Source organism: Musa acuminata, chromosome BXJ2-10, assembly GCF_036884655.1.
Source record: "Musa acuminata AAA Group cultivar baxijiao chromosome BXJ2-10, Cavendish_Baxijiao_AAA, whole genome shotgun sequence".
NCBI lineage: Eukaryota > Viridiplantae > Streptophyta > Magnoliopsida > Zingiberales > Musaceae > Musa > Musa acuminata.
This window is the reverse complement of record NC_088347.1, coordinates 22,499,036-22,626,242: the sequence shown is the minus strand read 5'-3', so window position 1 is coordinate 22,626,242 and position 127,207 is coordinate 22,499,036. Positions and strand designations below refer to the sequence as shown.

At 38.0% G+C, this 127,207-nt stretch overlaps 20 protein-coding genes across 32 annotated transcripts; 14 read left to right on the top strand and 6 right to left on the bottom strand.

The window, feature by feature from the left end:
- The first annotated feature begins 6,904 nt into the window (after positions 1 to 6,904).
- LOC104000477 (uncharacterized) lies at positions 6,905 to 15,184 on the top strand. The gene is made up of 7 exons (XM_009422545.3): positions 6,905 to 6,976; positions 7,106 to 7,460; positions 9,423 to 9,495; positions 10,714 to 10,807; positions 14,343 to 14,459; positions 14,538 to 14,604; positions 14,692 to 15,184. The coding sequence occupies exons 2-7, from the start codon at positions 7,428 to 7,430 to the stop codon at positions 15,076 to 15,078; spliced, it is 771 nt and encodes a 256-aa protein (XP_009420820.2). The 5' UTR covers positions 6,905 to 6,976; positions 7,106 to 7,427; the 3' UTR covers positions 15,079 to 15,184.
- Positions 15,185 to 15,695: 511 nt separating this feature from the next.
- On the bottom strand, positions 15,696 to 20,007 carry LOC135624516 (probable hexosyltransferase MUCI70). The gene is made up of 8 exons (XM_065128214.1): positions 19,900 to 20,007; positions 19,667 to 19,790; positions 19,412 to 19,588; positions 18,393 to 18,464; positions 18,121 to 18,317; positions 16,872 to 17,287; positions 16,582 to 16,766; positions 15,696 to 16,120 (listed from the first exon to the last, which is right to left on the bottom strand). The coding sequence occupies exons 2-8, from the start codon at positions 19,746 to 19,748 to the stop codon at positions 15,747 to 15,749; spliced, it is 1,503 nt and encodes a 500-aa protein (XP_064984286.1). The 5' UTR covers positions 19,749 to 19,790; positions 19,900 to 20,007; the 3' UTR covers positions 15,696 to 15,746.
- A 494-nt stretch (positions 20,008 to 20,501) lies between these two features.
- On the top strand, positions 20,502 to 23,638 carry LOC135624418 (mechanosensitive ion channel protein 8-like). The gene is made up of 5 exons (XM_065127999.1): positions 20,502 to 22,338; positions 22,414 to 22,537; positions 22,622 to 22,915; positions 22,998 to 23,200; positions 23,328 to 23,638. The coding sequence occupies exons 1-5, from the start codon at positions 20,777 to 20,779 to the stop codon at positions 23,611 to 23,613; spliced, it is 2,469 nt and encodes an 822-aa protein (XP_064984071.1). The 5' UTR covers positions 20,502 to 20,776; the 3' UTR covers positions 23,614 to 23,638.
- A 215-nt stretch (positions 23,639 to 23,853) lies between these two features.
- On the bottom strand, positions 23,854 to 27,491 carry LOC135625925 (rop guanine nucleotide exchange factor 1-like). Its single transcript, XM_065131074.1, has 5 exons — positions 26,980 to 27,491; positions 26,760 to 26,876; positions 26,128 to 26,669; positions 24,708 to 25,058; positions 23,854 to 24,487 (listed from the first exon to the last, which is right to left on the bottom strand). The coding sequence occupies exons 1-5, from the start codon at positions 27,215 to 27,217 to the stop codon at positions 24,107 to 24,109; spliced, it is 1,629 nt and encodes a 542-aa protein (XP_064987146.1). The 5' UTR covers positions 27,218 to 27,491; the 3' UTR covers positions 23,854 to 24,106.
- Positions 27,492 to 28,043: 552 nt separating this feature from the next.
- On the top strand, positions 28,044 to 32,626 carry LOC135624515 (uncharacterized). The gene is made up of 2 exons (XM_065128213.1): positions 28,044 to 28,289; positions 32,332 to 32,626. Exons 1-2 carry the CDS (start codon positions 28,177 to 28,179, stop codon positions 32,534 to 32,536), a joined length of 318 nt encoding a protein of 105 aa, XP_064984285.1. The 5' UTR covers positions 28,044 to 28,176; the 3' UTR covers positions 32,537 to 32,626.
- Positions 32,627 to 34,589: 1,963 nt separating this feature from the next.
- On the top strand, positions 34,590 to 35,372 carry LOC135625667 (uncharacterized). Its single transcript, XM_065130752.1, has one exon. It carries the CDS (start codon positions 34,590 to 34,592, stop codon positions 35,370 to 35,372), a length of 783 nt encoding a protein of 260 aa, XP_064986824.1.
- A 156-nt stretch (positions 35,373 to 35,528) lies between these two features.
- Positions 35,529 to 42,217, bottom strand: LOC135624514 (protein HIGH CHLOROPHYLL FLUORESCENCE PHENOTYPE 244, chloroplastic-like). The gene is made up of 8 exons (XM_065128212.1): positions 41,911 to 42,217; positions 40,382 to 40,617; positions 39,877 to 39,975; positions 38,698 to 38,892; positions 37,950 to 38,042; positions 37,717 to 37,812; positions 36,051 to 36,191; positions 35,529 to 35,851 (listed from the first exon to the last, which is right to left on the bottom strand). Exons 1-8 carry the CDS (start codon positions 42,074 to 42,076, stop codon positions 35,675 to 35,677), a joined length of 1,203 nt encoding a protein of 400 aa, XP_064984284.1. The 5' UTR covers positions 42,077 to 42,217; the 3' UTR covers positions 35,529 to 35,674.
- Positions 42,218 to 43,006: 789 nt separating this feature from the next.
- On the top strand, positions 43,007 to 51,340 carry LOC135624511 (AUGMIN subunit 4-like). Of its 4 annotated transcripts, none has more exons than XR_010491709.1 (15): positions 43,007 to 43,184; positions 43,298 to 43,345; positions 43,415 to 43,540; positions 44,540 to 44,893; positions 45,043 to 45,142; positions 45,233 to 45,278; positions 46,710 to 46,803; positions 46,917 to 46,988; positions 47,114 to 47,172; positions 48,438 to 48,506; positions 48,583 to 48,634; positions 49,483 to 49,560; positions 49,639 to 49,743; positions 50,441 to 50,635; positions 51,224 to 51,340. XR_010491709.1 is itself a non-coding variant. In XM_065128207.1 (14 exons), the coding sequence occupies exons 1-13, from the start codon at positions 43,056 to 43,058 to the stop codon at positions 49,714 to 49,716; spliced, it is 1,305 nt and encodes a 434-aa protein (XP_064984279.1). In that variant the 5' UTR covers positions 43,007 to 43,055; the 3' UTR covers positions 49,717 to 49,743; positions 50,441 to 50,822. The 4 variants fall into 4 exon arrangements, 2 of the variants coding, with proteins under 2 accessions (XP_064984279.1, XP_064984280.1); XR_010491708.1 differs by having other exon boundaries at positions 51,194 to 51,329; XM_065128207.1 differs by lacking the exon at positions 51,224 to 51,340 and having other exon boundaries at positions 50,441 to 50,822.
- LOC135624513 (small nuclear ribonucleoprotein SmD3b-like) lies at positions 51,279 to 54,079 on the top strand. Its single transcript, XM_065128211.1, has 5 exons — positions 51,279 to 51,520; positions 51,684 to 51,736; positions 51,829 to 51,895; positions 51,991 to 52,047; positions 53,856 to 54,079. The coding sequence occupies exons 1-5, from the start codon at positions 51,362 to 51,364 to the stop codon at positions 53,919 to 53,921; spliced, it is 402 nt and encodes a 133-aa protein (XP_064984283.1). The 5' UTR covers positions 51,279 to 51,361; the 3' UTR covers positions 53,922 to 54,079.
- A 1,477-nt stretch (positions 54,080 to 55,556) lies between these two features.
- Positions 55,557 to 56,990, top strand: LOC135624512 (DNA-binding protein MNB1B-like). Its single transcript, XM_065128209.1, has 8 exons — positions 55,557 to 55,661; positions 55,760 to 55,817; positions 55,912 to 56,022; positions 56,115 to 56,172; positions 56,276 to 56,320; positions 56,405 to 56,485; positions 56,579 to 56,677; positions 56,763 to 56,990. The coding sequence occupies exons 2-8, from the start codon at positions 55,768 to 55,770 to the stop codon at positions 56,781 to 56,783; spliced, it is 465 nt and encodes a 154-aa protein (XP_064984281.1). The 5' UTR covers positions 55,557 to 55,661; positions 55,760 to 55,767; the 3' UTR covers positions 56,784 to 56,990.
- A 6,222-nt stretch (positions 56,991 to 63,212) lies between these two features.
- On the top strand, positions 63,213 to 66,190 carry LOC135624510 (WUSCHEL-related homeobox 8-like). The gene is made up of 3 exons (XM_065128206.1): positions 63,213 to 63,652; positions 65,162 to 65,668; positions 65,754 to 66,190. The coding sequence occupies exons 1-3, from the start codon at positions 63,424 to 63,426 to the stop codon at positions 65,837 to 65,839; spliced, it is 822 nt and encodes a 273-aa protein (XP_064984278.1). The 5' UTR covers positions 63,213 to 63,423; the 3' UTR covers positions 65,840 to 66,190.
- A 335-nt stretch (positions 66,191 to 66,525) lies between these two features.
- LOC104000486 (alpha-1,3-mannosyl-glycoprotein 2-beta-N-acetylglucosaminyltransferase) lies at positions 66,526 to 75,767 on the top strand. Its single transcript, XM_009422555.3, has 18 exons — positions 66,526 to 66,746; positions 67,563 to 67,613; positions 68,236 to 68,323; positions 69,173 to 69,235; positions 71,033 to 71,067; positions 71,164 to 71,240; positions 71,362 to 71,407; positions 71,488 to 71,550; positions 72,412 to 72,478; positions 72,556 to 72,624; positions 72,722 to 72,791; positions 72,881 to 72,942; positions 73,096 to 73,186; positions 73,270 to 73,363; positions 73,662 to 73,724; positions 73,813 to 73,851; positions 74,040 to 74,210; positions 75,303 to 75,767. Exons 1-18 carry the CDS (start codon positions 66,678 to 66,680, stop codon positions 75,411 to 75,413), a joined length of 1,329 nt encoding a protein of 442 aa, XP_009420830.2. The 5' UTR covers positions 66,526 to 66,677; the 3' UTR covers positions 75,414 to 75,767.
- Positions 75,768 to 76,679: 912 nt separating this feature from the next.
- On the top strand, positions 76,680 to 78,370 carry LOC135624506 (uncharacterized). The gene is made up of 2 exons (XM_065128200.1): positions 76,680 to 77,947; positions 78,139 to 78,370. Exon 1 carries the CDS (start codon positions 76,883 to 76,885, stop codon positions 77,939 to 77,941), a length of 1,059 nt encoding a protein of 352 aa, XP_064984272.1. The 5' UTR covers positions 76,680 to 76,882; the 3' UTR covers positions 77,942 to 77,947; positions 78,139 to 78,370.
- A 246-nt stretch (positions 78,371 to 78,616) lies between these two features.
- LOC135624507 (nudix hydrolase 23, chloroplastic-like) lies at positions 78,617 to 83,363 on the top strand. Of its 2 annotated transcripts, none has more exons than XM_065128201.1 (7): positions 78,617 to 79,221; positions 79,563 to 79,694; positions 80,502 to 80,578; positions 82,156 to 82,291; positions 82,389 to 82,529; positions 82,702 to 82,760; positions 83,012 to 83,363. In XM_065128201.1, the coding sequence occupies exons 1-7, from the start codon at positions 78,973 to 78,975 to the stop codon at positions 83,070 to 83,072; spliced, it is 855 nt and encodes a 284-aa protein (XP_064984273.1). In that variant the 5' UTR covers positions 78,617 to 78,972; the 3' UTR covers positions 83,073 to 83,363. The 2 variants fall into 2 exon arrangements, with proteins under 2 accessions (XP_064984273.1, XP_064984274.1); XM_065128202.1 differs by having other exon boundaries at positions 78,980 to 79,221; positions 79,547 to 79,694.
- Positions 83,364 to 84,293: 930 nt separating this feature from the next.
- Positions 84,294 to 84,930, top strand: LOC135624509 (histone H4). Its single transcript, XM_065128205.1, has one exon. It carries the CDS (start codon positions 84,391 to 84,393, stop codon positions 84,700 to 84,702), a length of 312 nt encoding a protein of 103 aa, XP_064984277.1. The 5' UTR covers positions 84,294 to 84,390; the 3' UTR covers positions 84,703 to 84,930.
- Positions 84,931 to 87,231: 2,301 nt separating this feature from the next.
- LOC135624508 (RING-H2 finger protein ATL8-like) lies at positions 87,232 to 88,383 on the bottom strand. The gene has a single exon (XM_065128203.1). It carries the CDS (start codon positions 88,304 to 88,306, stop codon positions 87,743 to 87,745), a length of 564 nt encoding a protein of 187 aa, XP_064984275.1. The 5' UTR covers positions 88,307 to 88,383; the 3' UTR covers positions 87,232 to 87,742.
- Positions 88,384 to 94,650: 6,267 nt separating this feature from the next.
- LOC104000492 (protein PIN-LIKES 7) lies at positions 94,651 to 97,789 on the top strand. Its single transcript, XM_009422562.3, has 11 exons — positions 94,651 to 94,866; positions 95,508 to 95,735; positions 95,825 to 95,904; positions 95,978 to 96,102; positions 96,165 to 96,286; positions 96,361 to 96,552; positions 96,718 to 96,837; positions 96,916 to 97,016; positions 97,111 to 97,163; positions 97,234 to 97,419; positions 97,502 to 97,789. The coding sequence occupies exons 2-11, from the start codon at positions 95,601 to 95,603 to the stop codon at positions 97,624 to 97,626; spliced, it is 1,239 nt and encodes a 412-aa protein (XP_009420837.2). The 5' UTR covers positions 94,651 to 94,866; positions 95,508 to 95,600; the 3' UTR covers positions 97,627 to 97,789.
- A 247-nt stretch (positions 97,790 to 98,036) lies between these two features.
- Positions 98,037 to 100,715, top strand: LOC135582218 (protein PIN-LIKES 7-like). 3 transcript variants are annotated; one of them, XM_065128198.1, is made up of 10 exons: positions 98,037 to 98,572; positions 98,668 to 98,747; positions 98,830 to 98,954; positions 99,027 to 99,142; positions 99,220 to 99,414; positions 99,534 to 99,653; positions 99,739 to 99,839; positions 99,931 to 99,983; positions 100,053 to 100,191; positions 100,324 to 100,715. In XM_065128198.1, the coding sequence occupies exons 1-10, from the start codon at positions 98,438 to 98,440 to the stop codon at positions 100,343 to 100,345; spliced, it is 1,086 nt and encodes a 361-aa protein (XP_064984270.1). In that variant the 5' UTR covers positions 98,037 to 98,437; the 3' UTR covers positions 100,346 to 100,715. The 3 variants fall into 3 exon arrangements, with proteins under 3 accessions (XP_064984270.1, XP_064984269.1, XP_064984271.1); XM_065128197.1 differs by having other exon boundaries at positions 98,113 to 98,572; positions 100,053 to 100,238; XM_065128199.1 differs by lacking the exon at positions 98,668 to 98,747 and having other exon boundaries at positions 98,545 to 98,667; positions 98,752 to 98,954; positions 100,053 to 100,238.
- An 810-nt stretch (positions 100,716 to 101,525) lies between these two features.
- Positions 101,526 to 114,919, bottom strand: LOC135582215 (SNF1-related protein kinase catalytic subunit alpha KIN10-like). 6 transcript variants are annotated; one of them, XM_065128193.1, is made up of 11 exons: positions 114,765 to 114,919; positions 113,037 to 113,228; positions 106,049 to 106,233; positions 105,130 to 105,312; positions 104,912 to 105,043; positions 104,633 to 104,818; positions 103,916 to 104,005; positions 103,760 to 103,843; positions 103,481 to 103,615; positions 103,173 to 103,397; positions 101,526 to 101,941 (listed from the first exon to the last, which is right to left on the bottom strand). In XM_065128193.1, exons 2-11 carry the CDS (start codon positions 113,221 to 113,223, stop codon positions 101,828 to 101,830), a joined length of 1,521 nt encoding a protein of 506 aa, XP_064984265.1. In that variant the 5' UTR covers positions 113,224 to 113,228; positions 114,765 to 114,919; the 3' UTR covers positions 101,526 to 101,827. The 6 variants fall into 6 exon arrangements, with proteins under 6 accessions (XP_064984265.1, XP_064984262.1, XP_064984264.1 ...); XM_065128190.1 differs by having other exon boundaries at positions 114,673 to 114,905; XM_065128192.1 differs by having other exon boundaries at positions 114,677 to 114,904.
- Positions 114,920 to 117,063: 2,144 nt separating this feature from the next.
- On the bottom strand, positions 117,064 to 120,920 carry LOC135625995 (protein indeterminate-domain 5, chloroplastic-like). Of its 2 annotated transcripts, XM_065131187.1 has the most exons (4): positions 120,766 to 120,920; positions 120,007 to 120,387; positions 119,267 to 119,663; positions 117,064 to 118,316 (listed from the first exon to the last, which is right to left on the bottom strand). In XM_065131187.1, the coding sequence occupies exons 2-4, from the start codon at positions 120,164 to 120,166 to the stop codon at positions 117,317 to 117,319; spliced, it is 1,557 nt and encodes a 518-aa protein (XP_064987259.1). In that variant the 5' UTR covers positions 120,167 to 120,387; positions 120,766 to 120,920; the 3' UTR covers positions 117,064 to 117,316. The 2 variants fall into 2 exon arrangements, with proteins under 2 accessions (XP_064987259.1, XP_064987260.1); XM_065131188.1 differs by lacking the exon at positions 120,766 to 120,920 and having other exon boundaries at positions 120,007 to 120,750.
- Positions 120,921 to 127,207: the final 6,287 nt, after the last annotated feature.

Genomic DNA, 127,207 nt, shown 5'->3' with positions numbered 1-127,207 from the left:
TATATATCATGTCGATATGCCATGTTCAATTAGTGTGTTCATAATACTTTCATTAAAAATAGATGCATCGGGCATAGGAGATGTTTTATCTAGTTAGGGTGTATAGGGCATTTTGATGTTTATATCTAGGGAGGATGCATCTTGCAACGGAAGATACTTTGTCTAATAAGAATGTGCATCAAATGCTTTGATATTTATATCTTAGGTGAATGTATCTTATAAAGATAAGCACTTGAGATATACTTATCTTATGTAGATACACTATGAAAAGAAATTAAAGATAAACACTTGAGATATACTTATCTTATATAGATACACTATGAAAATAAATTCGTTGATGCTGTAAAGTACTTTAAGTTTTTTTTTAAATTCTAAATAGGTGCAAAAGGAATGCTTTGATTATTTTAGATGCTTCAAATATTTTTTTTTATCTTGAGCAAACATATCACATGTGAGAGAATGCCTTGTTCACATCATATACTTATGATATTTTTATTTCTAAACTAGATGTATCACATTATGGGACATTTTTGCCCTAAAGGTCATGTGGAGCACATTACACATCTAGGTAGAAAGATACATATGTCGCTTGACCTTAATAGGTTGGGTGGGCAAAATCAAAATCCTCAACTTGAACTTGGAGTTGGGCTCACTTGTAATGCCACAAACTTGAAGATGACTCAATGTCATGACCAATATAAGGAAGAGGTTGACTTGAGTGTTTGATTGTCTTGCGGGCAAGATTGTCTTGATGACATCATGAACATAAGGAAGAGAATGTGCCTTCTTAAAGGAGCAATTGACATTAACCGACTTAAAATGACACAATCATTTATAAGACATCATCAATGTGAGGATATATCTTCTTGGAAAATGTAGTCAATTTAAGGATATAATTAACTGAAAAGATGATCATTTTGGAGCTACAAGTAACTTTAAAATGATTAGACATTAATGATTTGAGAATGATATAAAAGTATCATCACTTAAGCTATTATCTTAAAGACATCTCAAAGGTATATTCAACTTAATGGCATAGACTTGAGGCCACCATCATTACGAGAAAGTAATCGACTTAGGAATATGATGTGACTATCCTTAAGGTAAGATAATTTTATTGACATGACCAACTTAAGGAAGCAATCTACCCAAAAGAGGGCAGACCATTATTGACTCAAACAACTGGAGTTGCGAGCATCTTTTGATTTTAGAATATGACCACTATTAGACATATATTATCCCAACAACTCAATTTCATGAGATATCAAAGATGAACTCAATAAGATTGCTCATATGCATGTCACTTGTTAGTGTTGCCCATTTTATTCTTCGAGGGTTTTATTTATTATATATTGATTTACCTAGGTCAAGAAACATTATTGAGCCTTCTTACCTATCGATAAAAGGAATGATAATAACTTCAAACTATTAATAAACATGCGAACAAATATAAAAGGTTAATAATAACTCAATTAATGAGTCTCATCAATGAATATTGAGATACAACCCGATAAGAGTCATCCTCCCCTTACCAAACTATCAAGAATATTATAATGGTATATTTTGAACAATAGATACTAATGAAATAAAATTTGAACTCTTTTATCAAATTAAATAATGTGATTGAAGTGGGAAAAGCATTCTCTAGTGTTTTCTTATAGTCAAACACATAAGGATAACAAAAGTAGTATATAAGATTATTTGTATTATGAGTGTGTTAATATATTCAATAGATCAACATTTGGATTGAAAGTCTTCACAGTGGGTGGATGAAAGTTAAAAGAAAACAAGTTTTCTCGTGTTAAGAGAAAATATTATTAACATCTTGATCAGCCCAATGTGATCCAGATCAAGCACAGTATTATTTGAAGTGGCTCTGAAGTAGTTCTGAGGTGACACTTATATGAAAACTAAGATCGGGGGTTGTTTCTTGACCCAATCCCTCCAATACTTAAGTTAGTAATATGAATCCCTAAATATAAGCTGAGTAGTAGGAAAGCGAGAGTCCTCTCCATTTTGATTAAGATATGCATTTATACCTTAAAAGAGGAAAAGAAAGTTTATGATGTATTTCTTTTATCATAAAGAAAGAGATAGAAGTTTAGAATTGCTTTCCTCATCATATGAGAAAAAAATTTATGATTGTCTTCCTTGCTAAGAGAGAGGATAGTTTATGATTGTCTTCCTTACCATAATGAACAAGAAGGAAGCTTGTGTTTCTTTATTTTTTGTACTAGGTGGATGAAGGATAACTTGGATGACATGTGGCGACTACATGTCAACTATTGGTAAATTTTTTATTATTTGTCCCCCCTAAAGGCATACTTTGAGATTCTTGTAAGAGAGATATGAAGCACATCATTCGATTTTTTTTTATCATGAGAATGTTTGAGGATCTCATTTTGCAAGTTAAATTTTTTCGATTTAGGTGTCTCAAAATCATTTGGTTCGTACTTCCATCGTAGTAATTTTTTCTTGATAATGATCGTGTTTCTCGACTCGCATGTCTCAAACACATTTGGCTTGTGACTCTACTATGGCGGGCTAGTCGGATTTCCCGATTCATGCATCTCGGGCACATTCAATCTTGCACCTCTACAATAGTAAATTTATTTTAGTGTCGATCAGATTTTCTCGACTCACACATCTCGGGTGCATTCATCCTTATGCCTTTGCCATAGTAGATTTATTTTGATGTTAATTGGGTTTTTTTTTATTCACATGTCTCGGACACATTCGGTCTTGTGCCTCTATCATAACAGATTTATTTCAGTATTGATCAGGTTTTTTCGACTTATGCATCTTGGACACATTCAACCTTACGCCTCCATCATAACATATTTATTTCAATGTTGATCAGGTTTTTCCAACTCATATATCTCAAGTGCATTCGACTTTATACCTCTGCCATAGTCGATTTATTTTGATACCGATTGAGTTTTCCTTAATTATGTATCTTAGTGCATTTCGCCTTGCACCTATATCGTAGTAGATTTATCTTAAAGTGGGTTGGGCTTTTCTATTGTGGCAGGCTTCAAATCTTCTTTCTACTGTGGTGGATTTCATATCTCTTCTCCACCATAACAAATCTTGGGTCTTCTCGCCATAGTAGGCTTTAATTCTCTTTTCCATCATGACGGATTTTATATTCATTCTCTGTTATAGCGAATCTTAGGTCTTCTTACCAAGGTAAACTTTAAATCTTCTTTCTGCAGTGGTGGATTTTATATCCCTTCTCCACCTTAGTGGATCTCGGGTCTTCCCATCGTGACGAATTTCATGTCCCTTCTCCGTTATAGTGTATCTCGAGTCTTTTATCGTGGTGGGCTACAAATCTTATTTCCACCATGGCTAATTTCATATCCCTTCTCCGCCATAGTAGATCTCATGTCTTCCCATTCTGACGGATGTATCCACATGTGGAAAGGATGACAGTTGCCCCCTGAGTAAAAGTGATGTGGGTTGGAGGCAGGACTTCTTGTTAAAGCATTCATTGAGAGGGTTGATAAGCAGATGTTTTTACGACATTAGGCTCTCCTTTTAGTGCTAAACTATTAGGGAAAAATATCATTGACGTCTTGGTCAACCTGACATAGTTTTGACTCGTGCGTGCAAAATTATCTGAAGTGTCTCCGAGGTAGCACCTACATGAAGACTAAAGATGGGAGAGGTTTCTTGAGCCGATATCTCCGACGCTCAAGTTAGTAATCGGAGATCCCTAAATGTGGGCTTGAGTAGTTCGAGGAAAGAGAGAGTCCTCATCATTTTCCTGTATATAATGTGTTTTTATATCTTAAAAGGGGGGAAGAAAGTTTGTAATATCCTTCCTTGTCATAAAGGAAGAAAATAAAATTTAGAATTACTTTTATCATCATAATGAATGAGAAGGAAGTTTATGATTATCTGATAAGGAAGAGGAGAAAGTTTGTGATTATCTTTCCTACCATAATGAATAAGAAGAAAGCTTGTGTTTCTCTACTTTAAATCTTTATACACAAATGGAGGATGACTTAGACACATGGCGACTATGTTAATTGTTAACAAATTTACTATCATTTGTGCCCCTCGTTAGTATACTTTGAGGCTCTTATAAGAGGGATTTGAAGCAAGTCATTTAGTTTTTTTTTTGTCGTGTGAATGTTCAAGGATCTTATTTTGTAAGTCAGGTTTTCCTGATTCAATTGTTTCGGGATCATTGGGTTTGTACTTCCATCATAATAGTTTTTTCTTAGAGATGATTGGGTTTTTCGACTCGCATACCTCAAACACATTTGCCCTATGCCTCTATCGCGGTTGACCGATCGAGTTTCTTGGTTCACATGTCTAAAGTGCATTAGACCTTATGCCTTCACTATAGCAGATTCATTTTGGTATCAATCAGGTTTTCTCGACTCACGAATCTCAGGTGCATTCATCCTTGTATCTTTTTCATAGCGGATTTATTTCTTTATTGATCAGGTTTTCTCGACTCATACATCTTGGGTGCATTCGATCTTTCTCCTCTATCGTAGCAAATTTATTTTAGTGTCGAACAAATTTTCAAACTTACATGTCTCGAGTGTATTCAACTTTGCACTTCTATCATAGTGGATTTATTCCTTGTTGATTGGGTTTTCTTGACTCATGCATCTTGGGTGCATTCGACATCGTGCTTCCATCATAGTAGATTTATTTCAGTGTCGATCAAGTTTTTTCTGACTTATACATCTTAGGCTCATTTGGCCTTGCGCCTCTACCATAACGAATTTATCTTAACATGGGTTAGGTTTTCCCATCGTGGTTGCTTTCATGTCCCTTCTCTATTATAGTGGATCTCAGGTTTTCCTGTCATGACAAGCTTCAAATATTCTTTTCTACCATAATAGATTTTATGTCTCTTCTTTGTCGTAGCAGATCTCGAGTCTTCCTACTATGGCGAGCTTCAAATTTTCTTTTTGTCATGATAGATTTCATATCTCTTCTTTGTTGTAGAGGATCTCGTGTCCTCCCAGCATAGCGGGCTTTAAATCTTCTTTCTGCCATGATAAATTTTATGTTCGTTCTTTGTTGTAATGGATCTTGGGTCTTCCCACCATGACAAGCTTCAAATATTCTTTTTATCATAGTAGATTTCATGTCCCTTCAGTTTCGTAGTGAATCTTGGGTCTTTTTGCCCTAACGAGCTTAAAATCTTTTTTTCCGTTATGATGGATTTTATGTCCCTTTTCCATTGTAGTGGATCTCGGATCTTTCTATCGTGACGGATGTATCTACATATGGAAAGGATGTTAGTTTCCCCATTGAGTAAAAGTGATATGGGTTAGAGACGAGGCTTCCTTGCTGGAGCTTTCATTAAGAGGGTTAGTAGATGAATGTTTTTACGATACCAGACCTTTCTTCTGGTGCCAAACTATTAGAAAAAAATTTCATTAACATTTTGGTCAACCCGACATAGTCTAGATCCATATACGTAGAATTATCTTAAAGTGTCTCTAAGGTGAATTCGAGGTAGCTCTAAGATGATTTCAAGATACCTCCAAGGCTACTCTTGCATGAAGACTATGATCGAGAGAGGTTTTTTTATTAGATCATTTTGATGCTCAAATTAGTAATATGAGGTCTCTAAATATGAGCTCGAATAGTTGAAGTACAAGAGAGTCCTATATGTTTTCTTATTTAGAATATATTTTTATATCTTAAAAAAGAAAAAAAATTGTGATATCATTCTTTATCGTAAAAGAAAAGAAAAGAATTTAGGATTATCTTCCTCGTTATAATAATGGATAAGAAGAAATATTGTGATTACCTTTCTTATCATAAAAAAAGTTTAATATTATTTTCCTCGTAATAGATGAGAAAAAAATTTATGATTATTTTTTTATAAAAGATTCTATCAATTAGTTGAAGATGAGGTTATTTTAGAAATTTATTGTCTTCTTAACTATGATGTTGTGGCACTTGAAGAAATGATTATGACATTTGATTGGTCATTAGCATATGATCGATGTTCCAAGCAACATTTGGAATTAGTTCCAGTTGAGGCACAATCGAAATTTCTTATTATGGATGATAAGCTATCAATTTTTTATGATGCCACTACTTGATGTTAATTATAGTGGAAGGAGAATAATGATCATCCCGATTAGAACTTGGATCTCTTGGTGAGGAAAGAAGTCTTTACTAAGCATGATGTTGGCTCAAAAAATAGATAACTATTTGAAAGAATATACATTTGTAAATGAGCATTTTACGTAAAAAAAATAGATTTCTTTTACTTTTACTGAATGATACCCATAATTGATGTTTAGATGGGAGAACTCCTTTTTGTCACCTCGATGAAAATACTCATCAATCATCATCCCACCCTCGACCATTGACAAATTACCGCCAACACCATCGTCGCCTCCTCTATGACCATCCACTCTCCCTCCCCCATGGCTTCTAGCACTTGGTGCCACCACCCCGCCCTCAACCGCCAGCACATTGCCGCCACCTTTCCCGGTCGTTGCCTCGACCCCATTGCAAGGTGCCCCACCCACCCACCCACCCTTTCCCTCCCTCCCTCCCTCCTCCTCCCCCGCCACTCACCCTTGCCCGTTATTCATTGCCTCCTCCTCCTCCTCATTTCCCCTCCCTTCCCCTTCCCCGTCACCTTTTTCCTTCCTCATTCTCCTCCTCGCCTACCGCCCGCGCTCTTCCTTTCCTTCCTCTTCAGAGGCGACGGGGCCTCGCAGTAGGAGTACGGGCGGAGGCAATAGAGGCGACGGACCGATGACGTTGCACAAAGGTGGGAAGGCCTCGTGGTACAAGCAAGAGATGACGGGGCCTCTATGTAAGGCAGAGATGCCGGCTGGTGGAAGGTAGGATGGTGGTGATGACGCTAGAAGCCGTGGGAGAGTGGGAGGTCGCGGAGGAGGCGACGACGGTGTTGACGGCAGTGTTCGAGAAGAAAGGAAATCCCCCCACATAAAGACGTACAACATTGGGAATTTTTAAGGTAAAGTGGCCTTTGTAATTTAGTATCTTCTTACGCATTAAAACCCTCTCTATCCGGTCAACTACTCGCACACGACTACATTCGGTTTGCGTCGGACGACGTAATTGGTACGAAACTTGTCGTGCACAGAGCCTGATGGAACACGCATCACGAACCAATCAGACGGTGGACTGGGCACGTCGTACGCAACGTGTCATGAACTAAAAGGCAGGAAAGGAAAATAAAAGAAAAGAAAAAGGAGGAATAAAAAAGGGCATGGGCGATCGACCGATGGATCCATAGATCACGGCCGCGGCATCATCTCCGGCACCGGTCAATATCCCTCCTGTAGTACCCCTTACTTTCCTCTCGATTTCGCGTTCCTGTCCTTGCTCGATCTCTCCATCCACAGTTTGCGTCCACCGGGAGACCTGGATCTGTAGTCGGTGGAGGCGGAGACGAGGGTTAGGAGATGAGGAAGAAGCTCGGCACACGATTTCCCGCGGTAATCTGCCTCTCTTTGGCCACTTGATCTGCATGCTTTTGTATGATTTGAGGTTCTTTGATGGATCGGTGGTTTGCTGTTGCAAGCCACGTTTCATCGTTTGGAATCTCCGATTCGTCTTGTAGCGCGTTTGATCGGGGAAGACCTAATTGACTTCTGCATTTTGGTTACTTGTATATCGTTGATCGATCTTCTGCTCCTATGATTCAGTCCGATTCTTTGGTAATTACGGTCGAAATGCACAGGCGACCTAATTTTTTATTGACAGTATGCGAGATTTGGGAATTATGTTCTTTAAATTGGACCTGGTGTGGATTAAGTAGTTTAGAGATCTATTGCGGAGTTACATCAGCGATTGTAAAAGAGTCGCTGTTTGGGACTTGGACTGTCGAAGTAAGAGAACATATATGGTTTTAGTCATTGAAATCACTTAACTGAGTCCTTGATCGTGTGATGTCGGGGATCCAAGTGTGTTCTTATGTGTCTCACTCATATAAAATGATTATATTATATGTATTGGTAAAGAAACACAGATCTGGTGAACAAAGTTTTCATGCAAAATCTATCCTGCATACAGGACTATAATAGGGTGACTCAACGTACAAGGCTTCCACCAGTGGTTGGTCTAACAAGGGTCGATTTTCTTTTGTATGTGACTCCTAAGTCTGATTTTGGTTGCACTAAGATATTTTCGTGTACCTGGATCATTATGAGCCAGTAAAGAGATGTGATACTTGGAAGTCTGAAGAGTATTTACAGGAAAAACCTTTCCAATTTATGACTTAAACCTATTTAGTTTTATTGTCTATCCTCCAATCTGTGGGAAAGCATGTATAAGGGACAGATTCCTTTTAGTTTCATTTTTTTCTTTTATAAGACTGCCAGTTAAAGATCCAGATTATTGAGCCCCTTCTTCAGTTAGGAACCATTGAAACTATTTTCGCACATTTAGCTCTATGTACCAAGGCATATCATGGATATGGTAATCTACAATATCTACGAGCAATATGCGATCTTTATGTTACCATAGAATGCATATACTTATCGTGACATCTATTCCTGATTATTACTACGAGAACATTTAATATCCATGCTCATAAGATTTAAGTTTCATGGTAGCTAATTGCTTAATACAACCCTCTTAAATATTTTCATCTGGACTTGGGGCCAACCAGAAAACCTCTTCCTTCTTAGTTGCCTCAAATTTCATATTTTTAATTCAAAAACTTGTTCTATTGATTTCTTGATCATGAATGACTTAGTGACATTGACATTTTAGTGTTAAAATAATTTTCATTTTCTCCCTAGTAGTATGTTGCTTGTGTTTGTAGTGGTCATAATTCGAGCATGGCAGTGAACTCTGGCATAGTATATACTCATGGTGATTACATGTAGCTTGTTTTGTATCAGTTTGTACAAAGTGAAAAAACTGTTGATCTTTTCATCAGTTCTTAATGGGAAATTTCTTTGTTCTACATCAGTCATGGAAGCTTCTTGGTAAGAATACACACATTGACCCTCCCTAAATCCTGCATTCGCGAGCCTCATGCACTGGGCACACTTATTTTTATATCCAATTCATTGTCACAAATTATATTGCAAATAAAACCTGATATAGTGGATAATCGAGTGATTAGATGCAGCTTATTTTGCATCAATTAATACATAGTGAAAATTCATTGATCCTTAGATCAGTTTGTAATGTATAATTTTTTCGTTCTGTTGAAATTTGTTTATTTAGAGAATTGTTCCTGAAGTTAATGTAACGAAGTGCCCCGAAATCATTTTTTTTTTTCAAGTTGGATGTTCTATAAGATGTTCTATAGGAAACCAACCACCCTTCTTCCTTATAACTTTCTTCTGCAACATCCTACTGCTAATGGTACAATTGATGCTTTATCTATGATGATGTCAAAGGGAAACAATTGAAATTGTGACTTCTTCTTCAATTTGTATTTACAGCCACGAATAAAGAAGATAATGCAAGCAGATGAAGATGTTGGCAAAATTGCTTTGGCTGTACCTATTCTTGTTTGTAAGTTCTTGAGGGGCTTTGTGTTTCATTGTGCAGTAGAATGTTATTCTAAGTATGATGTAGCATGATATCTGATCATCCTGTTCTAATACTTTCATGAGAAATGAACTGTTTTTTCTCTCTGATTGTTTGTCTTTTGAAGGAACTATTTTCGTCATCTTGGTTATGCATTGGTTTAACATTACTACAGTGGTTTATTTGGTCTTTTATTCTTTTTTCTAAGCTAGATTTTTCTATTGTTCTTCTTGCTGTCGTTAGCTTTTTTTTAGCACCTACCTTCTTCAGTTTATCAACTGAAGGCATTAGCTTTCTTTTAGCTACCTACTTCATCTTGTCAACTCGTTAAATTTGAGTAATGAGGAGCTTACATCAGCTTGGCTTCAACATGATATAGTGAGCTCATCTCTAGACATACTTAGCTGTGAGCCATATCTCGTCTGTCTTTGACATTTTATGCAAAATAATTAGAAGATCCAAGTTGTATGTTAAAACTTGGCGAAATAATATTTTCTGAATGATTTTGCAGGTTTATGTATATGTAGTGGATACTTCGAACTCAATACTGATTGATTACTGTATCTTTTTCCTTCAGTAAACCTTTAAATTTAAATATCACTGAATAAATGAAGTACTGAAAAACATGCTGACTTCAGTGAAATTACACTATTCTTTGTGGTCTAAATATGAATAAGGATTTGATAATATTATTCCATTCTTAAAGGTCCGAGTTGGAAGAAGATGCTATTTCATGGAAGATTCAATAGATTACTCTTTGTTTAGCAGTTATTATAATGGATGTAGTTGAAGATTGGAGCAACTATATTACTGACTTTTCAAGAGAATGGTTTCCACAGGGAACTACTTGCAATGAAAGCTTTAATGTGGGTAGAATCACAGGGAAACCTTTGATTCTTCTCACTGTGATTTTTCACGAATATGAGTAGGTTATGGATTTATTTTTAACTTGGTATGCATCTTGTTTTACACTCACATGACATATGTTTGTCATATTCTTTTCGCGTACAAGTTAGTGCAATATATTTTACTTTTTCAGATTTATTAAGATCACCTATTGTAAAAAGCAAATAGAGATTAGGCAAGATTCTCTGCTTAATTTTAAGACTTTTTTTTTCCTTAAAGTAATAGGCATTCTATGTACAACCTGTTTGGTTTTAAGGTTTTGAAATACTGATGACTGGCTTTGTTGATTGCTAACAGCAAAAGCTTTGGAGTTATTCTTGCAAGATCTTTGTGACAGGACGTATGAAATTACTCTTCAAAGGGGAGCCAAGACATTGAATTCTTCCCACTTGTAAGGAAATCTATAGTTACTCCTTCTTTGGTTAACTTGCAGTGGCATAATTTGAATTCCGCAGAATTGTTACTACCATTATATTTATGGAACAAATATCATATTGTTTGTAATGTGGCCACTGTTTGAATAGGATGATACATTTCGTCAAAGGAAATTGGTAGGAAAATATTGTAATTTTGTACCTGGTTTAGTTGCATCTTCTAATGTTTGGTTGCATTCTTGTTTGAACTTCTGATACCAAATATGATGATCCTTTTTGGATTCATGAATATGCCTAAATTTCTTGAAAATTTTAGTGTGACTAATGCCTTCTGTCTGACATGTTATTATGTAAAGCCAAGTTTTTTCATCCATGTTATCGTGTTATCTTGCATGAGCATTTGTGCCAACAACAATCCTATTCATGGCTGACTTTTGAATACCGGAAGGACCGGTGTGTACCAGTACGTGGACCGTCCCCTACCATCCGGTCCAGTTTGGAGAAGACTTACCACCAAATTAGGGTCAACATCTGGGCTCACTGTCCAGTTTCAGAGGACCACTTGGTTTGGGTCAAAATTCAGACTTATTATCCATTTTTAAAGTACCATCTTGTACTTATATCATTTTTTTGATAGTGACTTCTGTCCTTCTGTTTTATTTCTTCCATGCTTCTCACTCTTCCAACCTCTCGCGCCATGCCTCCTGCTGCCTCGCAGCCACTGTCAGCTGCCTTCCTGCTGCCTTCTTGTCTGCCACTGCCTCCTCCTCTTCCTCCTCCTCCTCGCCTCTTCTCTCCTTTTATCTTTGATCTGTGCTGATCAGTAATGCCGACATACCATGCATCGGTATGCTGGTATGTTTTGGACATATATTGGTTCAAATAGGGACTGTATGGGGTCCGACATCATTATTTGATACCTTCATCCTATCTAGATTTGGCATTATGGAAGGTCATGATTTGGTATAATCAGCAGCAACTTTCTTGCTGTTTGAAGATTTCAATAAGCTTTTGGTCTGCTTTATAGCACAACCACTGTGCGGTTCTTCTGTCTCTAGTTTCCCTTTCATATACTTCGCACATTTTTTAAAAAAATTCTAGAGATGCTTATAACACATTTAATCTTTTACCCTGTCTTTGTTTTTCCTGTTCTTTATGGTAGAACCTAGTTAATTAGATCTGCAGGAATCAGTTCAGTGAAATTTAAATTTGATTTATTGTTTTGAGTCTCGAAAAATAAAATTCCCATGGTAATGTTGCTTTTTCTCATGTTATGCTCTCTTATACACTATCATTTCCAAGTGCCTAGTAAACTATCAAGGATTTCTTGGTGTAATGAGTTGGATTCAGCGTGGCTATTTAAGTTACTTTCTGAAATAAGTTGAACCTCTGCGGTGAAAACAAAAATATATCATCACAACATTAAGTAATTGGCAATTGAGGAGGGAGCTATAATCCAGTTAAAATATCATTATCTAAAGCTCATCAATCACCACTTCTGGGTTGACATGACTCTTAAAGCATATAGGACAAAAGAAATGTTAACTTGCCTTCAAGATAGAGTTGTAATTAAGAAATAAGATGAATATTAGTGGCATGCTCATCCAATCATGATGTCATCATGCAACATAACTTGCCAAGGAAGTGCGCTTTCTGCATCCAAGGAGTCTGATACTTGTGTCTTCTTTGGTGTCCTAAGTTTTCTTAGACATACTTCGAGTTCACTGCTTCAGAAGTTATCACTGCAGCAATATCAGAGTGGCGTGAGAAAACAACTAACAAAAAATAAAACTTATCAAATCCTGGATTGCATTTTATGGCAAACCTCACAGCCATTTCGTGAGATTCAACCTGGAGTATAGATTTATCTCTAGGAGCTTTTAGCTATGAAAGCTGTAATCGCATAACCAGAATGTCAGATGTTTCCTTCTTGCTAACATGCTATTTTGAGTTTAGTTATAAGAGCTTTGATTGATGTTATCCATCTATGCCATGACAACATCAAGCGATAGCCCCAGTTAAGTAAAGTCAAGTAAATGAGTTGGTCGCAAGGTGCAAGTAACTTTTGGAGCATGGTTGATCAGGAAGGAAATTTGATTCTCAATTTTTTTGGGATATCAGCTATATGTTATCCGTCTTCGAATCAATTTTCATCGCCAGTGTTGATTCTGATCCCACATGCTTTTTTCCATCAGTGTGATAACATCTTTGGTCTCCATCTCCAAAGTGCCATTAATTTCCTGTTTCCTTGTGGCATCTCAATACTTGAACTCAATTTTCTGATGTACAACAACATATCCCTTCAACTGATAAATGATTTTTCTTTATCTTACCTTCTAATCACTTCATATAGTACATTTTTCCTTTTTCTTGTGTGTAAATTTCAACTTAATTCTGCAATTTTGTTCATTCATGTTCTTCTCATGATGTTGCTACTTCCCTAGGATGATGTTTGCTTGACAAGATAAATAAAGTGGGAGAAGTGTAGTGCAAGTGGATGATTGCAGATCGTCACCAAATGAGTCTTTTCAAGAATATTGCAAAGAAGCACACTCATAAAAATGGGTCTTAATATCTGGGTAGATATGGGGAGCTCTATAGATAATGGTAGTTTTCAGTGCCTGGGAATGATCCCATGGAGTTCAGCTGAGATTGGCAACTACAGTAGCATTTAGTTGGGTTGAAAAGAGCTACTTTACATGCTATGACATCATAGTTGTTGTAGTTTCCGCTTTGCGGTCAATTGGTATCATCTCTATGTAGCTATGAAATGTGTATGACATCCTTCTCTTGCATGATGTGCTTAAGCAATTTTTACATGGAGGACTTCCAGGAGAATTGGACTTGAATTTTGAAGATTAGACATCATAAACTTTGATCTTACATCTTGTCCAACTTTTCTTTAGAATGTGGAAACTTTTGCTGTTTTCAGAAGTCAGAATTGTGTCTGCAAGTCTAAAAATGATCGTGTAATATCTGCATGTGAAATTCCATGTATGCCCGTTGCAGTTAAGGTTGTCTGTTGAGAAACATTATGTGGTCAGTAACTATTGAATTTGATTCAATATGAGGTGTGGTAAAACAGGAGGAAGACCAAAAACAAAATGGTTAAAAACAGTGATGGATTTGAGTCATTTGACATCTTTCTGATCAAATGATGTGGTCTCTAATAGAGTTTGATATCGGTTGATTATTCATTTAGACAACCCAGATAGTTGTGTGATTCCATTGGGGTAACTAATACTAATACAAGCTACATATAGTCATTATTTGAATAACCTGGTAATACTTGTTTAAGAAACACTAGAAAAATATATACTAAAAAATGAGTCTTTTATCATTTGTAGCATTTCTTCATTTGTTGTTTTCAGTTACTACATTGCTTTTTTATATGTTATTAATTTATATTTGATGTTCCGGACTGATTTTATTTTTTGCGAATTCTTAGATTCTGTCTTTTACTTTATGCCAGAATTTAAACAAGTTTGTGGCTGATAATACCAGCAAAAATCATTAACAATAGTTTGTTATTGTTTTTTCTGAGCTTTCCAGAAAACAATGTGTGAAGGCTTATAATGCGTACGATTTCTTAACCGGTGTTGTCAACAAGGTACCAAACCTTGGTGGCATGGAACCTTGTGAAGATGAAAAAGGAATCTGTCGCAGAAGGTAATTTCTTCATTGTTTTCATTTTCGATATCAATTTGTATTAATGATGAAGCACTAACTGCTATGGCAAATGCGCAGGAAGACATTACCACATGCTGGTGAAGTTGAGAGCAATGAGGAGCTCCATTTGAGGTCCTCCAAGATGGTAGTGTACTAGCATTTACTTGATCTTTTGTGCATAGTCGAATAGTTATGTTCCTTCTTTCCAGTAGCTGACTATTTTTGGTGACAGCCTATGAGGAATTCTAATGTCAGTCCTAGAGGACGTGGAAGAGGACGTGGAAGAGGTAGAGGACGACCACCTACGAAGGCAAGAGATGCAAGGTACATAAAATATGAGGACGACGACATCACGTTTGGTGAACATGATGAGGAGGTCCCTTTGGGGCAGCCAGGGCAGCCTGAAGGAGCCGAAAAGGAGAACACTAATCAAACTGTGGATCGTTCATCGATGTCACTCGTAAGTGGAGCTGCGACAACAGCCAACGAGACTAAGCTAGAGAAGTGTTCAGCATGGCCTCTTCCTGATGGAGTGGGCGACATTGGCTTTGAGCCATCAAGACTTGTACAATTAAACATGCAGGTAGACGAAGACGAGGATTATGACAATGAAGATTAGATAATTTGATTTATCGAGTTGCTACTAACGAAGCCATCTTGTTTTGTATATAATTTTGCATGGTGACACTGCACATTTAGCATAAAATTTTGCTTTTTCCTTTTGAGTGGTGGTCTTGTTGAACTTCATCAGACGAGAGGAGTGTCTCGTGGTTCTCGTCTCGCGGGTACATGACGGCTGATATGTACCGATATCTGATCAAGTATCGATATTGAAACATATACACTTGATGCTAGTACAATGTTATTATTTTTTTTTTATTTTTCAGCATATCAATATTGTATCAACCTGATTTCATAGATCAAGTTATCAAAATTAGTATCGGATGATAGCATTTCTTTCCATCACTAGGCTTGTTGTCATGAGGAAGGCACTCCACTAGTATTAGTGTTTGCCTACTGTGTGATGGATTTCCAACAGTTGATAAATTCTGTTTCTAATTAAATTTCCAGTTTATTTACCTTGTAAAAGAGCAGGGATGAAAGTGAGCATGATCCTGAGTAGGTATTCTTTGACAATGGTTTTATGCAGTTGAAATATTGTGGCAGATATGTACAAATCCACTTAGATAAAACTCATTAAGAATCCATAAAATCTCAGATCAGACAATTAAAACATGAAAGATCAGAACCTCCTTACATTTTATTCATCAGGATCATGATACAATATCACCCTGCAGGTGATGTTCTTTTAACAGAAGGGAGTTGGACAGAGCTGAGGTCCCCTGGGTAGGGTTTCCATAGCCCTAGACCTCCCCTGGTCTCTCTGAGTCCAGTCTTGTTCCCCTTGAACTCATCTAGGGATTTAACCCACTCAACAACAGAAGAATGTTCCCTGGTGTGGCTATGCAATATGAACAAGGAATTGTATTCACAGTTGGGGAACATGAAAAACTTGAACTCCTCTCCTAGTCTGTGCACCACATAGCCAAAACTAAGCTGATCCCTCGGCGTGAAAAGATTGACCTCGTTGAACCAAAGGCAGCTGAATAAGTTGGTCATCGCCGTGTGCTCACGTATAATGACTGCGCCCTCTGGTACATCTGCGTTCATTATGTATTTTCATCAACGGAAATCAAGGATAAAGGCATGATGTTATTTGAACTACTTAAAAAGCTCTATCCTGAACAACCATGACTAATATTAAAAACCTTGTTGTGTAAATGGACTTCCATGTGAAATGGAAATTGTTATGGAGGCATCTCTTGCTATATATAAGTTCCTCCTTGTGTCCTACTAACATTTTCTCATTAGGTCAATCAAATATCTTCACAAACTTGATCATATTCTTTAGTGCCTAGTGATTTGATGTAGTTATGGAGCCGCACTGACGGTATTAACTTCATCATCTTTAACATGGATTAGTGAGTTTCAAATGACTAGAACTTCATCCTATGTTAATGTGAGGAGGCACTTAAATGCATATTCTTTAAAGCACCTATGTAAATATGGTACTTATCATACTATTACTCGGCACCAAGTTAGGAAACAAAGTAATGCTTACCGCTGATTGTCCTTTTTTTGGGACTCCAGAGCTCCATTCCCTCATAGCGGTAAATTTTCATATGCAGATCAATCAGTGGCCGAGCATATCTCTTTCTTCGTTTGATTGCATCTGCCTCCTCATATATACTCCTGTGATGTTTATGACAAGCAATTGCAAATATGTGCTTTCCCCGCCAGAGGTATCTACAAAGTTTACAGAATGTAAAACCATACAAGTCATGAAAATTTCCATGGACTTCGGAAAAAATATTTTCTTAGCGAGTTACAAAGTACTCAGAAACAACCCACCTTTCAAGAATTAGCAACGGGTCAACAATAAGCTCCATTTTCCCATCAACCCAAATGCTATACTGAGCTTGAGGAAATAACCTATGAGTTAGTATCTTAGGAACCTTTCCGTTTCTTCTAGGTTCATCATATGGTGGATGGTGTAGCATCACAAGGCGCCAAATACCAACCCATTTTCCTCCATCACTGTCCTCTCTAACAGTAACATTTTGCTTGATGAAATGAAAAGACACTTCATCAACTACCATCAGAAAGCAAAAGAGTTCTCGAGAACGTTGACTTATGTTTGATGGTTGATGGGGAGTATCATACCCATCAAAAATGCCTGAGGCAACCACGAACCTACACTTCTTTGCATATTTAACATCTACAGCATCCATTTCTCCACCACCATTTTTTATAAATCCACAGTGGACCTTAGAAAGAAATAAAGAGCAGTAAATGAAAACCTTTAAAGACTTGGAGAAATCTTTAAACTTGTGAGAACAATGAGTATGAATGAAAGTTATGAAATTAAGATAACTTCTTTCATGTTTATATGCATAACATAATAGACTAATCATCTATGAGAAGTTCAAGATCTGTATTATATTTGTCTGCATGTATCAATGCATATATGAAGGCTTGCTAGGTGAAGTTGGAATATGCTACACCAGATTTGATTTAAAGAAAGTGTGAGAAGTTGAGCTAATAGATTATATTGTATGATAACATTTTCAAAAATGAAATTATGAAATACATGTCTGACTATCCAGTAACTACACTAGTCAACACAAGCACTTCTCTCTCATTTCCACAGATACATTCACACCTTTGGACCGGGACTGAAATGAGTGTAGCAAACTTACTAAACCAAGGAGTAGGCCAGTTAATTGCAAATGAAGTTGCTGAAAACTTCATAGCACAAGACAAAGACACCACATAATAAAAATAAGATAGAACAATTTTTGGTAACAAGGATCAGTCGGAGGATGGAAATGATATCTTAAGATGAGTCCAGCTAGACCTGACCAGCTTATTTCTTTTTTATAGGACATAACCATAATGAAATTATTATAAGCATGAAATGTTGTGATGCTGACATGATGCTTATACCACACTTATCAAAGAATAACAGAGGCTTCCACATGTTTGTCTGTCCTTTTGTCTAATAATGAGTTCAAGTTTATTAAATGTATAGGTAATGAGGAGGAACTGATTTCTACATCTAATGTGTTCTTCATCAGCCTACATATCACAATTTTATTACCTTCATTGTTGTATTCAATTTGAAACTATTCTCTCTTTGCGTCCAGTTCTGATGACCCCCAAAAAGCGGCTGAGATTTTTCATCTGCATTCACTTGCTCATCTTCCAATACATATGTTAGACTTTTTGGAATAGTATCAGGAGTTCTCTTAGGAATGACTATGGTATCTGGATCATCAACAACAGGAATTCCGCAACCTAAATGCAGAAGGTGCAAAAGTCAGATAGTGGAAACTTATGAATCTTGCATAAAAGAAGTCATAGTAATCTTACGATGCTGTGGCTTTGATGTGAGACCCATCGTGTCTAAGATGATAAATACTTTGCTATCTTGATTACAAAGAGCTGGAAAAAGAGTGTCATGAATAGCAAATTTTAATAATCTACATAAATTAGAAATTTAAATTTAAAAGAAAATGACTACTGGAAAAGTCAGCATAGTAATGGTTGTTTAAGATTGACAATAGTCAATTCAGTAAGGCTGGATGACAGGAGATGTAAGTAGAATTGGTTAAAAATTAAAAAAAAATGACAATTAAATATATTGGATAACCAAAAGCCTCTGCTGCAGTGACAAGCAAATGCATACACAGACATATAGTTGCACCAGTCTTCATGCACATAAACATGTACATGTATTACAAGAAAAAACATGCATATGCATGTACCTAACACATCACATGCTCAACCTGGGCTCATAAATCATTAACAGACAAGAAGTGTATATTCTTGTTTTTACAATACAAGGTCATATCATTTTTGTTCTGACTAAGACTGCCAATAATTTCTGATGGTACCACAAGGTATATTTTTCTATTGATGTTTTAATAGCTACCATTCTTGTAACAGCCAGAAAGTCCACATCTCAGGCTTCAGATATGCCACCAAAACATGTTCTTATCATAGTGAGACCAAAACTCCATGTTTATTGTTAGGCTATTTGCATTTGAATCCGATAGACAAAAATAATTGCGATGAACAAGAGGATGCAAATAAGTACATCGTGTTCTTCTACAAAGGTGCTGCTTCCTCTTTCCAAGAAAAGGTTAACAGACAACTAATGATCCAAGAATTACATAATATAACAGAATGTACAATGGGGATAAAATTTGACTCTTGAAATGGAAGGATAGATGTGTCTATCATAAATTTTAGCAGATATATTTGTATAATCTATTCATTCCTATTAGTTCATCAGATTCATCAGAAAATATTCAATGCCACAGTATAAATCATTTTAATTACACAATGAATGCCAAACGCAAAAAAAATGAATCAAACTTCAGTATTACCTGAGAAGAAGCTAATGGAAGAATGGCAGGACCACAAATGAAATAGCAATGCAAAAAGAATGAGCAGCATCCACAAAATGGCCGACACCAAGACCAACCGTATGAAACCCTTCCGCCACACCATCCTCAGCGGATCGTGAAGACCACTCCCATTGGCAGAGACATCGGTTTCATCGCCTGCATCGACAAAGGTCGCAACTTTTAAGAACAGAGAGCAGAACAAATTAAAACATGTCCACTTTCGAAACTCCTGACCTTTGCGGCGAGTACCCGAACCGCTCCTCTCCGTTCGACGGGAAGCCCGCAAGGAGAGCGAGCGCTGAGCTTCCGTCTCCATGCTTCCTACCTCCCGTCTTCCATCGCATCAGTTCGCGTGGGACTAAAGATCAAAGAGAAGAAGGATACGAATCTTTATCAGAAGAATGAATAAGAAGGCAGAAACGGAGAGGAAAGAAATCGAATCGCTCCGAGTGACTCGAAGAAATCACCGATTCAGCTGTTCTTTGGGATTGGAGGCGTTCGATTCGAGTCGAACAAAGGGGAGTCCACCGAAAGGGAAGCAGATCTTGTCGAGGAGCGGCGATGAGGCAAAAGGCCGATGCCATGGGTTGTTATCGAGCCCAAATATGTTTGGGCTTTACCCTTCACTCGGCCCAAATAGAAAGAAACATATCAATTAATTAAAATTATTTATAAAATTATATATATATATATATATATATATATATATATATATATATATATATATGTTAAAATCGTATTTTTTATTGATTATTACATCAAAATCAACATCACTTGACTTTGACGACTGACATAAGAGTGCCGACGCTTGACCGAGTCCTTATTGGATCCGTGTTGACCATGATTCCACCCATCATTCACTTGAACTCGGAACAACGAGTCGGACCCGAACTGGGGAAGTGTGGGGTACTTGTCCACGTCGATCAAGACCGAACACGAATCATTCGGGCGCGGGCACGAATCTTGAAGTCATGCACTCACGCATCCCGCATCATCGGCGGCGAAGGCGACGTAGATCCTGTCAAAGATGGCCATTAGATCCCACCATATCTCGCTCATTCCAAATCCGTCCCCTCGTCCAATTCCAATTCCGATTCCTCGTCTCCTTTCTCTCTCCTCTTCCCCTGGCCGATTCTCCACCAGGCCACCACGGAGAAGGAAAGGAATCTTCTTCTTCCGAACTCGAATTGGAATCGACAAGTTAAGCTGCTTTCTTGTGGATCTCCAACTTAATCACCGGCATGATGATCATCCATTTAGGGAAAGGATTGAGGCCATCGCTGCTCTATATATCTGCACACTCCTCATCATCCTGCAATCTCTGCATCGGCTTCGTCTTCCATCATGGGCGACGCTCCTTGGAATCCTTTCGCCTCGCCCATCCCCTCCCGCCACTCTGCTGCCGACTGCCACCCTGTCGTCGTCGGTGTCGACAAGCTTTCCAATGCGCACATCGACGCCAATGGGCACAAGATTTGGAGGGACCCCAGCTGCGAGTTCTTGAGCGACGCCGGGTCGGCCCACGTGCCAGCGGCTTCTTCCCGCATGGAAAGATTCGGAGTTGACGTCGACGTCGATCCGAAGGTGTCGTCTGTCTCTGTCTCCGCCTCCAAGGAGCCCCACGTTGCCTTCGAAGTTGTGTCCGCCACCACCGATGATGGCAGCATCATGTCTGGATCCGGCGATGGCAGCGGCGCCGAGGTCGATCGATGGAATTCCAACGCCTCTTTCTGCCGGACATCCACCTTGCTGAGGACGAAGACCCGCTCCCGACTCATGGACCCCGCGCCTCAGCCCCGGTCTGGTGCGTTGGCGGCCGAGGCTGGCCGGTCGACGACCCGTTCCAGTCCGCTGCCTTCCGGGCAGCTCCGTTCGCAGCTTCTCGGTGGGTCGATGACCGACGAGGACGACGAGGATCCTTTCCTCGTCGAGGACCTCCCCGCGGACGACGACTTCACGCGCGCAAAGTTCCAGCCCTGGACGGCCCTCCAGTGGGCCAGCCTCCTCCTCGTCTTCGCCGCCCTTGCCGCGGCCCTCGCCGTGCCGGCACTCCGCCGCTGTTCCGTCTGGGGCCTCCGCCTCTGGATGTGGGTCGTGCTCTTCCTCGTCCTCATCTGCAGCCGCCTCGTCTCCTGGTGGGGCATCCGCCTCCTCGTCTTCTTCATGGAGCGCAACTTCCTCCTCCGCAAGCGCGTCCTCTACTTCGTCTACGGCGTCCGCAAGCCCGTGCAGAACTGTCTCTGGCTCGGCCTCGTCCTCCTCGCTTGGCACCTCCAGTTCGACCAAAAGATCCAGCGCCACACCAACAGCAAAGCCGTCGACTACGTTAGCAAAATCCTAATTTGCCTGCTTGTTGCCACCTTCTTCCTTCTCGCCGAGACCATCGTCATCAAGTCCCTCGCCTCCTCCTTCCATGTGAGCACTTACTTCGACCGCATCCAAGACGCTCTGTTTAACCAGTATGTGATCGAGACCCTGTCAAGTCCACCATGGATGCGATCCCAGCGAACAAGAGACGAGGACAACCACTTCTTCTCCGAAGTCGAAAGATTTCAGAACGCAGGCGTTGCAATTCCCGCTGACCTGAGAACGTTAACCCTGCAGAAAGGGTCGCAGAATGGTAACAGTGCGAGGTCTGCAAATGCAATGAGAAGGAAGGAAATTGGTCAGAAGCAGGAGGGGATCACGATCGAACACCTCCATAGATTGAGCCAGAAGAATGTACCAGCCTGGATTATGAAGAGGATGATGAAGATTGTGCGGCATGGCACGCTCTCGACTCTTCACGAGCGGTTGGTGCGTGCCAGCATGGAGGATGAGTCCTCCGCGATGCAGATACAAAGCGAGCGAGAGGCCAAGGTTGCTGCCAGGACGATCTTCAATAATGTAGCCAAGCCCGGTGAAAAGTACGTCTTTTTTCTCGTTTCTACTGTCGCATTGAGTTATTCTGATAATTAGCTTACCGAGTATAAAATCTGCAGGCATATCTACTTGGAAGATTTGATGCATTTCTTGAGGGAAGATGAAGCTCTAAGGACTATGGGTCTGTTTGAAGGAGCTGAAGAAAACGAAAGAGTCACCAAGAAGTCTCTCAAGAACTGGGTGGTACTGAACCCAACCCCTCATTGGTGTGCGTACAGATAACTTCACATCAGAGAACTGAATCGGTTTATCGTTCTTCCACTGCAGGTTAATGTCTTCAAAGAACGAAGAGCTTTGGCTCTAACACTGAACGATACCAAAACAGCAGTCAACAAGCTCCATCAGATGGCAACTGTAGTTGTAGCCGTCGTTGTGCTTGCGATATGGCTTCTCATCCTAGACATTGCAACAACGAAGTTCTTCGTTTTCCTTAGTTCGCAACTTCTTCTGGTGACTTTTGTCTTTGGAAACACGTTGAAGATGATCTTCGAAGCCATTATCTTTTTGTTTGTGATGCATCCCTTTGATGTCGGCGATCGCTGTGAAATAGGAGGAGTTCAGGTGAGCAGAGGAACACTTTGATATACTGAATTGGGATGCTCTTCTAATTTACCTAATGGTGGTGTATTTTTCTCATGTTCAGATGATTGTTGAGGAGATGAACATTCTTACGACAATATTTCTGAGATACGATAACCAGAAAGTTTCCTACCCAAACGGTGTGCTGGCAACTCTACCTATAGGTAATATCTATAGAAGTCCAGACATGGGAGATGCAGTCGACTTCTCTGTTCATGTTTCGACGCCGGTGGAAAAGCTTGCTCTCATGAAAGAAAGAATAATGGCGTAAGTATGATGAACATTTTGTTGGAAAAGCCATTCACAATCTCTTTGTGGTGTGGCATTAGCTTCTATTCTGGAATCAAAATGACACCTTCTTGGAATAGCATTTGAGCTTCTGCAATCATTTCAGGTTCATCGAGAGGAAAAAGGATCACTGGCACCCGAGTCCAACTGTTGTGATCAAGGATGTGGATGACATGAACAGGTTGCTGATATCGATCTGGTTGCGACACCGCATGAACTTTCAGGAAATCAACGAGAGATGGAAGAGGAGGGAGCTTGTGGTTCAGGAGATGATCAAGGTATTGAAGGAGCTCGAGATCGAGTACCGAATGCTGCCCTTGGATGTAAACTTGCGGGCTATGCCTGCTTTGACCTCCACAAGGCTACCTTCTACATGGAAAGCTTGCAGTTAGCTGATCTAAGTTTTTAGGTATAGGAGAAAGGTCTATAGTATTGTTTTCCTTTGCAGAATAACTTGAATTCTTTGCAAACCTTATATTCAATTGTGAACATCTAAATTTAATCTCATTTTTTGGTGATGGTATTATTCAAGAAATATTTTTCCTGGTGATTTTTTCGATTTATTTTGCAAATAATAACAAGCCGTAAAGTCCAATTATTTGAGTTTCTGACACATGTTTTAGACTCAAGTATTAGAAATGATGAACATCTTTCCAGCCACTGTTCAGTTTCAGTAATGACAGGATGAAAGGAAACAAGATACTGCAAGAACCTCACCTTTGATCCTACTAGTAATGTACAGGAACAAACCTATCAACCAGACAACCACTGGCTCACATTTGATCCTCTGCTTTCCACGTAATAGATGGCTCACAGATCCAGCTTTTGCAAGAGCAATCAACTGACCCTCATTTGAAGTTGGTCTCTTTCTTGGCACTAAGGTTCCTAGTGTATGAACATACTCTCTGTGTTATAAGAGATGGGCATCTCTACTTTACCCCCTTGTTGCTCTTGGAGACTGTCCTTTTTTAAGGAAGATGTCAGCCTTACTGGGCTTCCGATAGCTGGGGTGGAAGAACAAAATGAAGGTGTAGCAAATGGTGAGACATATGGTGTGTTTTGAATCGAGAACGGACTGCGCGATATCCTTTTCTGAAGTGGAAGTCCTCCCAGCCCTCCTCGATTAAATACAGAAATGGCTTCAGCAGCAGCACACTTCTTTGTAGCATCATCTACGAAGATCAAGTCATCAATCCTTGCGACAATGTTAAATGCCAAACTCTCCATGACCCTGGAATAGCTCTCGAGGATGGACTGTCCTATATCCTGCAAAAGAGGTTTTTACATGCTTGGTTCAATTTTTCCAGTATTGAAGGTCAGAGAAACAAGCTTTGCTGCTATCAAAATTCAGTATCACCGGCATATTCTCAGTTTATATAATATGATTAAGAGGCATCCAGAATCAGTCTAATTGGCTGGATGATTTGGAGCAATTCAATTTAAATCAGGGTAATATATTAGCTACAAACAGAACTTTAAGAATTACCTTATTGTACAGGATCTTGTTCATATCCAGATCAGTCTGAGGGAGACCAGGGTAACGAATTCGTAAGCTCTGCAAAAGACCCTCAGCCCGTTGTGCGAGAAGCAGACTTCTTTCTTTGTTGATAGCAAGACCCTTGACTTTCCCACTCCATGAATTCTTCTTGGCTTTTAATGGAGAGTGTCTGCTTTGCCCTTTCAGCCCCCAAACATATAATGCTGCTTCGATCCTATTTGCTATTTCTAGAATATGGTGCTCAGATGACAAGTCCAGGAGGTCCAGCAGGCACTCAGGTGAAAATTGATCAGCAATTATGTAACGGTGGATGATGTCACCTAAACAGGATTTCCCACTCTGCAACTCATCAAAATTGTAGAAAGAATTATGAAGAACTTCGATATGACAAGAACAAACATAACAAGAGCTGGCTGCACTCGGATGTAGTCTGGTTGATGATCATGCATGACGGTGGCAAATTTGGATTGATAGCTTTTTTTCCAAGTTACTCTAAGAGTAGGTTCGTTGGAGAACACACCAACTTCACATGACTTATGTACTAGCTCAGTTACATAATAACTGCTAAAAGATTACTAATTGCAGCAACCGATGCATCTTTCTCGTCAAAGTTTGTAGATAATAATCATGTTCTTTTCTCAGACCAATAAATCCAGATGTTATTGACTTTATAGAAAGTACTTACTGCTAGCATAATTTCATGCTTCTGTTGGTGCTGAAGTGCCAATTTCATATAACGATACTTTGTGTTGCATTTTTTTTTTATAGTTTATACCTTCATTCCCCCTTATTTTTCTGTAAGTACATCATGTCCAAGATTACTAGTCCTGGATAAACAAAAGCTAGCTCACAATAGAAGACAGAAGATACTTTCATTCAGATAATCCAAGTAACCATAAGAAAGAGCATTGATTACCAAATAAAGTACAAGAACTCCGAGAACAATTAATGATGTCTAGCTAAAACATGAAAGTTCTATTGAAGTAAAAGTTACTCTTGGCCAAGGGTCACCATAGACAGGTGCAGAATCTGAACTCCCACTCCTCTGATATCAAGTTTCCAATAGTAGTCATGGACTATGATAAGTTAAGATGTCAGGAACTTGTTGATCTGAAGTGGATGCACCTCTTCCATGAGTGTGCATCACAAAATAAAACAATGATATCAGAAAGATTGCTTGCTCTTTGTAGGGTATCCATTGACAAACTTTTAGTACATTTTTTATGAGAATGCTCAAAGATAATGTCAGTCTAAGGCCCAGACGAAAAATATGAAGGGTTGTGTTAGACCACTAATAATTGTCATAAAACTATATTAGATCTCAGAAGCATGAATATTCAAATTTTTAAATACATGTTCTACTTTAGACGGGCCAAAGATAAAGTAACGACTGTCCCAGAATCCATACCTTGGGCAAGGTTTCGAAGTAGACATTAGGAATTTCAATCTCAGCAAGAACCCCACTATTAATTGCCATAGCTGCCTTCAGTATCTGATTTGCACAATCCCTGGACTGCTGCAACCTCTTCCTTTCCTCCTTAGAGAGACCATTTGGTGGAACTCTTGGGACCGGTAACCACCACTTCTCCTCCTGTCTCAAAGATGGCCTCCCAGAAGAGGAAGGTGGATAGCTCCCACTTCCATTCTCATCAGCATCAGCAACCAGAATTCCACGATCCACATACCAGAACTCGGTATCACGGAACCCCTCCAGTATGCCAAGAAGCATAGCGTCCAATCTCTTGAGAGCTGGGAGGTTGATGTAGAGGTCCGCACGAGGACGAGAGACCATCACCTCAAAGGTGCCACCGCTAGGGAATTCTTGGATGGTAGGGACGAGCTCCACAATGTAGTCACTCACGCTCAACAACCACTCCATCTCCCTTCGCCACATTGTCTTCTTCTGGGGTGCCAGTGGCTCCAATCTCCATAATTCTCCGAAAACAGTAGCTGGATTAACCATTTATAACAAGAAGAAACATTCTAAGACAATAATTCTTACTAAATAGAGTGAAGTAGAGAGAAGGAATTGGATCTCACCAGAGAGATTGGTGATGGCATTTGAGATCGCGAGGGCGGTGCAGACGCCTTTGCCACCACCCGACATGTCTTCGCCAAGAAGCAGCTTGGCGAATCTCTCCTTCATCATCTCCACTTCTGAGAAAAGATAACTCATTTACAATCCAAAAGAGGGAAAATTTCCAAAAAAATGTAAAAGGGATTCGAAATGGAAATGAGGTGAAAAATGTTGGCAACAAACCGGAGACATCAGTGGCTCTCTTCTCCAACTTCGCCTCCCAGAAGAGCACATCCCCGGCGGGGAGCAGGGACGCGCCGGCGGAGGAGGCCGAAGCCGAGGCGGCGGGGAACCCCCGGCCGGAAATTTCGCTGGAGGAGTCGGACCCCGAGACATCCGCGCTGGGGCTGTAGCTGCCGCCGCCACGGCTGTCGCTCGGCTGGTCGGAGGCGTACTCCTCCTCGAACGAGAGGCTCCCCATGCTCGCCGACACCGGGAAACTGAAGCCGGAGACGATTCGGGAGCAATGTGGGATGTCCCCGCCGATGGATTCTTCACGGGGCTTGCCTCTCGCTCCCGAAAGAGGTGCGGGACGGGCGAAAGATAAAGAAAAGGTCAGAAGAAGAAGAAGAAGAAGACGCCGCGAGCCAACCTCTCTCTCTCTCAAGCAAATGGAAAGGGGAATGCAAGGAAGGTTGCAGGGGCGACGTCTTCTTTTTGCGCAAGCCCACTAACCATACAGTCTCAGTCTGCCTTTTGTGGTTCTCTTGCTGCCTTTTCACTTTATTATTTGCTTTCTTTCTTCTAATCTTATATATATATATATATATATATATATATATATATATATATATAAAATTTTGGAACGGAAATACAAGCCTAAATGGTCAATTAGAAAGGAGTGAGTCCGAACTCATTCCTATTGTAGTCAAGGCTGGTCAAAATTAATCCAGATTGGACCAAATCAGGTCGCGTCACTGCCGGTCGGACTTGAATTCGCTATCTCAAGCCCTACTCGTCCAAGGAGCTTATGGTTCGCATAGATGGATCCGTCCCGATGATGTTGGCATGAGCTGTGAGCAGGCGACGAGATCAGTCAAAACGAAATGAACCGATGGCGAAGAGATACGCGTTGGCCGTCGCAATCGTGACCCTCGTCCTGCCTCCGCCCCCCCCCACCCACCCCCTCCCCAAAAAACCGCCGTCTCCTCTCCGATCCCCGGCCGACTTGTGGCGAGCAAGCGGCGAAGCGCAGATCCGATCGGATCGAGAGTCATCGGTCTACTTGGGGATTTCCTCGGATCGCGGGTGTTGGGTTGGTTGAGGGATTAGAAGATCTCTCGATTTCTATTTTGAAGACGGAGATTGAAGGGTCACAAGGAAGATAAAAAGGGGATCGGGTTATTATTGTTGGTGTTGGTGTTGTTTAGATCGAGAAAGATGATAACGAGATCGAACCTCGCGGAGCAGCTGAGGGAATACCAGATGCGATCCAAGCACGAGTGGGCCACCGCCTCCTTCTTCTCCTCCACCTCCCCCCATGCCTCCTCACGGTAATTTTTAGCGGTTTATTGCCATATTATTTCCTGAATTCTTCTGCTCTAGTCGTGTTTGGTTATCTAGATTGTCTTCTGTTTACGAAGTATGACTTTGATGCGGTATTTTGAATCGAGATGTTGGGTTTCCTCGAAATCGGCACATGATAGCCTAGAAGATTATCCTCGGCAAATTGTAAGTTTCTTAGGACCAACACAGGTACCGCTCGGCCAATAAGACTTTTAGAATCCGTAATTGGCACAATGCTAGGTTGCACTTGTACCATAACATTCTACCTGAGAATAAGTCATGAACGGAAACTTCTTTTTAGACCCATTAAGGACTTAATTATGATGTTTAGTTTGTGATGATAGGTAAAACCAGATCAGACCCACCTTTATGGTGATGCATAGCAACATGAATTGCTTGAGGAGGCTTAAGAAGCAAAGCATGACAAGTTCCCTTTCGTGAGGGTCTTACATAGTTGAGGAGATCCGAGTGTGAAGGTGAAAGTTCAACAACACTAACATTCATCAAATTAGTCCTATCTTTCATTTAAACATAATTTGATTTTCTTTCTTGACAAGCCCCTTGAAGTCAGGCTTTTTAGCAAACCAAAAATTATAGGAGAATTGAATCAGGATTGTGTGGTTGATAGAGGAGCCAAAATTAGCAATTGTTAGTGGAAGATTAGTCGTATTTGTTTTGCTATTAGACAATTTTTTTAGTTTCTTTTTTAAAGCTTGAAGTCCTAGAACTATTTGATTCAGTGAAGTTTGGATTCCATCATGGCCATTGAAAAATTATCCTGCCCATTTAAGAAACTTATTTTGTTTTTGACTATCATAGAGTTTTATATTGAAAAAATCTAAGTTTAAGAATCCATGAAGTCTTAAACTTAGATTTTGTGGAAGGTATTTTTTGAAATTGTTTATTTGTTAGAAATTGGGGCAAACGAGAATGGCGAACCACTAGTGATGTCTTTTTCATGACGGATTGCACAAGTAAACTCTTTTCATTTTTTCAGTGTCTTTTCTTACCCTTCTCATCTTTAATACTGCTTGTAACTTTCCTATTTCTGTGGAGAGAGAAGTGAGGGGTAGACCTATGTTTTTCATTCTATGATACAGTGGATGCTGCTTCTTGTTCATGCAGCACAGCAAATGACATGAGCAGTATGCTATGCCTATGTGATCAATTATATATAGTGATGACTCTAGGTTACATACCGATGCAAATCTAATACTACCCCTCAAACATATATATGGCATCTATGTGGCACAATTAGTATGATGCAGTCAATGTACTAGGCCTTTAAAACACAAAAGACCCTTCAACATTTAAAACACAAAACATCCTCTTGAGCAATAGAGTCCAAATACTAGGCTAAAGGTAACCTTTTACACCAGCTTACAACAAATTCTTCATTTCATAGGCTTTTGATTCAAATTCTCATTTTCCTGGTAGTCACCTTGGTACTCATCCTTCTTTAACTAACACTCTCCTGATTAGTATAATACCAACTTAAATATCCTTTGAATTCCAACAGACATGATGATATTGTAATGTTTTAGAAGTATAATTCTACGATTCTCAAAATGCTATAGTTGTTGAAAACTTGCAATACAAATGAAGATGTTTTAAATAACTCATATTAACATATCTTGTTTTTTTCTTCATCAGGTTGTCCTAGTTTCTCATATATTGAATGTGGGAGGACAGATGTGTTGATTTATAGGGCTAGATAAGCTACTATCATCAGTTTGAGTTCTAGTATTTTGGTTGATGTTCCAGACTGAGTCGTGATTATAATTTGTATTGAAATTAACTTAGTTCTATACAGTGAGATGCACCAAATAGTAAAGGACTACTTGTTGATAAGCTAGAGGCATATCATAACATGAAACTACCTCTAAGTTGGGCCTCACATATTGTCTATTATGGGTTGATTCTAGGATACATGAGAAAGTCCAACCTTTGAGATCCCATGTTGGAAGTTAAGGGTGGATGTGTTGCTTTATAGGGCTTGATGTGTTGGAAGTTAAGGATGGTTTATAGGGTGGATGTGTTGGTTTTGAGTGTGTTGGACCATGTGGTTATAAGCTTATCAAACTAATGGGTCAATCTTCTCATCAGGTTTACCAAAGCAGACTTAGTATTACACTTTGTAAAGGGGATCAAGTAGGAAAGGATTTAACGTAAACAACTTCAAGGGTGCTAAGGCTTAAGAAATCAAAGATAAAGTGGGTGAAGAAAAAGACAAATAGAGGGGAGGATGGGGTAAAACACATTCAATTTGCGGAAAAAAATATTTCAACAATGAAAATACAATGCATAATTGTCTTAAGAAGAGAGAAAGACACTGATGCTACCCTTCTCAAATAACTTTAGTTAAATATGAGGTTGAACCTTATGTTTCCACCTGTTGACAACTATAATAGCATCAGGTTATTAGTATTGTATGGTTTCGGTGGATTATGGATGAGGAGAAAATATAGAACAGCAAGGCCTCATTCCACACACATTTGTAGGCAAAAAGGCCTCAGTCCAAACTTTTTTTCTTTTAGGGTTAATCATTCTGTGTAATCTTCAATTAAACACAAATTTTGATTTTTTTTCTTTATTTTTCATTGGCTCCATTTATTTTCTCCTTGAGCAATTTATGAGACTAAAATAGAAATGTAGAAGATGAGTTATGTGACAACAACTTATGATATCTACAAAAGCCACCTCCAAAATACTAAAATTATTTTATAGAAAAGAAAGTTGACTAAAATGATAATATATTTGATTGAACCTCAAGTTCAAATTGATTACCGATCCAAAGTAATTTGGATAGAATTTCCTTTTTCTCACACCTAGTGTAGAAACCGAACTTGCTGCTTGGTATAGCTGCCTTCTTTTCCTCCTCACAAGGGTCATCACTTACACCTTTTTTGATACACCTCCTTTGCTTCCTCATCCTCCTCCCATCTTCTCTTCCCCTTTCTTCTGGTCTCAACTGTGTTGATTCATACCAAATGTTAGTTCGTCAATACATATTGGAATTGTATCACTTCAACTGTCAATCAGTACCAAACCACACCAAAAGTGGCAGAATTGATGTGTTGGTTTACAAAGTTAGATATACTAATCATCATTAACTTGAGTTTAAATATTTTAGGTTATGTGGCTCTAGGCTCATCTGGTTATCAGTTGGTTTTCCATTTGGTTGGGTTGTGATAGTTTAATTATTTGAAAATCAGAAGGTGAAGTTCACCAAAGTTGAACAAATTAATTATGTTTCCCTCTGCTTTTTGGTAAATGACTTTGGAGCTCTCTCCATCAAAGTCCACTTATCTATATTTTTGTAACTCCACTTATGAGTGTTAGTCCACTTTTGGTGCAACATACACGAGAACATTTCTTCTTTGATAGTTCGCTGTCAGTGAAAGAAGGGATTCAAGGGAGGAATTTCATTAGTTGGTACTGACTTATTCTCTTCTTATCAGATACTTAAGACTTCTTTGTTTTTTTTTATGCCCAGCCCTCCAACATTTATAATACAAGGGATAACACTCAAATCCACCCTTAGTATATTCTAACAACAGTGGAGATTCCCTAGCCTAATCACCAAGTTGTCTTCCATGTGGCATGTATTTCTTCAGCTACTTCAGCCATTTTTCTCAGTGGTAATATCTTCTTATCCATTTTGACTAATTCTATCAAATAAACCATCTTTAATCAGGTAGCTCTAAACAGATAATGCCAATTAAAATTAGAATTATGTTTTCCAATTTATAGGTGATGTTTCTTTTTACCAATGTTTATTCTCAAACATAATGATGTTAATAAGGAGTATTGATGAGGCTATGAGCCTGTGACTGTTCTAATTTCAAACAAGGTTGTCGTGTCGTTTACCAAAACCAGCTAATCATTCTCTCTCTGATCTTTGTAGCGTCAATTATTGGAGTATTGAAATGCTATAGAAATTCATAAATCAAGTTTTAACTCAGTATACACTTACATTCTTAGAGCATTTCCAATCTGATCCACTCAGTTTCCGTCGTATGGATGCAGGGTCGATGCAGTATTTGTGATATGGGAGATGTTGATGTTTGCTCTCCTTGTCTTCGCAGGTGTTGCTTTGTACTTCAGGTATATGAAGCTTGCTTTTCTTTTGATGTGCGTTACTGCAGTTGTTCTTGTGTGCATGAAAGTAACAAAGCAAATAAGACAAAACAGGAAGAGCAAACGTAAAATGCTCCTCCCCTTGTCAATGTAACACCACAGGGTTCGGTCTTGCATTGACAAACTCATTCTTGTGCAAAGGATTTTCGAATATTGCAGCCAAAGAGCTTTCATTGCTTCCTTATATCTGTGTTCAAAGAGCATTTATTTCTTTTCGGTAGTTCAGACAACAATATCTCATGCAAAGAGTTGACACACATCTGGTGTATGGTATATTTAGAAACACTGAAAATTCAGTCGAGTTTGATTATAAGTTTCTTTTAGCCAAATGCCTATATCAGCTTGGCATAATATATGGAATATGATTGTCAAAATGTATCAAAATCTTGGTAGTAATATTCAAAGAGTTTATGTAGTTTAGATATACCCAATTTGAGAAATCTTTTGGGTGTTTGTAGTAGACATTCTTGAACATAGAATGAGGATTCTCTTCTGATTTAATGTTTTCTTTCTTTCTCACTTCAAAAATGTTCAGTTTTATTTGCTTCTAATTGATGAATGAAATTGCTATTCAAACTCTGTTCTTCCTGATCATTCTCCACTCTGTGGCAAGCAAGTAGAGGGGTTGATCTGCACATCTTGTTTTGGCAATGGCAGCCTCAGTCTGATAATTTTGGAAAGGTAGATTGATGACTATATATCATTACATCACACTCTTTGATCATGCTGTTGAACACAGTACCACAAACACTAGTTATAAGCAGATTTGTTTAGTGGATTTTAGTTGCTTTCTACAGGATGGAGGAACCAAATAAGAATCAGTCAAACCCCATAAAATATTACAAGAAATAAGATTGAATAAAGGAGTGATAGATAGCTTCTATTAACCACATTCTTAATGACTTTCAGTTGTATAGGAAGGATTTCAACTTGCCATCTTATCTTGGCACCAACATAAAGCATTTAGTCTTTCCAATGTTGAAATTGCCCCTTAATTTCATTGTTGTCTCTAATTCTTGCAATGGTTCCTTGAAAAAAGGTTGTTCAAAATAATTTTACACAAGTCATATACTTGTGTAAAATTATTTTGACTTCATAGTTTACTAAAAGAACAGACAGCAGACACTGCAGTTTGCACCCTAAATTTCTCTGGCTCTTTAACTCATACCAAGTCAAAGACCAAAAGAAACATAATCAAATATGTAGCCACCCGATACCCATCCCGAGAGATAAAGGCCGAAGAACCTACATGTGATGTCAGGTTGGTTGGTTTAATGCATAGAACATAGACACAAAGGGAGGATCGATCTGATTGATGTGCCATAAATGCTTGCGGTCAAGAGAAAAAAGATGATACGTGTTCACAGCTTAGTGGTAACAGACTTGATGTGGCCGTTTCTGTTTTCGTTCGTCACCTCATGCACGTGGGTTCTCGGGCGGTTCGATGAATGTCTCCATTCCATCATCCGTCGCCCCTCTGTCCGTGGGTCCTCGTGCGGTTCGATGAACCGTCGCGTCACTCAACGGAAAGAAAATAAAAAGTACGTCGGCGGTAGATTAAAAATCAGGGAAAATTATTAAACAATAACACTCGAGAATAATTGATTAATTACGGGGGCTCAATATAAGGTTAATAACATACTGCTGACACTGTTTTGCTGGGTTAATATTTTTGCTTTCTTAAAAGTCATTGGTTATTTTCTACATCCAACTTCTTAGAATAGACCAATACCCATATAATTATCATCACGAAAACATCTATGCTTGTACGAGCAAAGAAAATAATGTTATAATGCTCAAGCACTAGTCCTCTTGCCTGCGATGCACTCCCTATCTATGGTCCTATCTCCTCTCTCTTTTTACCGATCACTCTAAACACTATTTTTTTTTATAAGGTTTAATATTTTAAATTTCATATAATTGTTTTAGCATATAATAATAATATTATTATTATTATTATTATTATTATTATAAAGGGAACCTTATTGGCCCGAGATGCCACCACCGCTTCTGTCTCTCTCTCAAGGCACCCTTTTAAAACGCTCCTTCCATTACTCCCGCTTCGCCATCCGAGTCCCGTCACTCGCCATTTTACTACTGATAAGATCACTAAAGGAACGAGAAGCCGGGGGAGAAAAGCATACCTCATGGTCTTCGGATTCCGCTTCTCCTTCTCCCTGTCGAGCCTTAGCCCTGGCGCCAACCCTTGCCGCCGCCGCGACGCGCCCCACCATATGCGCTCCACCAGCCTGCCTTGCCCCGTCCTCTCCCCACTCCTGGACGAGATCCGCTCCCTCCGCTCCTCCCCACGCCGCGATGGGTTTGCCCGGATCAACCGCCTCCTCGCTGCCCTTGACGATCTCCTCCACCTTCCCCGGACCCGGGACACCCTTCGCCGCCGTCCCGCCTGGGCCGACCGCCTCTTCGACGACTTCCTCCGCCTCGCCGACGCCCACGGCTCCTTCCTCTCCGACGCCATCGCCCTCAAGCAGCACCTCTCTGAGGGTCGCACCGCCATTCGCCGCGGCGACCCCGTGCGGCTCGCATCCGCTGCCCGATCCCACCGCCGGGTGGAGAAAGAGATCGCCGGGCTCGCTTCATCCATCAAGGATCTCGCCAGATCCCCTACCTTGGCACCGGGAATCGGGCCGGACTCGGAGATCGCCGGGATCGTTGCAGAAGCGGTAGCGGCAACAGCGGCCACGTCGACGGAAGTTTTCCTGTCAGTGTCTGGCTGGGGTTCTTTGATGGTCTGGGCGATGAAGAGGCCGTCGAAGAAGGGCTTGGAGGAGGCGGAGATGGTGGCAATGGAGAAGCTCGAAGAGCTGATGGAGCGCATCGAGGGATTGGAGGACGGAAGCGGGAGGGTGTTTAGGAGTCTGGTGAACACGCGAGTCACGCTTCTTAACATGCTCACGCCTTCTTTGTAGAACATGTCATGGTTGCATGACCAGTGACCGAGTCTGCAACTGAACCGACCCGTCCCGGTCCAAGGCCTCATATACAATCGAGCCGGGTCTAGCCTTGTATAGGACCAGACCGGGAACGGTTCATTACCAGTCTCGAGTCCATCAAAACAATAGACATTTAAGGCTAAGTTTTCATCTGACAAACTGTATTTATAGTTACGAGCTCACAAGCCTCAAGATTAGCTTTACATTCTTCAAGGTAATGAATCTAATGTGGGTTGAAGAATACAGTGATCTCTTCCTCAAAATGATAGAACATGTAATCACAGAAATATGTCTGTTTGCTTTGATTGTGCTTTAAGATCCTTCAGTTTCTTCAAGATATTCGTGAAGTAGTCTTGCAAGTACCTCTCTAGCGTCACAATGTCTTTCTGATCCACACCAAGGAGGTCATACGTCTCCGTCATCGGAACCGAGAAAACTATGTCGCTGGAGAGGACCTATACATACGGTTAGTAGAAATTAGTTATGATCCATTACAAACATCTATGATATCTTAAATTCACAATTGTACATCAAACTACTTGTAAATAGAACCATGGGTCGATACTCAATTGTTGCGTCTTGATAAAAAGATTCTTCATATGATAAAAAATAGTTTCGCATTTAATAAAATCTATGTTAAATATAGAGAATTACCTCTGAGAATGCCAATCTGTCAGCTACATCATTGGTCCATTGGAAAAGTCGAGTCAGCTGCCGAGTGAACTTGAGGATCGAGACAGGGACAGTGGTAACATTTGCATCTTGCCCTGCGAGTCTCTCGCACAAGGTAATCACCTAGAACAATAGATAATTCTAAAACTGAGGAAAACCATAGATTGCTCCCTCTGAACATTATCTTATTAAACTCAGTTCATAATTTCAGCTACAAAAGAAAACAAGATTGAGCTTGAGCTTTGATGCTTCAACTTCTGAATAAACATGCAGACAAGAAAAGTGTTATTGATACTTGAGAGGCAAGATTACCATGATAATGATATCCTAGGCCAAGAGTTCTGTACTAGTACTCAGATGTCAATTTACCAAAAGTAATGTTTTCTGATCAGAACTCTGAAGTGGCTTGACAGCCGACTTAATCTTCGACATGAACCGATAGAGAAGTTGCACTGCAACTTGATGAGTCACAAGATTTATGTTCATGTGTTTGCTTTTGTCACATCCAAAAGTAACATTATCAAGTACATTAAATATATAAAAATGAAAATATTTAATGCTGAACAAAAGTTCCTCATCAAAAGCCCTGATGGAATTTCTCTGGATTCACAATTTCATAATATACAACTTTCAAGGCAGAATTCCATGTGTCCTTCCTCACACTCATAATATCATAGAAACCCCTATAAAGCATAGACACACCTCTATAGTTAGCAAACTTTCATGAATACCCTTCAGAATATCACAGAGTAACCTCAAAAGTTAATAAATTTCATAAACATCCTTCCAATTTGAAATTGTACATGGCGAATGTGAAAGAACTGAATATATATAAAACTTATTAACTTCAGAGAAGTATTCATTATGCCTGCAACTCATGCAATTTCATGTCTTTGAAAGGGTATGAAATCACCTCAAACTTTAAAGACGACAAACTAGTCTTCCTTCAATGATCTAAACAACATTCTACCTAGAAAGTTTTACAGTGTCCATTTCTCTGTTACCCTTTTTGCCTTTTGCAATGCCCTTTGCAATACTCCAACACATTTAGAGGACACCATTGTATACCCTCAGAGGCATGCACTTGTTTTCTGCACGACCAACCAATACCCCAGTGGAGAGTCAATCCTCTGCAGGCCTGACGTATATAACTGACTTTTATGCTTTTGATTTTGGTCCCACCCCCATAAAGACATTTTTCATATAAGATAAGAACATAAAATCTCATTATAATAAATTAGTCTGATCAAATATTTATAGCTTTGTTGTTGTTGTTGTTGTTCTCTAACCAAGGTTTATTATGTCTATTACCACGTGCCATACCCCTGTCCCAAAGGTGTCAACATATGGTAAGGGTTTAAGTGTACCATGCCAAAAGAAGCTATTGGCACCCTTCATATCTATCCATGACTAAGGTGCAGACATGTGACATGGCCAAATTTTGGCTTGCGCTTGCAGGCACAACAATATGTTGATATGTCAACATACAAGCGAAATTTTGGCCTGTGGTTGCCAGCAAATAAGCATGTCAGCTACAAGGTGCAAAAATGTTATTCCAGAAAGGTCCCTGCATTCTCCCATATAGAAAAACAACAATCCTTGAATCCAACAATTAACTAAGCAAATCTCATGAAAATTCGAAACCAACCTCTTGAGTTGTCCATGCACGAGGTCCTGCAAAAGTTAGAAGTTCCTTATTTATCTTCTCATTACGCATAGCTATAAATGTCAGCCGAGATATATCCTGTAATGAGAGCAAAACTGTTATCAATACACTGCAAACAGAAGTTGAAAACTATTAAAGATCTTGGCACACCAGTAATAACTTAATTTTGCCAAAGAAGATAGACTAAATGTATCAACAAAGAACTTATATCTTACTTGGGTGTCCATGTAAGCTATTCGAGTTGGAGCATCAGTTCCCCAGACTGACTTCTCTTCTAGTATTGGAACAGCATACTGCCCGATAAGGCCCTATCACATTGAGGAATAGGTCAGTTAAAAAATATAGCAACTTCAAACAAAACAAAGCAAAGAAAGACAAAATAGGCATGGCTGTGCATTAACAACAGGTTCATTGACCTTGAAAGTGGAGTTAACACATTTAAGTATCCTGAAATTTCCATAGTTTGCTATTCTCACTGGTGAGATTTAGATTTCATGGTAAGAGTATCATTTTGTCCATATATTGATTTCCGGTTATACAATAATGTACTAGTAGCTCCTCATTTGCTATTCATATGGAACAATAAGGACAGCAGTAACAAACACATGAAACTATATTGTAAAAGATGATATTTTAAAAAGGTAGGTACAATCAAGCGAAAGATTTATCTTCCGAATGTTGATGCTATAACAGATGTGTAGCACTACAAAAGATATATATACTATGTCTATTTTTGTGAAGGTACACAAAAATCTTCAAGATATCAGCATAGTTTAAATCTTAATGACAGGAACTTTGTTGAAAATTGATTTTTTTATATATTTAATATAACCTAAGAACAGAGAAGTCCAATTTTAAGATCCTCATCTAGCAAACTAATTTTGACTTATCCAAGAAAAATGTTACTGGAGTTCTTAGTGGAGAACACACTCATAATAAAAATTGTATTTGTTAAGAAAATACCTGCATGAAGCCACATAATCGAATTATAAGGTAGTTTAGACCAGAATCCTGAAGAAATTTCTCAGTACAATGCTTGATTTCCATCAAAGGTACCTCAGGATGCTTATCACAATTGTGGATAGAATAGAATACATACTTCTGAATGCCCATGGCTTTTGCACACTGGATTAGAGCAACTTTTCCTTCCCAATCTACCTAATGAGAATGAAATAATTAGATGGGCCCAATCATACAATCATAATGTCAATTGTCAATAACAAATATAAGAAGAAAGTGCAAATTTCCTGGTTATCATCTATGTCCAACAGGTCAGGTTATATACGTTACTCTGAATAGACACCAATGTACATTAATGTACATTAAACTTATTGCTCTACATAAGTAAAAAAGACATTAAACCTAGGTATAACAACAAACCAAGTATACAAATTTAGAAATATGTGAACAGGTTATTGGATTATGCAAAACAGCATAAGCTATGCAATTGAAGTGCCTATCAGAGATTATACAGTGACTTAAAGGAAATAGCGAAAGAGCAATACTATTTAAGTACAAACAGGGTTACAACAAATGGATGCCAAAAATATGGAAATGTTTCCCTTGTAAGGCAAATATTTTCCCTCGACTATCTAAATGGAGAACAAAAGATTATCATGTGTGTGGTACAAGGCATGTCAGTAAGTTTTTGGCATAGTAAGATTCCATGTTGGCACACTTCCATGTTGGTTGGTACAAAGCAATTGACCTAGCCATATGATGGCACTTACAGCATGGGTTGGACATGCCGATAACTTTGTGGCACGGTTCTTTCAAACCTAATTGACATGGAAATTCTTGCCTGTAAGGCCATTTGCAGGTTCTTAATAAGAATCCACACCTCAAACTTAAACAAGGTACTAGAAATTCAGTTATAACCATTTCTTTGTTATTTTCTATTTAAATGGCTTCCACCTATTAAAGTCCAGATAATGATAATAGTAGTGAGACATTGAAAATATAAATTTATTATAATGACTTCCAAATATAAATGTAACAAAGAATAATAAAGGAAACTGGTGACCAATACCTATGATGTCAATTTGTGGTGCCCTCATACATGTACCAATATTCTTATAATCAGGTTCATTCTTAATGTTATAGAATAGATTCCAAGAAAAAAGATAACTATAAACAACATACTGTGCTGATAGGCTCTTCTGGGCGTCCAGTTGCACAATCAATTACCGTGTGGACACCAACAAGAGTTGCAGGTATGGTCTCTGGTTTGCTGAGATCACCCTGTTCAAACATGGTTAAGTACAGAGGTAAGCACGGACAAATATAAATTGTATCAATAATTAGATATATCCGATGAAATTAACAAAGAAACAAAAGAATGTATAAATTTTAACATGTGACATCAAAATGAGTGTTGTCCTGAGTATAAAATCTCCTGTCCAGGTATGCCTGACTGTGAAATAGTTCATAATTAGGTCAAACATATAGCAAGAAGTCCGTCAACATGGATATTCACATCTAGAAGAAGCCAGAATGCCATCAAAGCATCATGCATGAGTTATACAACCAAAAGTCATAGGATTTTCAAGGCATTATGCATCTAACAAAAGAAAGTTAGCAGCAACATCTAGTGACCTTTTATAAAACCCTGCAACAGTCATTTGTGAAAAGCTAGTCGAGGTCTTACATTGACAACTGTAGCACCCCAATCCCGCAGGAAGTCTGCAGGAGCTGGTCGAGGTCTTACAAGACATCTAACATCATAGCCTTCATCTAATGCCCTTCTAACAACCTGGCGTCCCAGAGTTCCAGTAGCCCCAACCACCAGTATGCTCGTTGGTCTAACAGGAGTTCCCTGTGACAGGCTTGTCGCAACAGCTGTCTGAGCATTACATTTAACCAGCAGTGGTGCAAAACATCTGCCTGAATTAATTAAATGAACAAGAAAAGGATGAAAATAATATCAGAAAAAGAAAAATATGCATTTAAGAAAGATGAATGTAAAAGTAAAAAATATATATATTACACCACAAATTTCACATATTGACATGCAAAGTAAGCTTAAGCATTATCCTGCCAGTCTAAATTTACATATAAAGCATTAAAAAAAATATCCACCAAGTTTAGTACCATAAACTTGGACACAAGCTTTATTCAAGAAGTTTGCTAAACCAATTAATTAGATTGAGTGCAGATTGAAGAAGAATGCCTGGAAAACAGAAATATATTGTTGATATTTATATTTCATTCTTATACACATTCATTATGTTGGAAGTTGCAACTTTACCAATCGAACAAAGATGCAGCTCAATGATGTCACTTGTCCTACATTAGCTCCTGCATTAGTTGGCTTTAAGTTTTAAGTTTGAACTTTTAACTACTGTGTTCTTAACCATGAGCACAAAATTGGGTTGCCAAGGACAAACCCTAGTTTCTGTTGCACCTTTCACACTATTTCCATGCTCTCATTTTTCTTTCACCAGTCAGTCTCTAGTGATTGTCATGTCCACTTGATATATTTCTCTGATCTTTTCATAAAGAAAACCTTCATCCTTCCTTTTCAGACTTTAGTATCAACATATACTTTCATAAAGCCATCTAAGATGGTTTGACATATTTTACAATGCGAAACAAGTCAGTTGAGATTAAATCTGTAATGGGAAAATCATATGACTAGGTTAAAAACACAAAGGAAAGAGAAAACAGATCCCCATGGGAGGTGGTAGGCTCAAATAATTCACAAAGAAGAAATATAATAAAAGAGAGAAGAATAGACACGCAAACTAAAAATTCTTCACTCTCACCATTTCACCAATATAAGCATTCATTCCCTGCATCAGTAGTACTCTGAATCTGTGAAAACAACTTTATCTCATACTCAAACTTCACTCCTCAACTCTACTTATCAAATCAAAAGTAGTATTCACATCTTGATCAACTTCTAACTAATAAAATTCAAACTCCAACAGTGCATACATACCTAATTAAAGTTTAATTTGATCTCCAACAAAATCTCCCACGATTTTCAATGGGACTCCCGTCCTACAAAGCTATGCTTCATAGCATTATATAAAAAGCATTTACATCGAGGCAAACATACTTCAACCGGTGAATGGAAACAGACGATAGCCGGAAATTCTCATCGTTCCCTCGGGATATTTAGCAACCCAAACGATGATAGATACGTTACAGAGGAGAAGGGTTTCGGTATCTTGCCCGGAGATGTAGAAACAGAGATGAGATCGAGCTGCGCTGGCGCTACCGCGCGGCGCCAGGAGAGGGAAGCCTGCCCGGAGCACTGCGGGGGGCGGAGATGGTGCCGGTGGTGATGGAGAGACGTAGAGGCGAGCTGTGGAGGGAGAGAGCCGAGCCTCGATGCCATCGGAGATCTCGTGTCGCGTCTCTTTCGTTATTCTTCCTCCTCTTCGTCAATCTAATGTGATGGATCGAGGGGAAGGACGATTCTGCTCTCCGCTCTCCTTTGTCGCACTCAACTTGAAGAGGCGGGGAGGGGATACTGGGATGTGGATGTGGGATGTGGAAGACGGAGCAGCTGTTGATCTCAATCCTGCCACGTGGACGCCAACTGCATCATACACTTGTCCATCTTTTTGCCATTCTAATTTTTAATAGAGTATATCTGTATATCTAAATAATTACATACAAAATACTTATGAATCACTATACGTATTTAAATGAATTATAAAATTTAAAATATCTAAAATATCCAACAACACAATATTCTTTTTTATTTTATTATTTAATGTGCACATAAGACTCCTCTGTCATTAGGATAATTTCTTACAATAAATATTACATTAATTTGTATGCAGTTTATGTAGTGGATGGAAATAGAGTTATCCAGAGGACGTGCCTACCATTGGTTATCTAGTGGAGTCCAAAAGCTAGGACCAAAGTCTCATTAGTGTCTAAGTAATATCTTGATGTCAAAGCTATCTTTTTAACATCCCAATTAATCCCACATCCAAAACAAACAATAACTATGATTGTCTTATATACACCTAATGAGTGTATTATAATAATTTTTTATTTAAATATTTTGATTAATAATTTAAATAAAAAATAGTTATTTTCGTAAAGGACTTAATTAAATTTTCATGCGAAATATAACTGTCCACTAATAATTATTAGTATCATAATCCAGGACATGGACCGGTGTGGGGTCGCGAGCGATATGCCAGCAGATCTTGCCACGTTGATGTCGTACCCCAATTCGCTGCAGTGGTGGTACGAATGATTCGAAAACAAAATTTAAATAGAACCTTTTATTCTCCTGCTCTCTTCGTTGCTTTCCATTTTCTCTTCTCGACTCCCGTCAGCCCGCTCGCTCGCCGAGTCCGATGGCGAAGAGCCCGCAGACACAGAATCTGCCGGTCGACGTGGCCCATCTCGTAGACCAGCTCGAGCGCCATTGCCTCGCTCCGGACGGTTCCCATGTCTCCAAAGCCGCCTTCTCCGATCTCCAACTCGTAATCCCTCCGCCAAATCCACATGGAGAGAACAAAAGATTCGCTTTCGCAGTATCGTTTTTTTACCTCTCAATTATCCCTTTATTTGGTGCATTTTATGGATCTGGTGGCAGGCGAGGGAGGAGATGTCGCGAGAGCGGATGCGGTACTTGGAAGCCATGGTTAGGTTTCTCGTGAAACTTGGAGTTTAGGGTTTCTTGGTTCATTTACCGTGAATTGGGCTTGTGCAGGCGGTTTACTGCGAGGCGATTGCGGTAGTTGAAGAGTATCAGCAGGCGGTTTCTGCAGCAAATATCGGAGGGGTTAAAGACATTCCCGTTTTACAACCTCAGCTCGGGCTGAATTGCTCCCCTCTGGTTTGATCTCGGAACTTGTTGTACGATTGGGAATTAGACATATTAGACATTACTTCTGTTGCTAGGTGTGTAACTATAACGCTTGCATTCTTAGGGAAGGTTAGTTCTTGATGCTTGTATATGAGTGACCTTGTTATTCTTGCATGATTAGTATATTACATTTTCCATGTCTTGAGGAGGGCTGCTTATCAATACAAACAAATAGTTGGAGATTTGAATGGGCAATTTAAATTGGATATAAACTTTTCAATCATTTGTATTTGGCTTGCTTTTTTTATGTTTCCGCTTTTGAGCTTGCCATTTGATGAGATGGCAATGAAAGGGGTGGTAGTCATTCTTCACATTGCTGAATCATTTCAGTGGAGGTAGGTTGGCTTTTCAAATAACTAACTGGTTAACTGTGGCATTGTTCTGTACATAAAATGTAGACCGAGGTTTTGATTGATGGACTTTATTGTCGAGATGCAAGTGAGATAAAAAATTGAGTCCATATCAAAAGCTTAGACTGGATTTATGATCAGATTTTTTGTGTCAACTCTGTTAATTATGGAATTATGATTTTCTTAAGGCTCTAATACATGCAATTTATGAACGATATACTTGATCAAGGCTTATAAATTATAAACTATCAAGTAATCAGAGAATATTCATCTCAAAAGCGAATGTTCCAGCTCTGATGCAGCTTGAGACCAATCACTATACAATATAAGATGGATGTGTAAGTTCTGAAAGTTATATTTTTTGTTCAGCTACTAACTTGCTACTTTTGTGGATCATCCTACTCCTCTTGGCTTGGGTTGTTAGAATTGAATAATGGATTGCTGATGTGTCTCAATTTTGTATAGTATTTCCAGCAAAAGGCAATTGTTGTATCAAATTGAAAAGAACATTATTAGAGCATTCAAGATACTCTATGTCAAAGTTAGATTGCTCTGCATGTAAATTAATGCGTTATTGTTCTGTTAAAAGAAAGAATTTAATTCATCCCAGTGAATTCAGGTTTGTGAGTCCCTTGAACATTGGTTAGCAGTCGCAGAGGCTTCTCAAAGATTAAGACTTCCTCTTCTATCTAAAGATGGTGAAATTCATGAGGAGGAGATAGAGAAACTGAGTATGATCTCAAGAAGTTCTATTGACAGCACTAGTACGAGTGTAACTCCGAGCACAAACTCAAATTCAACATACTATAACAACAGTTATACAAATAGCAGCAGCGGTATCTTGGGTTTCACTGGTCCACCGAGTAGTTCCGATATTGTTGAACCAGGAGTTGGTGGAGTACCAAATCGTTTTCTTGGAATAACACCAGGTTTTCTATGGCAAGTCCAACAACAGCATCCTGTCATGGCCATGGTATGTTCATGCTTGAAATTGATGGTTTCAAATTTTCAATATTGAAGCATGTCTATAGGTTGTGTTTCTTCTCATGATTCTGCAAAATTCATATTAGCATGTTTTTTCATACCTCATCTGATATCTCTTGAATGTGGCTGTGTTTTTAGGACCCGTCAGAATACCAGAGATCCCTTGTTTGGGAAATTGAATCTCGCTTAAAAGCTAAATGTGAAATATTAGCTGATATGTTTGCGATGGATGACAATGGTAAGTCAGATTCTGAGTGCATCTTCGAGTTTGTGTATTGCACGCTTATGTAATAACTCTACTATGGGCATGCACATGCCTTTTCGGCAGACTCCTCTTCCATAACTCAAATTTCAAGTGCTCGGCTTCCAGAAAGGTGATTCTTTTATCTATATGATGGTACTTATTTGTCTTTAACTTCTACATGTTTTGCACATAGTGCTTTGTTTGAATATTTTTGAAATGTTGCTTTCACATCTTTGAATTGATGCTTATAATACTGATGGAAAAAAGTCTTGGATGATGATAACAATGAAATATCATGGTGATGGTTGTACCCTTCACCGATCCAATGATCTTTGGTTCTGAACTTTTGAACCATGATACTCACCTTTAAATGGCAGTGTTGGCTTGGTTGTTTTACACCTTTACTGTACTTTTCTTTTAGGAGTAATGACACTTGTGATGGAAGATAGATAAAGTTCCTAAAAGGTCTGTGGAAATAAAATTAATTTATTAAACAATTTTGAAGGGTCAGGATTCAGGAAAAGGGTAGTTCCATAAGTGCTTTTAATGGTGAGGTCATCCGGATATATGGAAATCATGTTGTGGTTTAACAATATTAATGTTATTAAGGCATCATAGTTTTGGTTGTCTATTTTTCTATAGGCATACAAATGACTTGTACAGTCAACAAAAAACTGCAATATTAAAATACAAAGAAGATGAAGCAGGAACACAGGTTGTGCCTCAGAAATGGAACAGATTGGAGGAAGTCCATCTTCATGTAAAGGTTCCACTTGTCTTGACTGGACTTAAGTTGGGAGAGCTCCAAAGCCAGTCATGGGGAGGTGAAGCAAAGTCTTGAATGAAATTCTTGCAGTGTTTCAGTTTTCTTGACCAAGCCAGAACAATGTCTAGTTACTTTAGCATATTTAGAAGACAGAAACAATTTTAAAAAAAATTGTGACATGATCTGAACAAATTAATAATCAAATATGGCTTTATCAAACAAATCCAACCAAGGTTTTAATATCAATCTTTTACTGATTTTGGTAACCTATCAGAATGTCACTGGTATGTAAACCAGAAGGTTTATCAAACCATACTATTGGTATCATGAACAAAATTAAAAATGAACAGTACATGTACCAGTATTGAGCTATACTTCTTGATACCTGTACTTGGCTGGACCAGTGATTACCACTTGGTACATATTGGTCTGACTAGTTTCCCTTTCACAACTTCATTAGTGGGACTTTTCCAGTATCTTGACTTTCGGACAATAAAACAAGGAGTCAAGGGACCTTGAGTTTGAGTTTTATAAAGTTGAAGTGACTTTTAATTTGATGAACTGAAGTTGAAGTTGAATTCTGCGTCTGGTAGGAAAAGAAAAAACCCTTCTATTGAAATGGGCCTCTCATGTTGCTGCCGTGAAAGTGTGATTCTATGGTCTGAGCCTAACTATGAGTCTATTGTAGCTACAATTTTAATGCATGATAAATGCTCTGATGTCAAAGAATCACAGTAGATACTTGTAGTGACTTTGGTTTATATTTTCTTTTAAAGCTATCTAACTTTGTCTCAGGGTAAAATTAATAATTGAGGAGGTTGAGAAGGAAGAAGCTGTGTTGCTAGAGGATCTGTATTCAATGGATAGGAAGTTTGCAGAGCATTACAATGTATGTAATAAATTTCATTTATGCCTTTTTCTTTCTATTTTTCATGTTGTATTTCTACTGATGGATTATTTAAGATTGGCATGCATGATTTCTAAACATCATTACATGCAAAGGTTTTGGAGCAGATACTGGGGGTTCTTATTAAGTTTGTCAAGGATCTGAAGCTGCAACATCAGCATCAATATGTAAGCCTACTCATGTGCTTCCTGAGATTATCATACAGTTGAATCATATTTCTTCAATGGAAGTATTTGCTAGTTCTCTTCTCCAAGACATTGGTGTTATCATATTAATTTCTTTTATGAAACAGGATGAGTTAAGGAAAACTTGGCTATGTAAGAGGTGTCAGACAATGAATGCCAAACTTAGGTCTGTCTATGCAGTTTTTATTATCCGTTCCTTCTTTTAAGATACCCCAAAATGTTTCCTACTTATTTGCATCTTGTGAACATTCAAACATATTATTTGAAGTACTGATCAGACCTATACATACTAATTAACATTTACATACTGAACATTCAATTATTCAAACACGTATCTGTTATTTTTTTTCCTAATTTCAAAGGACAAGAGAGAATCATATGTTTAATGACATGACCATGGACATAACTAAACCACATCTGAACTATTTCCATGATGTGTAGCATCCTTCAATGGATGCTAAAACTAAACAGCTATAGCTCATAATGAAGTTAGCAAGTATTTAACAGACTGGGCTTAGGAGAACCTTGTTGTGCAGCAATGCTGATTATTTGTCTTTTTCAATCTGTAAGAAGGTATTGTTCCAAAATATATAAGGCTCTTTTGGGGTAGAAATCTCTATCTTGTGTTTTACTATATAAGATCTTGCAACTGGGACAACCTATCGGTTTTCTGGAATTAGGTAGCTTAGGGAGATGGAAGAATACCTTGCTATGCTGAAGGGTGAAGTGTTTTTCTCAAAGTGTGCATATAACTTAACATGCCAGCAGGGAGAAAACATCACCAGGTACATTTTTAGAACAGCTGTGGATACCAACTGTTGGTTTTTGGGTGTAAAATATAATATATGAAGTTAAATTATTCTATTGTGGAAAAAAGCTTCCAAAATGCAGGAGAAATATAAAAGCTGCAGATGAATTTCGACTTTCTTATGAAAATGCAATTCTCATGAATCCTAACGTCTTTTATCACATAATATGAGAACCACTTTTCCAGCAGTTATCAAAATCATACTTGGTGTTTCGTCACTTAGTATGGGGGTTTTATTTATTTATTTGGCATGATTACCTACACTATTCCTTTTTGTATCATTAGATTTGACCTTCTATAGTCTTGTATCCTTAGATTTCATCTCATGCGCATCGTGTATAAATCCCAAGTGTTTTTATTGACAACCTATTATCTACTTGCTAATTTTGACTGATACGCTAAACATAAGAATTATTACTGGGATACAATTCTATAGCCTTTCTTTGTTGCTTATCACCTCAGAATATTATAACATGCCAATATTTAATAGTTGTCAATATTAGAGTTCATGTGTTCTTATATATAAAATGGCAAAATCAACTCTAGTAGCATAGTTCTTTTCTATTCTTTTCTAATTTAAAGATTTCCATTTGGTTCTCTATATCTTCCACTTTTAATCTCAGTGTCCTTGAACATCTTCTCTTGCGTGACACTTACACCAAGGACTCTGTTCCAGCCCTCCGTAAGATAAGGTAATTGAAAAACACTTGTTCCATGCTTTGGTTGCAATGGCTTAACATTTACCTAATGAACTACCTCATCCTGCAGGAATTATCTAATAGAAGCAACAGAAGAAGCATCCATTGCTTACAACAAAGCAGTATGTTGCTCTCAGTCTATTAGAAAGTTTTCATTATTTTTTTCGTGCAAAAATTGAAGGAGAACCTTTTATTATATGTTGAAAATTAACATGTTGATTTGCTGGCAAAATACTTCATGTGAATTGTCATACTTTTTCTCTTGTTACTTGACAATTATTCATATTTTGATTCCTGGTAACTAGAAACTAGACAAATTTAAACATCAATAGGCAGTAAATGGTGAACTAGTCAAAAGATACAATTGCAGCTGTCATAATGAAAGTTCTAGAATCACTTGGAAGAATAGTTGGACCCAACGAGCTACCAGATTATTTTATTCATCTAGGAATTAAAGGTATAGTTTGTCTGTCCAACATGCTTCTTTTACATGGTGCCAGATCCATGATTGTAACGATCCTTGCCAAATTTTGATTCCCATGTTGAGTGATCCACATATCATTTTTCTGCAAGAGAGACATGGAATCAACGATGCACATGCTGAGGATATAGGATTTTGTGTGTGACAGCCTTTTGTTTGAGTTATCGTAACATGCATGGTTGTAATAACTAATGAAGTATCAAAGAATGTTTGTTCTCATTAAGCCAATTATAAAATAATATATCACTCAACCTTTTCTATTGGTTCCTTTCATCATGTACTATTTCTATGGAATAATGACGACTACCTATGGTTGATTTGTACTTGTTTAGATTTTGTCTGTTGATAATTAAGAGTGCAACCAAAGTCATGATTATATATCTTCAATCTCATTATGTTGCTTGTTGTTCAAGCATCTCTTTTACAATTTTCTTTCACTTATGTTACCACATCTATGTTGAAGTGGATGCATATTCATATTTCTGTCAGGTCACCCGTCTACGCGAGTATCAAGGTGTTGATCCCCATTTTGATACAATTGCTAGACAATATCATGACATTGTAAAGGTACATGTTTAGTTTATTCTCTTTAAGTCTGATTGCTGCTAAATAACTTTAGTGGTAACTACAATTATTCTGATGCAGAAACTGGAAGGCATGCAATGGACGATTCATCAAGTTGAAATGGACTTAAAGCGCTCACTTGATCACTCATCCTCTTAATCTTTCTACACTCCTAGCAAGATTCCAGTAAACCTTATTTCTTTGGTCTTATACACATCTTCATCTTGATATTCAATCTTTCTCATTTATTGTTAATCATTTTTTTTCCCATTTGTTCTGGAAAGGTATTTTGTAGTGCATACATTTTCCCTTACTGAACCCTGTTCAACAATATCAATATCTTTTGTCTTGCTAAAAATACTAATGACAGTGTTGTTACTAATCTTTGGAACTATTCATTCTAATTGATATGTATCCTAATCTGTATCTATCCTAAATTGGACTAATGTTGATATCTGTCCAAAATTTAATTTGTAATATCTATATCTGATATGAATATGATGCATATCTAGATCATATTCATATCTGTTATAAAAAGATACGATCTTCAAATTTAGTATTTATCTACTATCTATGTTCATGTTAGCATCCTCTGATTAAAAGTGCATATGGATTTGGTTTTTCCATTATTAATCTGTTTTCACATATATATTTGGTCACTTGAATTCTGGTGGATTTTTCTATGCAACTGTACTCTTTTATCGTCATCTTGTGCTGCTTGAGCTACTTTTTTTTTTTTTTACCTTTTTACTATTTGTGCTACTGGTAAGTTGATTTATACACCAATAAATTCTGTCCCTTACATCAGGAATTGTAAATTCGGAACATGGAAGTAATAGACACAATGTCTGAACTTTTATGATTGAGTTGTTTCTTTTTACAGGACTTCATCAACCAAGGTAATTGCTACCACAAATTCTAACCAAAGGGAGAGACCTCAGAAGACTGGTGATGTTGAGGGGAATTGTGAAGAATCTAATGCTGGAGCTTGTAACAGTTTGCACTGTTCATCTGTTCACCTTATCCTATTAGCGGATTTACTACCGGTAACCTACAGCAGCAGCTTAGCATCATTGAGGTAGACTGTTGATCCATGTTTATAAGAGGCTTGCTGAAATCTGCCTCACAAACTAAGAGACATGCCTGAGTTGTCATTTTTTTCTCCTGGTGTGTTGTGGAAAGGTGTTGATTAGTTTGTTACTGTTGTGTATTCTGTTTGTGACTCAGGAGATGTTAAATCATTAAGGTTGTTACTGTTGCATGAATCTTATTTGTATACTTAATTAATTTTATCTAAAAAAATTATTTTGGTCAACCCTACAATTCTATTTGTGAAATTAAACCCTACAATTCTAAACAAAAAAGTTTTATGTCTATTTATCTAGTAAAAATCTTGACTCTTACTAGTAAGATGATAGGGTAGAATTCCTCTCTCCACTCTTTGACAAAGTTCCTAATGTCTATCTTATAAATTCATGCATAATATATTTGTTCTTGTGCAAAGTAATTTTTCTTCATTCTAGACCATAAGAAAGATTTTAAAAAATAATAAATATTTTTATGTATTTTGTTAGGATTTATGATTTTGTTATTATTCTTCAAAGGTGTGATTGTTGTAAGTCTAAAAGAAAAACAGTTAAATGTGCTGGGCCCGGCCTCTTTCAAGCCCGTTCAATAGGCCCAGCAGTGTTTTCCTTTAGGGTTTAAGAAGGCAGAGCGCGGTCGTTGTGGCCACCGCTCTAGAGGAGAAGGGCAAGCTGTGGACGAGTAGGCGAAGCACGAGAGAGCGAGCCAGGGAGGAAGGATGAGCCGGAGCCTAGGGATCCCGGTGAAGTTGTTGCACGAGGCGGCGGGGCACGTGGTGACGGTGGAGCTCAAGAGCGGCGAGCTCTACCGTGGCTCCATGATCGAGTGCGAGGACAACTGGAACTGCCAGCTCGAGAACATCACTTACACCGCCAAGGTCCTCCTCCTCTTCGTTTATCGCTCGGATGAAGTATTAGGATTTGGTCTACCGCCGTCGTTTGGCGCTAAGATTAAGATGCACCCCTCCAATTAAACTGTTGCTTGTGGCCATCACTTTAGGGTTATTTTTGTTCTTATCTAGTTTGATTTCTTCTTCACAGGACGGGAAGGTGTCGCAACTGGAGCATGTTTTCATCAGAGGCAGCAAAGTAAGGTAGAACGATGGTCCAAGATTGTCCGTTGTATGCTGTGTTTCCATTGCTTGCAGGTTCCTTGGGATCAACAAAATTTTGATTGTTATTACAGGTTTATGGTCATCCCTGACATGCTGAAAAATGCGCCAATGTTCAAGCGCTTGGATGCGAGAATTCGAGTAATATATACGTTGTTTTGATCTTGCTGCATAACAGCAAGCTGTTCTTCTTCTTGTTCTTTCTACGTTTCTAAATTGAAAATGGCTTCGTGAAGGGCAAGGGATCAGCTCTTGGAGTTGGCCGGGGACGTGCTGTCGCCATGCGTGCTAGGGTGAGTATGCAATGAAGTGGTCTTCTTTTCATATTGTACAACAGTTTGTATATCTTGTACTCTTTTAGTCCATGTATTCCTGGAGCGAGTTAGTTTATTCATTCTGCTGGATGAATTTTAGTTGTTACTGCCAAGATCTTTGCTCATTTTTCTTGTGCATTTAATGTCGTTCTGATAGTTTATTCATAATTTACTACATCTAAAAAATTGTGGATTCCCTTGATTAAACTGATTGACCTGTGCTTTTATTCATGATTCAAAATCTGTTTCAGTTGTTTTTATATTGATTTATGTACATTTCCAATTGATTTTAACTTAATTGTATTCCAAGTTGGTTGTTTCTTTTTTGGAGTTTAGTATGAATCAAGGTCAAATAAGTGTTGAATCTTTTTACATCTTGGTGTGTAACATGAGGATATACTTAAATTGGTGGGTTAGAAGTTCTATTAAGTTAAAAGTTTTATGAATCTTGGATCTATTATTCAACAAGTTGGGGATGCTGATAGGATATTATTCAGAGAGCAAAAAAAAAAAAAGGTAGGATTAAAACAACTGAAGTTTTGTGTCATCATAGGATATATTTTAGATTATACAAGATAGTTGTTAGATCAGTGATGCAGTACAGGTTTGAGTGTCAAGAAAAAAAAAAAAAAAAAAAAATATATATATATATATATATATATATATATATATATATATATATATATATATATATATATATATATATATATATATATATATATATATATATGTGTGTGTGTGTGTGTGTGTGTGTGTGTGTGTGTGTGTGATGTTTAAGAGAAAGATGTTGAAGTGGATATGTGGTCTTATTAGGAAAGATAAGAAAAGACAACTACAAATGTAGTATTGTGAGGTCTATTAGTTTTGACAAAGGATAACATAAGGTAGAATCATTTAATACAGCATCACGATGTGCTAAGAAAAACCTACAAATGCAGTACTTTATAATAGCTGTTCGAGGATGGATAGAGTTTGATCGAAGAAGACCTTATTATAAACTATAAATAAAGATCTAAATACTCTTAACTTAGTTGAAGATAAATATTTACTGATCTCAATGACGACAAAAGACCCAAGCAACTGGCTTCAAATAGTTGGTATTTTATGACTTTGTTGCTGTTATTGTATCTATAACCTGGAGTTAGAGTTGAAATTAGTTGGGACATTCCTTGAGTATGGTCCCATGTCCAATCTCATGATTGTTGCTCCTGATGGTTAGGGTCCTGCTGGATAGTACGAGGTGCTTACTTTTAACTGAATAGCAACTGAAGCATGGACATGCTTTTATCATATTAATGAGCGATATTCTCTTTTCTTGATCTTCTTCTCCCTCCTATTTTGCCTTCTCTCTCTATATATATGTTACTCTAATGTAGTTACTCCTTTGACTTGTTGTCATCAGCCCTGCTATGTTTATATTATTTATTTCCCTTCTCTCCTTTGTGGTTGCTACCTGCTGATATTTTCCTTGGGCTTACTGCTAATTTTGATTCAGTATTCTTTGGTGCCACCATATTTCTCTTCATTGTTTTTTCCTGGAGCTTACTCTACCATGACCTCTGTTCCTCATCCTTTTTAACTGCTGCGATTACCTTGCTTTCCACCAACTTCTCGTCCTTCTCTTCTTGTTCCTGTTGCATTGCTGCTGGTCTTTAGTATCACTGCCCTTGATATCTTTAGTATTTCTTCTTATTCCTGTTGCGAAGGGTGTCAAGTTTTGCTTCCTCGTCAACTGCTTGATGAAATCATTACTGAGTATTTAACATTTTGGTGTTTTTATGTTTCAGGCACAAGCTGCTGGCCGTGGTGGTGCTCCCACTGGTAGGGGTGTTGTGCCTCCCATAAGAAGGTAATTACCTTTGGTCACCTGTTGCTCTGGTGTAGAAATTGCTAGATGAGAGACCATATATGCGAAAATTCCTAAATGTTTCTAAGGTCCTTATGTTCATCCTGGCATGTAATGACCTATCACTTATTTCCTGGAACTCAGTGTTATTGCAAGTTTCTTTCAGGATTTGGTGACATTGTGGCATGTAATGGCCTATCATTTCTGCCCTTTTTTTGTTGAATCAACCATCTTAAATTTTAATGGTAATGGAATTCTGAAAGATCTATGGACAATTAACAGCATCCTAAGCATTTTAGCTTGAGTGCAAACATGAAACTCTATATTACCAGTTGAGTAGCGGGTATTATGCAGTGACTTTGATCATGAAGTTTATTCCACATTAGCCATGAACATGTTGTTGTCCATCAAAGCCTGCCTCTTCACCACCGAGAGATGGCAAAGTTGCTTGAGAGAATCATGTGTTGAACTGATCGAATTTTTTTGTAATTTTTCCTCGTGGTTTTTTCCATGTTCTTACATAGATACACATACAAAATGTGCGTGTGCACACACACATTACCTTCTAGTTTTTGCATACAAGATTATTGGAATCTAAATACAAGTTTAAAGTTCCAATTGATGTCAACATATGAACACAGACCAAAGCAATGAAAGCCGACACCACTAAAGCAACAAACAATCTTGAAGCCTGATTACTAAAAGTTCATTGCAAATCCACATGTCAGATGTGAGATTTGTGTTGTCTCCACACAAAGCAACGGCTTGCTTAAAGTGCTAATCCTTTTCTCATCTATTCGAGCATGACAACATCATGACTTCAATATGAAGGCCTTTGTTTATTGTTTATTGTTCATGGAAATATTTTGTTCTCTTACTCCAAAAAGAGTAAGAGATCAAAATAAACAGAGTAGAGTGCAATTCACGTATTGTTTATTGTTTTATTCAAGAGAAAGAATTATGAAAGTGACAAATCAGGCCTTACAATGCTAACTAACATAACATTAACATCTCCTAATTAAAAATGTATAAATCAGATATTTCCACTAAAAAAATCATAAATATCTTCCTTACCTGGTGAGGGAAAGACTTAGTTAGCAATTGAAATGCAACAAAAGTTTAAGTATTTTGTCTCCCTATATTTATCACATTATTGATAATTTTTAAAAAATATATATTATAAATAAAAATTAAATATTAATTAGTCTAATTGGTAGAGAATTTCACAGTCTATTATAAGATTCTGATCTCAAATTTCATTGTTTTTAAACACGTGGCAATTAATCTTACTGTCCACGACTTTCTCCCTCTGGCGCGCGATACGAATCGAACCCCACCGCCGTCCCAAAAGAATCTAACGAAAAAGAGCCCGACAAACTATGGACGCCCACCAATCAGAAGAACCTCCTCTAGTGGGGTCCGTTCGTCGTAGGAGGGCCCACTAAATAGGTTCGCTGCCTATGCTGTTTCGAGTTGTGGGTGTTCTAAGGAATCCTCTCCGGGGAGGGGAGGCATCATAGGGTGCCAATGTGCAGCAATCACGCGGATCACTGACGTGTACAAGAAAAACCCCGCCCCAAACACCGCCGCTCCGTCCGCCATCCGAGCCGTTGGATTTTAATTTACCCCTCTGCACACCCTATTGATGTTTGCCCTTCTTATCTCCTCCCATTCGGCCCCCCGTCTCCTGCCCCGTACGTCTTCTCTTCTCGACACCATCCTCACCCGAAGAAGCGCCAATCTCAAGGTGAAGCCCCCCCCCCCCCCTCTTCTCTGACCTCGATCGGTGTCTTCTTCGCTAATTTTTGTGACGATTTCGAACGGATCTGTTCGGTTTTGTTGCAGACCTCGCCATGAAACGGGGGAAGTCGAAGGCGGATACGACCAAGAAGGCCGACACCAGGTGAGGATCTCTTCTCCTTGTTGGTTTGGTTGGTGGGTCGATCGGTGTTTTTTAGGTTGGGGTTTTGGGATCTGATGACGATTTATTTTTCTAGGCTTTCGGTGAAGAAGGGTGGGGAACGGGCGCCTAAGAAGCCGAGGAAGACGAAGGCCGCCAAGGATCCCAACAAGCCCAAGAGGCCTCCGAGTGCCTTCTTCGTCTTCATGTGAGTTCCTATTTGTTGCATCCCTCTTCCTTCTTATTTTTCGCTTTATTAGTATTTGGGCTCAAAGACGTCTTGCTTGTTTGAATCGTCAGGGAAGAGTTCAGGAAGTCCTTCAAGGAAAAGAACCCGAATAACAAGTCGGTCTCTGTGGTAAATTTCTTAAATTTCATCTCTCCTCAACAAATACTTCTACTCATAAATACGAGTTTTCTTTGTAGATATGTGATTGAATTTATATTTTTAATCTAAATAGGTTGGTAAAGCTGGAGGAGACAAGTGGAAATCCTTGTCAGAAGCTGTAAGTAATTTTTACCAGTTTGTTTCTCCTTAATTAGATCAGTTTGGAGATATGATCTAAAAGAAAGATATGTGATGATTCCAGGAGAAGGCTCCCTATGTGGCCAAGGCGGCTAAGTTGAAGACGGATTATACCAAGAAAATTGCTGCATACAATAAGAATCAGGTACACATCTTTCGATTTATCTGTTTACCTTGTTTTATTCATTTTGTAAATCGATTAGCTAACTTTTTCTCTTCTTGTTGGATGATCAAATAGTCTGATGGAGGAAGTCATGCTGCTGCTGATGAAGATGAGTCTGACAAATCTAAATCCGAGGTGAATGATGATGATGAGGAAGAAGAGGGAACCGAAGAGGTTTGTAATTATCAAAAGAGTTTGTATTTTGTCCACTCCATGGAAAATTCTACTAATTCTTCTAATTTGATATCTTTTGAAACAGGAGGAAGAGGATGATGAGTGAGGAGCTTAGAAGCTACAGTGCAGTGTGCTGCTTTTTTCTCCCCTTTTTGGCTTTTGTTTTAGTTTCTATTTGAATGGGAAGAATTCTAGTAGATTGTTCAAGACACTACTATTTTGGCCATGCCATGTCTTTGGCTGTTCATCACTAACATGTACTTACTTCCATCCAGCTCAATCTAATTTGTAGCCAATTGCACCTCTTCTTATCCGTTGCTGATGTTATTCTCTCGCATTGCCATGGTAGTTCATCTGTCATTCGTGAGTGGCAAATTTGGTGGCATGAACTGTTGTTGTTGATGTTAGTGGCTTTGATAAAGATGGTGTTAGTTCAAGCTAATCAGGTATTTTATTGATTGTTGAAGTGGTTCTCTGTGCTCTGTGTTGGTTCTCATCCATGAGTGAGCCACATTTGGTGGCATGAAATGGTACTGGTTGTGTTAGTTGCCCCAACTCAATTGTTTAATGGAAACAGTTCAGTTGTGCCCTGTGCTTTCTTATGGTAGTTAATCTGTCATCCATGAGTGGCAATTTTGGTGGCATGAATTGGGGTTAGTGGTATTACTTGGCTCAAAAGATTGTTTTGTTTTTGTTTGAGTGGTGTTGGCTGAAGCCAATTTGATGCCAGGTGGGCCTGTTCTTATCCATTGTTCAGATTCTCTCTGCTTTTTTATTGTTCATCTGTCATCCTGAGTGCCAAATTTGGTTGCATGATATGATGTTAGTGGTACTAGTTGTCCTAGCTGAAAGGAATAACATGTATGTGATTGATTGATATGATAAAATGAGGTCCTGGTTATCAGGTTGGCTCAGTAATTATTGGTGACATGATATCTTTTTCTTACATTCCCTTGCTCACTATCTTCTACATGTGAATTATTATGCTTTGTTGATGTGCTACTTACTGTAGTTTTTGCTGGCTAATCATTGGTTCACTTACTGATGAACTTTTCATACATTCCAGTCTTTTTACCCCAATATGAGCTGTAGAATAATACTCTTACAAGATTCCATTAGGGTAAGGCCAGTGTAAAGCAGAGGGCTTTGCCATCTGTTCTGAGTATGTGTTTCATTGATCTGCTGGTTTCTGCAGCTTTTCAGATTCTCTCTCATTTATTTGCTACATGAACCAGTAATGCATAATTTGACAGGAGACAAGACCTGGATGAACATGATTTCATCTGCAATCGTGGGATATGGTGAGACAGTTCCAAGAGATAGAGTGAGAAAATAACTCATTTGCTTTGCAGGATGAGGGAAAAGAAGTGGATGTTTCTGTCAGTGACTTGTCAATTCTTCATGAGCTTCAATCATTCGAGTGAAAACAAGTTATTATGAAGAGCAAATTACTGATAACATCATTCAGAGCATATTCCACTGAGTATTTTACACTTCAAGTAACATGCAAGATTCCCCAGAAATTTCTTGAAGTATTCCAATAGTGTATGAACTAATTACCAGTAGTTGTTTACATGCTTTTCCACTGCTTGCTGTCAACTATTGCTCCAAACTTTTCTGTGGTTGACTATTTAATATTGACTTGTCATGAACACTAACCTGTTGTTTAGAATATCCAAAGCATTCTTGGCATGGTCAACTAAAACATCGTGTAGTTTTTTAGTTAATTAGGCATCCCAATATGTGGAAGGTTTTGTACTGAAGATTCTGCTTATTCATTTGATAGACTAACTTTGACCTTATTATTGGGTTCCTCGAGACCGGTAATTCTAGTTCTTGGTTTTATTCATCTCATCCACTCCTGCCAGGATAAGTTACTGTGTTCCTCTTCAAACTTTACATACATGCTTATGATAATTGAACACTTGATTTTGAAGACTAAAATATCTTCATCAATCTTTCTTTCTTTTGCTTTTATAGGTTACTTATATATTGAATCTCTCAATCACTTAATTAATATGTCATAATTTACACTTTAATGATTTTATGTTTTTATAGTTTTATCAATTTTCGAATCAGTTTTTTGAGATTTGATAAGATCAAACCTTAAACTTATTATTTTGACATTTTGGAGCATCCAATGCTCTCCAAGTCTCTCACTCTCTCCAAGTGAGAAAGAACTCGTGTGCATTAAATAATTGTGGAGTGAGTGTGTCAAGAGTAAGGAAGTTCAATCTTATAAGAATTATTACTAATTCTCTTAGAAACTCGATCGAGATTGATTTTCCTTTTTTTAAAGTTTATTATAAATTTATGTTAGAAGATAATAATAAAATCTTTATTATTATCATGAATAAAATCTTTGTTAGAAGATAACTTCTTTATTTCTTTATAAATTTTTATCATGATAATAATAAAATCTTATTCTTTTGAATTTGATAAAAGTGATTAATGTATTTTAGTAAGATCTAGATAATGAGGTGAAAGACGATCATAAATAATCTCTAATGAACTTTTATCATACAATGATTAATCACATATTTATAAAAGGTTGGATGAGATCTCATTGTTTTGATCTTTTTGTAGTGAAATGTTATAGCAAATTACGTAAGGTTTTATTAATAATCTTAATTTGTTCATTTGTTTGAGGATGATAAATACTATTATATAATAGGTTGGTGCTAAATTCTTTCATAATTTTTTTCAAAAATATTAAGAAATTTAGTATCATTATATGATGTGATAGATTTAGGAATTCCATTAAGTTTGATCACTTCATTAAAATAAATGTTTGCAATATAAAAAGCATTCGTGGTCTTTTTTAAAGAATAAAATGTGTCATTTTAAAAAATCGATTAACAACAATAGAATCTGTTTTTTTTTTTTTAATTTTGATAGATCAATCATGAAAGTCATACTAATATATATTTTCTTGAGAAACATTAGGAATTGATAAATAAATATATATATCAAGATTCGAAGATTAATCTTTTAAAGTTTGACATATTTTATATCTTTTTATATAATGTGTAATATCTCAGTAGATTGTAGGCCAAAAATATTTTGTTTTGATGAGAAGGATTGTTTTGTCGCTCCTAAAGTAACCTCCTAATATGTTAATATGTCAGAATATAGCTCTTGGATAATATGCTCTCTTAAATAATATTTAAGAATATAAAGTTGAGTTTCATGAAAAAAAATTTATTTTTAATAACATAATCTTGAATGATGATTCTTCGTGCATATATAATTCCTATGCTTCTTCAAAATAATTAGAATAAGTATTTCTTATTATATCAATTCCTTTTAATTGGGCACACATAATATTAAGAAGCATCAATCACCAATTGTATCTGTAATCTTATAATATATTTCATTCTTATGCTTGGAGACAAAAGTATATTATTGTAAAAATATCACTCATTTTGCATATCACCTATTGAGATTTACCTAATAATATTATATATTTAAGAGCTTTCTGTTAAGAATTTAAGCCAAATTCTCTTTAGATTAAATAAGATCTCCGATGTTGGAGTACTTAAACAATAACATAAAATTTAATATTATAAATTAAATAATTCTTTATTGTATTATTAAATTTTTCACTAAACAATACTTGTCCTTCTTGATTAAGTTCTCCACTAATATCACATAAGAGGAATCACAACTAACTTTAAATATTAAATCATAATTTACACTAAATATTTTAGAAAAATATGATAATATAAGAATAAGAGCAATGGATAATTTCACTTTTAATAATTTGATACTATTGTTTGCCTTTGTTATCCAAGAGCATACCCTTTTCTTTAAGCAATCAATTAGAAGAGCTGCAATAGTATTGAAAATTTGAATAAATCAATGATAAAAGGTTGTGAAAACTCTAAACATCATATATGGATATTAGTGTTGATCAAGTTTGGATAGTTTTGATCTTCTCGGAATCCACTTGGATATCTACAGGGATTAAGATAAAGCTTATAAAAACTAGGCTAAAGGTTATGAACGAGTAATTCTTAAGATTTATATATAGCTTTTTGGCTTGAAAGTTAATAGGATAGTTTTCAAATGTTCAATCAAGTTTATTATGATTATAAAGAAGAATATCATCAATGTAAATAACAATAAACTTTCTAATATAAAGATGTAGAATTTGATTCGTCGTTCGCGTGAAGATGCTCGGAGCATTTGAAAGATCAAATGTCATAACTAACCATTCGTATAAATCTTCTTGAGTTTTTATAGTAATTTTTCATTCATCTTATGGTTTAATATAGATTTGGTGAAAACCACTTTCGAGATCAATTTTAGAAAAAATTTTTAGCTCATATCAAACATATCCTCCACTCCAGGAATAAGAAACATATATTTGATGATAATCCGATTGATAGCTTAATTGTCGATGTACATCTATCAAGTTTAATCCTTCTTTAAAATCAATAGAGCTTAATTGTCGATGTACATGTATAAACTTTTCCAATAAAATCAATAGAGCTAGAACGGCACGTATAAACTTTTCCAAATATAACTATCGTGTAGTAGATTCATAACTTTATATTTGACTTTTCATGTTCTTTTTGGACTCATTTGATAATAAGATTTGTTTGGCAATATTGCTTTTGGAAATTAAATCGATTCAACGTTGAATATCTCAAAAAGAAGATAGGCCACTAGAAAGTTATTTTACTTCATATGAAATTTTTATAGGGTGCAGGCAATCTTTAGCGACTAACATAAATATAACTTCATTTTTTTTATTTTCTCTTATAAACTTATTTAAAGCAAGAAATTATTTCCTTTCTTTTGGATTAAAAGTTTGGGAGCAAATTTTACTTTGCATCACAAAAGCATAAATTTAACTCTATTGACATATCATATTTTTAATTTTTGCCCATCGAAAAAGGAACTAGGTGTCAATTAATAACTAATACCTCATTGTCTTTCTTGAATCATACAATCCAATATGATTTAGGATATGATTTTATCTTGAGCTGTGTATCATATTTTGAGACATTATGTTCTTACAAGTATCACCATCAATAACAAGATAACAAACTTTATGTTGAGACTTGCAACATATCTTTAAAACATTAGGTGGTAACCATTTTTCAATAGAATCATATTTTGGAATAACAAGCACTCTATGGATTACCAAGCATTCACCATCTTCGGGTCAATTTCTTCATGAGCCTCCTCGAGATATTTATTATATTTTGGTTTTTCAATATCTTCAAATTATTTATTGATAATTTCTGTTTTAGCAAAGTTGACTCATGCATTAGCTTGTTTATTTGGGCACTTGTTCATATAGTATCCTACTTGTTTGCATTTGAAGCAATTAGGAGGGTGATTGGTGTGACTAGATTATGCTCAAGGATTGGTCGAAGTTAGTTTAGATGTATTTTTTATGATTTTACTAGTTTTTGATCCATTAATATTATAACAAGTAGAATAAGAGAAATATAAAAGAATATTAGAATACTTTTTTGCTCTAAATCTAACAAGTTTTAAATGATAATTAATAAGTATCATATAACCTTCATAGTTGTCATATCTCCACTTCATCTTAAATCATAACTATCATCGACATATCTTATGGCAAGTTGTTCTTTCGTCTCTTAAGTGTTATTTTGGATTATTGATGATGATTTTGCTATATCTAATATCTGATGTTAAACAAAAGAAAAAGAGAAATAAAGAGTGGGATATACAAAAATATTTTCTGTATTTCAAGAGATATTAAAAGTTAATAGCTCAAAATATAAAAAATTGATAATATTTTGAAAACTAGAATACCTCCACTAATATTCTTTTCTTCCGATGTGTTGTTCGTTGAATCCCTCGATCACCTAATTAATGAGTCATAATTTACTAAAACTCAAACATAAATTATAATACATATTAAATTTATGATGTATTATACTTTCATAGTTTTTAATTTATATAATTATTTTAAGACATAAATTATTTTTAAAAAATTGATATGATTAAATTCAAAATTTATTATCTTAAAACTTGAAAACATAATAATACACACTGCATCAATATTGCTACATTCAAGTTGGCAATCACTAGTAGGTGAATTGGGGTGCCAACAACTCCCTGATTGTGTGTTTTTATTTTTATAAATGAAACATAAAATAACAAAAAAAGAAATTATATCTTAACCCATATGTGGATCAATTTGAAGCAAAAAATTACTTCAAATCCTGAGATTAATTATGTAAAGCAACAAATAATGAGTCGCCCACGTGGCCCCATTCCACACCCACCACCGACTTTACGACCCAAGTCACGACGCTAGTGCAGTCCGCGCCGCCCCCACGAGTTGTTTGCTTGTGGAACAATTCTGACCCTACCCGTTTGCATCGGAGAGGTCACTGTTCGTGTGGGTCCCGATCGAACTCTTGAATCACGTGGCAGGTGTCTTGTGAGTAACTCTTAAGCAGGTAGCAAAAGAGTTGTTGCTCCGGATAAGAGTCAGCCAACGTATACGTAGATCCGTATCAAGCGGGAGAAAGGACTAAAGGTGGCTGTCCGGGAATAGGCGCACGAGTTAACAGGCGGTCGGCTGCTGCTACTTTTCCTTCAACGCAAGTCTTCTTCCCTCGGTACGCTTTGCGCCTGTTTCCAAAAACCTTCGACGCTGCTTCTTTCCTCGCTTGCGCTCGTGGCGACGCTGGCGAGCGATTGGAACGAAAAAGGCGGGACTTTGATGCGGGAGAGAGAGAGAGAGAGGCGAGGAAATGGAGCGGCAAGTTGCTTCGGACAGTGGAGCCGACGGCACCAGGAGCAGCGAGATTGGGGAGGAAAGAGGAGAGGGGGATAGGGTGGCGGAAGGGGTTCTGTGTGTGAAAGTGATGACGGACGAGCAGGTTGAGGTGCTCCGCCGTCAGATCGCCGTCTACGCCACCATCTGCGAGCAGCTCGTGGAGATGCATAGGGCCTTCGCCGCTGACCAGGACTCCCTCGCAGGTATCTTCTTCCTTCCTCTTCGCCTTTCCGAGAGACCAAAACAAAAATCTTGGAAAGAGGGGAATTTTGGATAGAGAAAAAGGGCGTCTTTAGCGAACCCTTCTCTTGGTATTACCCTTCCTTTCCAATTCTTGGGCTTTCGGTCTCGATCTAGTCTACAGAACGCGTCTTCTTGTCTAGCTTTTGCATATTAACTTCATGTTTCTTCCCAATTAAGGATTAAGCATCTACGATCAACTGTTCCTCTTTGCTATCCAAAGCTGAGCCGATTGCTCACTTAGTAGATGATTCTTATGCTGCACGGTCGCCATGGATTATCGATATGGTTAGTATCGAGGTCTCACTAACTTGGAAGCATAAAATGAGTAGAGGCTTTGAAAACCATTACATGCAGAACTTTCTTGGATACACTACTCTGTTATCTCTAAACCCACTTCCTTGATGCATTGTTAAGCCTGGACTGTTGGCGATGTTATCCCAATTATCCTAACTCACAGTTCTGGTTTGCTTTCTAGTTGGTAGTATTAGCATACAAGCCACTATGTGCATTTGGTCTTCTTTGTTAAAATTACAATGTTGGCATTTTGACTAATTACGATATCATAGTTGTTCATCATAAACCGTATAATGTTCTCAGAAACCATCGATTAACTATCTACCAGATTCATGGAGTAAGATTTTAATTTTAGTGCAGATTACCTTTTTCCTTTGATAGCAAATTGGAGTCTGAAAGAAGTTCCAAAAAGGACTGACTTTGATTGTTTGCCATGAAGGATATTGGATTGACAAAATAGGCATCTTAGATGAACTATGTGGATGCAGTAGCAAGTAGAAAACTCCAGTTTAGTGGAATTAAACTTACCAGCAAGGATTTAAGGTTGCTCTGTAGGAATAGGATTGAACTAACTCTTGAAAGTTCATGTGTGCTTAGCTGTGATTTGATAAGACATCGGTAGATGTGTGGCATTTATTTTGATCACGTTCGTGCAATGTAGGATGAATAATTCTTGCTACTTGGAGAACAAGATTGTGATGATCTCCTGTTGTTTGTGAGATGATATGTGTTGCAAAAATTTTGATTTTTGTCGATTCTTTGTCTAAGACTATTGCAGGTGACTTTGTTTCGAAGTGTCAGGATATGCAAGTATAATAGCATAACTATGTTGCTCAGGTTGTTAATGTATTGCAGAAGGTCCATTCAATTTTTGCCCTCGAGTTTTGTGTTATTTTGACTTTCACCTCTCATGCTACAAACAATCTCTCTATTAGTGGGGGTAAGGATTGTACATTGGTCCTTCCCAGACCTTGCAGTGGTGGGAACTTCGGACACTGGGTTCGCCACCTGCTCATGTTCCAAAACTCGAGATAGGAGCAAGAAAGCACCCTACTCAGATTTCACTCAATATTCCTGTTTAGCGAAACAAGCACCCATCTAATATGTCATTTTATGTTGATTGAGGAGAATTTTATCTATGATAGCATTTGTGTAATTCTTTGTTGCTTTTCTAGGATTGAAGCTTGGAAGCGGCTACTGTGAATCCATGATGGCATCAGGAGGCCATAAAATGATTCCAAGACAGCGGTGGTGTCCAACAACTAAGCAGCTACAGATGCTCGAGAATATCTTTGATCAAGGTAATGGGACTCCAAGCAAGCAAAGGATAAAAGAGATCACTCTTGAACTGTCACTGCATGGTCAGATCTCTGAAATGAATGTCTATAACTGGTTCCAAAACCGAAGGGCGCGATCGAAGCGGAAACAAACAGCACCAAGTAATAACGAATATGAAGTTGACACAGATTGTGAATCCCCAAACTTCAAGATATTCAAGTCAGACGAACTCCCTCATGAAGACCAGCTTGTCGGAACAGATAATTATCCCATCCACAATGCCCAAGTAAGCAATGCACTGCATCCATTAGGCCCAGAGTCAAATCAAACTCTAGGAACACATGGATCAAATGAGAGTTCAAAATCTGGTGGAATGTCCTACCAAAATTTTTTATCGAGCCAGAGTAAGTTGATTTTTATCTGCCATTCTTTTTTGACTGCCGAACATTAATATACAACTTGTCTTTAACTTGAAATTGTTGTATCCAGGGGTGGATCAATTGATGGAAAATATGGACATTCCAGGGAGTTTTAGCCCTTTCCATCCAGGAAAAAGCTATGGCATGATAGGTTGACATACTGTTGTTTTGTTTGAGCTGATTTATCCTTTGAACAACTCTACATTGTTCCCATGATGAAGTGCTTATTGCAGGGTTTGTACTCACTAAATTACTATCTGAAATTATTCAAGCAGGTTTCTGGTGTACTTTTGAATGAAACATCCACCTGATCAGATGCAAACATTAGGCTCAGTTTCTTCCTTGCATTTAAGCTGTTGTCTGTAGATTTATCTGTTTCCATCTTTTGAGTGTCCTCTGTTCTCTGTTCATTGTGATGAGAGTTCTATCGAAAGGAAGTAAATCCAAAATCCTGTACTTGAAAGTTGTATTTGATAATAGTGATCAGAATTCCACAAGTATTATCCATGTCTTCTCTCATGCGATGTGATATCCACAAAGAATATACATATTGAGAATGTGTTGCAGCACCGAGTCGACCACTCGGGATTCGTTGCTGAGGCGGAGCTGAAGAGAATCTAATAACCCAATTTGCCTAATTTCACATGCAAAGCACGTGCGGATGCTAACTTTTATTATGATTTTGTTAATAGCTTCACCATTAAGTTTGCTGATCGGCAAATTAATCGGCGGTTTGGTTCGAGTCCAACCCGACATATTTCGGACGGTCTTGGGTTGAGTTCTCGGACATTGAATCAAATCCGGCCCGATTTATTTAGACCCGACCGACGGCCCACGCTGTGGCCGCGACATAGTCTCCAACGACCGGCCGTGGTATCGGGGACCGAGAAGTCTCGCTAGATCGAGCCTTCGAGCCGAAGCGTCGAGGTAGAAGACAGGCAAGTCGTCTCGGGGAGATCGCAGCTTCCTCTACTGCCAATTCGGTCCAAGAACGATGGGGAAGAGCTTCTGCGACATCCGGATCCTTCTTGTCGTCGCGGCTGCAGCTTTTATCTTCATCCAGGTGCCTTTACTTCTGCTCCGTCCTTGGCCTTTCTGGTACTGATCTCGGGTTGCTATTCGCCCCTTTGGTTGTTCTTGACGATGTTATGCCGGGGAAAGTATCCTTCTCGACTCAGTTTAGTGTAGTTTGGAAATTTGGATTCGCAAACGACGTTCTTATAGCATGTTAGGGCAAGAAAAAAGTTGGAAACCTCGATTTTGACTATAAATTGTGTTGACGAGTTGTTCAAGATTTGGAATTTATATTCAAATTACTGCGTTAAACTGATTTGGGGCTAAAGGACATTTAGCCAAAATGATGAAGAGGTGGCATTCTAAGCAGAGAATCTATGATACTGAAGAACGAAGGCACCGTTATAGGGGAAAGAAACATGGTGGCTCTAGCAGAGTTAGGAATATTTCGTCCAAGTGGGAAATGTTAACATTAGTGCCGCTCTGAGCTGTCAATATTCTTTCCTTGTTTGTGTATCAGAATTCACAATATTTTGTATGTGATTTTCATTTTTTTCCAATCATTCTTAGTATGATTGAACTTATTTGGATATACTTGAACTTATTGTTACCGATGTCCCAATATTTGCAAATTCATGTTGCCAACTTGAATCCAAGATCAATGATTTGCATTTTACTAGTTTACTTGTAGATATCTGTTCTATTTTTTTAAGGTTATTAATCTGTTTTTAATGCAACGTATAGTTGTACGTGTATATATGTTCCTAGTGAATTGTGCCATGCACACTTTGAAAGTACACCATTTGTCCATGTCAATATAGTGCAATTAATTTAAAAAATTATAATGATCATTCATTGGTTTTAGGTGCGCCTTTTTGCAACACAATCTGAGTATGCAGATCGCCTGGCTGCTGCGGTGAGTAGTGCAATGTAACTTACTTAAATTGCAAGTTCTGTTTAATTATGCATATTTCTAAGTCAATTACATCTATCAACCTTCATTTTATGTAGTATTATATAAAAGGGTATTTGACTTCATCTTTTATGTAGTATTATATAAAAGGGTGAGCCTTAATGCAATAGTAAAGTTGCTCCCTTGCAACTTGGGTGGTCAGAGTTCAAGTCATGGATACAACGTCCCTATCTGTAGGACAATTATGATTATTAACCTTTTCAAGACCTAGCATTAGCGGGGGTTTGGTGCATTAAGATCACCCTTTTATACATTATTATACATATATACATTTTTGATACCTGATATATGTGGGCATTGGTTGGTGCCTCATGTACTGAGTTCGTCTTCTTGTATACTATTATTTTCTTTTCATATGTGGTGGAAGTCATTTCATTGTATTTTTCACTATATTATGCATCGAGTGAAACTAAAGATTTTCAATAATATCAATTTGCTAATCTTGGAGGCACGAAAGATATATGGTTACTTCACTGAACTTGAAATATGTGTGCATGTAAGATGATATACTTGCCTGTTGTGTCCCATAATCATGGTTAATGGTGAATGGTGAATTTGTTGACAGGTGGAATCTGAAAATCAGTGCACAAGTCAAATGCGCTTGTTGATTGATCAGATAAGCATGCAACAAGGGAAAATTGTTACCTTAGAAGGTGCATATCTATGTTTACATCAACTAGATTTCTTTCTTACCGAAATTGTGTAGATAATGTAGATGACACCAATTAAGGCACATAAGTGTTAAAACAGTAAGCTTAGTAACTTGAAATATACTGTAACCATAAAAAATTCAACAACCTTCACTGTTCATGTGGATTTCATATACAGATATCCGCCGTGTTTGTATTACTTACAAGTAAAGCTGATATGCTGTATCAATATTACTATGTGGTATTTTATCTGCAGTTTTTGCACTTGGTACATCTGTCAACTATTGTTATTGTTGTTTGCTTTTGCAGTGAATTTATTTTACATCAAAAATATGGATGACGCAATAGAGGTATATGGAAATGGCACTTAGGTCAGGGCCTAAGTGAACCTCTGAAGGTTTTTAGAAACAGAATACTTGGTTGGGAATATCAAGTCATTGTTAAAAATGTAGTGACTGTAGTACATATCAAAGAAATGATTATGTTCACCTTTATAGATCCTTCTAGTGATTGGGGGACCTCAAATAAAAAGCTATGGTGGTTCTCTATATCTGATTTATTCTCTTTTGGTTTAACAATTATCATTTTTCTAAATTTTGTTTACTAAAACATGGATCAGTATATGATGCCCCCTGAATTATATTTATCTTTCTGATGAAATTGCAGCAGTGTGGAAGCACTTGATTTCTTTCAGCATTGAGAGTTGTTTTTCTGTCAACATGCTGTACTTTGTTTTGTTTAGTACCAAGTAATTGTGAATGAATATGGAGTGTAATCTATATGTTTCTTGTCAGAAAAGAAATTTTTTTGTTTATGCAAATTTTGAGTTCTATTTTGTTGTTGATGTATCAGAAGCAAACAAACTTAAAGATGAAGAAAGTGCACAACTGAAGACCCTACTTCGAGATCTTAAAAGTATGCCTTTACAAGAACTTTCTAGTCTTTCAATTGGTATTTATGTATAGAAGTTGGTTCGACTACAAAAAAAAAAAAAACTTTATTTCCATCATTTATGTTGTATTTTATACTTGGATTTTTCTTAAATATCTTAATATTATTCATTTGGGACTTTAATTATTGAGCTTGTTGCAATTGCATATTTAGATTTTGCATGGGTGTAAACTGATCTTTCATGAGCTTTATAAAAATAATCATTATAATGATCTTAAATAGAACTTTAAATAATCATTTTATGTAGGGATTTTAAATTTTGATTTGGACCTGAATTGGTCTCTGGTTAGGTTAGCATGGGTTTGGTACATACTGGTTTACCAATATATGGTACAATGCTGTCCTGATCGGCATGGACCAAAGGGAAAGATGGAGACGAGGCAAGTAGCAAGACAAGGAGAGGAGGAGAAGAGAGATAATTGCAATGAGATGGAGGAAACTAGCAGCAATGAGGCAACGAGTAGTGCAGTGAGAGAGATGACTTGGGGGCAAGTAAAAGAGAGATAGTTGTCGTTGTAAAAATTAAAAAAATGTTTTTGAACTGGACAAAATTTCTCAGCCTAGGTGCCGGTCATTGGTTGGACTGAATAATATCGGATGGTACAAACCTGTCTAATTGATTTTTGGAACACTAATTTTATGACTAGAGATATGTCAGTAATTCTTTGATGCTTGTACTTAGCATCCTAGGTTTAGACACCACTTTTCTTGATCATATATCATTGGTTAAAAATGCAAGTTGACATTAAATCAAAATCAGATAACCATGTGTGCTAGAAAGGAAGAGGGGATGGAGGGTTGGAGGACCTTTAAACCAAGTATCAGAGAACTGATTATGTAATACTCTTGATTAGTCCCACATTGGAGGTAAAACTAAGATTGACTTATAAGGGTCTAATAAGTGTACTACTATCAACTTCAGTTTAAGCATTTTGATTAGTGGTTTAGGCCAAACGAAGTTGATAGACCAGTTAGCTCATCAAGCCTAGATCGTGACATTTGGTATCAGAGCCGACCTAGTATTTGGGCATGGTGAGGGGGCTCGGGTAGGAAAGGACTACTTGTGGATGGAGTCAGAGGACTTGTCACGGCGTAGAGCCACCACTGGGCTACGTCTCACATGCACAATGCTAAGGTTTGATCTGGGCTATGCTGGGCCTTGACGAGAACATCAAGCCCTTGAGTGGGGGTGATTGCAATACCCTTGATTAATCCCACATTGAAGGCAAGACTAAGATTGGCTTATAAGGGTCTGATAAGTGTACTACTTTCAACTTCAACTTAAGCATTTTGGCCGGTGGTTTCGGCCAAACCAAGTTGATAGGCCAATTAGCCCATCCGACTCGGATCGTGATAGATTAGAACAAGCTATACTTATCCATATTTACCCATCCAGGCAGCACTGACCTATATTGATTGTCAATATGTAGGTCTGTGCAAGAGCTGTATCACCCTGACCATCCATTGGTGCTGGCATTATGCCCGAGTTTATAAACTTTGCTTTAAACAGTACTTAATAAGGCTGGACTAGCCATCTAATCACAAATCATGCTGGTTCAGTTCTTTACTGTTATAAATAATTATCCTGAAAATCAAGTTTTTGGTTTAGGGCCATGAAGCTGCGAAGAAGCTTTGGGAGAAGTGGAGAACCTTGTATTTCATGTATAAATATGATTTTCTGTGGTCTAATCATAGGATGATTTTCCTTCTAGTGCATGAGCATGCTCTTTATGTTTCTAACTCTATAAATGTTGGTTGCAGCAAAGAATCTACAGAACTTGATAGGAAAACATGAGGTAAAATTGCTTAGATATTCTTCGTCGTGTTTTAACTGACGCAAAGAACTGATTAAGTCTTTCCTTTTGCTTCTTCATCCTTTGTCCTTATATTAGGTACCTGTAGCAGCTGTTGTTATAATGGCTTGCAATCGACCTGACTATCTTGAGAGGACAATAGAATCTGTCTTGAAGTATGTTATATAATAATTTCTTAGTTCTAAATAAAAAAGGATTAGTGTTGTTGATTTTCAGTTCTCCAGAAAATAGTCATATGATTAGACAACTAATGATCAATCAATTCATGTTTCTCAGGTATCAGAGACCGATTGCTACAAAATTTCCACTATTTGTATCGCAGGTATGCATGTTCGGTCCCTTTTTCTTCACAAAATTGTTTTGCCGATGATTAGCATCTGATAGTCCTGCTTTGTTTCGCAGGATGGAACAAATTCAGATGTTAAAAGTAAAGCTATGAGTTACAACCAATTAACTTATATGCAGGTTTAAAATGCAAACTCTTTCTTATTGTGTCATCTAAGCATCCTGTAGAATGATGGGATCTTTGAAGTTGTTTTGCTAATGGCGCTACATCCAATAATGGAATAATTGTTTTGGAAGTTTCATTAAGTAGTAAGATAATGTTTGGGCATGTTCCTATATCCCAAATGGCTGAGTTCTATGGAAAGCTTGCGCTTTGTCAAATTAAGTTGGTTGGAATTTAGGCCAGTTCTATGTCATGACAACTTCCAGATATAAAGTTCCATTGCAGCCCTCTAAAGAGTGATTTAATGTTTAGATTTGCTGTTCAACTGGTGACTATACCTCAAATTGAAAAGGTCCTAGTGATAATAATTATGTATAGTCTATCATCTGGCACTCGTCTTCCAATACATTTGTGAAAAAGACTATGCTTTTAGATGTTCTAATTGTCCAATGACTTGCAATAAGATCTCTTTTAACAGTGGACATTCTAAATGAAAGCCAGTATACAATATGCTTAAGGTGTTTGCAGCTGGTTCCATGAGATTGAAGCCAGTATTTTGAATAGATTCACATGGAAACTTGTTTTCCCTTGAAATGCTGTTCAACATTAAATAAACTTGACATTAGAATGGTGATAAATGAAAAGATTCCTGTGTTTATCTTTTTTTGCCAAGTTAGACAGTTGATTCTGTTGCTTATATAAGATGTTTTTGTAACATAAGCAAGTTTTTTTTTTTTTATATGTCATGGTCTAGAAAAATATATCTGATACATGTTTGTATTACCTTACAGAATTATAATCTAGTTTGACTATATGGTGAGTGGCATATTGCAGTCAGTGTTAGAGAATTCTAATGGTATGGGTGATTGCAATTGCAGCATCTAGATTTTGAACCAATACATACAGAAAGACCTGGAGAATTAATCGCCTATTACAAGATTGCTAGTAAGTGTCACATCTCTCCAATCTTTCTAGTTATGAGTTATGACTTTGTTTTTAGCTATGAACATGGATTATTTCAGGACACTATAAATGGGCTTTGGATGAATTATTCTTCAACCACAATTTCAGTCGAGTAATTATATTGGAAGGTGTCGTCTATTTACTGTTGGTTTCATGTTTTTCCGTTTTCTGTATCTATTTTTTTTTTGGGTAAACTCCATTAAAAAATATTCTCTCACCAAACAGATGACATGGAAATTGCCCCAGATTTTTTTGACTATTTTGAAGCCACAGCTGCTCTACTTGACAAGGATAAGTATGCCCCCCCATCCCATTCACTCATATGTTTAAAACTCTAAATTATTCATCTCATCTAATTATTTTACATCACAATTAACTTTGCAGATCAATAATGGCTGTTTCCTCATGGAATGACAATGGACAAAAACAGTTTGTTCATGATTCTTGTAAGTCCTTTTTTAAGCAAGTTCTTTTAGCCATTTGACAAGATTTACGTGTTTGATTTTTTTCATATCAGTTAGAGTGAAAGCATTCTGAGGTTAATTTTGGCATGTTGATTATGTTTTACATCCACTGTTTTTTTTCAATGTATTTTGCAGATGCTCTTTACAGATCAGATTTTTTTCCTGGTCTTGGATGGATGTTAACAAAAACTATATGGGATGAGTTATCACCTAAGTGGCCTAATGCATATCCTTGTGTATAACACTATGTTTCAGTTACTCAAAATTGACATATTTTTCTTGGTTTATTATTCCTTGACATAATTTTACTTACTGGGATGACTGGGTGAGACTAAATGAGGTACACAAAGATCGGCAATTTATTCGTCCAGAAGTTTGCAGAACATACAATTTTGGCGAGCATGTAAGTAAGCCAATATTTGTGATTAGCATTTTGTGGATGCTCTTTTTTATCAAGAAGGTGACTCATGCCATTAAGAGATTAATTCTGTATTTCCTCATAATATTATCTGATTTTTTAATCTCATTATGATAGTTTAACACGACTGAATGCTAGAAATTGCTTATAAACATTGATAATGAAGTTGCTGCCAATACAAAATCTCAATACTGCCATGAAAATACTCACGTCTGCCTGTTTGTTCTCTTTTTTTGCTAGTGCTTGTGAAAGTTAGTTCTTCACCTACTTGTTTTCTTTTCAGGGCTCTAGCATGGGACAGTTTTTTAGACAATATTTGGAGCCTATTAAACTGAATGATGTGCAAGTAGGTATAAAGTTGCTTGATCTTGGGTTTTGTATACCTCCTCATACTTCTTATCTGGAATAAATTTTTATGTGAATTGTTGTATTAGGTCGATTGGAAGTCTTCTAATCTGACTTTTTTGATGGAGGTAATACAATTTCTTTATTCAGTCTTATATTTGCTTCAGCATCTCTATGGATGAAAAATGGACCTGGTCAAGGGAAAGATGTCCCAAACTTTCTCCAGGGCCTTCTTTAAATCTGGTTTAGTAATATACAACTTATGGGCAGGCATATACGCATACTTCTAACTGTATCTCTTTCTGGTCTTTGACAGGAAAATTTTTTGAAATATTTTGCCAAAATGGTCTCCAACGCCAGACCTATTCGAGAATCTGATCTTATTTTGAAGGCAAATAATATTGATAGTGATATAAGAATCCAGTATAATGACCAGCGGCACTTTGAACACATAGCCCGACAATTTGGAATTTTTGAAGAATGGAAGGCAATTTCTCTTTCCTATCAATTTCACTTGATTGGTCATCACCCGAAAACATTTAGATAAGGATTATCTTTGATCCATAAATAGTTGCTTATAAATTTTTGGGTGCCTTAGTACAAAGATGACACTGTTTCTTCCAATTTGTGATAGGAGTTTTGATTTTTTCAATATTTGAACTTGGTTGATATACATGTTTTTCCACATCCAGATATAACTTTTGCTGATTTCTTACTGTTATAGGAGTGATTCCCATAAGTATCAGTCTAAACAAAGAAACATATACAGGACATCTGTAGGAACCAGAACATGATTACAGAGCATTTAAAATTATGATGTTGTCATTGTTATTCTTTTATCAGTTGAATTGTTTATCAATGTGGTGATCTTCTAAGCGTATCTCTTTCTTATTGTGCATGTTGTGATGTTAAAAGCATAAAACAGACCTGCCCGGAAATCAGGAACACATGTGAACAGTCAAGTCAAATGTCAAAAAGTAGTTTAAGCTTGTGTTTCTACTTCTAGGCAAAAAAAATTGTAACAGTCATTTATTCTGAAGTCAAAAGAATTGGAAGGATCAAAGAATTATTAGTTGATCTAAATTAAGATTTTCCTAATTTTGGTTTGCAAATTGTTTTATCATAATTGCACTCAGCAATTGCAATATTTTTATCTCCTTTAATGCTGCTGGTCAACAATGGAGGCTATAATACAAGATCCTGCCATGTTGTTACTCTTTTGTGAATTACAAAGTAACTTAGAATACTGACCCACAATTACAGCTCGATAGTGAGCAGCATCTGTATCAAAACCAATTGGCTCTATTAAATCCAGCACAAGCTAGAACCTACTAGATCATCTCAAACAACAAATGGAGAATTGAACTTCTTATCATCATTTTAGACATTTACTGCTACTTTTTTCTTTTTTTTGCTATTTTCACTTTTCTTATCTACTTTGTTTCTGTTTCAGTGGTTCTGGCCATTGATTTATCATCTTTCATATGCATAAAATATTGCTTTATAGAAAAACTTCCATTGCATTACATCTTTGCGCTTTACAATATAAATCTGAATGAGATCACCTCTGTTTTTTCAGGATGGAATTCCCAGGACAGCATATAAAGGAGTGGTAGTTTTTCGCTATGGAGGTCAAAAGCGTGTATTTCTCGTCGGTCCGGATTCTCTGAGGCTGCTGGGAATAGAGTAAATTTGAATTCTAAACACCACACTAGAAGGCTTCCAGAACTCCCATGGTTGAAGGCCTGATGAAGGTGATGACCACCAAAACAACTTTAAGGTGGAAGCTTAGACGAGGCTCAGATTTGTGTACAACAGCCTTCATGTCGATGCATATTGTCAGAAGACCAAACGAAGGATTCCTTATGGGTTCATCCCAAACATTTTGGTAAGCTAGTAGATAGATATCCATGTCATGCTTGCAATGGTATAGACTTGTCTCAGTTGCATTAGTTCTCTCTTTTTCTTGATCTTTACTGGAATTCTGATTCAACATAAAGAAGAATAGTTCACGATTTCCATTAAATCTGATTTATTATTACCATCTGCATTAGTCAGCTAAATTCCATGAAGCACTTCTTTTACAAGCATCCTTTAGAAGTCACCATCCAAGAAGGTGTACAAGACATGTATGCATGTCTCTTTGCATAAAGCTCTAAAAACCCTTTTTTTTTCTTTCTTTTATGAGAAATTCCGAAGCACTCGACCTCTTCTTCTCTCTCAAAAATAAGATGATGGAGTATTTATAGAATGAGTAGATCCTAAAATTAAAGACATTTGCCTTCACAAAGAATATTTTCCATAATTGGATTGCTTATATTCTACACTGCCTCACTCAAAAATTATCTATCATCTCCAACATCTCGACTTTTCTTTCAAGTTAGCATACTTCTTTTGAGAAAATTCATATTTCGTTTATGACTTTTTCTGTTCGTTATAATTCTTGAAATATTTCTTTGATTAGATAATCAAAGTAGTATCTGATTATATCATTCATAGAAGATTTATAATATTTTTAAACAGACTTTTAATGTTTTGATAGAGGTCAAAACATTATATATTTATTCAAAATCTAATATAAATAGAGATTTTTTTGAAAAATAATGAAATATATTTTTCAAAAAAATGATTTTTTAAAAATATGAAAAATATGAATTCACTCAAAATCTTTTTACTTAATATTCAAAATAAATTAAAATTTTAAAGAAATATGACATGAAGCTCATGAAAAATATTACTTCATAATAGATGAAAACTAAAATGTCGCCACCTCCATTTCCATCCGAGTCAACTCATTAACTCGGATTCCAACCGTGAACTGTCACAAACTAGAAAACCATCACAACCGTCCACCAACACGAACGAAATCTCGACCGTCCATCTAATCCGTTCCCGGCAATCGATGCCTCTTCGTCTCTATAAATTAACCGAAGGCGGTGGAATAAGTGAGGACGAATTAACTCGAAGAATCGGATCCCATTTCCTTCTCCTGCCGCTTTCGCTTTCGTTCTGGAACTTTAGGGTTTGGGGCGCAGTCACGAATCGGAGTTGATTCGTCTCTTCGGTTTCGGTCGAGTTTGGTTCTGTGATCGATCTGAGATTGATCCTCGTCTTTGCGGCCAAGGATTTTAGGGTTCCTTGACCTGTTGTCGGGAATCGATGAACGACCCGTCGTATATGATGAACCGTGGCTTCGGGATCTGGCCGGCGCCGCCGCCCCTGGCGGAGGATCCTATGGGGTTTCCGAACCCCGCTCGGCCTCCCCCGCGCTTTGCCATCGGCGGTGCACCCAAGTCGGGTCGGATGAACTGGAAGGGTAAGAAAGCTGCCGGCATGCGGAAGAACGCGGCATCCGGTGGGGCGGGAGGGGGGCCCGTGGGTGGCGGAATGGTCCCCCTTGGCGGTGGCGTCTCCGGTTACAAGCCGCCGACCCTCCACGAGCTCCAGTACCAGAACCGCGTCAAGGCGCGCAGGTTCTACCCGAAGAAGAAGTTCGCTCGCTTCGCCCCCTTTGCCCCCCGGAACACGACCTCTTTCATCATCCGCGCCAAGAAATCAGGCGGGATCGCGCCGCTGGTCTCGCCGTACCCGGTGACGCCAGCGGTCCTCCCGACCCCCAAGCTCTCCCCGACGCGCGAGGACCTCGCTGACATGGTCAAGGAGGAGTGGGGCGTCGACGGTTACGGGTCGATGAAGGGCCTGATCCGGCTCCGATCGCCTACCTGCCACGATACGCGGCCCTCCGCCGCTGCCGGCGGGGAGGAGGACGACGAGGACGAGGAGGGGTCGGGCGAGAGCGATGTGGAGGAGCACCTGGAGGTGGAGCGGCGGCTGGACCACGACGTGAGCCGGTTCGAGATGGTGTACCCCGGGGAAGAGGATCACGACCTGGAAACCGACTCCGGGTCCGACCTGCTCGTTAGCAGGGTGGACGACCAGGACGCTCACATTGCACAGCTCGAGGAGGAGAACCTGACGCTAAAAGAGAGGCTTTTCCTGATGGAGACGGAGATGGCGGAGCTCAGGCGGAGGCTGCACGTGCTTGAGGCTCGAATCATCGGGAGGGAAGATAACAAAGACGACGATAACAACAACAACAACAACAACAACAAGAACGCCATCAACAGCGGAAAGCCCATCGAGGTGGTGGTGCCGGAGAACGAAGAGGACGGGGCGGAGCTCTCCGACGATAGCAGCGGAGCTCCGATGTTGGAGTGAGATGAGGTATGGAAATTGACTTCTTCTTTTGTGTGCCTAAATTGACGACGAAGAATCGCATTGAATTTGTGGATTTGTGGTTTCTCAGCGATTTGATTATTGGATTCAAATTTCTTCTAATTCTTGTTGGGAAATTTTGTGGCTTGAATGTGAAATTTCTTCTAAGTATACTGCCTTATGACGTGTTTTGACTACAGGCGGATTCAGAGCACAGGCAGCGTCAGGTAGAGTTGAAGATGTTTCAAGCAGCCACCTGTGACTGACCAGAAAACTACCTTATAGAAAAGGCAAAATTACCAATTTATCTCTGTATGTTTTCTTATAAATTTAATTTTAATATGTATATCGGTCGAATGGATATTATTGGGAACGACATATGTGAATGTTTAAACATTTAAGACATGTGAAATTTAACTTTTTAATTTTTTCTATTAGGTATTGTTAAGTTTAAAGCATTTAATAATATAAATTAAATAAAATAATATTTTATTTATTTTTTGAAAATGCAAATTAACTCTTATAAAAATACAAGTTTAATATTTATTATTATTGATAATTTATTAATGAAATGATGATGTTTGAATCTCGTTTTCGTTATTTATTTTTTATAAAAAATTATAGGTAGAGTATTTACTGTTTTTGACAATTCATTAATGAAATAATAACAATACGTGGCGGTCCTTTGAGTACTTATATTTCCTGGAGCCTGAGTGAAGCTAGATTGGTGAGCACAGTATCCTTCCATGGTTTGAACGAATCAACGACACATCAAACCCGTAATTCTCGTCCACCGGATTCCATCATCCCCTCTCCATCCAACGGTCCCAACGGGAGTATTATCCATAATCGAACGGTCAGGATCGCTCGGATCACCTCAAGCCTGTGGACGACGTCCCCTCGCTCGCGTCAGGAGCGCTTCACGTCCACCAGTCGCACGGCGGCGATGTGTCCGAAGCCCGACCTCAACCTCCGTCCCCCGCCGCCCTCCGGCACGTAGCTCTCGCTAAAACCTTACTAGGGGAACCCATCAAATGATGCTGAGATCCGTCCACCTCCCGCTCGGATTTGGTGTCTCGCCCCTGCTCCGATGCCTTCCTCGCTTCTCTGGCCTCGCCTCCTGCTCCTGGTCCAGGATTTCCTCCTCTCCTGAAGGATTGCCGCTTGACGTGCCTTATTCTCGTCAACATGGTGTATTCAGAGCCTTTCGGATGTCTTCCGGCGGTCCGGGCACCAGCCCCGATGTGGATGCCGCCCTCGGGTCCGCCGTGGCGCAGCCTGCAGTGAGTATCATGCGAATTTCTCTTTGATTAGGAGGAAAATTTGGTCTTTTATTGGTTATTGCGTTTTCTTTATATTCACCAATGATGGATTGATATAAATTGGCGTCTTCCTTTATGCTAATCTTTAGTGAGTGCAACACTATTTATGTCAATGCTGAAGCTACAGACAAATTGTCGTAGTTATTGGTACAACTGGGTGATAGAAGGAAGAAAATGGATTAAATTTTAATGGCAACATAGTGGGGGAGATAGTTTGACTGGTGTTTTGGAAGTCAAGATCCATTTTGTGGCTTTTGTTTTACTTCTGCTTACTTCATCGTTTTAGCATTTTATTGTTGCAGATTCAGATGCCCAAGATTTGCTTCTGCCATTCCTGTGGAAATCCAACTAAGCAAGTTATACCGGATGGAGAAAAAAAGATAAGACCGGTTTGTGTGGTATGTGGGAAAATCCACTATCAGAATCCCAAAATGGTATGATCAATGATCTGTGCAATTTGTTGCTCATGTTGATGCTTTACGTAGTTGTGATATGTTTTGTTATCAAAATGATTAGTTGAACATGAAAGTATATGTCCTCCCACATACATTAATGTTTTTCTCTTTAAGTCTCGTGAATGTGTCTCTTCTTCCCTCTTCTTCCTTCTTTCCCAGCATATTCATCCATCTGTGAAGGCAGGAGCTGTCAGAGACATAACACCTAATGTCCAGCGCATGCTCATGTCTTATACGTGTCTCTCGTATGTAAATGGCACGAATTTGCCGTGTTGGGTTCCTAGATTAGTCACAAGGCTACGGTTGAAGCGGCTTTCTCTTCAGAGGACTTGATGTTGCAAGCTTATCTGAAGGGAAAGTTGCTTATGATGGCTGAAGCTTTTGCTTTATGTGAACGACCTCACTTTGGTCTTACGGTGGAGTTTTAACATCATTGTCAAGGAACATTCAATCATTCTCATTAATTTCATTAATAAAAGTTCTTGCCTGCTTGAAATGTCAGATGTGTCATCGTATCTGATATATTTCTTATTAACAAAAGAATCCATCAAGAAAGCATGACAAACTTGGATATTTTTTACAGACAGGATCATGAACCACTCTTAACTGATGTATTCATTCTGCAGTTACGTTATATTAAATTTCAATTGATAATATCTCCTTGTTTTAGAAGCTTCTGTCAGTTGCTATTCCATTCCTTACTAAATGTCTGCAATATGATATTGGTCCTGACAAGAAGTATGCTTGCACAACTTATTTATTCAATTTGGTGATCGAGTTTTTCAGGTAGTTGGTTGTCTGGTGGAGCATAATGACAAGGTTCTGCTTTGTAAACGGAAAATTGAGCCGTCTTATGGCCTTTGGTGCTTACCTTGTCCTCTCTTTTCTGTTGATTGGATATTTGGTTTTACGCTTTTACTTGTATTAATTGCTTGAGAATGGAAACCTAAGCAATTAGTTCACTCTAAGGTTTTTCTTTTTTTTTCCTCTTTATGTTCAGTTATGTGGCTCTAAATTGTAGGTATCTTGAGATAACACACGTTTTATATGTTGAAGTGTTAAGACACAATGTAGTAATATACTAAAAAGGTTAGAAAGCACGAAAAAACTACAATTACTAATTATAAAAGAATATGTCCTATATAACATGTCTTTAAAAATTAAAATTTTGTAACAGTGTCTAGATATATTGAATCACTACCATCAATTCCTATTTCCAATCTTTGGTTCTTTTGCAAATACATCTACATGTTCTAAAAATCAAAATGCATGATCAATATTTATTGTGAATATTTGTTCATGCTTTACATCATGTATGAGTCTTTAGATTTAAGCTTATATACTATTGGAAAAGAAAAGTACTGAGGTCTCAATCTTGGCAGTTCAAATCAGAAGAAACATGAAGATCAACACCATCGACTTCTTAACCGTATCAGGTCAATTATGAAATGAATCTCAAATCTGATAAGTCAACACCATCAAATATGATATGCAATAATTTAATGTTGAAATGATGAACTAGATGTAATGAAGGTCTTTTTTTATGTGTATCTATTGAGAAAAATCTAAGAATAAGCAATTTTGATATCAGAACTTATGTTAATTTGAAAAAAGATATAGATTTAGGAATGTGATTTCTCCTGGACTGGTTAGTACTGGCTGGTATTGCCGGTCCAAATGTGAACCAGGATGCAGATCACCTTATCCCTGTCTCTAAGTGAGTGGTCCAAATCTGCCGCTTATAGTTTGCATGCAGACTAGGGACTTGTGATGTCGCCCACCTGTTGCTCGTCATCCCTGGACCTCCCGTACTTCTCCTTCTCCTTTCCCCTTCTTGGTACCACGATACATACTGGCATATCGTGTGGTGGTAGACCTGCATGAACTGGATCCGTATTGCTTCAGCCATGAACCAATACATGTCCAGTACTCAGAACTGCAATCGTTAAAATAAGATACATCAACACTTCTTGATTTGAGATTGAAGACACTATCACCAGCAGCTTCTTCACAGACTCGAAGGCATGATTCAGTATAAAATGAAAGAATAAAAGAGAAAAAGGAGTAATAGAAATGGAGTGGACCCACTGATTTATATTACACAAGTTGCAGAACCTTAATTGAAATTTTCTGAGGGACCTGAAGGAAATGGCCTACAACATATTTTAATGCTTCTTTTTTGCATAGGTGCATCTTTTGTTGGTTTGCTGAACATGCAAAGCATTGTCAGATTATATAATTTTCTTTCTAAGTTTTATAAATAGCGTAGATCAAGTTTAATGGAGCTGGCCCTCAATTTGGAGGCCCACATTTGCTTTTCTTCTTCTGAATCCTCCCAATATGCCCGTAGTTTTACTCTGATTATGTACATTAAATATGCCGTCCATATGATCTGTCTTGAGAAGAATGTGGTCTAATTATTTAATTTTCAAATCTGCAGGACACTTCCAGCTGGTTTCTTGGAGATTGGAGAGTCTGCTGCAGAAGGGGCAGCTAGAGAAACTTTGGAAGAAGCATGTGCTGAAGTTGAAGTCCTTGCACCATTTGCTCAGTTAGACATACCTCGCATTGGCCAAGTGAGATAACTTTGTTCTGCTGCTAATCTATATCTGGATAAAATCTTTATAGTATCTTGAAAATGAAGTAGTATGTCCAATCTCATGTGCAGTACAGAGTTACATCATCTTCCGAGCAAGACTGAAGACACCTCATTTTTCACCAGGCCCTGAGTCACTGAAGTGTGCACTTTTTGCGTTGGATGACATACCATTTGATTCCCTTGCATTTTCTTCAATCATTGTTACTTTGAAGATGGTTAGTAGAGTTTTGCAATTATTCTCTCTTGACTTGCTATCTCTTTTTGCCGAAGCCGATTTATTGTTGGATTCTATCGCACTGATAACATTTGGAACTTAGGTACAGATGAATTAGTTCACAGTCACTACTAATGTTGGTCATTCTCGACTCTTTTTCACTGTGGTTGCAGTATATCGAAGACACCAAATCTGGAAATCTCAAGTTTCACTATTGCACCATAAATAAGAGGTAAGCAAAGGTCTTACATCTCTTAAAAAACCCTAGTATATCTGTGCCTTTCATCTATAGAAACAATATTGGAGTTAACTGTCACCAGCTAGTGGCCATCTTATCTGAACTTTTCTGGATTCAAATTATCTTTTACTTCAATGTATTTGCAACTTTAATTTTAAGAATTTAACCTAGCTTTTCCAGATCCTTCTGCAATAAATAGTTCTGCCTAGAACTGGACTAACTTCTTTCACTTTAACCTGTAACAGACCAGGTGCCAGCCCGTCTGATCCTCGTGGTTTCGATGTGGATCAACGTTTACATTCGTAGGATGATTCATCAGGATCAACATGGTTGGTCGGCGAGACTTGAATAGAATTGCGGCTGACAGATATTTCGATCCACAGAGAGGTTTTTCTTCAGGATCAGATGGGTCTTTTGTACTCCATGCTGTGACGGTGAATCAAGTGCTTTTGGCAAGATTAGATCTACATCTGAAATGTTCATTTTCCCAGTATTGAAGAAATAACAAAATAAAGTTCATGTGTAATATGATTACTTTGTGATGGTAGATGAGTAAGGATTAAATTGGTATACCATAAAGAATGGTATTCTTTGAAATTTGAGGTCTTTTTCAGTGATTTCAGAAACTTGATGCGATGCTAATTTTTTTTATTTGTCTTTGAAAGATCAAAATAATTTGAATTATCGCTAACCGGTTGATTATATTAGGTTGAACAGTTCCATCAGGAAAAAAAAAATGAAATAAATGGCACAATCATTCAAACATGGAAAGTAGTTTCCTTTTTTTTTTGAAGATTTTTGTCAAACACCCTTTAAAATTGACCCAAAAATTTTAGTCTATTAGAAAATTATGTTTCGGTTTTCAAATATATCATCATGCAATTCCATCATTTTATTCGTCCATATTTATAATCTTAAAGCCGCTTCTACATCTTGAAAAGCTTTTCGGTAATATATATATTTATAAATATATATATTTATAAATCTTGAAAAGCTTTTTGGTAAATATACATAAAATATGCTTCTTTCATATATTTTCTAATATATATATATATATATATATAATGAACCGTCGATTAAGAAATTATCGATTTTGGTTTTTAAAAAAATAAGTTATAATCAAATTATTCATGTTAAGTTATTTGAAATTGGTCAATCATCAGATCGATTTGATTCCGATTTAATTTTTGTTCGATTTTGATTCGAACCAAACCGTGCGAAGGGTAAGTTTTCTTTGCTATGGTAAGCTTCAACTCCTACTTTGTGACACCCGCCCACCTATTCTTCGTGTCTTGTCTCGTTCGGAACCAACGATTCGTGTCTTCGGCTCGTCACCGTCGCCTGCCAGATCGCAAGAAACACAGCAACGTTCCTACCTCCCACGTCACCGATCCGAGCCACACTAGACTAACCCATCTAGACCGTCAACCAGGAATCCAACGACTCATTACCAATCGTCTCCCCATTTCCCGCCTCCCATCCCAAATTCCGAACACAAATCCCTCCATTTCCTTCACCCAAATCCCTAATCCCCCCTTTCTATAAATTCCCTCGTCTCGCCGCCTTCTTTCCACCTCCAATTCATCCCTTCTTCTACCTTTCTTTTCTTGGATCGATCTGCGCCATGTCTGGTCGCGGTAAGGGAGGCAAGGGGCTGGGCAAGGGCGGCGCGAAGCGCCACCGCAAGGTTCTCCGCGACAACATCCAGGGGATCACCAAGCCGGCGATCCGTCGTCTCGCCCGCCGTGGTGGCGTAAAGCGAATCTCCGGTCTCATCTACGAGGAGACCCGCGGCGTCCTCAAGATCTTTCTCGAGAACGTCATCCGTGATGCCGTCACCTACACCGAGCATGCCCGCCGCAAGACTGTTACCGCCATGGACGTCGTCTACGCACTAAAGCGCCAGGGTCGCACCCTCTACGGGTTCGGAGGCTGATTTCGTTCTTTGGCGGTGCTGGCGATGGAAGTGTGGGTCGCAAGTGTTAGGGTTTTGCGTTCTGAAATGGCTGATGTTGTCTTGTAAAAAGGACCTACCTTTGGTTGCGTTGTAACAGGAGAACTGTAGCTTTGTGTTATCAAGATGTATGCCTATGGATTTCCAGTTGCAGTGGTTGGCATTGGCATACCTTTTTCTTAGTGACGAAAGGTTCTTGCTTTGATTTCATATTTGGTTTATGATACAGAGGAAGAAAGTTTGTGGTAAGAAGGCAACAGCTTTGTGGTTTCCTTGTGACCATAAATGTAGCTTTCTTTTGTACATTTCAGTTCTTGTGGTTTCTTCTTGGCTCTTGCATCGTTTATTCTCGTGTCTCTGTTTCTCGGGAAGCCATGCTGTGTTTGTGAATGGTGCTTGTTCGCAGCAGATGACCAAAATCTCTGCTTTTGGTGAGTAGGAGACTCGAGATGGTTCAGATTCAGCTAAATTTGAGTGGTTTTCACACGCAAATTAGCAGTTAATTGGAATTGGTGGCAGCTCCTAACAGTTTAAAGTAGCCATTACAACTGAGATAGGGAGTTCAATAGGAGCATCACAACTGGTCTGGTTGGGAGGATGGAACGTAGAAGTATTTCTAAGATTAAATTTTTATTATGAGAATTATTGTGGAATAGATTCGACCTCTGATTTTATTGATAATTATGCGTTCTCAGGTCCTAACTAGTCATGTTTGTAAATATGGTGAGTAGAGACCTAAAATAAAACTAGATATTTTATTTTCATAATTATAAGAATTCGAATATAAAATTTTTTAATGTAAACATCAAAATGCTAAAGAGACCTAACATAATATGTAATTAGCCCCCTCTAAGACCAAGCATAAAATGTCTCTATACAAAGGTAGGTACTAAGGTAATTGGACGATAATAAGCAAATAAAATAAGGTAATGAATTCTACAAGCAAGTTTTATTTATTCTTACGTTATCGAATTTATCAACGAAAGTATGAAAATAATAAGTAAAAAGATAATTTCAATATTTCAGTTATGTTTATCATGATGACGAACGACGATATCATCGAGGCCACACGTGGTTATTGGGAGTGAGGAGGGAGAGTGATGGTGAGAGAGGAAGTGATCATATAGATACTGATGTTTTGCATCTATGTCAGCACCACTCAATAACTACATCAGTGCTACTTTGCATTTACGTTGACGTTGAAGTAGATGTAACGAAAAGATCACTCAACATTTGCATTGATATTGACGCAAATGTAGAGCGATGAAAAGATTGTTGGCATTTGCATCAATGCCAACGTAGGTGCAGAGCGATGCTGCCTTCCCTCATATTGTTGTCGATGTCGATGCAAATGCATAGTATCAACATCTACGTCGTCACTTCACTTCTCGCTATCACTCTCTTTCCTCATTCACAATACTCACTTGTAACTCCCAACAACGTTGTCATCCACTACTACAAAAAAATTAACTAAAATATTAAAATTATTTTTTTGCTCGTTATTTTCGTGTTTATGATGTCGTTACGATAAATGAAACTAAATGTTTCACTTTTGTAATTATAAGGATTTCAATAAAAAAAATTTAAGTTTAAAAAATATTAAATTGATTTAGTTACAAGAGATAATATGTAATTAACTCTCTTAAAGGTCCATGTAAAAATTTTCGTACATGTGTGTGGAAGGAAGTGTACAATTAACAAATTCAGAATGTACGATTGTGCTCATAATTGGGGGTGGATTTTTTTTATTTTTGGGTGTCTTCACTTACCAATTTTTTAGCTCTTGACTAATTTATAATAGATTTCTTTATGTTAGAAAAAGAACTCTGGGAAGATAACTCATTTCCATTTAGAGTTTTGTCAAGAGATTAACGTAATTAATTTTAAACATATACCAAGAATTACTAATGATTCTGCACAGATATTAGCTCTAACTGGGGGAGGAAAGCTAACTATATCTATTTACCTCGGGGATAATTTTGACTGGCAGTTGATGTCAACCTCTTTTTTGTCCGCTCTTTCTGAGTTTTGATGATTGCTTTTCCTTTAAAAGGAGAAACTTAGAACCATTAGTATATCCATTCTTGGGTGCAATAACATGATTCTTTGGTGTGGACTACAGTCACTTGTAGTTGACTAAATCAGAACTCACTCTGGCTTCCCATTAGAGAGAGAAGTCAGAACGTTGACCTCCCAAAAGAGAGAGAGGGATATTTTCTCTATGATGACTTTGTAATCGTTCAGTGACCACAGATATTTTTTGAAGTCAGCTCATCCCATGAGATATGGATCATATCTCTTTGTTCTAGTGGAAGCTGCCAACTGGTAATGGTCCATGTCTCCATTCCCCTTTCTCTCTCTCTCTCTCTCTCTCTCTCTCTCTCTCTCTCTCTCTCTTTTCTCCTAATAGGTTCAAGTTGAAATCTTGTAGAACATGCATTCTGGTAATTGACTTACAATAATATACATTCTTTTTCCTATAAGCAAAAATAAATCTGATGATCACACCAATTCATCGCAGCTGCAACTTACAGATCTGCTATTTCTTTGATCCGAAATAAAAATCACACTCCTTCAGAGAGAGACAATCTGTCACACTTGCCTCCAATGGCAGCTGAACCAAAAGCCATTGACACATATAAAAGATAAGAGAGACAAAAAGCTGCACAAACAACAAGTCAACAAACATTTCCATTGGTGCTGCAAGAGCTCCCTTGCAAGCTGAGACCTTCTCTCAAGAAAGCAAGCAGAACAAGTGCAAGGCCGAGCTCCGGGTTACTGATCATTCTCCGGTCACCGCAAAAGTTTGCTTCTTTTGTGTTTCCGTTCCACGCTCTCATTGAAAAGAACTCCCATAAGCACAAGTTCCTTTTCCATTAGAAGTTGCGAGTGATCGGTATGTTATGTATGCACACATCACCAACCAATCCATTCTGTTTCTCCACCTAACAGTCAAGAGACATAACAACAAACATGTAGTTGTATCGTCTTCTTGGCCCGATGTGATGGACAGGGTAGTGTTTCAGTGCGACAGCGTGCTGGCGCCGCCGCGGTCGGCGGCCTTGGCGCCCGCGGCAGCGCCATCGGAGGTCGCGCCGCAGCTGTGGCACCGCGACGGCGGGGCGGGGACCACCAGGACCCTTCGGCAGGAGGGGCAGGACGAGTGAGAGCGGAGCCACGTGTCGACGCAGCAGGCGTGGAACCCGTGCCCGCACTGCGGCAGGACGCGGACATCGTCGCCGTCGGCGAACTCGGTGAGGCAGATAGCGCACTCCACCAGCTCGACGCCGCCAGCGGCGGCGGCAGAGGAGTCGAAGGAGAGCGTCGGTAGCGCCCGGAGGACCTTCTTCTTCAGGCCCTTGCTGGGTGGGGGGGGCGGGCCGGCGGTGGAGGATGAGGAGGACGAGGTGGATGAGCGGCGGATCCAGGCGCAGCGGGCGACGATGGCGAGGCCGATGACGCAGATGAGGGCACAGAGCAGCGCGGCGAGGACGACGACCACGTCGGAGTCGACAGGAAGCAAGGACGGCGGCTCCGCCTTCCGCGGCGGGTCCGAGGACTGGAGAAACCTCGCCGGAGAGCGCATTGCCTCTCACTACAAAGCCAAGAGGAAGGGGGAAGGAAGCAGAGCAGCAGAAGAGAGGAGAGGGGGAGGAGGGAGTTTGTTTGGGGAGTCGAGACCGAGCGGGAGCTCCGCATTTATAGAAGGCAAATTGAAGTGGTCACCGCGTCAAGATTCGTGTTTCATCAATTATTACTCGTTATTACAGCACATATCTTTCAACCTTTTTTGGATAATGATCGCAATGAAAGGTGTTGGTAAAGGCTTCGATAGATTCCGAGTTCGAATCCCATCTTCAACTCATCATTTCTAAAAGACTTTATAATTCTAATAAAAATAATTTAGTAATTATCAAAATAACAACTATGTATGATATTTATTTGGCTAAGTTACATGTGGTAATGAACAGAGCAAGCAAAGCCTAAGGATGTCTATTACTTGCTGTAACACCACAGCCAAGACGGGATAAAATGGGTAAGGCTAATCCTATCTGCAACACGGCAACGTGTTATGTTCCCATTCAATCTCATGTGCCGCCCTCTTCTTTTCGTGCCGACCTTTTCCTTTCCTTTAATAGCTCAGCTCATCTTTTGGTTTCCTCATGTATCATCTAAACCAACATGTAATAAAGGAGGACACGAGTTGATTTCATTGCCTGGATTTAGCATTGTATCCAACTCAATAGTGTTCTGCTTTTAGTTTCCTTGTAAGAGGATGCAAACTAGTGTGTTTTCTTGTGCTCAAACTTCCCTTTGCTTGTTTCCAAGGCATTAGTGCATGCAAGGTGCTCGATGCACGGATAAGAGCAATCAGCGAGCGACTTCCGCACGGCATCACTCGTTCGAGATCTCCAAATCAAATCGTCGAACAGGACATAGGCAAGACCTTCTTCACACGACTCTTTTCTGCCACCTTCATCACCATCGTGACAACAGTAATTTGCCATATTTTACATGTGCCTGACACCATTTTATGAGGACATCAGGATGACACGAAAACCTTTGTGATATCTATCACATGTAGAGGACAAGTCTGGTGGATGTGTTCCAGGAAACTGGTGCCTTGGTCACTAGTGGGGATGCCAGAATTGAGGCACAACATCCACAAGGAGATGACCGAGTGGGATTAGCTGAAGAGATCACTGAAATGATGGCCACGAGGAAGAAAGTTCCCGCAGAGGATTGACATGTCTCACCAAACAATAAACTAAAACTTCAACCACACAGCTCAGATCCTCCACAGGGAATTCACTGGCTATGGTTGTTGATCACATGCACAATGTCTGGAGAAAAAGGAAAAGGCACTATAACGGAGGCTGACAAAAGGAGGAGGAACCCAGTCACAATTAGCCAGTGAAACAAAAAGATGTCAGTCCTTGGCTGGCTTTATGAATGTGAAAGTGGTGGCTGGCGATGGTGGTGGTGCTGTCGGCACAGTTCTACTGGTAATGATATGTAGGTCAATGTGGAGCAGCTTTCCCTTTCCAGTTTACTTTGTTCTAGTTTTCCTGGTCACAGTTCGTATGCCCATCTTCTTCTTCCTTATCCAGTCAAACGGAAGCAGAAAAATAAAAGGAGTTCTTTGCGCCCTCATCTTCTCTTAGGTCACTCTATCCGGTTGGATAAAGGTGTACTCAAGCAGAAACAAAGATGAGTGTCGACGATGAATCCCAGCTTTGGAGGTGGATTCTGATGTAGAAGGTTAACTGCATGCCCAACAGTTGATGTGATCTCTTCATGGTGTTGCTCTCCTTTCGACTTCATCGAACCCCATCCCATGGCCCGCAGCAGTGACGAACAAAAAGAAGAGGCTCGTGAAGATTCACCATTGAACACCAAGGAAAAGCATTTAATCGGGATGTTGGGCTACCAATAATTTGGATCGAACCATTCCATTATTTGTGAGGTGAAACTAAACAACATGCTTCTTCCTCCCTTTCATTCATTGGCTCGGAGTTACCCCTCACGCCATGAGAGTGTCTTTCAAGTTCCTGTATGGTTTCAGGACACAATTGATTGAAAATGATCGAGCATAAGTCCTGAACACTTATAGGGAAGAGAGAATATATATCATATTGAGAAGTAATTCATATCATATCATATCATATCATACCAAGGACTGTTTCTCTCACAAGCCTTATCTACCACAAGGAGATATCTGAAATCAATGTGTGTCACTCTGTCAGAAACATCTTTCACATGATCATATCTCGGCCACCACCAGTTATGGAGCGAATACATGAACAGCCCATGAGTTTGGTGGTGCACATGAAACAAGAACCAAGCAAGCGCCTGATTCAAGTGATATCTGCATGAGAATATATCTTGGCTTCCTAAAAATGTTTGGTAAAGCCATAATACATTCCATTCTTTCAATCCAAAAGAAAGAAACTCATTAGAGAAAGGTAAAAGAACTGAACATATACATACATACATACATACATACATACATATATATATATATATATATATATATATATATATATATATATATATATATTCTCTTAGTGTCACATCTTAAAATAACATTCTGAATTTATCTTAAATTAGAAAAATTATCAATCATCCACAATCTAAGCCTAGAATGCAAGACATAAAATTTGAGGAAATAAAAAATATTAATTTTTCGTTCACATATATAACACTTATACAATTTATGATAATTCAATACTTCATAGCCAACTCAAAATTTATTAACAAACACTTATCAACTTACAAGAACAAGAATTACCATAATCATAAAAATAACCGTTGATCATAAATTTATATTAATATAAAACTCCATACTTAACATTTCAAACTTTTAAAATACGAGAGATCCTTTAATCATACATCAATTTATTTTTAAAAAATAATATTATAAGTAAAATATACTTTTATAATAACATCATGTCAACCCATCAAAAACTTACCAAGATCTTCTAACGTTCCATTGCCTCAACCCAAACCTAATATTAGGGTAAGTACCAAGCTAAGCTGAAAATTTTATATAGCAGTAGAGTAATATATAAAACTTAGCAAGTGCCTACTATATTCAAAGACATCCGATCATGGATACAAGAATCATATATATCATTTCATTAGATGCAAGAAACAAATAATATATAAGATACTCAATATCAAGATGCAACTCATTATCTCAAGAATAGAGTCATATTTGACATTTCATTTATATCGAAAGAGTATATAGAAACACATAAACATGTATTTTAGAAAAATATATTAAAAGAGCATAGAGATTAAAATGAAATCATAATATAGTATGAACATTAGTCTCTCATGTCTGAAAGTTCCATCCACCCTTGTTTGAATGAAGTCATTGGGGACGATAAGAGTATCAAAGGCTTTACAGAACTCTTTTTTTTTTATTTCTGATAAAGATTCATATTATTTCACAAATATCAAAATATAAAAAGAACATTCTAAGCAAATTTATTTAAAGTAATAAGAATAAATGATAAGAAATATATAACGGGAAGAATTTTAGTTGAAATCAAATTTACATAGATAAAGCAAGAATTGATTCAAAGTAATATTAGTTGAAATCAAATTTACATAGATAAGAAATATATGAAGTAATATCAAGTGAATTAACATATGCATAATTTATTCAAAGTAAAAAGAATAAATGATAAGAAATATATGACTCATTTAAGGGAAGAATTTTAGTTGAAATCAAATTTAAACAGATAAAGCAAGAATTGATAAATCTGAAAATAATGTGTTCTTATACAATTTGTAAGGTATATTTTAGAAAAATATGTCAAAAAGCAGAGAGAGTAAAATGGGATCATAATATAGTATGAACATTAGCCTCTCATGCTTGGGAGCTTTATCCACTCTCATCTTAATGAGGTCATTAGGGGTAACAAGAGTATCACAAGCTCTACACATAACTTTTTTTTTTTTTTTTTCATTTTTAGGAAAGTTCATATTATCTCACAAACGTTAGAGTATAAAAACAATAAAAGAAGTAAGAAAGTTCAAATATATAGATTACACATATGAAACAATAAAAAAATATATATGTGTACATATGAAATAATATCAAGTGGCATAACATATGCACAATTTATTCAAAGTAATAAGAATCAGCAATATGAAATATAAGAGTTTAAAACAGCAATATATATGACTTATTTGAAGGAGAAATTTTAGTTGAAATCAAGTTAAAAAAAAATATAGAAGTAAGAATTGATAAATTTGGAAATAAATGTGTTTTGGTAGAATTTGTAAGGTATATTGTAATAAATATTTGGATAAGAAATTGTATTCTAATTTATTCAAATTAGATATTGTTAGAAAAATATATGAGTATACTTTTAGAGGAAATAAGCTCTGTACAAATTGGAGTTATATAAAAAAATTACATGTAATATAATACCAAAGAGATTAGAACATATTATCTCCGTTAAGTAGAATTCAAGGGATTAAAAGAAATAAATATTTAGATAATCATTTATACTTCAAATCAGTCAAATAAAATATTAGAAAATATATTTAAGAGTTTAATTTCTAATAAAAATAATTTTGCTCGAATCTAAATTTTATACAAAATATTATAATTGAAAAATATAAATAGACAGAATTAAAAGGATTAAAAGGATCAATTAAAATAAATGTTTGGGCAAGTATATTTATATCAAGTAAGATCAAAAATATATATGAGAGTACAGTTTTTAAAGAAATAGGCTTTGCATAAATCAAAATTTTACACAAAACATTATAGTTAAAACAAGATAGATAGATAGATAGATAGATAAGAAGTCTTATAAATTTCAGATTAATAAGTTTTATAGCTCAATTGAGGTTAATGTTATTAGAAAGGGTAAAACTTTACAAATTACTCATAAACAAGAATGAATCAGAGATCAAAATCACTATAGAATAGGATAGAATACTTCTCCTTCAATTCCTCTTCTCTTCCAAGATATATTACAATAAGTTTTTAATTTGATAAATTTTCTCATTTTTCTTTTATAATTATCTAGGTTTAGCTAATAGAAAATATGACAATGTAACAAACATACAACAAAAAAATATCATAGGTATAAAAATATAGCAAATATGGATAACATACTCCCTAGGTTAGCTATTTACTTTCTTTTTTTCTTTACTAAATATAAATATTTCACAAATCATATTCAAATTCTAGGATTCACAATTAGGTCCATAGCATTTTATATTAAAATAATTAAATATATATTATAAATAATTTAACAATAAAATATATTACAACCTATTCTGGACTTGCATAAATTTTAATTTGAAAGACACCTCCCATTCTTCTTGTTGTGGTCAGAGTCATTTGTCTTGCCACATCCATCTATGTCAGCTTGTGACAGGTGACTGAGGCTCTTCCAGCTCTTGAATCATCGCTGAGTTGTGAGACACTGAGATGAAGACGCCACGCAAGTCACATGTATCGGATGGATCATCGAATAGCTGCACCTGCACCAGAGGAAACCTCCCTCGGTTGCTGTTCCCCTCACTGCCATTTCTTGCAGACATCCATCTCCACAGGGAACTGCTGCTTCATGGACAATGTGCATCTCTGCACATGTTCTTGTCCCATCGATTCAGTGTCAAGAAGCTAATGGCCTTCGACTAGGAGCCTCAAACATAGGCTTCTCTTTGCTAAAGAATCTTGGTATATCCTGCAGAATTGGGTGAAGAGGACTTGTGTGGCTGTGGCTGCTACAGCAAAAGCTCATGTGAGAGCTTCAGCAGTCGATGTGATTGGCTTCACTTTGCCTCAGAACTGAAAGAGAGAGACATCAATCATTGCCTTCAGTACAGAGAAACATAATGTAGCTGATGACCAACAATCCAATGAGAATAAAAAGAAGGCATATGTCAATGATATAAATAATATATCATGTGTTATGTGGGCTTATATCTCAAATAAAAGCTTAAGCTTTTGGGATATATAATAATCAATCATCTAATTCAAAGCTTTTTCGAGAATAGAAATTAAACTTCTTAGTTATGTTTGATGAATAATAAAAAGAGATAAACTCAATGCAAATAAAATAGACTTCCATAAAAGATCTCGAAAGGATTAATACAGGCAAAATATTACTTGCATAATTAGAGTGGTCATTTTCATACATAATAAAAACTAAAATTAAGAGAATTATTTGACTAAAATCCTAAAGTTTTATAAGAGAAAACTTCACAAAAAAAAATTCCCATATCAATAAGACAAGACTCAATTTTCTTTTTTTTTTCCGAAAGAAAGAAAAATATATATTCAAGATCTGAATCAAAATAAGTCAGAGGCACTCTTCAGTCAAAATTGGTATGACCAATTAAATGCATAAGTTTGAATTCGTAGCCACCACGTGGGCTGCTGCTACTTGGAAAAGCATTAAGGTTACGTCCCACCTTGTCTCCACTCATGCAGTCTCCTCCCATGGCGTGCTTCAATTCTAATGATTCACGCTAATCTTTCCCTCGATACAATGAAATCTATCCGAGATTACTACGTCTCTCTCTCTCTCTTCGTGCTATCATAACCTGGGCACCGATTGACCCAACCATCTCCTCCTCGTCTACCTCTCGTCGACCTCTGAGTGCTTCCAGGTCACCTTCTCTCTCTCTCTCTCTCTCTCTCTCTCTCTCTCTCTCTCTCTCTCTCTCTCAGTTCATTCCGAGTTATCATTCTCTTCGATCTTAACATGGACGTCAGGCATATGATTTGGGTTCCTCGCTTACATACTCCTTTTGCGATCGTTCCTATGATTCTTTTGATTTATGAACGTTTCAGTTGTTCTGTTGCCTCTGCAATTTTTCTCTTTCTAACACTTATCGGCCGCGAATGACGATTTCTGCTGCTTCGTTTTGCTTGTTTATGATAGATTTTGGTTTTTCTTTCTTCTTCCTTGATTTATTTTTCCTGCTTTTTTGGAGGTTGCGTAGTCTCTGTCTGTGGTCAAAGCTTGAACTTTTGGGCATTATTGTTTGCATTTTATAAGCATTATTCTCTGTCCTACACTGCAACTTGTTCTTGGCTACATTAGTAGAATGTGCAGCTCATAATTGTCACTGCATCAATTCAAATCTAAGCCTTTATCATAGTCAAGAAATCCAGTACGAACCACTGTTACGAGTGTGGAGATATCAAATAGCAATTCAAAATCATTTGATTCCGACAACTGGTATCTGAGGTTGCATCCATGCGCACCATGTGAAACCATTACATACAGCTAGTGTGCCATTAACAGGCAGCGAAGGGATGCCACACGACTGAGAGGGTGAGGCCGCAGCTAATTAAGCACCCATCACCGCAGAATTCGGCATCGCAGAGGAGGAAGAAGATGGGGTTTTGGTCGTTGCTCCTGGTGGCATCCACACCAGTGGTGCAGGTCCTTCTCATAGGCCTCCTGGGGGCATACCTTGCATCTGGTTACAGCAATGTTCTTCTTCCCGGTGCTCGAAGGGACATGAACAAGGTGAATCGAGCACACCGAACTCAAATTAAGTGCTTCACATCTTTGTCACATTCATCGTGGACCTGAACCGTGAGCTTCCATTTCAACAGGTTGTGTTCACTGTCTTCACCCCAGCTCTCATGTTTGCTAGTCTAGCAAAGACCGTCACCTTCCAAGAAATCATATCTTGGTATGTCTCAACTGTTTCTTGCCATTCTATAGAATCCTTACACTGTTCTGACATGATCTTCTGTCTTCTCAAGGTGGTTTATGCCTGTCAATATCGGGATCACATTCCTAATTGGGGGAATTCTCGGATGGATAGTAGTAAAAATCTTAAGACCACCAAATCATATTGAGGGCCTCGTAATAGCTGCTTGTTCAGCTGGTAATGACTCGTATCTTCGTTTCATGTATATTAATCTTTGGTGACGAAAACGTATACTGCAGGTAACCTGGGAAATCTGCTCCTGATAATTATCCCGGCGATCTGCGAAGAAGATGGCAATCCCTTTGGGGACTACAAGATCTGCAGCGCCCGTGGAATCTCCTATGTTTCTTTCTCCATGGCGGTAAAATCTTTTGGATTCGGCGTTATGCTCATCGGTTTCTGTATCAGTCACGGTGATGTGTTGTGTTCATGCAGCTTGGAGCATTCTACATTTGGACTCATTCCTACAGTCTCATGAGGAACGCTGGCAAAATGTACCATGCAACCCGAACAGCTAGTCTTGGAGTCACAGGAGCCAATGAAGGTGGTCATGGAGTCTCTGTGGATCAGGAGAGTGTGCTTTCACCACCAGTGAAAGCAGTGCAAGGAATGGCACAACACCAAATTGTAAGTTGCAATCATAATTATAAGGAATCAGAGGTATAATTAGGGACTCTGTTCGTATCTGATCACTTCTAATAAATCCTATCTTGCTAGAATCAAATAACAACACTGGAAATTTGAAGAACATGCATAAGAATCAGAGTTTTTAAGCTAAGATACGTGATGCAGGAAATCCCACTTCTATCCGGTGGAAACCTACAAGACAAAAAGGTGAACTTGTGGGATAAAATCAAGGAAACTCTCCACAAAATTGTCGAGGAATTGTTGGCTCCACCGACTGTTGCTGCGGTGTGTCCTCGTCGATAACTTTTCTCATACTCTAAGAGATCACATTCCATGTATCTCATATTTCTTGACTTGTTTCAGATTGTAGGATTCGTTGTCGGTGCAGTGCCATGGCTGAAGACTCTGTTTATAGGCTCAAGTGCACCACTGAAAGTTGTCCAAGACTCGATGAAGCTATTAGGGTGATCTAATCTTTGGTGTCCTCTACTAATCGAATGAATCCATTCTATCAATGGAAGTAGTAAGCAGTAACATACTCTCATTTGATCGATGCAGTGATGGCACAGTGCCCTGCATCACCCTCATTCTCGGTGGAAACCTGACGCAGGGTAAAAGATTGAGCTTCTGCTTCTCCACGCTCATGAATCACTCACCTCAAAGCTTCTGAAACGTGCGCAGGGCTACGCAAGTCGGTCGTCAGGCCTGTGTTGATCGTCGCAATAGTCTGCGTTCGCTACGTGATCCTCCCCGCGTTCGGGATCGCCGTGGTGAAAGCAGCCTATGGATTAGGCTTCGTGCCACACGATCCACTGTATCGATATGTGCTGATGGTGCAGTTCGGTCTCCCTCCCGCCATGAGCATAGGTAAGAAAGCTCCGTCCCTGTTCTCCTCAACAAGTTTTGTCGAACGCAAAAGGGTTTCAGGGCGATGAACACGATTGTGCAGGCACGATGGCTCAGCTGTTCGACGTTGCCCAAGAGGAGTGCTCTGTCATCTTCCTGTGGACTTACTTGATCGCGGCTGTTTCGCTTACAGTGTGGTCGACAGTCTTCATGTGGATCTTGTCTTAGAATTCTCATCAGAATTATTGTGTTATTTATACAGTGCCATTCTTTTCTTGCAAGTAATGCAGATGAAGGTCATCAATGTAAGATTTTTGTGCTGTCAAAAAGAACTCCGATCCCCATATGATCGATCATTCAAGAAATTTAAATACAAAAATAGTTGACACAAGATTGGTTTGACAATCGCATCATTATTTACCTATGTGTATGGAGATTGTGACTGCAATGAATAGTAGAATAGAGTATGTGATAGCTCTTCCTGCTCCCAAATGCTGCAGCTGACTGTCTGCAACTCCAGTCATTTTGGAAGCCACTACTACTAAATGATCAGAGTCACAGGTCACATGACATTTGTTCCCAACTCCGACGAGAACAAGACAGCTCCAACTCAGTGTCCTCTTCCCACCATGTGGCTCTCTGCATCAACAGAACTAATATATATGATCTAATCAACAAGTTGATATCTGGATGCCCAGCCGTGATTATGTTATGAGTCAACCATTATGAAGATGAAAGATCAGCATCTCTCTCTCTCTGCTTCTCGAGTTCTTCTCAGCTCATTCTGAGTCACAAATGGCAAACTCTGTCTGTTTGCTGCACTGCATCAGTATTATAACACTGTCTTGGTCAAAAAAATCCAAATGAGATGCCAAAGATCGTAACTCACTTGCGGCCAATAATTGTTATCTGAGTTGTGGACCATGTGAAACCATTGCAGCTATTAGAAATCGACTCTGATGGTCTGTACTTAACAGGGGAGAGATGTGCAACTAGGCATACACCACTACATGCTTAGCAGTAGCAGAGGAGGAAGAAGATGGGGTTTTGGTCACTGTTCCCGGTGGCATCCACACCAATCGTGCAGGTGCTTCTCATAGGCCTGCTGGGGGCGTACCTCGCGTCAGGTTACAGCAATCTTCTTCCCCACAGTGCTCGACGAGACATGAACAAGGTGACCTGCTCGTGCTGCAATCAAATCCCACTGCTCTGCATCTCTCTCTCTCTCACATTCACAGTGACCTGAACCATGAGCTCACAATTCAACAGGTGGTGTTCACTGTCTTCACCCCATCTCTAATGTTTGCTAGTCTAGCGAAGACCGTCACCTTGAAAGAAATCATATCTTGGTAGGTCTCAGCTGTTCCTTACAGTTCATACTTGATTTAGCTTGGCAATCAACTGAACACGGACAATTCCTGTCTTCTCGAGGTGGTTTATGCCTGTCAATCTCGGGATCACGTTCCTGATTGGGGGAATCCTTGGCTGGATAGTAGTGAGAATCCTAAGGCCTCCAAGGCATCTCGAAGGCCTCGTAATAGCTACGTGCTCTGCTGGTAATGTCGTGTTCTGTTTGTGTCATGTTCCATCAAAGCAATTCCTTTTGATCTGGTCTCGTATACCGTCAGGCAACATGGGCAATCTGCTGTGGATAATCATCCCGGCGATCTGCGAACAGGACGGCAACCCCTTTGGGAACAACAAGGTGTCCGGTGCCCGCGGACTCGCCTCTTTCTCCATGGCGGTAGAGCCACAAATATCTTCTGTTTCAGCTTTAAATGCAGTATTGGTCGAAGCAAGTGATGTGTTCTGTTCATGCAGATTGGAGGAATCTACATTTGGACACATTCCTACAGTCTCATGAGGAATGCAAGCAAAATATACCATGCAAGCCATATATCTTGCCATGGAGGTGTCATAGAGAGACATGGGAATGACCAGAGAGTCTCTACAGATCAGGAGAATATGCTTTCACTTCCAGTGGAAGTAATGGAAGAAATGGCAGAAAACCAAATTGTAAGCTGAAATCACAGTGTCTATGGAGATAGAATAGGAACCTCAATTTTGTCTATGAATCCAACATTGGAAATTGAGACAATATGAACAAAAATAGCTTACTTGGTATCATGATGCAGAATATCCCATTACTACCCAATGGAAGCCTCCATGGCGAGAAGGTGAACTCCTGGGATAAGATGAAAGAGACTCTCCACCGTATTGTCGAAGAGTTGTTGGCTCCACCCACTGTTGCCTCAGTGTGTTCTCATCGATTTCTTCTTCTCATACTTACCATATATAATTAGAATGAGCCTATGCATCTTACATGCTACTTTGTTTCAGATAATGGGAGTCATTGTTGGTGCAACACCATGGCTGAAGTCTCTGTTTGCAGGCTCAAGTGCACCACTGAGAGTTGTAGAAGACACCGTGAAGTTACTAGGGTGATTCATTTTTTGCTGTCTGCTACTCATTGAACAGATCATCAACATGCGTGGAGGTCATTAACTCGTATATTCGACTTGCTTGATGCAGTGATGGCACGGTGCCCTGCATCACCCTCGTTCTTGGTGGAAACTTGGCACAGGGTAAAGTTGAACTCAGGTGTGTTTGATCGATCGATGCAGTGATGACTCGAAAACTACATGCATGCGCAGGTTTACGCAGGTCGGTCGTCAGCAATGCGGTGATCGTCGCGATTGTTTGCGTTCGCTACCTCGTCCTTCCTGTGATTGGGATCGCAGTGGTGAGAGCGGCTTACGGGATGGGATTGGTGCCATATGATCCACTGTATCGGTATGTGTTGATGATACAGTTCGGTGTCCCACCTGCCATGAATATAGGTATAGAGAGAGAAAGAGAGAGACTGGTTTTACGAAGCCTTGTTGTTTGTATTTATTGTGTCTGGTAAATTGAATGCTAATGCAGGAACGATGGCTCAGTTGTTTGACGTTGGTCAAGAGGAGTGCTCTGTCATCTTCCTGTGGACATATGTGGTCGCCACGGTGGCGGTCACAGTCTGGTCAACAGTGTTCATGTGGATCTTATCGTAGAATTGCCGTCAGAAAGCATCACAAGCTATATATGAGCGGCACGGAGAAGATGGTTTTATGGGTCTTATTCTTTGTTAGCAATCGTTGCAGATTAAGATGATGTCAATAAGAAGAAGAAAAGGAGCAATCATTGGGAAGTGAACCTCAAAATGAAAGCTTTTGCAGTGTAGTCAAGAGGATAGTATTATGCATAAAAGCTTCATCTATTTGATACACATGATATGGATTTGAGATATTTTACCGAATGGTCAAAATTCACTTTATGACCATTTTACAGTCACTTTCTTACTCATTTAAATGATATAATACTTTGATTTAATCTCACATCAAAAATAAATAAAGGCTTAAATTGATTTATAAAAGTCCGATACTATTACAAACTTCAACATATACATATTTGATTTATGCATTTTGATCCGACAACATGATAAATCATAACTTCGGTTTAAACATTTTGATCGAAAAAGAAATAACAAATCATCCTAGACAAATAGTCGCAACCAAAGGTCATCCTGAAATAAAATTTAACTGTAAAACATGAATATTTTGTGTGGCTGCAACAGATCATATTTTTCAAAGAAAACAGGTTATTATACTTTCATAGATCTCAAGAATGACCTGTGCAGGAACTCAATTCTAAACTTTCACAAGTCTCAAAGAAAACCAGCATTTTCACAAAAACAGATTTTCTTGAAATAAAAACTATAAGCTAGTGAGCTCCTTTTCTTGAAATAATTACTATAAGCTAGTAATAACTATAATCAGTTTTTCTTGAAATAAGAACTCAAATAAGAACAATCTTTTTCACTAAATACTAAATCATGACAACCATGGCAAGTAACAACACACACTGTTGTTTGAACATGAAAGCTTTGAGTGTCTTCTCCCCTCTTGCTAAATAAGCAAAGCAGCACCTAACTTTTTGTTGAGTTGGCAGCACCTTGCAAGTGTGCCACCATCAAGAAAAATGTCCCTCCCAACTTGTATCAGCATTGACAATTCACATTCTGCACATCATTCTATTTAGCAACAATCCCACCATTCTATTTAGATAAGCACACCTGGGATACATAATGCTAGATAAACACACCCTGGATACATAATTAAAAGAGTTTACAAGGTAAAGGAGCATAATGAGCTGCCTGATAGCTGATAAGACACCATTTTAGCAGACTCACTGTCCTTAAGTCATTGTTGCCAAAAAAAATAGGGCAACTGTTTCTCATAGAAAGCTTGTTGCGCTAAGAGCTTAATGAGCAACAAGGCCCAAAAAGATCAGCACAGAAAAAAAAAAAAAAAACTTGTTCATCCATATGATACAAGACAGTTACATATACACAATAAAACAGAGGAAAAAATTATGTAACAAAAAGCCAAGATCATAGGACTCTAAGCTGCGCAAGGAAGGCAGCACACAAGTCGAGAAAGAGGAGCTGTGACCCACTGACCCTCTGCAAGTCAAGGAGATATTTCTCTTCCCTGGTCTTGTAAAGCTGCGATACAATGAAGCGAAAGAAGCATTATCCACATTATCTTATAAGAACCATTTAATAGTTACAAGAAAGTAAATATTATATAAATTTATAAGCATAAATACTTTAGCAAGTTAAATTATAATAAAATGTATTCCTCCAACAGCTGCAGTAGTGAATCAAAAGTGAGAGGGAACAAAAGTGGCATTGATAATATCTCATGTTACTTTGCATTGCTAATTTCATGATATCTTCAAGCATTTACTGTCTCATTGGCAGCGGCTTGTTTCTCATCCTTGTGAACATCAAGTATTCGCAGGCTCATTTGGAGCATATTTCCCCAAACTACTGCATAAAAACCAAGTAAATTCATCCATATTTATGTTTGCAACCCTCTACAGGACTTGTAGACATCTGTGCATGTTTGTAATTGTTAATTTGTTTATACTTCATCGAGCCATAATTTAAGGATTTTAAGATTTAAATTGTCATCAACTGCACCAATCTCTTGTAGTGGGTTCCTTTGACATAACTCTTGGTGCTAAGCTTGGAAAATATCAAACTCTTCATAGGTGTTTCACTTTTCATAATTTGTGAGAGCATGTAGTTCACTGTAAACGTTGAGCCTCACAATCCTTTAAGTTCATTATACACTAAAAGAATTGATGAATTAGCAAGGGAAAAAAAGATAACCACCAAAAATAGTTTTACTTATTGGCATTAATGTGAACCGATTTGCAGGTATGTTTTGGTTGTTTGACATATACAGCATGCCAAAGTATTGCTTGTGAGAATAATTTTGTGGTTTTGCCTCAAAAGGACTTTGTATCTTGTTTTATTTTAATACAACTTATCCTTAACTTGTTGGATCCTAACACATCCCTAGCATGTGATAGACACTAACGGGAAAAAAGCCAAGCCAAAGTGTCACATGCAGTCTAGATATTCTTTGTCATGCTCGCTTGGCATAGCAGAGAGAGCAAATAAATCCATGAATGTCATAGAACTTCTAAAAGTTCGATAGTTAGGATGTTAAAGGATAAAAGTTTGATATCACCAATGAAGTTAAAAAGTGAATCATGAATGAACTTAATAGTGACTCGTACTGTATATATACCATATAGCATATTGCACAACACTCATTGAAAGTATAAACAGGTTAACCAAGAGCATAAATACACAAAAAGAAACATTTGCCAAAACATAGGTACATGTGCTACTCTATTGAACTTAAGTATGAGAAAAGAGGCACCTGAATTTCAAACTTGACTATATTGTCACTTTCAACAATGGCAGATTCGTCGCTGAAGCTATGGTTAGCATGCGGAGAATTATTGAGCATGCTTTCAGCATGATCAGAAAAGCCAGGTATATAACAGCATTTCATGTTATAGTGTCCGATCCTTTTCCATCTAACATTTAGTTCTTGTAATGCTTTAAGGACCTCCGTCATAATTTCACGAGGATGAGCTCGAGACTTTCAGTCAAATAAATATTTGTCAGGAAGAGGACTAATTTATCTGTAGTTAAAGATAGACAAGAAAAAAAAAATGTAATGACCTGAAGTCCAAGAGCCCATTTTCTTTCAACAGGTAATTGTGATCTCAGACCAATTCCCTGTGGGTCCATATATCCTGGTAGGCGATGTGCAAATTCTGAATTTTCACTTGAACTCATAGGTGGCACACCATAATCCTAAAAGAACTATGAATTTCACATTACACATACTTGATATTACATGGTAAAGAAGCAAGAAATCCAATTAACATAACAGAAAATTTAGCTAGATGGAGATTGCAAGAACTACGTTTTAAAGATGCTGAAAGGTATCACACACACCATAGTTTCTTGAAAATCACCGCCAAGGTAGCCGCTCATAGCACGGAAACGATTGTCCAGTAGTAAGTAATACGAAACAGTTGCCTATTCATAAACACTTTCAGAATAAGTTAAATAAAGTTACAAGTCAAAGAAAATTCTAATCACACGAAATACCTCATTTGAAATTCTGTTATGAAGAGATTCAACCAATTGGTTCTTGTCAAAACCCATTTTAATCACCTCCTGAATAATATCATCATCAATCTGCAAAAAATGACAAATTAGGAGACATATATTTGGCTTTTTCATGGCAGCTACTAAAGACCAACCTCAGAACTGTGACATTTCAAAGTTATGAGAATCATCATACTACTTCAAAGAATCAGAACTAGCATGCACGTTTAATACAACATAAATAAGGTAAACAACTATATGAGTGAAAAACTAGCACAAATCGAATGCATAAGTACATTCATCTAATTCAAATACAGAACAATGCAACAGCAGCATATAATGATGAAAGAGAGCATAGATATACATTACCTGCCATGGGCTTGATCTTGAAGTTCTATGATTTTCACAACACAAGAACTGAATGAAAACTAGCTTTGCAATGAATTAGACACATGTTAGAAACCATGCATTACAAAGCATCTTATAGATCATCACAATTAAATATTATGAAAAAAGGCTAGTTTTTATCTAAATTCTTTTTAAAAATGATTATCATAATTTTCTACTCAGCACTTGTACTTGACGAAATCCATGAAACATCTAGTATTAACCAATAACAGAAGCATTTATAGACAAATCACCATCAGCTAAAGCAATATTAGTCATTGCGTCTAATAATAGTGTACGACTTAATTAACAATCCCAGAAAGTACTTGCCTTCCTAGCTTGCTGCATTGTATCAGGTGGAGGCACAGCCAAATACCGAGGTAGACGCATTTGGAACCATGGATGTTCACGAATCTCACGAATGGTTATTCGCTTCATAGGATCAACAACAAGCATTCTGGGAATCAAATCCCTTGCAAGAGCTGACAAATGGCTAGGAAGGGTGTATATCCCGCTCTAAAGATTTTGATAAGAAAACACAATTTGAGTGTTGTGTTGGTTTATAAAGCTGGAGTGACAGTTAAATATAATATGTACAAGATTTCTTGCCTTTATTTTCTTAAACAAATTAGGTATGTTCTCATCATCAAAGGGAAGGGTTCCACAGAGAAGAGCATAAAGAATAACACCACAACTCCATACATCAACCTCAGGTCCAGCATATAATTTTCCAGAAATTACCTATACAAATGAAGATAAACACACATAATAGAAGTCAAAAGATGCAAATGGAATACCAAATTTAGTCCAGTGGAATATCTACAAACCTCAGGGGCAGCATAGTTTGGGCTCCCACAGCTAGTCTTCAGAAAATGACCATCACGCATGACATTACTTAGGCCAAAGTCAGCGATTTTAACATTGCATTTCGAATCTAAGAGCAAGTTCTCTGGTTTCAAATCCCGATGAGCTACCATGTTTCTATGACAGTATTCAACACCAGATATGATCTGTTTTGAGGAAAGCATAGATATTTTGTCAAACATAAGGGGGAAAAAAGTAGTCCTACATCTTTTAAATCTTAGGACCATGGTTTTCAATAACAATGATAGGTACCATGCTGCCGAGGATTTATGGTCAGACAAGGAACCAGTAGCCTTTTTTATTTTTTCTATTTAGTGATACGAAGAGGTATAGGTCTGCGTAACGCTAGCAACACTAGTCTGATTGAGAATCAATATCAGTATCGGATCAAGATTTAAAACCATCCTTTGTATCAAAGTTGAAAATCTTAGTCCAACATTGGTTTAACACCTCATTGGACTGTACATGCAGGTATACCAAATGGTACACCAACCTATACCACCTGGTATTACTAAAAAAGTAAAAAACGAATAACAATTGGCACTGAGTTATATGGTTATTAGACGGAAAAAGCTTTTCACACAGATCAGTATCAGGTCTGCCACAAGATATAAAATAGATTATTAATTGTATTTCCAAAGTTCAACACACTGCATGAATTATTCTTCTGAAGAACAAAGCATGAAATTCCAATTAATGGGATTGACTACATGGATCTTTTCCAGCCACAGATCTGTTTTTAGAGATAAATGATTTGATTCTTTCGCTCCAGACTATATCTTTTAACAACATTGTATGCTTATTCAAGACCTATATGATGATTTTAAGATGCTGTTCAGACTTCAGAGAAAGGTAATGAAGTAGCAATCTGTTCTCGAATACCTGTTGAAAAAACCGTCGAGCCTCATCTTCTTGCAACCTCCCCTTTTCAACGATATAATCAAATAGCTCGCCGGATTTAACATATTCCATCACGACATAAATATCTGAATGTGTCTCTATGACCTCATAAAGATGGATAATATGGGGATGCATAAATAATCTCAATATTTTGATCTCTCGTCTCACTGCAATGCAGGTATGGAGCCATGACAATGTTAGAAACATGTATGAAACAAATACACAGAAATGGCAGAAAACTTGTCCAGTATCCACAGCTTGTGTTATGGTTAATCAGAACCAGTTTATAAAATTAGCATTCCTATGTATCTTAGATAAAGTTGTTTAGCCTTTACATATAAATGCAAGTTATCCTTGTGACTCCAATACAACTGCAGAGCTTCCCATTGACAGAGGCAATGGACCACTTGGTAGTGGATCTCCCCCCGAAAAGTCACCATTTCCCACATGCGTAAGTACTAATGTGGTGGTGGAGTTCCATGCATTGATGAACAGGAGACCTAGGCCAATAAGATACTCCTAATGAAAAACCTAAGGGCTCAATAGAGGACCATGATTGGTTCCTTGATATGACAGGAAGGCAATTTGTATAGCCAAGTAGTTCCAAGTGCCGACAAGCTTGATCCCACCTCAACTACTGAGCCTCCTCAATTTTCTTGGTTCTTTTTCCTCTGCTGGGGCACATTTCATATATCTAGCTTAGCCTCGATTTCTAGATGATATCTGGATGTAGGAACAGCTGTGATTGGTATTCTTTTTGCAAACAAAAGATGTTCTTGTTTGTAATATATAAAAAAATCATGATTGCAATTGTATTTGCATGTAGGATACTGCTTTGTATGATTGGTCTTGATATTAGATCTTACTATCTGGTTTGTTTGCTTCATCAGAAAAGCATGTGAAGGCTTTTCTGATAGCAAAACTGGAATTTTGATCAGAAAAACAAAAATTAACATTAAGTACACAAAAATGGAAATAACATAAAAAATCTGTAACCTCAAATGTGTAAATATAGCAAAAAAAGGATAAAAATAATATAATTCCAATCAGTGTCTAGGCATGCCATGTACTAATTTTTAAAATTTGCCACATTGGCATGTCCATGTCATGCATGCGTCTCTTCTGCATATGCTTCCTGGGTAAACCATGAATCATGTTATGCATGTTTTTAACAAACCAGAAAAGGATTAAAGGGGCAAAAAAGGAGCAGAAAACCTTCAGTAATTGAATAACAAAAAATGTCATGCTGGATAATCTATTTGGAAAAGGTACTTAGGACTAAAAATAAGATATCGAATTAGCATCTAAAAAGGAAGTAACATGTAATTTAGTTCTAAATACAATGAGAACCGAGACTTACATGAAATTCCTCATATTTTTATCCAGTAGATATATATGCCTCAAAAAATACAATTACAAATTATGTCAAATGTTGTTGCATGTATAAATGTATAGCACTGTATTACCCACCTGTAAAAGCATGTACTATTTTAACATGACATATGGAGTAAATAAAAGCAGTGATCTTCAGTAAACGGTGGTAACAACAAAAGAATGTCATACTGTAGGACAGTTTTGGAAAAAGCAATCACCATATTACATGGAGTTACGCCCTTTACTTGGTGCATATCAACGATTTCAATAGGCGCTTAAGTGCTCTCCTAGGAGCTCGGGCAAGGCGAGGCAAGGCCCGAGCACCTCGTTTAATGTCCAAGCGACGCGCTTCAAAGAGGCACCGCCTGGGCACTCGCCTGGGCTAAACCAGGCACCGAACTAGCATTTTAAGTCTAGTTCGGTGTCATTTGCGTTAGTTGGTTCAATCAAACCAACTAAAGCACCGATATCAGCCTCCTAGCATCCCTCTCGCTACTTCCCTAACCCTAACCCTGCTTGCGATTCCGCCGCCGACATTTCCTCTTTGTTGCCGTTGCCTCTCTTTGCTGTCGTTATCTCTCTCCGCTATCGCTGCTCTCCGCTGCCACTGTCGCTGCTTGCTGTTGTTGTCACTACTTGCCGCCGCCACTATCGCCGCTGCCACTATCGCTGCTCGCCGCTATTGTCGTTGCCGCTGCTCTAAGTCAATAGCCTCGACCTTACTCTTACTCACTCTCTTCTCACATCGACTCGACTTAGTATACTGTTAACAGTATATTGTTAATTGTATACTGGTACCAGTATTTTTATTTATTAGATTAATAAAATATTATTTTGATTTTAATACTACTAATTTTTATTTATTTGAAATTATTGTTAGGGTTTCAGGATAAATGACAAGTGTACAGAGCAACTCAATAGATTCTCCAATGACATCAAAAAAAGATCCTGCATGGAAGTATAATTATTTAAAGGATCCGAAAGATCCTAATGTAGTGACTTGCATCTATTGCGATAAGACTACTAAAGATAGTATTTTTCGTGCAAAACAACATATAGTAGGAAATTTCAAGAATGCAACAACTTGCAAGAAGTGTCCACCTGAGGTAAAAGAAGAGTTGTTGACTTATATGAATGAAAAGAAGATGTAAACGAATGAATTTTACGGGAATTTACCAGGGCATAATGTTGAACATCTCAGGGATAAAAAAGAAGATTATTCTATGAGTATTAACCTAACTGGGAAAAAAATATATGACAAAAAAGAAAAAAAAGTTATGAGTATTAAGAAGGGTAAAAAAGGATCGATTGATCTATATATGTTTCAAGGATCACAGAAGCAACAAGGGCAAGCAGGAGGCTCAAAATTCAAACAAACAAATATAAGTGATGCTTGTGATAAAGAAATAAGAGGAAGAATAATTCAGCAGTGATTGAAAGAGCCACTCGGGCGCTCGCCTAGGCGCTCGGGCGAGGCGAGGCCCGAACGTCTCGCTAATGTCCCAGGCGGCGCGCTTCAAACAGGCGCCGCCTGGGCGCTCGCCCGAGCCCAGGCGCTGGGTGCTTCGGGCTAGCGCCTGGGTAAACCAAGTGACCGAACCAGGATTTTAGGTCTGGTTCGGTCCTGGTTCGGTTGTTAGTTGGTTCAATCGAACCAACTAAACCGATATAACCCTTACCCAATCCTAACCTGCTGCCGTTGCCGCTCCCGATCTCGCTGCTCGTCGCTCCTGCTCCCGCTGCCGCTGCTCGTCGCTGTCGCTGCTCACGCCTCCCGCGAGCCCTCCCGCTGCTCGCGACTCCCGCGAGCCCTCCCAGCTGCTCGCGCCTCCTGCGAGCCCTTCCGCTGCTCGCGACTCCCGCGAGCCCTCCCGTTGCTCGCGCCTCTCGCGAGCCCTCCCGCGAGCCTTCCCTCTGCTCGCGACTCCCGCGAGCCCTCCCGCTCCCTTTCCCTTTCCCGCCGCTCTTAGATTTTCTTAATTTAATAGCATATTTTTATTTAAATTTTTAAATAATTATATTTATTAATTATATTATATATTTTTATATTTTAGCGCCTCGCTTCACTCGGGCGAGCGCCTGGGCGAGCGCTTAGCGCCTCAGGCGTTTTTGGACCTTGGCGCCTTTTGGCGCCTAGCGCTTTTTAAATCACTGTAATTCAACGCATTGCTCGTTTCTTCTATCAAGCTGATCTTCTCTTTAGTACAACTCGTTTAGACAGTTTTAAGGAGATGATTGAAGCTATTGAAAATTATGGTACAGGATTAAAACCTCCAAGTTATTATAAGATGCGAGTTCCATTATTGAAAAAAGAGTTAAATTATACAAATGACTTACTAAAGGGCCATGAAAAATCATAGGCAACACATGGTTGTTCTATTATGCCAGATGCTTGGACCGACAAGAGACGTAGGAGTATAATTAATTTTATGGTTAACTGTTCTTTAGGGACTATGTTTGTGAAGTCAATAGATGCTTCATTTTTTGTGAAATCTGGAGACAAGATATATGATTTATTTGATAAGTTCGTGAAAGAAATTAGAGAACAAAATGTCGTTCAAGTCATAACCGACAATGGAAACAACTATGTATTAGCTAGTAATATTCATCTTTTATTTTTTTTTTTTAATTTTTAATTACTTTATCTTCAATTAAATATGTTAAACTCTTAAGTCTTATCATTTTTGTTATCCTTTGTCTCAAGTAAATTACTTGAAAAAAAAAAATAATACTTATATTGGACTCCATGTGCGGTACATTGTATTGATTTAATGTTGGAGGATATTGGAAAGATTTCTGACATCAAGAAAACTTTAGAAAGGGTAATCTTTGTTGTTAGATTTCTCTATAATCATACTGAGACTTTGAATATGATGAGAGAATTTACAAGCAACAAAGAATTAGTGATATATGGTGTCACCCGATTTGCTATTTCATTCTTGATATTACAAAGCGTGCATCGTCAAAAATATAATCTGAGAAACATGATTACATCCGAGAAATGAGTGACAAACAAATGAGCAAAAGAAGCAAAAGGCAAGAGGGCCACTAATATCATCTTAATGTCATCCTTTTGGAATCATGTAGTTTATATATTAAAGGTAATGGGTCCTCTGGTTCGAGTTCTTCGGTTGGTAGATAATGAAAATAAGCCTGCAATGAGATATATTTATGAGGCTATCGATAGAGCAAAGGAAACGATTAAAAGGTTTTTTAATAAAAATAAAAAAAATATAAGAAATTTTTCACAATCATTAACGAAAGATAAAATTGTCAACTTCATTGTCCCTTACATGCAGCGAGATATTATTTGAACCTTGAATTCTTTTATAAAATTAAATCTGTTGGGTTTGATGCAGAAGTTTTGGATGGGTTATATTAGTGCGTTGTAAAATTAGTTCCAAGCCTTAAGGTGCAAGATAAGATTATTCGTGAATTATCTCTATATAAAAATGTCGAAAGTCTTTTTGGAATTCTAATGATAGCTCGATCCAGGACAACTACATCTTCAATTATTAATAATTTGATATAATTAATTTCATCTATAGTATGTTACTATGTTATTGTTAATAATAACATAAATTTGCAACCGAATGGTAGGGTCTATTTAGAAATTCCACCCTAAACTTGTAGCAATTTATTATTAAAATACTTAGTTTGACATGTAATGCTTCAATTTGTGAGCGAAACTGGAGTGTCTTTGAGCATGTAAGGATCACTAAATATTTTTGTTTCAATTAATTTATTTATTTAGATAGATGTATTAATATATTTTTAAATTATATGACATGACAGATTCACTCAAACAGAAGAAATCGGTTGGAACATTAACGATTACACAATCTTGTTTACATAAAGTATAATCAAACTTTGAAGGCTCGTCATGATTTGCGAAAGAGAATTGATCCAATCTCATTACAAGATATTGATGATTTAAACGAGTGGTTGGTGGGAGAAATGGGTGCCAACTTGTAAAATGCCGAAGATAAGCTTGTATTTGAAGATGATAGATTGACATGGGGAGATGTAGCAAGAGCTTCAAGTGCTGAAGAATTACAAACATATATAAGACAGATGATGAAGAGAAAAATGAGTGTAACATCATCAAGCTCGGCTCCTACTATTATTGAAGACATAAAGAATAAAATATATTTTAATGAAGAAAAAGGACGAGAGGAAGAGGACGAATACAATGAAGATAATTTGTTTGAAAATGACGATAATATTGATTATGTTGAATGACTTTGATGTAAAATTTTATTGTATTGAATTTTGAGACTTTTTGTTAATGTGACATTGTGACTTTGTACTTTAGATTTTCTTAATTTAATATTATATTTTTATTTAAATAATTATATTTATTGATTATATTATATATTTTTATATTTTAGCATCTCATTTCGCTCGAGCGAGTGCCTAGCGCCTTAGGCATATTTGGAGCTTGGTGCCTAGTGCTTTTTAAATCACTGGTGCATATGCCAAGTCACATCCCACTTTATTAGAAAGAGGTTAGACATGGAAGATTGACACTACCAAATAAATTCTTACAGAAACCAACATACTATACAGTTTTGGTCAATACAGAGATGTTAACAAAGCCTGGTAGTTACAACTAGCAAGTCAAACTGTTTTTCCCTAGAAGATATCAATGTTATTCGAGACAGATCCTAAGAACATATTTTATCACCAACTGTACTGTCTTTAGCCCAGATCCAGAACTACAACATAATTCATACCCACCAGCTGATCCTAAAACAACATGCTCATGTTTTAAATATAAAAATTTGGTTCCTGTACCTCAATTGACTTTCTGAAACCATGTTGTAAGTTCAGCTAGTTTAACTTGAACCCTTTAAAGTTCAGATACCATCTTGAATGGATTTCTTATTCATTCATGTCAAAAAGGTGGCATAAGTTAAACATCGTTGAAAAAAGTAACAACCAGACAGGGAATAGTGAGAGCAACGATCCAGAACATAGTGTTATTTTTGCTAGAAGACCTCTGCTTCCAGAACATACTGTTATTTATGCCATTACTGAGACTTCTATTGTGAATTTGAGTTTGGTAAGTCCTAAATTTAGCTTAAGATGAACTCCATTAGGACTTACTAAAGTTCACAACATAAGTGATTGCTATGTGAAATTTTACATGTAAATCTCTAACTATGATTTTTGGCATCCAAGACAATATTATAACCTTTTTAATTAGTGACTCAGTTGCTAAAATATAAAGTATTCCTCACGGCAATATAATTCAAGAGTTTAGTACATCATGCAAGCAGCAAATAAGGACCAAATTGCAGATGTGCAATTCTAACAGTAAAAGGTATCAGGACTAAAGTGAAGTAAATTTTCTAAGAAGAACTATTAACAGATTGAGGCAGACGAACAAAATCCTACAGCTGATTCATTGTTTGGAATTCCAAGCACTTGAATATTACAAATGATACAACAAAAATTTAATATAAATGTAATGTGTATTCTAGATATAGCAAAGTAGTAATACAAACCTTAGATGGTTATCTATGCCAATACAAGCAATTTGCTTAAAAGTGTTAAATACTATATACATATCTAAGTTTATAAATTAATGTACCTTTTTCTTCCATTTCCATGTTCTTTATTTTACGACGATTGAGGATTTTTATAGCAACCTTGTGCCCTGTCAATAGATGCTCTGCAATCTTAACCTTGCCAAATGAGCCAATGCCAAGAGTCTTTCCTAGCTTATAATTTTGCAAAACCACATCAGCACTACCCCCTCCTTTGCTAGATCCCTCCATTTTCACTGTGAAATAAGTAAAAATAAAATCAGCATCATTTGCTTCTTGTATATAAAAACATAGTTTTTCCTCATAATATGCTCAAACTAAAACACTTAGAATGTATTTTCAAAGGCTGTGACATGATGAATAACAATGAAGATATTTCGATAACATGGATAATATATTCATGAAGTCCCATCACGTTACAAGTAAATTGGCATGCAGATAAAACTAGTTAATATTGAAAAGGAAGTTCAATGAATCTACACACTTAAACAATTAATTGCTTCATGGAGAAATCACTGTTGATCTCTTCATGTCAGAATAAACTTGATGTATATAAAGTACTCAATATATAATACTATGCACTGAAAAACAAACATTAGAGTATGATTCATGTTTTCATTAAACATGCAGAGATATTGTTAAGTGAGTATGATATGCTAATGCATTAAGAGGTTATTCCATAAAACATGAAGCTTAAATTACTTTTTCTTCCCGTTAAACTTATTTGTGATAAAAGGTAAATTGACTCCAGTATATAAGATATATCATGTATCGCAACTTTTCTAATATTGCAACTCTTCTTCAGGATAGGACACCTAAAAATCTAAAACAAAAATCCTACACAAAGTTATTCCATGTTATACATATATAAATATCATTTTTGATCATTTATGTGACAAGAAATCACTCCCATGATAATACATCCTAAAGATCCTAGCACATTGGAACTTCAGCTATACTAGCCACAATCATAAGTTTTGTTGATCCAGCAACAATTCTATGCTGCTAGCTGGTAGAAGCTTACAAAGAGATGCATATAATATCAATCAAATGGGAGTCTTCGCATCACAAAAAAAAAATCATTTTAAGAAAAATGGCTAAGCCAAACCTACATAAATGTCTGAATAGAACTTCTCCAAGTTCTAAAACAAGTATCGGGAATAAAGACTGAAGATTGAGAAAGTTGCATAGATAACACTTCTCCATGAAATATAACAGAGAACCAATTAATAGCCAGAAAAAGAAATCTTACTGCCGAAAATATTTAGCAACCCATAACGAGCATAAGCACAATTTTCATTCTAACCCAGACCAAACTATATCTCGTAAGCCATCAAAACCCCTGCAATTTCCCCACAATCCAGTCTTCAAAGAGCAAGAAGAAATCAGATCTCAGGCGCAAATACAGTAAATCAAAGCAAGAAAATACAAACAGGAAAAGAAAAACATCGCATCAGCTCATCACAAAAAAAAAGTTTCCAAATCCAAGATTTATCAACAAATCAATGAAACCCTCACCGTTGAGCGAAAACAACGATCAGTCTCTCCTGTTACTTTTTACAAGATCAAAATTAGATTTTTCATTTATTTTATCTCCCGATCTTTCAAACCAAAAGATGTTGAGAAAAAAGAACAACTAAGCAACGTAATTGGAACCGTTAAAAGAAGAAGAAAACGGACTGACGCGAATCCACCGCCGCCGAAGAGAAACGGAGAAGGGGAAGTATTGGAGATGGGATTGGGGATTTGCCGGCGAAACGAAGGTGACTGACCAGATCGAGTTGGGAGCGACAGTGGGGGAGATCCGCTCACCGCGCCACTGGGAATAAAGGGAGAGGGTCCGGTAATTGCTCACCGCGAGATCCAGGCCATCCAAACCCTTTCGCTTTCATCCATCGGTGCTTCCAAGCATTTGGACGGCAAAAAGGGTGGGATTCTTGATGCCTTATGTAGCGGTGATGGTGACCGGGTACTAAAAGAACGGTGCCCGTTTGGGTGCCCACGGTATATTGGACAGCAGAAACGGAAACCGATGCTCCTTTTTTACGTGGTGACGTCATTTACGTATCCATGATACCTATAACACCATGTATGCGGACATCGATGTCAAGAAGACGACGATCGAGCTCGAGAACGAAGGAACGTTCATGCTTGCAAGTAATGTGCTCGATGAAAAGCCCCATCCAGAGGCACTGTGAACCTTGCTTTCTTGATTGGAGAACTATCAAGAATCGTGGTCTTCACCTTATCATGCATCTATCAGATTGTCATTGATACTTGCCGAGCTTTCCGGGAGAAGCTAAATCTAGAAACCATGACAAGCACGAAACTGCAACCATTTTAACAGGTCTTCTCTTCCTTATATGTGTATATATATCCACAGTTTTAGATATTGAAGGCAAACCAAAGAACCTGTCTGCTCTCAATGGCTCGTTCATTTGCTTACTATGTCATCTTCTCTAGCAAAACTCCAGTTCTGGAAGACCCAACCAATGTAATATAAGAAAGTTATTGGGCCGGGCCGGACCAAAGGATCCATGGCCTCTGTGTGTATATATATATATATATATATATATGTTTTATTTTATAAATTTAAGTTTTACATATGTATATACAATATCTACAAATTCAACAATGTCCTAATAATTTCTTTTAGTTAATTTTAGTTAGTTATATATATGTATATATATAATTTAATATGTTTTACTTTATAAACTTAAGTTTTACATATGTATATAAAATATCTACAAATTCAACAATGTACTAATAATTTATTTTAGTTAATTTTTGTTAGTTGGCATTTACAATGATGACATTGTGTGTGTGTGTGTGTGTGTGTGTGTGTCCCTAATAAAATAATTAATTTCATATTTGTCCATCAAAACATCAAAATAAATTTAGAATCAAGTAATAGATGAAAGTGGTATGTGATGTTTTGGGTGTCTAAAATTCTAGTACTTTCCAAAATTCATTTGTTACTATGGATACTTAAATATTCTAAAACAATACTTAAATTCATTTGGTAAAGATTTTGACAATGCTATAAAATTTTGACTTCACCACTTACGTTTTGGGAAAAAAATTTCAATTATATCTTTATAAACAATCCTCAAATTATATATATATATATATATATATATATATATATATATATATATATATATATATATATATATATATATATATCAAGAATAAGTTATTGTTCCTTTTTATACTGTAAGCTCTTAGTGTTTAATGATAATGGAAAATGGAGAGGAGGAGCATATGAATTTTGAAATTTAATAATGCCATGTTAAAATTAGAGATAGGTGTATAAGTATTTTTTTTTACCGATATATATGGAAAAAAGCTTTAATATGACAACGGGACACTAAATAGGTTTCTTATACAACTCATGAGACGACAATTAATGTGCAGAATCTATTCCCTGCACCACTGTATAAATATATATTACATCTATGAGTGATACTTACTCATATAAGGTACATGAATCGGGACGTAAAAAGTTCCATAACCATAGTATCCAATGCTCTTCAAGTGGCCAAACAGGCTCGCATATTCTCAAGCATTTTCCTTGCCGTAAATTAAACTATATATACGTATATAGGGACGAGCAATGCTTGTGACTTGAGAAAAGGGTGGAAAGAAGATCTACTGATAGATCATATCAATATATTAATGGAAACAGCTATCGACCCGTGAACCCTAAAAGTAGAAAAAAAATCCATAAACTCATTGTCTCACTTAGATGTTTAGATTTCGAACATCGTGTGGTATATTTGCGATTCAACTCCAAGAAATTAGTCACTGCTTTCGACAATGGTTACGTTAATGACATAGTTTTCCAAGACTTGGGACACCAGACATTAATCTCTCTCACGACAGGGTTAAACGCATGCATGCATGCATGCACTTGCGTAGCCAACACATAGTTTTCGGCTGTGTCTTCTGTATCTTTCACAGGAACAAGATCTTGAGAGAGAATAAGCATTCAAAATTAGTGTGCTGTGCATGCAACATGTTGATATATATGCTTACCATCATGTAAATGTTTCATGCACATGAAATAGCTTTAGAAAAGAGCAGATTTATTATTAGAACAGTAAACATTTCAAGGAGAACGAAGAAAACAAAGAAGCAGTCATAAACAGAGAAAAGAAAGAAAGACGAAAAATTGCTATCTTGAGAACACCTTAAACTTAAATATGGGATTTGGAAGATAAACCAAGCTTGATTAGCTACATTCCTCTACTTAGTTCTCCTTTGTAGTCTTTGACAGCAGCTATGGCAGTCTCCCACCACCAAATGATCGATTAGAGGATCCTCACTTCTTCTCCGAATCCATAAAGCTCATTCCCATGCCGAGATGCCGTTCCCTCACCATGCTTCTCATCATGCTGCCAACACCAAGGAAGTCTCTTGTCAATCGGTCGGGTCCTCCAATGCCTCCGGCAGATAGGTTGTGGTGCAACTTGCTATCATCCATCTTATCCGAGTCCGGGATGAAGCCACTGAATCCAGACAATTGTTGATTGACACCACCGGATACACCATTGTTCCCGTTGGCAAGGGAGTTCATGATGTCCTGGAAATGGTTCTCGCTCTCTACGTGAATCCCTGGGCTCTCGAAACTAGCATGCCCTGCACCAGCCGAGTACGAGCCGCTGTAGCCTCTGAGCATTGAGCTTCGACTGCCGCCGCTCGATGTTGCACCCATTTGGGCGGCCTTCTGAAGCAGTGCGGTCGCCGACATCTGCGGTTCTTCACTGTGCAGGGAGGGGTTATAAAGAGAAGACATGTTTGTGTCGATGTGGTTGCTCATCAGGTTTCCAGTGATCAGCATCGTCGGCTCAGTTACGCCACCTGCATTGTTGATGTATTGATCGGGGCCGAGTAGATGGCCGCTTTGCGTTCCAGAAGTGTTGCCACCGCTGTTGGAGAAGAAGCCAAGGTTGAAAAGACCAGCAGCGGCTGCGGCAGAAGAAGAGGATAAGGCGAACTGCGGGTCTTCGTTGAAGCCATGGTTAGGGCTACCACCAGCGTAGAACGGGGATGGATGTGGCGGCTGAAGCTGCCGGAAAACGGTAGCGTTGAGGTGATCGAATTGCGTAGAACCGCCGTTACTTGCCCTCAACCGGACGAGGTCGGTGGAAGGGTATGCTTGGTCTTGTAAGGAGAGTTGCGAATTCAGTAGTGGGAGGCCTAAGTTTATGCCTCTATTTGCATACAAGTGGCTGCCGATGCTGTTGATGCCGGCGGGAAGCGTTGCTCTTTCTTGTGCTAACGCATCACAGAAGGCTCTGTGGGTGATGAAGCTGTCTCGCCTGCATTGGTTTCCCACAACTCGTAAGATTTCACATGATTTACATATATTGAGATGATGGAAGCAATAATTCCAAGAATTAATAGGGCAATTTTATCTAAAACTATAACGGATCAAATATTTATGACTTTGATGTATCAAAGGACAGGTGAGCTGTCAAATTCTACAAGTAATAGGCATGTATATATACATATATATAGCAAGAGAATTCAACTGCTCATCTTACATACATGAGAGAATCTAGAAAAAAGGAGCAGAGAAGAACGGTTCTTGATGTTGAAAAGGGTCAATTTACGTCAAGAAAAGAAAGCCATCTTTAGGACTGACCCATCAATCAATGCATCGAGGGAACTTTTGCAGCAAATATGAAAACCAACAATGCAAATTAAACCTATTTATGAACTCATTCCAGTGCAAGAACGTCATCAAAACCATAAACAAGACAGATCAGTAACCCCATGAATCTCTGCCCCACTCAATCCAACAACGCACAGGTAGAACAACACTCTACATCTGCATATTAATCCTTGTGAAGTGGTGTGGACCTCTGCAACGCCAAGTCGATGCCAGTTGCCCACATATATCCAAATCGCAACGCAACAAATCAACCTGCTGCTAACGTTCCTTCCATGTCACCACGTGAATGCAAAGGTGAGAGAGAGAGAGAGAGAGAGAGAGAGAGAGACGTGTTGGTTTCAATAAGAACTAGATGAGTGCGTCTTTTGAGATCTCAATGACCCTGCGCTGTTTGGTTCTTTGGGCATAACTCACGTGGGAGCAGTTCCTCACTACACTCGCAGAGCTTTGATCCAACCCTAGCTAACATCCCTAACCCTAAACCCTAACTCCAGAAACACCAGTCGGTTTATGATAACATGGGCGATGATTGCCCAATCATGGATTGATCGGATGACTCCCGTGTTTCAATGGATGGGATGCATGCAGTAGTACCTGGAGAAGAGGGTGCCGCAGTCGCAGCGGTACTCGCGAGTGCCGCAGATCTTGGAATGGGCCTTCCAGTCCGACTGCACAGCGTAACGCTTGGAGCACTTGTCGCACTTCCACCGCTTCTCGCCGTGCTTCCGGCAAAAGTGCTTCTTGACGCCGGTGAGGTCTCCGAGGGCCCGCGACGGGTCGTGGTGGACGCACGTCGGCTCCGGGCATACGTACACGCGGCGGCGGACCTCCTCCGGGTTCTTCTGCTTCAGCTTCCATGGCAGGTTGTGGCCGCGCCGATGGAGCTGGAGGTTCTGCTCCCGCTGGAACCCTTTGTTGCAGACTTCGCAGACGAATCGGTTGGTGGCCAGTAGTGATCTCGGTGACAAAGCTATTACCTCGGCATCCGGATCTGTGATCATGATCGAATGAGAAACTTGTTGTCTCATCGATGCACAGTGTATAATAAAGCTAAATGCTCAGATATTTTATGCAGGAGAGGACTCAGTGATATCAATACAAGAAAGAGAGATCATTTCTGAACTTACAAAATTAAGTTGAATTCACTTGTGAGAGAAAAATGATCCAAAAATCCTAGAAATAACTTCTCCAAGAATAATGATAGGATTGCTCAACACACACACACACACACACACACACACACACATATATATATATAGCAGTCAGAAATCAGAGAGGAAAGGAAAAATGGATTGGTTGACAAGCAAACGTATAGATGATGTTCAGATACTTGCTTGGTTTTCCAGGGAGATTCCTCTTCTTCTTCTGAGGAGCAGCAGCCGACGAGCCTGGTATCGTTGATGCTTGCGGCAGCGGCAGCGGCAACGGCTGTTGGTGGCTGTACTGGTCTTCCTCTACGGTTCCAAAGAAATGAGTCGATGACGAAGCAGCCATCGCCTTCTAAACCAAAGCTGATGGTAGATGTTGTTCTTGGTCTCGTCTCTCTCACTCACCGATCTTTCTTTTGGTTTCTGGTAATGATCGGCTGCTAGTCCAAATCAGCGACGCGGAAGAAACACTCACTTTCCTACATGGAACCTTGAGCTCCCATGTTTTTCTGTCTATCGAGCTATCTATCTCCGAGTTAAGTATCTGCCTTCCGGCCTCCTCCAAACCTAAAGACAAGAAAACAAAGAAAGGAAGGATGAGATAAAGACCCAAATACTAGAGCAAGAGGAGTAGATCTAGGAACCCAAGCCAACCAGCCCTTCACGAAAACCTCAAAACTCTAACCCTTTACTCTCCCACCTCCACTAAAGAACAAAGAACTCGGGCAGAGGAAACAACCAGTTGGCTCAAAAACAAGCAGAAAGAGACAGGGTGTTTATGAGAGGAAGATGGAAGGAAACAAAGGAGGGGGAAAGAAAAGCAGAGCCAAAACGAGAAGGCATCTTTCTTCTCTTCCTCGTCTCTCTTTGTTCTGATCAGCTAAACACAACCCAAAGAAGAAGAAGAAGAGGAAGAAGAAGAAGAAGGGAGAGAGCAGCTAGTACAATCTACTCTTTGTAGTTCTGCTGCTGAGAGGGGCAGAAACGAAACTGGGTCTGTGATGTCTCTTGAGTCACTTGCTATAATTCTCCTTCTCTCCTCTTCCTCCCTGCGGACGATCCTCTTTCTTCCTCTTCCACTAGCCCCCCTACTTCCTCTCTTATTCCACATGAATACGAGTAGGAGAGAGAAGGGATGGGGAAGGAGGACAGTGTTGCCGATGCTGTCTCGAGTGGGCAAGTGGGGTGCTATGTGGCAAGGATCGGGGCCCATGACCTGTAGCCCTCATCCTCTCCCACCTCCTCGTTGTTTTGTATCTCCCTCTCAACGTTGAGACAAAAGCCAACCTCTGAGCTCATTCCAAACCCCACATTACCGCGGTTGTGATTAGTAGAACTCTTTCCAGTGACGTGATTTCGATCTACGGTAAGAAAATGAGATGAGGACGGGTGTTTATAATTTAAGATGACGAGTTGCACAGGCGGTTTACATAATCTTTCCTTGGAAGATTTGGCATGATGGATAAGCATTCAAGGACCAGTGGAGGGATTCTTTCTTGGACATCGTTTATAGCGTTTTGTTTTGGATGAACTATTCCAATCTCAGCGCTAGATTGATTTATCAGGATAAAGAACAAGTTCTTCAATCCCAACGTATTTATGGGAATTTGACTGCTTAGCCATCGAAGAAAAAGCTATAGGCCACCACCCACGAATTACTTGCCTTAATCGAATCTATCGAGCCTAGAATTATCGTTATAATTAACATGAAAAGAACACGAGAAACCAATTAGCTTGAGGTAAATTTAATGTGAAATCAAACCCAATACAAATGGTGAACCCAATTCCTATGAACCTTAGCATATTAAGAGTAAAATAGCCTCTAATAAACCTGATGTGTAAGGTCATGTGCATGGATCCCACCGCATCAACCCTATGCGATACATCTTAGAGGTGTGATGTGGGTATGTATATGGTGATGATGTGATCCATGCCTCTTTTGACGGCACTACCATAGCCTATGGCACGGTGCCTACGTTGCAGTGACATGTATCAAGTCGGTCAACGAGAAATATATTAGTTGACGTATGACCTTAAGTGTGTCGATCACGTAACTGGTCAGAGAAGCAGGGCACTTGCTCGACTACTTACCTTACAATAAGATGTTTGTTTTATTTTAGTGATTCTTTATGCCGTGGCTTAGGAAGGGGATGGCTTAGTTTGATTTTTATCGTGTAAGATCATCCGCGAGTTATCATGAAAGAACGCTTCAACGAGAAAGGGTAGAGAGTTGTAATTGCCATCTTTTAGGGTATTCTCTAGCGAATTTACGAGGGGCTCACAGTCCCGAGTCCTTGCACAATAGACCACTGTCGGAGAGGAGAGTTCCGGTTTAATCCCTTCGAAGCTTATGTTGGATTTTTATGGATAATGAATCATGTCCCCCAATATCTATCTGGGGATGATTTTTATACCTACTGTGGGGAGTCGACTCCTCCTGTACTTGTTGGCACTATCAACATTTCCAATGGATAGTTTATCTGTTCTGGAGTCATCCCTCTGAGCCCATGTCTTGTAAGGTTGTATTCTTATTAGTTGGCATCGCTTGATTCCAATTGGTACGGATTTATAATGCGTTGCTTTGGACTTAGATCATGGCGTCAATCAAGCTATATCGTTTCATCGTACTTTAAGATGTATACATTTTTTTGATTGGAGTAGTGCCACACTTGATCTGAGATGGTTGTTAGCTAGGCGGAGTGGCACCACGCATGATCTAACGTGGCTACCAACCGTGTAATATCAAAATATATTCTATCGATATCCTTAATATTTTATTTTACCTTTTTATTAAGTAATGTGATTGTAGATATAATAGAAATATCCTTCCAAATGGTTAGGTGGAGAGGATTGGTGCACCCAAAAATAACTTTCTAAATAATAATAGTAGCTAATTTAAGGTTTATTTTTGGTCCAAAATATAGTATCTTTTTTAATATTTAAGGTTAAGGGAATTGATAAAAGTAACCTTATTCAATGGTTTGTGCGGTGGATCTTTTGAGAATGCCAAAATCAATAAATTTTCTTCATCGTTACATTAAAACAAACTAAATTTCAATTCTCTAAACTTTTATATATATATATATATAATTTGTTACCGTGACATGCAGTCGTCTTACTTGGTTGACTCTTGTCTAACTATGAATGGATTTTTCTCTTTTTCATCGATTTGTCTTTTCTCTTTTTTGTCTCTTACTTAATCGGGTCATAAAATCATATTTAATCATTAACTATGCATATCACAAGGTTAGTGTCAAAGATGATTAGTGGCAGATTTTATATAACTACGTCGAGAGCGATTGGTAAAAGCTTTTTGAATACTTAGTGCTGAGAAGGTATAATAAGGGATTAGAATGGTTCATAGAGTTTAGTATCTTCTCTAACACCTAAGACCTCTTTTTTTCCCTAAAAAATAAAATTTATTACTAATTAGATGAGTACAGAAAGAGCTCTATATATTCATGCGCATGCCCCCATTTTGTGAGCCAATTAAGTTTCTCTCTATATATGAGTATACTTAATTTCATCAAAACCCCTGAGACTCCTTATAAGAGCCTTTAACAATTGTCAAGATTAAATGGTAAGTTAATTCATAAAATTAATTACTCGAACTTGAAAAACCATATAAATCGTCAAGTATTATAATTAATAGTGTCAAGCATTATAAGTGATTGGATGATATGTCGAGCTAATGAGATGTTTGAATATATATTAGATCTCTTATCATTTTTTTTGTTTTCAATGATTACAATGAACTTATTATAAGTTCTTTTCTGAACTAAGAATCATCTACTATCCATATTTCATCTATTATAATTGTTCAATCAATCCATAAGTATGCTCTTATAAGAATTATCCCTAAGGGATGTGATTCATAAGTCTTTTCTCTACTAGAGAGAGATTGTGGAGTTTTTGGAAGAAGATATAAGTGACATTTTGGCCCTTCAGATGTTGCTAAAATGAACTCACAAGAGAGATTATTTTCTTGTGGTGTAAAACCAGAAGAGATTATTGCTAAGAAGTTGAAGGAAATGCATGCTATATGCTTGAAATTATAGGTTGCCATGATGCTGTCTTATTCAAGGGCATACTCAAATTCCATGTCACTGTCTTGAATCTACATGTGTTACATGGATCATAATGACTTGATTTATGTGAATCTAACCATAATTAGTATATTTTAAAGATTAATCATGTTATGTTGATATCTCTACATGTCTTTAAGAGGATGCCCATTAGATTTTGTAGGACAAGCCATCACTGATTGAGGAGTTACATGTATTAGTTCCAACTATGTAGGGCTCAACAATTGACAAGCAGTTAAATGGCCTAAATCAATGCAAGTCTCAATCCACAAATAATTGTAGTTTAAATCAAATTGTTGTAACTTACCAACTAAAACAGTAGCACTAGAATTATGAATCATTCATTACAAAATGTCCTCATTCTCAGTTCTCTATTCTGAACAGTGATCACAATGGAGATTGAAGGCTGCTTGGGAGTATTGTGTGCCAAGACATACATAAATTCCTACTGACATACAGAATATGGTACGGGCATTTCGAGAGGTGCATGCAAGTTGAAATTAATGTTTCTGGTCCCAAACATCTAAATATTTCCTGATGGAGATGTATCACCAACCCATGCAAATATTATTTATTGCATGAGGCAAACACAATCCCCACAGGGTGAATGTGTTGGATGCTTTCGTTCATTCTCGGGAGTTGAAAGCATAAAGTGTACGCACACACACACAAGTTTCTTCAGGAGCCTATTGAGTTAACATCATGTGAAGTCAATAGTGACTCCTACCAAATTTTGTCCTGATATTACTGATGCAATATAATAACAACATTTTAATTGGACTTGACTACATGCATCTTTTCATGCTAAAAAGAACAAAAAAAATATTTTCGACGTGCTAAATACTTTAGTAAATGAGCACATTGTGAGCTGTTATGTTCAATGAGACAAATAGACAAATCAGTATTTTTATTATCCTTTATTCATGATATGTTAAGGGGGGTTTGGGATAATATAGTATCCAAAAATGTTAATTAAGAAGTAGAAGAGGTTAATTGACAAAAACAAATTAGAGATGGTCATCAATCTAAAATGATGAATTTGATCCAACATGACCTGCTTTTCAAATATTATCATAATAGAATTGATCGTCAATTCAAAGTGTTGATTGCTCATTTGCGTCTTAATATCTCAAGTTGAAGGATGTTATAAAACCACATCAAATCATCTCTGGTGTGAATCCTTCGATGTTTAAGTTAACGAACTATTTTTCTTACGTGTGTGTGAGTTCCGATTGATTATCAATTCTAACTATATTAAAAGTACCATCGTCACGTCCCTCTCATAAAATTAGGTGGAGACGGCCATCACGCTTTGAACAATGGAAAATTGTGTTCCCTAATGTTAAATATTTGACGTCCTAATTAACTCATTTTGCACGGCATAAGATTCCATTTGGTGGGTCTGTGTTGAGCTGAGGACTGTCTTTTAGCTACCTTCTTGTCAGCTAATATTCTCATGACACTATCGATGAAAAGAATCAATAGATTTGATGCCAAAATACACATTTATTATGTATCATTTTCTTGTTACGAAACACATAAAAAGCGACGAAAGTTAATTCCACTAAATTGAATCACACTCTTAGACATTTCAGATGGGATCGAGCCACTAATCAGACATCAGCTAGCAAAGAACGAAGAAGAACTATGATGTCTCATTTCAACGAATCAACGGCATAGCCCACATTGCATGTAATCGTAGAAGAGTATAATTACAGTTCTAAATTGAACGGAGCTTAAAGCTAGCAACAATTCTTTATTAGAATTGAAGAGTCATATTTGTCTCACACTACATCGGGCAATTGAACAATAGGATTATCAAAAGCACAAGAACTGAGAGAGAGAGAGAGAGAGAGAGAGAGAGAGAGAGAGAGAGAGAGAGAGAGAGAGAGAGAGAGTGAGAGAGAGTATAGAGAATTTAGGAGGGATTTTTTTTTGGTTTTTGAGATTGTCATAACTCAAACTTAGTTTCTTACCATGACAGAGTAGTCAACAAAAACATAAAGTTGTTTTCTTCTTGCTTTGGGGAAGCTGTTGAAGGCACCCAAGAACTCATATGATGTAGGAAAGATGACTTGCTTGTGTATACATCTGATTCGATATCAATTTAACTTAGAAACTTCTTCTGTCTTATAAATTTGAATCCTCATTGATGATGGAAAGAGTGTTACATCTCTTGGACGATAATTATGTGATTTGTAGGGTTGCAGTGGTGGATTAGATTTCAAATTAGATGGATTTATAATTATTGATTTGAGCTTAAGCTTTCTAAACTAAGTGAGAATCAAGGCTTCATTGTGTAAGCCATGGCATGTAAAGCAATTGAACACTTTAATCCATAATCCATATATGTTCTATTCTATTGCACAAAAACATGTAGTTTGTGTTTCCAAAAGAGAAATGTATTAACTAAGCAATAGAAACAAGAAAGAAGCTCTGTAGATCAAAAGCACAAAAACACAATTGGGCTGAGAGGGTCACTTCCCTCTTCAGAAAAATACAGATTTGATTAGCCTAACATATCTAGTGAACTAATTAGCAGCCTTATTCCACTCTCTATATATATACATGAGAGATTATGCAGGAATCAAAACAATACTGAGCGGAAGAACAGCTCTTAGCAGTCCTAAGCCCCATTTCAGTTCAAATTTTCTAAAGATCCACTGAATGCTTTGGGACCGCTCAATTTGACTCAAGAACCACTGCGGAAGCTGCTCCATTTGTAGTGGACATATCAGTTTTATGTGTTGGGTCCAGCCCATACGTGCGCTTGGACAAATTTGAGCCATCAGCCCAAATCAAAGAAATCAAGAGAGAAAGAACAAAATTGAGTGTGAGTGCAGCTTACAGCGGCGGCACGTGCAGAAAAGAGAGAGAGAAAGATTAGGTTTCTGAGTTTTCCGCTTGACGATCGGTGGCCAAACGTTGTTAGTTTCGGCCCAAATTTTATGTGGAGAATCCTTGCAGCAAACTTTACAATCCTAACGGTGTTGATCTACAGTTTACCCTCTCTAAGGTACTTTCCTATGATATCCTTTCTGTGAGACCTAGAATTCTTTTTTGAGGAGATCCATCATGTGATGAAGATATGTTATTCTTGAGCCAAGATCTATGATCTTGATATTATTCTGATCCTCTAGTTATTCTAGAGAAGACCTACTGTAAACCTGTTATCATTATTATTGATAGTGGAAGTTTGAGGTGGACTGCGGTCCCGTGGTTTTTCCCACATTGGGTTTTTCACGTTAAAAAGATTTGGTCTCACTGTATGATTGATTTATTGCTCTATTGTTTATGCTATG

Bases quoted from the DNA above. Each gene is read 5' to 3' on its own strand.
- LOC135582215 (XM_065128190.1), bottom strand. The intron at 104,006-104,632 runs GCAAGTACTTTC...CATTTTTTGCAG, and splicing joins CAATGCAGCAAGCTAGGAAG to ATTGATGATGATATTATTCA. The intron at 101,942-103,172 runs GTGCCTCTTTTC...ATTGTATCGCAG, and splicing joins TAGTCAAGTTTGAAATTCAG to CTTTACAAGACCAGGGAAGA.
- LOC135624507 (XM_065128201.1), top strand. From the start codon at position 78,973: ATGATGCTGAGATCCGTCCACCTCCCGCTCGGATTTGGTGTCTCGCCC. The intron at 79,695-80,501 runs GTATGATCAATG...CGAGTTTTTCAG, and splicing joins ACTATCAGAATCCCAAAATG to GTAGTTGGTTGTCTGGTGGA. The intron at 82,761-83,011 runs GTAAGCAAAGGT...AACCTGTAACAG, and splicing joins TATTGCACCATAAATAAGAG to ACCAGGTGCCAGCCCGTCTG.
- LOC135625925 (XM_065131074.1), bottom strand. From the start codon at position 27,217: ATGGGGAGCCTCTCGTTCGAGGAGGAGTACGCCTCCGACCAGCCGAGC. The intron at 26,877-26,979 runs GTTTGTTGCCAA...ATCTTTTCTCAG, and splicing joins GAGAGCCACTGATGTCTCCG to AAGTGGAGATGATGAAGGAG. The intron at 25,059-26,127 runs GTATGGATTCTG...GATGAGTTGCAG, and splicing joins ACTTCGAAACCTTGCCCAAG to AGTGGGAAATCCTGTTTAGG.
- LOC135624512 (XM_065128209.1), top strand. From the start codon at position 55,768: ATGAAACGGGGGAAGTCGAAGGCGGATACGACCAAGAAGGCCGACACC. The intron at 56,321-56,404 runs GTAAGTAATTTT...TGATGATTCCAG, and splicing joins GGAAATCCTTGTCAGAAGCT to GAGAAGGCTCCCTATGTGGC. The intron at 56,678-56,762 runs GTTTGTAATTAT...CTTTTGAAACAG, and splicing joins AAGAAGAGGGAACCGAAGAG to GAGGAAGAGGATGATGAGTG.
- LOC135624513 (XM_065128211.1), top strand. From the start codon at position 51,362: ATGAGCCGGAGCCTAGGGATCCCGGTGAAGTTGTTGCACGAGGCGGCG. The intron at 51,521-51,683 runs GTCCTCCTCCTC...TCTTCTTCACAG, and splicing joins ACATCACTTACACCGCCAAG to GACGGGAAGGTGTCGCAACT. The intron at 52,048-53,855 runs GTGAGTATGCAA...TTTATGTTTCAG, and splicing joins CTGTCGCCATGCGTGCTAGG to GCACAAGCTGCTGGCCGTGG.
- LOC135625667 (XM_065130752.1), top strand. From the start codon at position 34,590: ATGGTCTTCGGATTCCGCTTCTCCTTCTCCCTGTCGAGCCTTAGCCCT.
- LOC135624510 (XM_065128206.1), top strand. From the start codon at position 63,424: ATGGAGCGGCAAGTTGCTTCGGACAGTGGAGCCGACGGCACCAGGAGC. The intron at 63,653-65,161 runs GTATCTTCTTCC...TTGCTTTTCTAG, and splicing joins TGACCAGGACTCCCTCGCAG to GATTGAAGCTTGGAAGCGGC. The intron at 65,669-65,753 runs GTAAGTTGATTT...TGTTGTATCCAG, and splicing joins AAATTTTTTATCGAGCCAGA to GGGTGGATCAATTGATGGAA.
- LOC135624516 (XM_065128214.1), bottom strand. From the start codon at position 19,748: ATGGAGACGGAAGCTCAGCGCTCGCTCTCCTTGCGGGCTTCCCGTCGA. The intron at 18,318-18,392 runs GTAAGATTACTA...TTCTGCATTTAG, and splicing joins CACATCAAAGCCACAGCATC to GTTGCGGAATTCCTGTTGTT. The intron at 17,288-18,120 runs GTAATAAAATTG...TTTCTTTCTAAG, and splicing joins AATTGAATACAACAATGAAG to GTCCACTGTGGATTTATAAA.
- LOC135625995 (XM_065131187.1), bottom strand. From the start codon at position 120,166: ATGGCTGCTTCGTCATCGACTCATTTCTTTGGAACCGTAGAGGAAGAC. The intron at 119,664-120,006 runs GCAAGTATCTGA...TCATGATCACAG, and splicing joins GAATCTCCCTGGAAAACCAA to ATCCGGATGCCGAGGTAATA. The intron at 118,317-119,266 runs GTACTACTGCAT...AAACCAATGCAG, and splicing joins TGCGGCACCCTCTTCTCCAG to GCGAGACAGCTTCATCACCC.
- LOC135624514 (XM_065128212.1), bottom strand. From the start codon at position 42,076: ATGGCATCGAGGCTCGGCTCTCTCCCTCCACAGCTCGCCTCTACGTCT. The intron at 36,192-37,716 runs GTTGGTTTCGAA...CTATTGTTCTAG, and splicing joins GTGCATGGACAACTCAAGAG to GTGATTACCTTGTGCGAGAG. The intron at 35,852-36,050 runs GTAATTCTCTAT...CCGTATGTATAG, and splicing joins ACAGATTGGCATTCTCAGAG to GTCCTCTCCAGCGACATAGT.
- LOC104000492 (XM_009422562.3), top strand. From the start codon at position 95,601: ATGGGGTTTTGGTCGTTGCTCCTGGTGGCATCCACACCAGTGGTGCAG. The intron at 96,103-96,164 runs GTAATGACTCGT...CGTATACTGCAG, and splicing joins AATAGCTGCTTGTTCAGCTG to GTAACCTGGGAAATCTGCTC. The intron at 96,553-96,717 runs GTAAGTTGCAAT...TACGTGATGCAG, and splicing joins GAATGGCACAACACCAAATT to GAAATCCCACTTCTATCCGG.
- LOC135624515 (XM_065128213.1), top strand. From the start codon at position 28,177: ATGATAACGAGATCGAACCTCGCGGAGCAGCTGAGGGAATACCAGATG. The intron at 28,290-32,331 runs GTAATTTTTAGC...GTATGGATGCAG, and splicing joins TCCCCCCATGCCTCCTCACG to GGTCGATGCAGTATTTGTGA.
- LOC135624506 (XM_065128200.1), top strand. From the start codon at position 76,883: ATGAACGACCCGTCGTATATGATGAACCGTGGCTTCGGGATCTGGCCG.
- LOC104000477 (XM_009422545.3), top strand. From the start codon at position 7,428: ATGAGGAAGAAGCTCGGCACACGATTTCCCGCG. The intron at 10,808-14,342 runs GTAAGGAAATCT...TGAGCTTTCCAG, and splicing joins ACATTGAATTCTTCCCACTT to AAAACAATGTGTGAAGGCTT. The intron at 14,605-14,691 runs GTAGTGTACTAG...TTTTGGTGACAG, and splicing joins ATTTGAGGTCCTCCAAGATG to CCTATGAGGAATTCTAATGT.
- LOC135624511 (XM_065128207.1), top strand. From the start codon at position 43,056: ATGGCGAAGAGCCCGCAGACACAGAATCTGCCGGTCGACGTGGCCCAT. The intron at 43,541-44,539 runs GTTTGATCTCGG...CAGTGAATTCAG, and splicing joins GGCTGAATTGCTCCCCTCTG to GTTTGTGAGTCCCTTGAACA. The intron at 44,894-45,042 runs GTATGTTCATGC...CTGTGTTTTTAG, and splicing joins AGCATCCTGTCATGGCCATG to GACCCGTCAGAATACCAGAG.
- LOC135624508 (XM_065128203.1), bottom strand. From the start codon at position 88,306: ATGCGCTCTCCGGCGAGGTTTCTCCAGTCCTCGGACCCGCCGCGGAAG.
- LOC135582218 (XM_065128197.1), top strand. From the start codon at position 98,438: ATGGGGTTTTGGTCACTGTTCCCGGTGGCATCCACACCAATCGTGCAG. The intron at 98,573-98,667 runs GTGACCTGCTCG...ACAATTCAACAG, and splicing joins CTCGACGAGACATGAACAAG to GTGGTGTTCACTGTCTTCAC. The intron at 99,415-99,533 runs GTAAGCTGAAAT...ATCATGATGCAG, and splicing joins AAATGGCAGAAAACCAAATT to AATATCCCATTACTACCCAA.
- LOC135624418 (XM_065127999.1), top strand. From the start codon at position 20,777: ATGGGCGACGCTCCTTGGAATCCTTTCGCCTCGCCCATCCCCTCCCGC. The intron at 22,538-22,621 runs GTACTGAACCCA...CTTCCACTGCAG, and splicing joins AGTCTCTCAAGAACTGGGTG to GTTAATGTCTTCAAAGAACG. The intron at 23,201-23,327 runs GTAAGTATGATG...CAATCATTTCAG, and splicing joins ATGAAAGAAAGAATAATGGC to GTTCATCGAGAGGAAAAAGG.
- LOC135624509 (XM_065128205.1), top strand. From the start codon at position 84,391: ATGTCTGGTCGCGGTAAGGGAGGCAAGGGGCTGGGCAAGGGCGGCGCG.
- LOC104000486 (XM_009422555.3), top strand. From the start codon at position 66,678: ATGGGGAAGAGCTTCTGCGACATCCGGATCCTTCTTGTCGTCGCGGCT. The intron at 66,747-67,562 runs GTGCCTTTACTT...CATTGGTTTTAG, and splicing joins CAGCTTTTATCTTCATCCAG to GTGCGCCTTTTTGCAACACA. The intron at 72,479-72,555 runs GTAAGTGTCACA...GGATTATTTCAG, and splicing joins CGCCTATTACAAGATTGCTA to GACACTATAAATGGGCTTTG.